The sequence below is a fragment of the Equus przewalskii genome, chromosome 10 (genome assembly GCF_037783145.1).
Source record: "Equus przewalskii isolate Varuska chromosome 10, EquPr2, whole genome shotgun sequence".
NCBI lineage: Eukaryota > Metazoa > Chordata > Mammalia > Perissodactyla > Equidae > Equus > Equus przewalskii.
In genome coordinates, this window is record NC_091840.1 from 19,802,404 (window position 1) to 19,915,745 (window position 113,342).

At 47.7% G+C, this 113,342-nt stretch overlaps 2 protein-coding genes and 1 long non-coding RNA gene across 18 annotated transcripts; 1 reads left to right on the plus strand and 2 right to left on the minus strand.

Annotated features, from left to right (window-relative positions):
- The first annotated feature begins 15,746 nt into the window (after window positions 1-15,746).
- Window positions 15,747-30,906, plus strand: ETV4 (ETS variant transcription factor 4). Of its 15 annotated transcripts, none has more exons than XM_070560400.1 (13): window positions 15,747-15,865; window positions 16,527-16,637; window positions 16,828-16,921; window positions 17,146-17,193; window positions 24,130-24,183; window positions 25,640-25,766; window positions 26,257-26,418; window positions 26,645-26,913; window positions 28,668-28,742; window positions 28,867-28,935; window positions 29,118-29,290; window positions 29,555-29,656; window positions 30,035-30,906. In XM_070560400.1, exons 1-13 carry the CDS (start codon window positions 15,749-15,751, stop codon window positions 30,257-30,259), a joined length of 1,626 nt encoding a protein of 541 aa, XP_070416501.1. In that variant the 5' UTR covers window positions 15,747-15,748; the 3' UTR covers window positions 30,260-30,906. The 15 variants fall into 15 exon arrangements, with proteins under 15 accessions (XP_070416501.1, XP_070416506.1, XP_070416502.1 ...); XM_070560405.1 differs by having other exon boundaries at window positions 15,748-15,984; window positions 26,275-26,418; XM_070560401.1 differs by having other exon boundaries at window positions 15,759-15,984.
- Window positions 30,907-31,872: 966 nt separating this feature from the next.
- On the minus strand, window positions 31,873-63,818 carry DHX8 (DEAH-box helicase 8). 2 transcript variants are annotated; one of them, XM_070560398.1, is made up of 23 exons: window positions 63,373-63,818; window positions 58,734-58,819; window positions 58,119-58,191; window positions 57,623-57,708; window positions 56,579-56,688; window positions 55,804-56,187; window positions 54,968-55,112; window positions 54,672-54,875; window positions 53,918-54,005; window positions 52,401-52,498; window positions 51,269-51,416; window positions 50,036-50,217; window positions 48,012-48,206; window positions 47,273-47,458; window positions 46,943-47,153; window positions 46,404-46,585; window positions 44,146-44,286; window positions 40,345-40,500; window positions 37,383-37,520; window positions 36,758-36,886; window positions 36,381-36,577; window positions 35,741-35,920; window positions 31,873-35,008 (listed from the first exon to the last, which is right to left on the minus strand). In XM_070560398.1, the coding sequence occupies exons 1-23, from the start codon at window positions 63,518-63,520 to the stop codon at window positions 34,789-34,791; spliced, it is 3,687 nt and encodes a 1,228-aa protein (XP_070416499.1). In that variant the 5' UTR covers window positions 63,521-63,818; the 3' UTR covers window positions 31,873-34,788. The 2 variants fall into 2 exon arrangements, with proteins under 2 accessions (XP_070416499.1, XP_070416500.1); XM_070560399.1 differs by lacking the exon at window positions 63,373-63,818 and adding an exon at window positions 59,829-59,884.
- Window positions 63,819-73,070: 9,252 nt separating this feature from the next.
- LOC139073882 (uncharacterized) lies at window positions 73,071-94,773 on the minus strand. The gene is made up of 3 exons (XR_011522989.1): window positions 94,610-94,773; window positions 79,965-80,097; window positions 73,071-75,132 (listed from the first exon to the last, which is right to left on the minus strand). It is a non-coding gene; the product is annotated as an uncharacterized lncRNA (long non-coding RNA).
- Between the last annotated feature and the right edge of the window lie 18,569 nt (window positions 94,774-113,342).

Sequence of the window (113,342 nt, forward strand, 5' to 3'; positions counted from 1 at the left end):
TTAAGATCTAGCCACGTGGCTCTGTGAACATCCAGTCTGTTTCTTCTTGACACTCCGTGGTGCATCCTCCCCATTTCACCTTTCATCTCTCCCAGGGAGGGACACACAGAGTGCCTTGGTGATCACCCTCATCCATGTCCCCTTGTGTGAACGTTTTGCTGTGATGAATACCTAGGAGCAGAATTGCTGGGGCACAGGGTCTGGGCAGGCTGAAACTGACAAGATCTACCCACGCAGAAGCAGCCAGGAGAAGGCACAGCTGCCCCGGTCATGCTCCCCTGACCCCAACCTCCTCCCACCCCCACCTCCAGGAAAGCCTTTCAGCTCCTCCTACTGTCCTCTTGCAGGACCCAGCTAAGTGCCTGGCTTCCTGCGTGTCACTGCCTCCATGGCAGCCCGAGCCATCCTGCTGCATTATAACAAGATGATAATCAATGAACTGCTAACTCTATTGCAATAAAGGAGCGAGCCCAACCTTATATAATTCTTTTTAATTGTTTTCTCACATTACAAGGGTTTTTTTTTTTTTTTTTGCTAAACTTATTCCGCCATAAGTTATGTCGTTTAATTTCTCAAAGTGCTAATAATTTAATTGCTTCCTTCCTGTGCACAAAGTGCCCGTACTCTCCTCCCTCCCCGGCGCGGAGATTGTAGAACGGAGTTGGCAGGAATACCTAAGAGGGAGTCTTTTGGCGGCAGGATTTGATGGGAAGCAGCTTTCTCAGAAGTCAGTGTGTGGGACTGGGAACCTGGCTGTGGACTTCAAAGGGGCACGAGGCCCAGCCAAGCCTACCCTGCCCGCCAGCTAGCTAGCTGGAGGGGGTCGGTGATAACCACAGGGGAGGAGAGAAGGGGAAGGAGCAGAGATGAGAGGGGCAGGAGGAGCGGGGGAACAGTGAGGACAGAGGGCGTCCCTCTCCTGAAAGGCGGTCCGGAAAGCTGGGGTCCATCTGCGGCAGGAGGGGTTTAGGTCAGGCTCCGGGATGTTCCAGACAGTTAGGACTCTGAGGTGCCGAGTAGACCCAGGGTAGGGTGGGGAGGTGACATCTGATAACAAGAAATAACATTTATTGAGCCCTTCCTGAGAGCCTGCCACTGTGCTCCCTATATCATCTCACTTTATCTTCACTCCAGCTCTCTGAGGTGGGCCCTATTATTACTGCGATTTTACTGATGAGGAAACTGAGGCAAAGAGAGGTAAACCTGCTCAAGTCCCCATAGCTCGTTGGTGGCAGAGTAAGAAGAGTCAGCCTCCCGACTCTGTACTTTCATCTGCTACGAGGTAATGCGTCTGCCAGCTGTCTGGGTAGAACGATGGCATCATGTCTTATGTGCTAAGAGACAGGAGGTATAGATCTCAGGACAGGATCAGGGATGAGCCATTTTTGAGGGTTCCAAGGTAGTGCCCTCCCTCCCTACCTCTGTCCAAGATCTGATGGGTCAGAACTGTTTTAGGGGGCCGGACCCGTGACCAAGTGGTTAAGTTCTTGAGCTCCACTTCGGCGGCCCAGGGTTTCACCGGTTCGGATCCTGGGTGTGGACATGGCACTGCTCCTCAGGCCATGCTGAGGTGGCACCCCACACGCCAGAACTAGAAGGACCCACAACTGAAAATATGCAACTATGTACCAGAGGGTTTTGGTGAGAAAAAGGCAAAACAAAAATCTTTAAAAAAAAGAAAGAACTGCTTTAACACCCCCCAACTCCTCATTGTCTGTAAAATACTATCCAAGCTCCTCCACATGGTCTCCAAAATGTTCACTCCCCAGCCTCACCCTTGACGTCACCACCTGGGACACATACTTCCTCTTGGGCTTCTGCACCTTTGCAAATGCTGCTTCTTCAACCTGGAACCCATCTGCGTCCCCTGCAGATGAAATCTCGCAAGGCCCGGCTCAAACGCTTCCTCCACACTTCCCCAAGCAGAGCCCCTCTCGCAAATCTCCCGGGACACGCAGAGCACACCTCTCTGGGAGGGAGAGCTGGTCTGCTGTATCGTATAGGTTTTTTTTGTTTGTTTTAAGATTGGCACCTGAGCTAACAACTGTTGCCAATCTTTTTTTTTTTTTCTGCGTTTTCTCCCCAAAGCCCTCCAGTTGTGAATCCTTCCAGTTGTAACACACATAAAACATTTAGCCTGGCACGTGGTGAGTGCTGAAAGAAAGACTGACTGTTATTTTTAGCTGTCACTATGTATTCTCATGTCTTAGCACAGTACCTGGCATGTAGCAGTTGCTTAGTAAATGAATAAAATGCATAAGATAACTAATTAATTAATTCCCTTCCACCATTTCCCCCACCCCAGCCCCAGAAATGCTGCTGTTTCTTCAAGTTTGGGGATCCAGATGTAGCATCTATTTGCTCTTTCTGTTAGCCTGGTATTTCCACTGGAAGGCAGGTCCCCAAGGGTTCCACATAAATTAGCACCTTGTCCCCACCCCCACTCCAACCCAGAGCTGGGGCGGCAGAGGGCATCCTGAACCGGCAACCACCAGGCCTGGACCCTTGTCTGGAATGCCTCCAGATGTGGAGAATCCAGAGCTCCGCCATCCACAGTTCCTTTCCTTTCCACTTTCCATTCTCTGGCTTTAGTCACAATCTCTCTATCATCTGGAACCAGGAGGCCTCAGTTGGGACTCTCTGCCTCCTTGCCCTGCTCCTTGGGATGGGGGTGTCTGGGACAAACTTCATATCACCTGTTCTTAGTCTCCTGAGTCCACCAATACAGTGGAAAGAGCACTAGACAGAGAATCAGAGGGGTTCAGGTTCCAACTGCCATTCTTGGCTGTGTGACCTTGTGCAAGTCACTGAACCTCTCTGAATGCCCAGGGTGTGGTATAATGTAGAGATGGGTGAGACTCAACAACGTGAAGCCATACAAAGATTATTCTGATGGTCCCCCTTCCCTGCTACAGGTGCCTGCACTGGGAGACTGAGTGGTGGGGAGGCACCGGGGATCAACAGCAAGTGCCTTGGGATCTCCAGAGTGTGAGGTCCTGGGGGGACTAGGACAGAGGGGTGGAATACAGAGCCACCACCACTACCCTGGCCATAGAAAGGTGGGTGACTTGGAGGACAAGGGCAGACACCCTCCTACCAGGGGGACCCATGGAACAAGGCACCATGAGTGTGACTGGGGGCTGCCATCCTCCCCCTTCACGTGCAGTTGCTGAAACTGGTTTTGAGCAAAAAGCACAACTCGCTCCCCAGCACTGTCTGAGCAGAGAAAGTAAGCTTTGCGACTCCTGGAGGAGATCAGGCATGGGAGGGGGTAGGGGCGAAGTCAGCGAGGCCCCCTCCCTCCTCCCCAAGGAGGAGGTACACATATCAGTGTGGTTCTGGAGTCTCCATCCTCGGCAGAGAGCAGCAGAGCCCAAAGGAGGGCCTGACACCCCAACTGTGAGTGGGAGGGGCCCAGCACAGAAGGATCTCCAGGAAAAGCTTCTGCTGAGCAGAGCAGGAGCTCAGGGCCTCGTCAGACCAGAATTGGGGAAGCCTCCTCCGGAAGAGGCTCCCCCACCGTCACGTTGACACATACCTCCCTCAGATGGCCTTTGGTGCCTCAAACTTGAGTTATGAAAAGTGTTATTATTATAAATCACACTGCGACTCCCCCACTCACCTCCCCGACTAGACAGGAAACCTCTGGCAGGTAGAGGCCTGTTTTACACCTCCGTGGACAACCCCTCCCTGAGCACCCAATCACTCCTTCCGTCATTCACAAGGATTTATTGAGTACTGATGTAGGCGCCAGGGACCGAGGTTGGACGCCTAAGGTTCATTCTTTTGGGGTGTCAGCTGCTAAATCGCCAAAGTTTGCTCTCGCAGGTTCCCAAAGGTAAAATTTCCCCACTTCATCCCAGAGGGGGCAGTGGGTCCAGGCCGGTAAGGAGAAGCCGCATGCTCAGAGGAAACCAATTCCCTCTGTCCTCCTTCCTGCAGCACCGGGGTGTGATGGCCCATGGAAAAGTCACAGGCAGGATCTGGAATCTCAGCGGGGGAGCAAGCCCAGGCTCCACTCAGGGGAATCCCTGCCACCCACACCAGGCCTGAGCCCTGGGAAAGGCGTCCGACGCCACTGGGGTGCGCAGGCCAGGGCAAGGTCAGGGCCAACTGGAGCCTCTCTTTCACTCACATCAGCCTGGAATTTCTCACTCAGCTTTGTGGACAGCCAGCGCAGACATCAGGCCTGGGGCCACAGATTCCAAAGAGAAAATTCCAAGACAAATATCTCAGGATTTTTCAGTCTCCCTACTTCCCGCAACTCCCTTCCACACCAACCCTGGAATCTTCCCCTAATCCAGCCTGTGCTTCCGAGACTCCTGCCTTTGGTCCTGACATCCTCTAAGTCTAGAATACCCTCCCCACCAGCCCCACACCCAAATCCTACCCACCTCAATGCCAGCTCCAGTGCCACCTCCTCCAAGAAGTCTTCCCTGATCCTCCCAGTGAGGAGAGTCTCTCTCCTTTGAACACCCAAGTTCAGGCTATGGTTAGGACCTTGGCTTCTGAGGTCAGACAGGCCTGTATTCATGGGCCGGCTCTGCCCCTTCCCAGCTGGGTGACCTCAGACAAGTTCCCTCTTCTCGTTGAGCCCGTGTGTTCCCATGTATAATAAGGGGATAATGACAATCCCCTCCTGCATAGCGCTTTTGAGAGGATTAAATGATTTCATACAGGCTTAGAATAGTGCCTGGCACCTAGTAAGCCCTCAATCAATGTTAGCCATTTCTATTTTACTTACCACACTCTCCCCATGGCAGAGAATGTCAATCTTCTCTACCAGAGAGGAGCTCAACCCACAGAAGGAACCCCAAGACTGTGTGTTGAATGAATGAACAAATGAGGAGGGACAGGGCCAGCACTGCAGGTGTGAGCTTTCAAAAGAGTTGCTGTCAGTGCTGCTCAAGATGGTGTCCTGGGGTTGATCCCAAAGGTGACCTTTCCCGCTTTGGTCCCAAGGAAAGGCCTCCCAGGCTCAGGGTCCTCTGCTCATCTCTCTGACTCCTGACTGTTCTTCAAGGCAGGTTCCCAAGTGTCTCTGGCTGCCCGGCCTCCACCACACAGGTGCAGGAGGGAAGTGGGGAGCACCAAGCACGCTACTTGAATCCCTTTTTCACAGGTGGCGGAGGGCGAGCTGGGGCTGACCCCAGTGGTGCAGTGGCTGAGCCTTGTCACCCTGTGGACTCGGGTCTGGAGTCCATGGTGACGGGCAGGGCTCTTCCCTGAGGATTCTCAATCTGCTTCTCCATCTCGTTCTGAAAAAGTCAGGCTTCAGGAAAGAAAGAACCCGGTGTATTTGGAGCCCCTTCTTTCCCTTGTGCGGGTCCCCCATTCCTACACCCCAGAGGGCTCTGGGAAGAAGCAGGGAACCGGAGCCAGACGGACATACCACATGGAAGCAAACCCGAAAGCCCCTGCCTCTTTGTCACCTAACTCTCCACCCTCCACCCCTGGCTCTCCTGACCCGGGAGGACGCACCTCCTACCGTCCTTCTCAACCCAGACTCCCCACCGGCAGGGTCGTGCTGGGAAGATGCATCTCAGGCTACCTTTGCCCCTAACTCACCCAGAGACACTCAGCCCCTCCCCTGAGCGGCCCCCCTTCAGCATGGACTCCCACTATCTATGCATCAGGTCCTCCATCTGCACTTTAGAGCAAGGCTCCGGGAACTTCCCCCCCCCCCCCCCCCCCCCCCGTAAAGGGCCAGAGAGTGAATATTGTAGGCTTTGCGGGCCGTACCATCTCTCCCGCAACTACTCAACCTGCCGCGGTAGCACAGAAGCAACCACAGGCAATACGTAAACAGATAAGCATCCTTACGTTAGGCCTCTATTTACTGTGTCCAAGAAAACTAGTAATGGATGCTAAAATGTGAATTTCTTATATTTTTCATATGTCATAAAATATTATTTTTCTTTTTATATTTTCCAATCATGGAAAAAGGTAAGAACCCTTTGTAGCTTACAGGCCCTACAAAAATAAGCACTGAGCCTGACTTGGCTCACAGGCCATAGTTTTCCAAGCCTTGCTTTCGAGGTTCTAGTCCTTCCAAGCCTCTCCAGAGACCATCCCCTGGCCGAAAACTCAGTTCTGGGGGCTGCAGAAAGCAGCATCTTCAATTCAGCCTTAGCAGGCAGTTTGCAAAACCCTGACTATTCCAGGGGCTGGGCTGGGCACCACAGCGGAGTACAGAAAAGGAGAGAGGGGGCCGTCCCCATGGCATAGTAGTTAAGTTTGGCATGCTCTTCAGCAGACTACGTTCAGATCCCCAGCACAGTCCTATACCACTCGTTAGCCATGCTGTGGCAGCAACCCACATATAAAGTGGAGGAGGATTAGCACAGATGTTAGCTCAGAGCTAATCTTCCTCAAGCAAACAAAGAGGAGGATTGGCAAGAGATGTTAGCTCAGGGCTAATCTTCCTCAGCAAAAAAAAAAAAAAAAAAAAAGGAGTGAGGCACCCAGCCTGCCCTCAGGAAACTTCTAATCCAATGAGGGATGCAAGACAAGACAGAGGAGGATTCTAATACAAGGTCAAGGAAGATTGTATCACGAGAGAGACCTTACCTTGTCCACTGAATAGGTAAGTTCTCCGCAACTTGGATTGGGAAGGTCAAAGAGAGTAAGTGGCTCCCTGGGAGATTAAACGTACCAGGAAAGATTCTATGGAGGAAATGGCTTTAGAGGCAGACTTGAAGGAATAGAGCTCCAGGACTGACACTATCACCCCTAGTCTCTTCCTCCAGGGAAAGGGGGCCCTCTGGCTTTTGCCCAAAAACACTGACATACAGTATTGTTAGAGCATAGTTACTCCCCACCCCCACCTCCCATAATGCCATCACCAGAGGATGGGCTCCTTGGGGCAGGGGTAGGGGCCTGACTCAGTTCTGAGCCTCTGGACCCCAAGAACATGTTTTTTTTTTTTAAAGATTTTTTATTTTTCCTTTTTCTCCCCAAAGCCCCTCGGTACACAGTTGTGCATTCTTAGCTGTGGGTCCCTCCAGCTGTGGCATGTGGGATGCTGCCTCAGCGTGGCCTGATGAGTGGTGTCATGTCCGCGCCCAGGATTCGAACCGGCAAAACCCTGGGCCGCCAAAGCAGAGTGTGCGAACTTAACCACTCGGCCATGGGGCCGGCCCCCCAAGAACATGTTTTTGCACAAAGTATATTTTGGTAAAAGCTGGCTGAGACTGAACTGAGGTTGGGGTTAGGGGCGAGGAGAACAAAGAAGATTTCTGATGGAAATTGGACCAAATAGATTGGGTTGTTCCCTCTATTTTATGCAGCTCCCCAGGCCTCAGGAAGACCTTTCCCACAGAAGGTGCCAGCTGTCTTGGGGGTAACCTTAGTGTCTCTTAGAGGGGACTCCTCATGCTGAAGAAATTACTGCAGCCTTCTGACTTCTTGGAAATGAGAGCAAAGGGGCTGGCCCTGTGGCCTAGTGGTTAAGTTTGGCCCACTTTGCTTTGACGGCCCGGGTTCGCTTCCTGGGCACAGACCTACACCACTCATCGGTGGCCATGCTGTGGCGGTGACCCACATACAAAGTAGAGGAAGACTGGCACAGATGTTAGCTCAGGGCGAATCTTCCTCAAGCGAAAAATAAAAGAAAAAGAAATGGGAGTGAATCAGTCACTGTTATAACCTTTGTACGTGCACACACACGCACACACAGATCCACAATCCTCCCTCCCCCAACAGCCATATCCTGTGGCTTAACTGGACCCCCCACTTCTCTGGCAAAGAAAGTGGAGCCCCTTGTGCCTAGAAGCGTAGACAGCCCAAGAGCCCCTGCAGACTGGGCCCTCGGGGCCCCGAAGCCACCTCACCTATCCAGATGAGCCTAGCCAGCAAACCCAGTAAATGAGAGGCCACTGCCTCTAAGCTGGCACACCAGATCCATGGCCAAGCAGTTGTTGATGCCTCCCCAAGACGGCAGCATGCAGGAGAAGTGGGGGCAGGGGAATAGCGAGGACAGGCTGAAAAGAGCCCCCTCAGGCAGCACCCTACCTGCTTTCTCCTTCTCACCCTGGTGCCGTGCCTGACTGATCTCCCTGAGAGGAGTTCTCAGGATAGAGGACTCAGCCCCTCCCCAATGGATGCCTTTGACCCATAGCTACCCCAGCACTGCCCCCAAGATCTGCCATCCCATCCAAACGTCAGCCCGTACACTGGGAGCAGAAGAGGCCTAAAGCGGAGGAGGCAGTGAAGAGAGGGTGTGCAAGGGGAAGGGGGCAGCCACAGAGACCTTGCACATTTCTGTGGGTGCACGCATATACTGAGCGATTAAAGGAGGCTCATTCCTGTTAACTTGGCATTTACAACACGTTTATCTCTAGTCTCCTCACTCCTGCAAAGTAATTGAAATCAAGAGCCAAGGTAGAGCATGTTATCCCCACTGGACAGATGAAGAAACTGAGGCTCAGAGAGATCGACTCACCCAGATCACAAAGCCAGTCAGAGGCACAACCAGGATTTGCCCGTTTCAAAACCCATGCCGGGTAACCAGACTAAGATTGTGTTTAGGGCTCCAGCAAAGCGGAGGCACCAAAATTCTCTTTTTCACGGAAGTATTTTGGTATTGGTAGTTAGGATAAAAACAAACCTTGTCTGGACTTCCTCTAACTTATTCTGTGGTTTATTTTGTTATTTTTATTGTGTGGGAGGTGGGGAGTGAGCATGATGGCCCTAACAGTACATGGAACAACCTCTAGAAACTCTGTCCAGCCTGGATTGCCCTTGCGCTCTGCTCACGCCAGGCTCTGTCGGGATGGACTTTCTTTGGCTCTGGATCCGTTCGTACCAAAGTGCTCACAGTTCTACACTATTTTTGTGAACAAGGAGAGGGGATTAATGAATGTGTGTGAGGCCTGTATTTGTTGTATACATACGCATGGTCTGTGTCACCAAGAATGCACCAGAAATTGAACATCTTGCCTGCCTCTAGGAAGGCAAAATGGTTTACCAGGGGAGAGATGACAAAATTTCACCGGAGAGCATTACATGGCTTTTGAATTTTGTACTTTGTGAACGTCCTACCTACTCAAATAAATAAATAATGTGTTTTACAACATTTACAACTTTGTTTTAAACAAAAGTGGCATAAAATAGCTTCTGTTTTCAACTCTGCAGATACAGCTGGGACAAGAAAAACAAAAGTCTGGTTACTACCTCGTCGTAAGGTAGAGAGGAAAATACAGAGAACCAAATACAATTTAAAATCTCACCAAATGAGATTCACGCAGAATGAAGATCCCGCCTGGGAAGCCAGGAAAGCCAGCAGGAGGGAACGGGTTAGAGAAGCATGGGTACCAACTAGGGAGGTAGGGGGAAGGGGCTCCAGGAGCCAATCCCCTCCCGGCTGAGTGCACACTGGGGACTAGGGGGAAGGGAGACATTTAAAGGGAGAGGAGCAGAGGCAGGGGATGCCTGCCCTTGTGGTACCAGTAAGTTGAAGTAGGGATGGAAGGTGGAGCCGGGAGGAACCAGCCCCTCGCACATCACTGGAACTTCAGGGGTCCCTTCCCTAATCTGAGACTCAGTTTCTTTGTCTATAAAATGAAGGGTTTGGCCCAGAAAGATCTCCAGGTGCCTCGCAGCTCTAATATTCTCTGATTTGATGGCTGCAGCCTTCTGCAAACGTGCATAAACTAGATTAGTTTTAGCAGTAGTAAAAACAAAACTGAAAATCAGATTTATCATTTTAATTAAATATACTTTACATGCTCAATTTCTAGGGAGCAAAATGCTCCCCCCGCCATCAGTTTTCCCTTTGTGGGAGCCGTTCATGTCTGATGTGCAATTTAAGAAAATGCCGAACCACCCCCTAAAAAGACACACAATTAACAAGACCCTAACAGGTATTTCTTAACAGGAAAGTGGGACTTGTAGGGGGGAAAAAAGAACATAAAAAGGAAATGTCAGGGAGGGTCAGGTCAGGTGGGGTCAGGATATCAGAGGACTGGGGATCAGGCTGGTGAGAACAACCTGCTTTTGTCACCACTGGGCTCTCAGAAGCAAGTGCGCGGAGTGCGGACAGGGACTCAGGAGCTGGGAGTTTGGTCCCTTTGCCACCCCCCTTCACACACCCCCACCCCACCCCAGGGGTGACATAAGGCAAATTGCTCTCTGAACTTTAGAGTGCTCAACTATAAAATGGAACTAACAATACCTACTTGGAGGAACGCTGGGAAAATGTAATAAGATAACATATCTGCACAGGCTTAGGAAAACAATGAAGTACAAAGCAGACGTCAAACACCGTATTTTGGAAACTTAAATTGGGATCCAGAGCGCCTGGTCCCCATGTGGTTAGGCATTGTGTCCTCCCAGCATGCATCCACCTAACATCCTTCCTTTGTGCCATGCTCTTGCCCACCCAGGCGCTGGGTCCCCACAGAAGCCAGAAGAAAGCAGCGCCTTCACCCAGGAGGAGCGTCATTTCCTGGGCTCTGGGCGCCATGGCCCCAACTCGTAAATTAACAAGTGAGGCTGTAAATTACGAGATAAATCTGGGCTGGGGTCGCCAGCAGAATAGATGAGAATCAACAGGAGAAATAAATCTACAGCAGCAGCTCCTTGAGTCCCAAGGAAGCCCTAGAAGCCTCAGGGACAGAGGGGTGGAGGGGTGGGGTCGGGTGGGTGGCAACAGAAGGGGGAAAGACTTTCCGTTAGAGGAAAGAACACTCAGAAATGAAACCAGGAATCCCCAGCCTCACCACCATTTCCCCCAGAAAGAGTCCAGGATGAATCAAGTCCTCAGGCTTCTGCCAGCTGTGGGGTTTCCTGACACTGCCTTAGTGAGCTGGGGCCTCCACTCGGCTGCCCATTATTCATGATGACAAGAGCAAATATAGGCACTCTCAGAGAACTCAGGAGAGACTAAGTGGAATAAACGGCAGCGTTTAATCTTTAAAAAGAGCAACTGCCTTCCCTGGGCAGAGCCCCGCCCAGTGGGAGCTGTGGCTCCTCATAATTCAAGTCCACACTTAATTAAAAAGGGGAGCATCCTGGACTCTGCCCAACTGGCACTGATTCCATTCTAATCCTTCAGGCTGCTGACATTTGTCCGTTTGTCTCTCTTTGACAGAAAGGGAAAAAATTCAAAAGGAAAAATAAGATGTTATATGCCGCAGCTTTCAGCGAGGGCCTGTCCTTGAGCTGGGGTGCTTCGTCTCAAAACAGAGGGTTGAAGTCTAAATGAACAGGCGAAGAGACAGAACAGGACAAGGAAGGCTCTGCATTTGGGGGGAGCCCTGAGCGGCTGCAGGCAGCAAATAGGACAAGCTGAAGTTACCAGCACCTTCTAAAAAGAATTACTTTCCTTGGGCTGCCCATGGTCTCTCTTTGGCCTCCCAGACAGATTCTTTTCCCAGCCTTAGGCTCAACCCCTCCTCCTGGACAATGTTCCAGATGAAAGGAGGGCGCATTTATTCAGGCCTGTTTAGAATATTAAAATGCTCTTCACTGGGTTCTGACAAGTTCCTATTACAGTTCCCCAAAAGGTGACTCCCCAGGAGGAATTCCAAAATCATCCCCTCCCGGGATTGGCTTGGTCCCACAGAGGTCACTGTGTCCAGCCCGCTGCTCCTGAGAATTTCCTAGCTGTCACTCCCAGATGAGGGTCTCTGGGGAACCAGAAGCTCCCACCTCAGCTCCTCCTGACTGCCGGCTCTACCCACAGTAGGAGAGCCCGAGGGGGTGGGGCTGGGGTGACCCTCTCCTCCTTGTTCTCCCAAGGTTCTTGAGGACATCCCAACCCTACCACACTCAGGGGAAAGAGAGGCTCGGTCCCCACCCAAGCCCTCATTTTTAGGACTTTTCTAATGAGACAGCTCTCCTCCACCGGAGCACCTCTGGAGTTGAGCAAGACACCAGCTTTACCTGTACCTTCCGTCTGCAGCCCCAGCTGCTCCCAGCCAGCTTGCTGGAGCTCCTGGAGGGCTTCCTTTTCTGTGGGATCTCAAGAGAGGTCTTGGGCTAAGTGGAAGGCAGAGAGGAACAAGGGAAGCAGTTGCTCTGCCCTCTTCCAACCACATTCTCCGAAAGTGGTGCCTTTCCAACCATTTTTGTTAAAGATTTTATTTTTCCTTTTTTCTCCCCAAAGCCCCCTGGTACATAGTTGTGTATTTTTAGTTGTGGGTCCTTCTAGTTGTGGCATGTGGGACACCGCCCCAGTATGGCCCGACAAGCAGTGCTGTGTCTGCGCCCAAGATCTGAACCAGCGAAACCCTGGGCCGCCGAAGTGGAGAACACGAGCCCAACAGCTCGGCCACGGGGCCGGCCCCTTCCCAACCATTTTTAAGGTAAGATCTATTGACAAGATTTATGATCTTGTAAAGCCATCTATGAAAAAAGACATTAGCACAGTGGTTCTTAACCCAGGGAGGGGGCTTCACACATCTGCTCTGTGATGACCTTGATAAAAGCTATGGACCCTCTCCTCAGCAAAATGCACACACACACACGCACACACCAGTGCAGGCAGTTGGTCTCAGGGGCTTGCACACCCATGGACCCCAGGTTCAGAACCCCTGCTGTTTAGAGGAAGCAGTGTGAAAGTGGGGCTGTGAGACACGGACAAAAGGAAATCCAAGCGTGGCACTTCTGTTTTGGTGGTCCTGACCCACCAGCCCATGGGGAAGACCCATGTTCCCCGACCCCTAGTGCCTGACCCTGCTCTCTGGTTCATTCCCCCTGGTGACAGCTCCAGTCTGGGAGACACTAAAGGGACATAAGATACCACTTAACCCTGTTATTTCATCTCTCTGTCCTTCCGAGCTGTCTCCCTAGGGTGCCCTCTGAGTTCCCCCCTTTAAGCCTCTGAGACTCTCAGCTCTTCCAGAGTCAAGGATGAGTCAAAGGAAGCCGGGCCCTTGAAGACATTTCTGTCTTCCCCTCACAGTCCGGCTGCACAGGTCACCCAGCCCCCCACCACTACACTCTCTGGAGGCCACTGGAAAGAGCCAGCATCTCTGATGGCTCCTGGGCCTCTTGGTCTGCTCCAGGTGCGTCAAATAGCTTCCTCTCCCTTCTCATCCCAGTGCTCCAACCTTCCAGCTCCCTGAGCAAGCCCCAGGCTTCCTTTGAATGAATATTTGCATACCTAAAATCCATATTTACATTTTATAACTTAGACTCCTGGGAAACAGGTCAGAGTCCAGCCCCAATAGACTAGAGGAAAGGAAGTATTTACCTGTGCGACCCCTACCAAAGATGTGTTGAGGGGTGAAGGAGTATGTCGTGTGTGCTCTCCATGAAGCTGTGTGTCCAGGAGGGGACTGTGAGCGTCCTTAATCCGGTGTACCTATGTGTACTCTCGGGCTCAGGCTTGTCCCCCATCTGCCCTGTTGTATGTTCCCTCAAAGGGTAGTGTTTGTGCCTATGAGTCCATTTGGGGTGTCCTCAGTCTTTTGAGTGGACCCTTGGGGTAGATGTGTGTCTTCGAGGTCTCGGTTTCCTCATTTGTAAAGTGAGGACGCCGCCTCACAGGACTGCTGCGAAGGCTGCATGAGTTAACGCAGGTCAGGCACTGGCAGCAGCGTGTGGCAAGTGCACGCGCTCACTAAGTGATGGTTATTGTCATGTGATTTCCACAGAAACCTCCAGCCCCTCCTCTCCTCTCCCCAACTACCTGGGGCCCTGGAAGAGGCTCGAATGTTCCCCCCAGAGATGTTACTGCGCTGAGCCTGCAGGTTGATTAGAGGCCAGGTAACAGCAGTGTCGGCAGCTGAAGTATCTTCTCTCACTCAGCCTGCATGCTGAGCCATAGCTGGAGGAGGAGGGCTCCCCAGCCACGACCCTGGAAGGGGAATGGGGAGGAGTGCTTACTCTCTAGGGAGCCAAGGGCCCTTCCAGAGAAATGAAAGAACTCAGAACCAGTAGGGCACCCCGAGAGAGCCACAACTGGAGTGCTCACTCGGGACCCACCGGACTCTTCCTCATTGTCAGGGAGACCACATCAGAGCTGCCTTCCCTGGAAGAACCCTCTGTCCTCCTCCCTGACTTCTCTTGGCCCTGAGACACAAGCTCCTCCCTAAATTGCTTCCATCCAGCCCTAAGCTGGGATTTGCTTGGGCTTGTCTCGCCTTCCATGGGCAGGGTTCCTGCTAAGCTCGATTAGTTTGGTCTTTATTGTACCTATTCACTGAACAAGTATTTTGCAGGATACTCACAAGATTGAAGCAGGCTGGAAGAGGACTTACAGAAGCAAATGAGACCTCCTCCGGGCCCTGGAGAGCTCTCTGTACATAGGGATGATTATACCATGAGGCAGAATTGAAGACATATGCACCAGAGATATAGGCAAGAATGTTGTGGGGCCGTTAAGGAACTGATTCAGGCTGTCTGGAAGGCTTCCAGGAGGAGATGGGCATTAAATACGAGACTTAAAGACTATTTCAGCAGAGAGGAAAGGGAAATTTATTTTCATTTACCCAAGATGATAGCATGGAATGAGCCCTAAACAGGTGTTCTAGTCCCAGTTCTGATTGACCAGCTGAAAGAACTTACGGGTATCATCTTCTCTGAACCCCTGCTGCCTCATCTGTAGAGTGATTTTGAAAGCAGCCCCTACTGGCCTGGGATTTGTCCAGTCTCTTGTATTTATCACAAACAGGAAGCAAAATCAGGCTGTCCTCAAAGATCGCATAGACTGTAGACCCAGAGAATTGTCTCAGAAAAAAGGCCTGGGGGATTTTATGTCCTGTGTGTCCCCATGGCTGCAGCCGAAGCAGACCAGCTCCCGTCAAGTGCTTGTCTTAGTCACAGCTGCCTGCCTGGCACCCAGCATTGTATCTGGCACAATAAATGTTTACTGAATAAAGTGAACGAATGAGGTGACAGAGACTATGACAGCTTTTTGGCTAGAACTGAAACCAGTCCTGCCCCCAGATCATCAGATCCCTTGAAGGTTTTGCTCCCTAATACACTATATGTGCTCTCAGGATAAGAGGAAAGATGGCTGAGAGGGAGCTATGCTTTCAGAGGTCTACGCTGGGGCCTCTGGTTTCTGCTGCAATCAACAGAAAGTGGGTCACAGAACAGCTCTACAGAGCACAGACCCTTGAGGAAAAGCCTTGATTCCGTGCCAACTTACATCTATTGTGTACCTACTGTGTATCAATTGTCACACAGCTTTAATTCATTTAATTGTGGCCTCAAAAGGCTGTACAGGAGAATGCGGAGGGTTGGGGGCTGTAAGCCTCACCGTGCTGACTGTGACCTCAGCAGAGTCACCGCCCCTCTCTGAGTTTTCATTTTCGATCTCTGTAAAATGGAAACAATAGAACCACTTCGCCAGGTTATGGGAATGAAATGAGCACGTGGAAGCAGAGCGCTTCATAAATGCTAGTTATAATTGTTCCTCTGGGCACCCAAGTCCGCTCGCCTTCCCCCAGGGCGCACACACAGACATGTTCACACTCCCACGTACGAGCAGAAGCAGAGACGTGTGCAGACGCCAGCTGGAGGAGCTCGCCGAGCCTCAGACCCCGGGCCACCTCCAAGCCCCGCAGAGAAGCCGTCGGGTCCCCGGCTTCGCTCCTTTTCTCTCAGCTCTTATGAATGAACTCCGGCCGCGAGTTTATTTTTTTATGAATGGGAGCGCAGACAGTGAATGAAGCCGGGAGCCAGCCCCTGTGTTCTGATTGGCCCTCGTGGCTGGGAAACTCCGCCCCCCGGCTCAGCCGGGCGAGTCTCCGGATTGGCGGGCGTGCCGGCCCTGGGGTTTCATTCACAAAAGTCAATGAAACAAAGGGAAAGGGGTGGGAGGGAGAGAGAGCCGAGGCCGAGGCTAAGGAAATGCACCAATCAGCGGGTCCCCCGGGCTCACAACTGTCGGCGACGCCGGGAAAACAAGCCGGTGAGCGGGGAACCCGGGGCCGGGGCCGCCTCTCTCCACCCTAGCCCCGCGGTCCTCGGTGCGGCCCCGGAGTATGCTCGGGAGCCCCCGCGACTCCAGCACAGACGCCCCAGCCTCAGGTGAGGCTGCGGGAGGGGGAGGGAGGGAGAGTGTCCGTGATTCCCCTCACGCCCCCAACAAACACCACATTCTCACCACCGCCTCCGCAGATTCCAGGGTGGGGGTGGGAGGCGCTGGGATTCAGGGTTGGAGGGGGCGCAGGAGTTGTGGGCGTGCGAATGGTGCGCGCCTCGCCTGCTCCTCCGCGCGCGAGCACGCGAGCGCGCTCGCGCATGCACACACACACACACACACACACACACACACACACACACACACACACGTCTTATGTAACCGAGCCTGGTCATAGCAGGGCTGCAGAAAGCAGCCGAAACGGCAAGTCCGGTTCCCAGAAGCAGGTGGGACCTCCTTTGGCGGGAGGGGAGTGGCGGCGGCGCTCAGCTCCGCAGGCGGAAATCTCCCCATCGCCGAGTGAGTCGGAGAAGTTTTGCCGTCGGACCCATTGCCTCGGGACTGCCCTCTCCCTGCCGCCCTTACCCGCCCCCACCCCGCTGCCTTCCCAAGACAGTCTGCGAACGCAGCCCCACCCCCCCACCCCCAGGTCTCTGCCCCCGCGCGGGGCCCGGGCCGTGCGGCCGGAGGGAGCGGCCGGATGGAGCGGAGGATGAAAGGCGGATACTTGGACCAGCAAGTGCCCTACACCTTCTGCAGCGTGAGCGGCGCGCCGGCCTCCACGCCCGCCCCCGCCCTCATCCCGCTCCTCCCCGCCCCACAGCCCCGTACCCGCGGCCCCAGAGGGGTCCAGAGCTGGCCGGCCCCTTAGTCACCCCGGGACCCCAGCCCCGCCCCCCGGACCTGGCGGCCTCAGGGTGACTCGGGGGCATTCTTCCCCTGCCCGGCAGAAATCGTCCGGAAATGGGAGCTTGCGCGAAGCGCTGATGGTCCCGCAGGGGAAGCTCATGGACCCAGGCTCCCTGCCACCCCCCGACTCTGAAGGTAAAGAGCCGGAGAGACAAACTGCGACCCTCCTCCCCACCACGCACAACCCGAGAGCCGACCCTGGAGCCCTCACCCTTTCTCAAAATGGCTTGCCCTCCAAGGGACTCCGATCATTCTCCGCGCCTAACCCCCAAGGCGGGGGTCACCGGGCTCACTAGGGCTCCCTCTCTCTCACCATCACCTTCACCTCACCTTCTCCAATTCCATTATTCACCCCTCAGATCTCTTCCAGGATCTAAGTCACTTCCAGGAGACGTGGCTCACTGAAGGTGAGTAGTTTTGTGACCGTTTCTCCTATCGGGGTGGGGGTGCTCTCTGACCCGGTGTTACAACTTAGCCCACTTCCTCTCTCCCTGGCCTCTAGGAGCTCTCCAAGGCCCCCTCCCTAAGTCCTCTGCCTCGCGGCTCTCCCCAGCACCCAGAGTGGACACTTATATTGATATTTATTTTCTCTGCCCTGAGCTAGGCTGGTGTGACTAGGCCTGGGGATGAATCAGACCATTGTGTGGGGTATTTGCTTATTTGAATGGAACTTGGCCCCAGGCCCGTTTTCCTGGTTGAAATTTTCACTTGCAAGGTTTGTTTGGCAGCGGTGCCGAGGTGTGTGTTGGGGTCTGGGGGGGGGAGTTGAGGGACAGGAGGATGAGGAGAAGGAGCAGTTAATTTGTTACCTATCTTACAGAGTTGCCAAAACATTGGTTTTTACTCCCTTGGTTTCTCTTCTTTCCAACTCCCAGCACCAAACAATTTACTGTCTGAGCCAAAAGAACAATAAAAGTTTAAATAATTTCCTTTTGCAAAACTTTGGCAAAGAGGGCCCAGGGCTTTCCCCCCAAGTAGCCTTGATTGTAGTTCTGACGGCAACTGGTCCTCCCTCCTTCTTTCCTCCTGAATTCCTCGGCCCCGGGCAAATTCCTCCTCCTGGGTGCTGGGAGGTTAGCTGCAAGCTGGCTGGGGTGGGGTGGGGTTAGTAGCTGGACCTTGGCTGGCTGGGGAGTGTGTTCTGGGCATCTCCTGGTGGGATTCATTGCGTGTTTTGGTGGGGCCTGAGGGTGTCGCTGGCGGGGCTGCAGGTAGGAGGCCAATGGTGTTTAGACAGTCTCTGAGAGGGAAGGGTTAACACCCCCATCTTACAGACCCTTTATTTATTTTAACACTCTGAAAACCAAGAAACCACAATATTAGGAACACCTTTTTGAGGGCTTTTTCTCTTCCTTAGGATCTCCCCATCCCTCCACCTGGGTATCTTTGGTGATTTTTTTAAGCTCAAACCCAGCTCCTCTGGAACCCTCTATAAAAGCTTGGGGTAGAAGGGAAACACCCCTGACTAGGTCCTTGGAGTGGAACTAGGTCCATCTGGACCACTGTGGTATCTCAAAAATATGTATGTTAACAGGACGACTATTTAGCATAGAGCAGGCACTTGAGACATTTTGTGGAATTCATGGCTGGACAGCTGCATGGGCGCTGGAGAGGTCTCGGGGTTCTGGGTATTTTGCACATCTTCCCCAACTCTGCAAGCCCTGCGTGCCCAGCTCTGAGTTACAAGCAGAGCTATGCCCAGTCTGCCCATCCTCCTCCTGAGGTTCCGGAGCTGGGCTGGAGCTGAAGAACGCAGAGGTGTCAGTTTCCAGGGTCTCTCAAAGACTTCCTTTCCCAACGCCTGATTTCCTTCTGGCTCGCCAAGCTCCTTGTCTGTCAGCTGAGGGTCCCTGCGCTCCCGACATCAGGCAGTTCGTGGGGCTGTGATCTAGGGGTAGGCTCAGAGGCTGGCGTTTTGGCAGCAGCTGGTCCATTTGTGCCTGGGTTTGGAATGGGAAGGGGAGGAAAACGTTCTCCTCTCTCAACCTTGGAAGCCCCACCCCTTGGCAGTGGGGGTCTAGAGATTGTATGTGTGTCTATCTGCATGTGTCGGTGTGACAGTGAGAGAGTGTGTGTGTGTGTGTATGTGTTTCGTGCTGCTGCCCTGGGAGCCCCTGTACATTTAAATCCAGTGGGTGGGGAGGTGGGGGTGGGGATCGCAAGGCAGAGGGGGGTGCCTGGGATCTTCTTGGTTCCCTCTCCTTCCTTCTGAGGGAGCAGCTCAGGTTCCCGGCTGGCGATGGATGGCCAGGCCTGAGGGGGGGATGCTGAGGCCACTCGCTCCTCCTCACTCTCTCTGCGGAGACAGATGCAGCTGCCGGGGCCCTGTCCCCCTGCACCATCCCAGCACCACCCCAGCCTCCTCTCCTGCCTCTTCCCACCAGGTCAGTGACCCCTGCAGCCTAGGGGGAGCTTTGGGGTGGCAGGGAGGGACTAGCTCCTTTGGAAACTTGCCAGTGGTGGGGTGCGTCAGTCGGAATGGGGGTCGGAGCCCGACCTCCTCCCTCAGCTTGATTTCTTCCTAAAGCCCCAATTTGGAGAGAAGCAGCGGATCCTTGTAGTGTGGGTGGGGCTGTGAAGAATTCGGGGGATGCCCAAGTTGGATCTGGGCAGATGTGGTTGCGGTTGTGGGTTCAGAGTCCGGTGTCCTGGGCATCACTGGGGTGAGTGTGAGTGGTGCTGTGTAAAGGCAACTTAGACATCTTTGGGGTTGGGGTTTTTCTAGACAGAGTTGGGGGGATGAAGTGAGGCCGAGAGAGCATGTCTGATTAAGGGGTGCCCGGGATCCGTTGAGTTACTGAACAGAGGATCAGGCTACGGGAGGGAAACCCAGGTTCAGGCAGACAGAACCCATGCTGTGCCTGCTTTTGGTAAAAGATGTGCTGCTTCTGGGCGCGGGTTCTTTTCCCGGCTTGCTGGAAGTCCCCAGGAACGTTCGGGGACAATGACTTTGGTCTATTTGGTAGAAAGGAACATTGACTCTGCACCATGTATGTCCTTTGTGTGAGGCTGGAGTCCATAACCTGGGGTCTGTGGATTGCTAGCAGCTCTAGATAGGTTGCAGGGGTCCCTGAGTCCTCTGATATCGTGTATAAAATTGTTGGGGGTGCACCATCCACAAAGGAATACAGATTTTTCTAGGAGGAGAATGATCCATAGCTTTTATGAGATTCTCAAAGGGGTGTGTCTGTGCTCCCCTTTTCATAAGAATCACTGCTTCCAAATCCCCATCCAAGGTTTCCAGTCCCCTTGCCCTTTGATTTTCCCCCATGATATTTATAAGTCCGAAAAGGGACCCCGTGTGTGAAGGGTGTGCATGGAGGCTGTGTTTCACTCGTGTGCTGCCGTGAAATTAAAAGCAATTAACGTGTGTGTGAATTCATGTGTATGCACACTGGTGCCTCAGCACATCTGTGGGAAGGGATGAGGTTAATTCCCTCCCCCAGTCTTTCTTAGCTACAATGCCTCCTTCTACATCTTTCTGTCTCCTCCCCTTCCAGAAGGCTCTTGGGGACGAATGTCCCCTCCATAGATAGAGAACTGGTTCCTTCCAGTACAGAGGCTGCAGGGTGGGGGCTGGGTAAGGGTGAGCGCTGAGCCCAGTGGTGACACAATGGAGCAGAAGCTCCGGAGGATGCCTTCCCTCTCTCCCTATCTCCACTAGGACTTTTTAAGAGGCCCCTTACCCTGTGATTGGATCCTAGGAAGGGGACAAGGCGATGGGGCATATATGGTGTAGGTGGGCGGCTAACCTGAGGTGGGCCTAGCTGCTTGGCTGTTTGAACCTCCCAGTTCTCCTGGAGCCCAGCTTGGAGGGCCCCCAAGTCCCTCCTCTTCTGCTGACTCCCCTGTTGGAGGGATGTTCCTTAAAATTCTCTCTCTCTAGGGATTATGCTGGTTTGGCACTTTTCCCATCCCCTCCTTAATCATCAGCCATGTCCCCAGGGAGATAAACTTCACCTTACTGCCAGGATAGATTTGGGGGCAGACCCTGGCACACTGGCTTGGCAGCCAAAACTCAGCCAAGTCAACAAACAAATAGAGTGGCGTACACTCAAGACCAAACATGGTAATTAGAAATTCTCCTGCTCTCCAGGAACACAAGGCTCAGTGTCACTGTTCCTACTTCTATCCTTTTTGACAGTCTCTGAGCGACTGAGGCGTTGTCCTGCCCTTTTGGGAGAAGCCAGTGTTCTGGGGAGGGGCCAAGCAGGACTCAGATTCACACCATAGCCCATTTTTGCTTTTGCTGATCTCTCTTGGCCCTAGGAACAGGATGGCACCACCTCTTTTGGGGTGTGATCTGTGTGCTGGGGGTGGCCATCCCTGGGACTGCGGGGGAGGAAGGGTTCTGGTCAAACCTTCAGGCCTGAGGCGGGAGGAAAGGCAAGAGGACCCCTAGGGCTCTCCAGCATCATGTGAACTGGCCTGTGACGCCAGCAGGAGATGCCCCCAGCCCATTACCTCAGTGGAAACTGGTGATTGATGAAGCCCCAGAGGGGGCCCAGCCTGCGTCAGCCTCCCCCGTGTTCTGCACCCCTCTACCCTCGGGACCTTCCGTGCCTAGGCAGCAGGGAGGGAAATGTTGTTCATCCTGTTCCCGCCACCCTCATCCTGCCACCTTTGGGGGTGTCACCTGTGGTGTGGCCAGAAACCACACCAGCATGAGCCTGGGGCTTGGCCCCTGGGCAGCTGAGCAGGTTTTGCTTCCTTCTCTTTATCCAGTGTTTCCCAAACCCGCCTATTCCTAAGCGCCACTAGAGGCACTGGTTAAAAATACAGACTCCTGGGCCCCACCCAAGGCCTATGGAATGGGACTCTCGGGGGAGGGGGCTGGGTACTTTTCACAATGCCCCAGAGGAATGGCTGCCTTTGTCCCTTGTGCTCCTGAAAAGATGTGTGCTGCCTGTGTGTGTGTTTGTTTTTGCCAAGGGATTTCAGGTCCTACTGATTTATTTGATCACTTTAGGATTGTTTTATGCTGACTTTTCATAAGTTCTTTAGCTGCTGGGGCTCCTGATTCTTAAAACCCTTCAGCCCAATCCTCTGTCAAGAATCACCTATCTGTAAACATCTATTTAAAAGCACTTGGCACCTCTGATATTTAAAGCAAGTTGAAAGCAATTGATCACAGTCAAAAGTGTCCCTTGTGAGGCGTGCCTTCTCCAGAGGCCCTGCCTCTGATGGTACCTGGCTCCAGGAGGGGGGCCCTGGTGGGGGAGGTGGGGGAGCTGGTTGGTGAGGATCTCTTCAGTTCTTGCTCCCAGACCCACAATGCTGGCTCCCACCAGCCTGAGGACAGGGGTCTTTGTATGTTTATTCACATAGTCAACAAATAATGCATCAAGTGTCTGAGCCAGACCCTCTTCCGGGTACTGGGAGATCAGATGAACAAAACAGATAAAACCTCTGCCCTCAAGGAGCTCAACTTCCTGGTCCAGAGATGGACAAAAACATGTAGACATAAATTCATAAGATAAGTTCAGGTAGCCACATGTGCTAGGGAAAAAATAAAACAGATGCCGTAGAGAGCCGGGAGGGACTGCTTTGTTTTGGGTGCTCAGAGGAGGCCTCCGAGGAGGTGACAAAGGGAGCTAAGACTTCAATGGCTGGAAAAAACAGGCAGGCAAGGATTGGGGGAAGAGGGATCAAGTCGATCGTGTTTGAGGACTCGAAAGGAGACCAGAGCTCTGGAAAGTAAGGGGCAAGAAGAGGCAGGTCAGAGAGGTGAGCGTTTCCAGACCATGTGGGGCCTTGGAGGCCGAGGGGAAGAGTTTGGGGTTCATGCTGGAAGCAAGGGAGAGAAGCGATTCGATTTCTGTTGTACAAAGATCTCTGCCAGCTGTGTGGAGAACGACCGAGGGCAGGTGACCATGGAAGGAGGCAGTTCTGACAAGAGTCTGTGGCTGAAATCCAAGGCAGAAACTCTGGAGCCTCAGCCTGGGAGGGAAGCAGTAGAGATGGGTGTGCACCTGTATCGGCTAAGAGGAGCGGAGGTGTTCTCCAGCCGTCTCCTCGTATCCTTCCCGCTTACCAGCCCTCCTCCACTCTCTGGTCATTTCATCCATCAGTTTCCCCACTGTCCAATCTGACAGCAGTCTCCAGGGAAAAGAGACCCATCTCCTGGGGTTCCTTCGCCTCACCTTAGAGCCATTCTCTTCCTGGACGATCAGGAAGTTCCTCTTGGTGTCTACCCTTGCCCTTCCTGCTGTGATCTCTTTATTCCCAAGAGAGGGGCAAGAGTGGGCAAAGGCTCTGGGGTCAGGGGAAGTACTCAGTCGCGTACTCACCTGAAGTTGGTATGGCCAGGATAAGAACTAGGAATCGAAGCCCGGATATCCAGGTTGAAGGTCACAGATGAGCTGATGTTCTATTTTAGTTTTGCTGCGTAATCCCCAAACCCCACTCCGCCCACACTGGCACCCTGGGAGTGCTCCTCAGACCTCCAAGCTTGGGAAGCCCTCCTCTCTCCTAGCTGCACATCAAAGGAATGAGGCATCTTGGCCTGCCAGTGTCCCCAGCCTCCTCCTCTCCCATTGCCATGCTCTTTTGCCATCCTCTTTTAGCCTCTTTTTTTTTTTAAAGATTGGCACCTGAGATAACATCTGTTGCCAATCTTTTTTTTTCCTTCTTTCCCTTCTTCTTCTCCCCAAATCCCCCCAGTACATAGTTGTATATTCTAGTTGTAGGTCCTTCTGGTTGTGGCATGTGGGATGCCGCCTCAGCATGGCTTGATGAGCGGTGCCACGTCTGCTCCCAGGAGCCAAACCAGCGAAACCCTGGGCCGCTGAGGCAGAGCACGCAAACTTAACCACTCGGCCACAGGGCCGGCCCCTAGCCTCTCTTGAACTACCCTCTTAACTCCATTCCGTCTCCTTTCCCAGGCTCTAGATTTCTAGATTTCACCTGGGAGTTGTATAAAATGCAGATTCCTGGGCCCAGGCCAGATGCAGAATCTCCCCCTGTGATTCTGAGTCCACAGGATCTCACTCCTCGTAATGCCTGCCCATCCTGGATGACTGCTGTGGCTTTGAGGGTGTTTTGTAAACTCTGAGGGGCAGGGCTGTCTTCCCTTCAGGAAAATGGAGAGAAAAGACAAAGCATCTAGGAAAAGACTGGAATCTGCTCTGACAGGTTCTGGGAACTTGAGCCTTCCCTCCAGGGTCTTAATGGAGCCCAGAGATGGAGGGCACTAGGACCTGGGGTGGAGTTGCCTTCAGTCCTAGGAAGGCTGGTTTCCCCTCGGGCTGGTGCTAATCTGCAGGGCTGCAATACTGGTGTCTCCCAGGGGCTGCCACTGGGCTCCCACCCCAGACTTACCTCTGACCTCTCTCTCTCTGCAGCTCAGGTACCAGACAGTGATGAGCAGTTTGTTCCTGATTTCCATTCAGAAAACTGTGAGTAGAGGGCCCTGGGTAGAGGGAATGGGAAGTGGGGGAGGGTAGGAAATGAGTCCTGGGGATGGAGAACCACCAAAGATCAACTTGTTCTCTCCTAAAGAAAAGAGTGAAGGGCAGGGCTCCCCGTTATCGGGTTTGGACTCAAAGACCAAGGCAGTAACTGGAAGATGAAGACCTTGGTTCAAATTGGGGCTTGCTCTGTCCTACCTGTGTGACCTTGGAGCAGACACTTCATCTCTCTGTTCCTCCATTTCCTTATTTCTGAAACGAGAGGCTTGAAGCAGTTAGCAGAGTCCAGTTCTCCCATTCTAAGTTACTTTCCTGCAACTGGGGGCAGTTTTGCCTCCCAAGAGACATGTGGCAATGTCTGTAGACATTTTTGGTTGTCACAACTGAGGGTGGGGTGCTACTCGCTTCTAGTGAGTAGAGGCCAGGGATGCTGCTAAACATCCTACAATGCTCAGGACAGCCCCGACAACAAAGAGTTATCTGGCCCAAATGTCAGTAGTGCTACTGTTGCGGAACTCTGCTTCAGTGTCAGAGACTTTGCTCTCAACAGTCTTCAGCAATGAAATGAAACAGGACACAAACAATCGAAAACAGCCTATAACAGAACAGTTGATTGCAGGCATTTGACTCAACTACAGTCTGACAGAATCTCACACTCGCCCAGCTTAGAACCAACTCTTTGCTGCTCAGCCTGGTGGCTGGAGTTTTGTGGACCCAGCAGGGGCCACAGGAAAGGCCAACGTTCTTTACAGATAATTAGGAGCATATGTATAATGTTAGTCAGCTGAAATGCAATTGGGCTAATATACAGCCTTAACCAGAAAAAGAAAGATTCTTTATAGCCCCAAATAAGAAAATATTGCTCTCCCTTGGAATTTCCTAGGGCACTCAGGAAAACCACAGGCCCTAGCTTGGAGGTTCTCTCTCCTACAAAGGTCTTTTTTGGGTTTGGGGTTGCATTAAATGTTGAACTTTAGACAGTTTCTTTGGTTAAAATTGGGCATTCATGGGACTGGCCCGGTGGCACAACAGTTAAGTGCGCATGTTCTCCTTCCGCAGCCCAGGGTTCACTGGTTCAGATCCCGGGTGCGAACATGGCGCTGCTTAGCAAGCCAGGCTGTGGTAGGCATCCCATATATAAAGTAGAGGAAATGGGCATGGATATTAGCTCAGGGCCAGTCTTCCTCAGCAAAAAGAGGAGGATTGGCAGCAGTAACTCAGGGCTAATCTTCCAAAAAAAAATTGGACATTCACCTGACATAATGTAAATAGCCAAACTGCTCTTAAAAAGTGTCTGACTAAATTCTCTGAAAGCTGAGACCCAGAGAGGGGATGAGGCTGCACGGGTTACAGCTGGCCCTCCAAGAACGGAAGGTGTCGGGACCTCTTCCTGCCACTTCTGTGACGCTCTCTGGCCTTGCTCTGCCTCCCCCTACCCCCGCAGTAGCTTTCCACAGCCCCACCACCAGGATCAAGAAGGAGCCCCAGAGTCCCCGCACAGACCCGGCCCTGTCCTGTAGCAGGAAGCCGCCACTTCCCTACCACCATGGCGAGCAGTGCCTTTATTCCAGGTGAGCCCCAGCCCGGTCCTGGCGAAGGGTAGGACGTCAGGAGGGTGTCAGGAGGAGGGAGGCACCATGAGCAGAGGTGGCAGTTGAGGTGCAAGTTAGACGACAGAGAGGATTTCCGAGCTGTAAGTGAGGGAAGGAGCTATACAGCTCAGGATTTCCTGTGAGTAGTCAGAATCAAAAACGCAGCAGAGGGCTCAAAGGACATGTGTAAGGCTGGGGCAGTCTGTTTCCACTGGAGAAGCCACTGTCTAACCTAGCCCAGTTGCTCTGGACTGGGGAGAGGTGTTCTCAAGATTACATCCAGCTTCAGGATTAATGAAAGGAGAAAAAGAGTTTGCTTGGGGCTGAGTCCAGCTTATGCATTCCTTTCCCGGCCCTCGACTCTTCCTTCTCCCCTAATCCCTGTGACCTCACTTCCCTGGGGATGAAGGGTTCAGAGATGCTCGCTCAGCTTCTCTGCCTCCTCACCCCTGTCTCCCCTCAACTCCAGTGCCTATGACCCCCCTAGACAAATCGCCATCAAGTCCCCCGCCCCCGGTGCCCCTGGACAGTCGCCCCTGCAGCCCTTTTCCCGGGCAGAACAACGGAGTTTCCTGAGATCCTCTGGCACCTCCCAGCCCCACCCTGGCCATGGGTACCTCGGGGAGCAGAGGTAAGGAGACCCACAGAACCTGTAGGCCCAGCGCCCACCGGTTTTTCCTCAATCCTGGAGTGTTCTCCATCTGCCCTTAAGAGAACTGGCGTGGGGGGAGGTAGGGAGGAAGGGATATTGACAGAGACCTCCATGCTAGAGCCCACTCTGCCAGCTCAGGGGGTGGCAGGCACAAAGCAGGGCTTAATTTAATAATTTCTTCTCTTCTCCATCCAACCACATGCAGCTCCGTCTTCCAGCAGCCCTTGGATATTTGCCACTCGTTCACATCTTCTCAGGGAGGGGGCCGGGAATCCCTCCCAGCCCCCTACCAACACCAGCTATCGGAGCCCTGTCCACCCTATCCCCCGCAGAGCTTCAAGCAGGAATACCTTGACCCCCTGTATGAACAGGCGGGCCAGCCGGCAGTGGGCCAGGGTGGGGTCAATGGTCACAGGTACCCAGGGGCGGGGGTGGTGATCAAACAGGAGCAGACGGACTTCGCCTACGATTCAGGTAAGAAATGCTCCCGGGAGTGGGTGGAGGAGTTTGGGTGGGATTGCCGGGTGGCATGGCATGTGACCAAACCCAGAATGTCTTCCCACAAGTTTTTTACCTTCCCATCCGTTTACCAGTTCATATGTCCAAACCACTCGTTCACCTTTTTTTTCACAGATTCAAAACAAATGTCATTTTTCAATCGGTAAACTTATATTCAGAAAAAAAAGATAAGTTGGTTGTAGGTCCTTGCCCTCAGGTAGCTTGTGACTTAGTAGGAAAGTTAAGGCATTTCTATTTCTATTTAGCAAGTGTATGGGGTTTTAATTAACTACTGAGACCAAAGGACGGTGCCAGGAACATGAGGATGTGTCATTCATTCCTGTCTCCACAGAAAATCAAAAATACAGCAGGATTTGAATGAAGAGAAACATGAACTTGAAACTAGCCGGGCTCATAGTTCCCAATTGGAACACGGGGTTAATATGTGTTTCCACATCCTGTCAAGCCTCCAGGTTGAGGGATGGCGCACCATCCCAGCCAGACCTGGGTACCAGAAGTAGGGGCTTCTTTCAATTCTAGTTTCACCTGACTGTTGACAGCAATGAGATGCACTGAGCATATTTGTAAAGAGCTTTGGGTCAAAGCCTCAAGGTTTGAGGGAGGGCCATTCTCATTTAGGAAGTGCCCAGAAAACCTTGGCTTCTGTTACGTTGTTACCATCCCCAAACTTGAGTTTAACTGCAAACTTGCATGAGAAAAATAAATTCAGAGATTCGAGCTAGCTAGAGCTTTCGAATTTCCCTGTTCCTGGGACCCAGTCTTTCAGGGGCAGGGGGAGTGAATCACAAACCCCCAGACTGCCCGAGAGAGAACCAGAAGGGTGCGTCTCTCCTCAAACCCCAGGCAAAAGCCTCAGCCTGCCTGGCAGTGAGATGGAGGAAGGAGGAGGGAGACGCTCTTGCCGCTGACCTTCAAAGGATGTAGACCGGAGGGGATCCTGTTACATGCCCTTGAACTCCTGCCCCTCCCCCTTCAGCTTCCTCTGAATGGAGTCAGGAATTCCATTCACAAAATGGAGGCATGAATGAGCCCACCCTCCCCGCCTCCTCCCGGAGGTGTCGGGTTTCACCGTCTCCTCATTCATCGGTGGGAGGGGCGGGGGTAGGGCGAGAAGGGGCTGGAACTTGAATGGGTGGCTTCACACGACCGCCTCCAGGTGGAGTGGGGAGGTTTCAATCCTATGGAATGGAATGTGCTTTACTGACAGACCTGAAAAAACCCGGCCCAGTGCTCACTGCCTCTTCCCCAGATAGAGACACACGCAGTCCCTCTCTCGGTCCCCTCACCAACCCCTCTCCTCCCTCTCCCCTCTCCCTCACGCACTGGGCTGGGAACCTGACCTGCTGACCGGACGTGCACCATTCCAAGGGAGTCTTAGGCATGGACACTGTACCCTTTCCCCGGAGGTTCATCCCCACCCCCCCTCCTCCCCCTAAACTCACAGGAAACAGCTGCTCCCTGGAATCTTGTGCTTTGTGGAAAGCGTTGCCCAGTCCCAGCTGCTGCCATCCGTGCCCTGGAGCTGAGGAGTTCAGGCCTGGCACTCCCTCAGGGCAAACTTCCCCTGGGATTTGGTGGTGGGCAGGCAGCTGAGAAGAGAACCAGCAGGCAGGCTGGCAGGAAGACGATCTTGAAGGTGTGTGGGACTGCTGCCTCCACCCAAACCCAGCCACCTGTAACATCACGCTTTCTTCTTTCTCCCCTGGCAGACGTCCCTGGGTGTGCGTCAATGTACCTTCACACAGAGGGTTTCTCTGGGCCCTCTCCAGGTGATGGGACCATGGGTAAGGCAGCCCCCTTCTCCCTGCGAAGCCCTCCAAGTTGGAGGAGCGAGTCCTGGCCAGGAGTCTCTCTGGGGTCTCATCAGTGAACCCCCAGATCTGAGTGACCCCCAACTTCTTCCTCAAGGTTATGGCTATGAGAAACCTCTGCGACCATTCCCAGATGATGTCTGCATCGTCCCTGAGAAGTTTGAAGGTTGGAGAAGTGACTGTTCATGAGAGGGTTGGGGTCTTACCCATGTCCTCTGATTATGCCCACTCAGGAATCACATTGTTTCATGAGACAGGGCCTGGAGAGACCCCTGGGGGAAAAGGAGGGGGTTGCTGGGGGGACTAAAAGGCACAAGACCTACACCTCCTATTCCCTGTGTTCCCCAGGAGACATCAAGCAGGAAGGGGTTGGAGCATTCCGGGAGGGACCGCCCTACCAGCGCCGGGGTGCCTTGCAGCTGTGGCAGTTTCTGGTGGCCCTGCTGGATGACCCAACAAATGCCCACTTCATTGCCTGGACCGGCCGGGGGATGGAGTTCAAACTAATTGAGCCTGAGGAGGTGGGCCTCTCAGATGTCCCTACCTCTCCCCCTAACAGCTTTGGGGCCCAGAGACGAGAACTGGGGAACTGGTGGCACGTACCTTGACCATCATCATTACCTAACCTGAATTCTTGCCAAACCTGGGTCTGTGGGCTGGTGCTTAGTTGCAGGGCCAGCTTAGCATTTTCCACCAAGAATCTCAAGTGCTCTTTCTGACCTGCCCCCCATTTTCCCTCTGCTGAGCTAGCACTGCCATCCCAAAATTCTGTCTCCTGTTCCCAGGTTGCCAGGCTCTGGGGCATCCAGAAGAACCGGCCAGCCATGAACTACGACAAACTGAGCCGCTCACTCCGATACTATTATGAGAAAGGCATCATGCAGAAGGTCAGGGGCTAAGGGTCCAGGGCAAGAGGCAGGGAAGCGGCTGTGGGACGGTGATGGGGGCAGGGGTCAGGAAAGCATTTCTCATCACGTTTGTAGGAGCAGATAATGAATCTGAGTCAGAGGAGACTAGAAGCTATGGACAATCCCAAGATTTCCCTCTCCCAAAAAAGTGCTAAACAGTAACTGAGAAGCCCAAAGCATAAAGAGCTTGAGAGTAGAGGTGAACAAGAACTGTGAAGGGAATCGGCTTCTTAGAGCAACCAGCAGGGGAGAGAAATGTGCCCATGCACCTGCCTGGACTTGGAGAAGTCTGCATTCCCCATCGCTACACTGACCTGGAGGCAGAGCCAGGCTGACCTGGCCCCTCTCTTCCCACAGGTGGCTGGCGAGCGTTACGTGTACAAGTTCGTGTGCGAGCCTGAGGCCCTCTTCTCTCTGGCCTTCCCGGACAATCAGCGTCCAGCTCTCAAGGCTGAGTTTGACCGGCCAGTCAGTGAGGAGGACACAGTCCCTTTGTCCCACTTGGACGAGAGCCCCGCCTACCTCCCAGAGCTGGCTGGCCCTGCCCAGCCCTTTGGCCCCAAGGGTGGCTACTCTTACTAGCCCCCAGCAGCTGCTCCCCTGCCACCGGTGGGTGCTGTCCTGTGTACATATAGATGAATTTGGTGTTGGGGAAACTCTCACTCTGAAACCCATAGGTGTCTCTGGGGCAGCTCCCCACTGGCCCCTCAGTTGTCCTGGCGCAGACTCTGAGCTGCTCACCAGAGCGCATGGGAAGAAAAGGTGGAGTCCCGGAGACTCGTGGGGGTTTCGCCTCCGGTCTCCTCTTAGGTCCTACTTACAAGCCCAAGCTCCACTCCCTCTCCCCCATCACAGAGAACAAGTTTGTTCTGTTCTGGGGGACAGAGAAGGAGCTTCCCCACTTTATCCTGGCGGGGAGGGGTGCATTGAGCTCCCCAGATCTCCCACTACAGGGAGACAGAAGCCTGGATCCTGCACTCCGCTCCAAGCTGTGGCCCTGGAGGGTCCTGCTTGTCAGTTCTTGGTGCTCTGTGTTCCCAGAGGCAGGGGAAGGCTGGAGGAGGGAACCTGGGCTGGGGTGGGGGTTGCTGGGTGGAGGCGGGGAGGGCTGGGCTCCTGCTCCAAGGGCCCCTCGTCTCTCCTCTGCAGTTTCCTAAGCCCAGGCCTGGCATTTCACCTCCGCCTCCACGTCTGCCAGACCCTAATAAAGGCCCCTGCTTCTCCTGTTAGTGCTCCCGTGTCCTCTTTGCCGCCATGAGAGAAGGACCTGGGGTTGGAAAGAGCTTGGCCTTGGGGCAGATGACTGGAGTTTTGGGGCCTGACTCTGACACTTAACTTCCCCTATGGGTTTGGGAAAAGACAGTTCACCTCTGACTTTTCCCCTGAAAAATGGGCTCAACAATGCCTGCTCTCTCCCAGTCCCGGGATTATTTTGTGACGATCACTAAATAATGGATGAAAGGTACTTTGTAATGTGGCCTGGTGCCCCTTGGCCAACTGCAGCATGGCTCCTGCAGACATCTCCCTGCTTGGGGGCGCAGGTAAGGCTCTGAGCTTCGAGGGCCTCCTGGGGCTTCCTCAGGCAGGGTTTGGCCTGTGGTTTCTATGATCATAGTTGCTCCCAAGACCATGCTACACATGTACCCCAACTGGTGTCCCCGCTCCTGCCATGGTTCCACGCTGCTGTTTTGCGGAAGTTTGGGATGGGTTTGTATGGAGAGGGTCTGGAGAATGGGAAAAGATGAAAGGCCCCCAGGAAGAGGGTGCAGGAAGAGGCTGGAGCAAGCCATGGCCAGTGAAGGAAGGACCCTAGATCTTCAGGGGTGAGGGGAGTGGGAAACAGCATAGATTCGCCTTGCCCAAATTTGGGGGAGGCCAGAACCCTGGGGCCGAGTTTCCTGAGGGGGTGGGGCGGAGGCATGGCTGATAAAGTGGCGACACCTGGAGAGGGAGTGTGTGACTGAGTAGATGTGACAGAGGGGTAGCTGAGGAGGTGGGAGGGGCGGAATGAGCCCTTGAAGAACAGCCACTGTGTAAACAGCTTCCTGGAGCCAGGCTCCGGTAAAATGGTGCTCTCTAGTTAAATCGGAACCGCGGCGGGGTTGAGGTGGGGCCGGCGCGACCCTCATCAATGCCTGGTACTAACACCAAGACCGTGCAGCGCTCACAGGAACAGATGCCTCGCAACCCACAAATCAAAAAGCAATATTCATTTTTTTCCTAGAAACAAAACATCAATGTACTGACTTCTACAAGCAAGGAACAGAAGATTTTAAAATACAAGTTTAAAAAAACATGATTTAGGGGCCGGCCCCGTGGCCGAGTGGTTAAGTTCATGCGCTTGGCTTCGGCGGCCCAGGGTTTCTCCGGTTCAAGTCCTGGGCGCAGAGATGGCACCACTCGTCAGGCCATGTTGAGGCGGCATCCTACATGCCACAACTAGAAGGACGCACAACTAAAATATAGAACTATGTACCGGGAGATTTGGGGAGATAAAGCAGAAAAAAAAAGATTGGCAACAGTTGTTAGCTCAGGTGCCAATCTTTAAAAAAAAAAATTTAATTCCACATGAAAGCCAGGCTATTACCGTGGGAAGAAGGTGTAAAAGTTGAGTGGAAACCCCGAGGGCCTGAGTACAAGCACAGGAGAAAGCAGCCTTCTGGAAGAGGTCTCCACAGGCTGAGACGTGACCTTTGCCCTCTGAAAGCCACTCCTCACAGCTCTTTGTTCAAATCCTTAAACTTGGAGGGGCACTGCTCCCAGGAGAGAGCTACAGCAACCGCCAGAGCAAATTCTTTGGGCTGAAGGAGAAACAGCCCAAACCAAATACACTCCAAACTGCATTAAGGTGGACCCTGGACCCAGGAGCCTGACCCAGCAGTAGAGCCTCCGCACGCCCCGTGGGGATAGTTCCCCACACAAACAAGCACAGACCCAGCACATGGGCAGGGGCAGGAAACTCCCGAGCCAGGCTCCCAAAGAGGTAGGGTGAACAGTATACTTTAAGGGCCGAGAAGATTCCAGCTCCCTGCACGGGAGCCACATCCTCTCCTGAGCTGTCACTCAATCTCGGGAAATATTGGTTCAAGGAAGAGAAACAAGGGCCCCATTGTGTGGGAGCAGCAGGCCGGCCTCCTTCCGAATCTGGCTGGGAGCCCCGTTCTCCCTCTGAGCAGGCTCAACGATGCTGCCCACATGCCATTTCCTGATGGACAGTCAGAAGGTTAGACTCCAGCCACGCTGTCAGAGCAGAGGTGACCCCAGCTCTCGAGGGAGATGTTCAAGGAACACACAAAGCTGGGGTCTTTTTTGCTCACCTAACCCAGAAGTTGACCAGCCCTGGTGTCAATCACCTTGGCCTGTTAAACATCCTCTTCTCAACCTCAGCTTAAATCCCAAACCTCCCTCCCTGGAGGTGATGATCTCAGAGGTGCCCATGCCGTCAGTGCTGGTCACTCAGCTGGGACAGGCAGGCTGCCAAGCCCAGCGTTTGTTCCTGAACTGGAGAGACCTGGGCTGGAATTAGGATTGGGGAGCTGGGCGCCAAGCCCGCTTTCCTTCGGGTTCCTCTGTCGGCCCCTGCACTGTCTCTCCCCAGGAGACCTTAGAGGTTAGCACACAAAGACCCCCCGCCATTAGTTACTGGCCTGGGCTTCCAGCGGTGCCCACTCAGCTCCACGATGGGGCAGGGACCTCAGTGAGCAGACTCCTGGCCTGCACTCCTCTCCACTGGCTTCTCTCTGAATTGCCTTCAGGGTGGTTTGTCTGCTGTCTAATGACAGCCTACCTTCCTTCACATCTGAGAATGTCACACGGTCTCTTAGTATCTGGAAAGTAATTCTATGGTAGTTCTAATATTTGTATCATTTTACTAGAATGGGGATGGGGAGGCAGTGCGGGCCAGAACATACGATGTGCCCCATCCTCCAGGGGCGTCCCCACATCCGGGCCAGAGGTTCCACAGCCTGGTCTGGCAGCATCTGCCTGATGTTCTGCCACATCAAGAGCCTCCTCAGAAACCGTGAGAGGGCTCTAGGAGGTGACCAGTCCCCAACCGAAGGCTAGGGGAAAACCTAAGCATGAGGCCCGGAGCACAGATGCTGGGCAGCACAAACCATCTCCGAGAGGTGTTAGGTTGGTTTTCGGTTTGGGGTGGGGGAGGAGAGGCTTTGACCATAAAAATCCTTTGTTAAAAGCCCATCAAGAACCTTAGGGGAAAAAAATAAAAACAAAGTAAAAGCTGTGTCGTTGTTTGCATGTTTCAAAAGGAAATAGGATATGTTGCTCATTGTGAGTGTGGTAGGCGGGAGAGGGAGCCAGGGAGAGCCTTCTGTATTCAGTATGTGGCATCTGTAACCACTCAGGCACCCAGACTGGAGCGCCTGTGCCGTGGATGTGGTTACTCACGGGGTGATCCGCCACAGAGCCGGGCTAGCATGGGTGCTGAGAGATAAGGCTGGAGGTCTGGGCTGTGCGTCACTTCCCAGCCCCGAGAGGCCCCGGGCTCTGGTTTCAGGGGACTCTCCACCATGTGCACCGAAGCCACAGATACTAAACCTCCTCACCCTGAGTCCAGGCCAATATCCTAACCTTTCAGCTAAAAGAAGCAGCCACGGAAAACCATTTTTGTTTCCTTAAGAAAATAAATATTTCCTGGAGGTTAAGTGAAAGTACAGGGGCTGGACAGGGGCAGGAAGTGGGGTCAACACTGTCAATGAGCTTCGAGGCTCCCTCCTCCAGAGACAACCAGCTAGAGCATCAAGGCCCTCACCAGGTAGGCGTCAGACGCTCGCAACTCCCCTTTCCCATCCTAGGGCGGCATGAGTTGGCTCTTTCTTGGAGATGACGCAGTGTGCACTGTGCTGGCTGGGAGCCCGAGCCGGCCCGGTGACTTGGAGTGGTGTGGACTGGAGGTTCTGGGTCAAACCAGGCCTAAATCCCTGTTTCTATTTTACCACCAGGGAAGAAATGAGAGTCAAGTTTAGAAAATGCCCAGTTAAGATATTCAGTCACTGGACAGCTGTATCCACAGGACCAGCTCTTCATCAGTAAGAGTGAGTCCAAGCCCTGAGCCACCACCGCAGGAGAGGTGAACAGGCGAGTCTTGCTTTTCAGCGCCGCCGGAAGGCCCGGGATATTCTCCAGGCATTGGGCTCCTCATAACGGTTGTACAAGGGTTCAAGGCGCTGCTGCTTTTTCTGCTTGCTTAGCTTGGTCGGGTCGGAGACCTTGAAAAAGGCGGGAGCAAACTCCACGAGCCAGCGGGGGTCGATGGTGGTGACCTCGCGCATGTACTCCTTCGTGGTCAGCACCAGCTCGTGGTACACCACCCTGAGGGGGACAGAGACAGGGCTCAAGCCTCGGGTACAGGCTCCACTCCAGTCACCCTGGGCCCTGGCAGGCCTCAGGTCAGCTTGCATTTCACCCTCTTCTCTCTCCTGCCTGACCCTCAGGCAATGACAGTCTGTTTACGACAGCCAAACCCCAGGACTGAGGAGCCTGCACACCTCTAACCACAAGAAAGCTGTCAGGATAATGTATTCCAGTCCTGGCTCTGGCTCTAACTAGTTAAGTGACATGGAGCCAATCACATCCCTTCTCTGGGCCTCAGTTTCCTGCTCTGTGAAATGGGAGGGTGGTTTTTCAGGCTGTCTCCACAGAACTCTAGGGCCCTGAAAAGGAGCCTCAAGGGTTGGCACGAGGGGATGGAGGCAGCCAAGGCTCTACATCTCCAACCCTTCTTCTACCATGGTGCCACAGCGCTTTTAAATCGGTTTTATATTAGGGTGAGTAAGATCTCAGTTTTTTAAAAACACTACTTGAAAAAAATTTTTTTAAACCACCCCATAGATGATCTCTAAGATCTTTCTTAGCTCTCACCCCTATAATTTTATTTCTCTCAAAAGGACCTGATATTATGCCAAATTCAGGCTTCTGCTGCTCTAGAAACGTAAGCAACATTAGAATAAGAAGTGCTATGCGGGGGGTGAAGACACAAAGTGCCAGTAGATTTACAGGTTCTCTCTGCCCAGAAGCCCCCAGACCCAGGGCCTGCCCACCTACCATTCCGGCTGCCTGTTGAAGAGCGCGCTGGAAGGATGGATGTAGACCACCTGCTGGTCTATCAGTGTCCGGTAGCCCTCCTGCGGGTCTTTCTTGGCAGCATTTCGGAAGAATCCACTGCAGATGGCCTTCTGCACTCGGACTGTGGACTTCCCACAGGAGACCACATCCAGCTTGTGTCTATCAGGAGAAGAGATCAAGAGAGGACAGAGATGTGAGACTACTCTGCTTTCAGAGGTTCGACCTTCCAGAATGATAGCACCCAAAACCCCCATTTTGAGTCCCCAGAGGGGCCCCAGGACCCTCCTTCGAGCCCTAAGTGTTCTACAGGGGCAGCTCTACAGAGTGGGCAAGACGGACGCAGTGAGAGCCAGGGACTTAATTCAACTCAACTAATAATGTTCCAGACAATTGTAAACAAAGCATTTTTCAACAACAAATAAATCATCCTCCTCTTAGGAACTTTCTGGAATGATTCCCAGCAGCACACTTGCCTGGGGAAGAGTATAACAAAGATGGAAAAGCTGGAGGAAAAGGGTTATGTGAGGAGCCTTTAGCTTCCCAGGTACATACAGAGACGAAGAGACGTGACAGTCAAGGAGGTTCAACTCAAACATGGGGAAAAGTCACCAGCTGTTACCTGTCCATTATGCCTAACATCTGCTTGCGAATGTCCTGGGCCCGGCGCAGGGAACGAGCCTGGATAAAGTTCTCATAGCACCATGGGTTGGAGAACTTGTTGTTCTTCCAGGAATTGTACACGGCCAGCAGGGTGAGGTGGTCCCCTTCGGTCTGGTGGAATTTGGCCTTCTTCTGATCTGCAAGGGCTTGTTTATCCTGCCAAGCGGTGGGACAGAGGATCATTTTCCGCCCAACAGCTACTAAGTGAACATCCAGCAGTTCCAGGGAGCCCTACATGGCCCTGTCAAGCGTCCACATTAAGCACTGCAGGGCCAATAGGCTGATTTCACCCAACTTCACTGCACCCCTATCTGAACGTGGGTCTGAACTCCTTACCTTGGGCCTGTAGAAGACATTCTGCACAGACAGCATGGACACGATGGTCAGCATTTCCTCACTGCAGCCCAGATGCACAGACATGATCAGCATCTTGCACAGCATTGGCTCCAGGGGGAATTCTGCCATCTAGAGGGAGAGGAAGAAACTACAATTGCTTCCCTGGGGAAGACCCATCTGGACTTGCCAGTGTGAGACACTGGTGAGAGCAGGCAACAGACCACAGGAGGTTTACCCAAGCATGACGACGTGGGATGCCTGGCTCTATCAGAAGAATGCTGTTGTTTTTTATTTCCCAAATAAATCTCAACACAATGTATGCAACCAAGAACATAACTACTGTTGGGATAGGTGGGAATTCTGCAGATATCTTTTAAAATTAAGGCTAGACTGAATAATAAATGCTGAGGTAAAATGACAGTGGACAGAACTCTTTTTTCTATAAAAAGAAACTGTTTTAAGTGATAGTGGAAAATCCAGGTTAAAAACAGGCATCTAGAATTCAACTCAAAGCCTCTCGAGAGCCTCAGAGCTTGATTTTGCAATCAAGAGAACACAGAACAGAGTATGGAAGACTAGCCAGGGCAGCATCTCAAAAGCATTGGAAGTTAAGCCCATCCCCTACCCTGCGGCCCAGGCGAGTAAGCAGGCCCTCGTCGTCCAGGGCCCCCAGCGTGTACAGCTGCTCCATGGCTGTGATCAAGGTTTCCATTGGTGGGGCATCCATGAAGTCAAAGGACAGCAGGTCATTGATGCCCATGGCCTACAACAGAAAGGAAGACAGTGTGTGATGGAAGGGCCAGCCTCACCAGTGTTAACATAGAGACTCCTTGTCAGTTTCTGGTGTTTTTTTTTTGCTGGGAACGATTCACCCTGAGCTAACATCTGTTGCCAATCTTCCTCTTTTTTTCCACCCCAAACGCCCAGTACATAGTTGTATATTCTAGTTTAAGTCCTTCTGGCTCTTCCATGTGAGCTGCCACCACAGCATGGCCACTGACAGATGAGTGGTGTGGTTTCACACCCAGGAACCGAACCTGGGCCGCTGAAGTGGAGCATGCCATCAGGACTGGTTCTATTTGTGACTTTGTCTCTTGTTTCCTCAACTGCAATTAGGAAGCGACAAGAAAGATTACCAGTAACCTCCAGGGCTGGACCACACAAAACTCAGACTAGTAGAAAGCATATACTTTCTCAGGAAACTTTCAAAGACACTCCCTCAAAATGATAGTACAGGGGCCAGCCCCATGGCTGAGTAGTTAAGTTCATGCACTCCACTTTGGCAGCCCAGGGTTTCACCAGTTCGGATCCTAGGCATGTACCTAGCACACTCATCAAGCCATGCTGAGGTGGCGTCCCACATGCCACAACTAGGAAGACCCACAACTAAAATATACAAATATGTACTGGGGGACTTTGGGGAGAAGAAGGGAAAAAAAAAACAACAGTGCATACAACGCAACAAAAAGACAATTAAAAAATGGGCAAAGAACTTGAGTAGACATTTCTCCAAAAAAAAATATAAAAATGTTCAAGAAGCACATGAAAAGATACTTAACACAGCTATCCTAATAACTAGTAATTAGGGAAATGCAAATCAAAACCACCGTGAGATACCACTTCATACCGACTATGATAACTATAATAAAAAAAAAGGAACTAAGTGTTGGCAAGGATATGGAGAAATAGGAATCCTCATACACTGCCGGTGGGAATGTAAAATGGTGCAGCCACGGTGGAGAACAATTTGGTGACTCCTCAGTAAGTTAAACAGAGAGTCACCACATGATCTAACAGTTCCACTTCTAGATATATACCCCCAAAAAGGGCAAGCAGGGACTGACTACTTGTGTACTAACGTTCACAGCAGCATTATTCACAAGAGCCAACAGGGAGAAACCACCCAAACGTCCATCGACAGCTGAGTGGATAAACGAAACATGGTATATACATCTAAGAGAATATTATTCAGCCTTAAAAAGGAATGAAATTCTAGCACATGCTACAACATGATGAACCTTGAAACATTATGCTAAGTAAAATAAGCCAGATACAAAAGGACAAATACTGTATGATTCCACTTACATGAAGTACCTAGAATAGGCAAATTCACAGAGAAAAGAAAGGAGAATAATGGTCACCAAGGGCCAGAGGGAGGGGGGAAGGGCCAGTTAGTTTAATGGGTGCAGAGTTTCTGTTTGGGATGATGAAAAAGTTCTGGAAATGGATAGCGGTGATGGCTACACAACATTGTGAACGTACTTAACGCCATTGAATTGTACATTTTAAAAAGGTTACAGGTAATGTGTTGTGTATTTTACCATAATTTACAAAAAGGATAATACACCAGCTTGTCCTATCTCTTACATGCATAATTTCCACTGTGCGTCCAGGAGGTGCCTCATACTGTGTTAGGTGGTAGGGACATGAAGGTGACTAAGATACGGGCCCTGCTCTCAAGAAGTCCACAAAGGTGAGACACATGGACACAAAACCACAAAACTCACTGCAATCTGGATCCCTGGCACAGAGTAGGCGTTCAACACATTTGTTAGCTAATTTGACGAAGAAACGAATGTTGTACTATCCAAGTGTGTATAAAAGACAATGTGGCAGAACGTAAGCTTTCTGTCTCTTTCCCATAAAGTGACCGTGACCATAAACACAGCAGGTGTTCAACAAATGCTTATGGTATGAATAATAACTACCAGGAATTATGTTAGCAATCAATAAGCAGTGTGCCAAGTGCCTTTACCTGCATTCTCTCATTTATCTTCAAAGAGATATGATTAACACCCCCGCTTTTGAGAGAAGAATACAGAGTAAAGGGCTGAGCAGATAAATTTGCCAAGGACACACAGCTTGGAGCAGAAGTGTGAGCCACAGATGCCTCTCAGTCTTCACTCCGGAGACTGGAGCAGGGTTTTTGTGAAGCTCTGTTTTAGCTTCTCTTACAGTGAATGAATAATAAATTACCACAGAGCACTCTGTACTAGTAAAGTGCCAGGGCTCCAGGGTAGCATCAGTGTCAGGGGGCGGGGATGTCATCATCTGGGAAATTACTCATGCAGCTCCCCTGCCAAAAGAGGATGAAGGTCCTCACTGGGGACTGAGAGAGGAAGAGCAATGATTCAGAATGAAAACCAAGCCCCCAGGGGGCCAGTCGGAAACCTGTACTGACGGCTCCCTTGCAAAGTTTTTGGATTGGGAGTTTTGCTTCCGTTCTAAAAGAACAGAATGGGATCTGAAAGCTAAAGGGTTGACGGAAGTGTATTTGTCCACAGTGTGGCAGTGATTAGATTTTTCTAATATCCTTTCAGAAAATGCTCCTAACTAAAATTCTTCATAACCAAATATCCTGCTGGTTATTATAGTAAGAAAAAAATGTGTGTTCACAGCAGACATGCCAACTTAGCCCCAGACCCGCGGTGGAGAAGCTGTTATCACAGCCATTTGCATTTCATTCAAAGGGACTGGCTCCAGGTTACTAAAGTATTTAACAAGGTTCATAAAACTGAGATGCATTTACTAAGGCCATATGATTGGACCGTTCCACCAACCCATTCTAACATGACAGTGATTGCTACCTTGAGCGAGAGCACAGTGCTGGCTAAGTTGGTTCTCTGGATTTCCGGCACGTTGGTGGTCAGCATTTCATCTCGGTAGGCACGTTCTGTGTACAGCCGGTAACACTTCCCCGGGCCTGTTCTCCCAGCTCTGCCAGCTCGTTGCTTTGCCTGAGCCTAGAGGATGGGCACATAAAAGTAACATTATCTGTCAAATATTGCTTAACAGCTTTACCCAGGAAATCTGTTAAAAGGGGGCACTCAGCAACTGGCAAATCTTAAATGGGGTCTATTTCACTTCCTTAAGGATCATTTCCAAGACTACCAATGCTCTTACCATCCTCCAACACTCAGCATTCAGGAAAGTTTGCACAAATGAGGCAAATACAAGCAAGGTGAATAGAAGAAATATTGTAAAGGTCAGAGAACTATACCTTCAAAATAGTGTGGCACAACATAAAAGAGAAAACATAAAACAAGATGACAAAACACTCCACAGTTATGGCCAAAAATGTAAGTGAACTAAATAAATGTCTGATTAACATTATACCAGTGACGACTCTGCAGCCATTTTAAAAATAGGTTTGGGGCCGGCTCCGTGGCTGAGTGGTTAAGTTCACGCGCTCCGCTTCAGCGGCCCAGGATTTCGCCGGTTTGGATCCTGGGCACGGACATGGCACCGCTCAATGGGCCACGCTGAGGCGGCATCTCACATGCCACAACTAGAAGGACCTGCAACTAATATATACAACTATGTACTGGGGGGATTTGGGGAAAAAAAGCAATTTTAAAAAAAAGGTTTGAGACACTCAATGACAGAAGGAAATGTTCACTCACAGAGGTGAAAAAGCAAGTTATAAAACAATAGAATACTAATTTAGTAAAAAAAAAATCTTTATGCATATACACAAACTACCAGAAAGAAAAAAGCCAGGGAAAAATACTCTAAAAATGTTAACTGTGGCTAACTCTGATGGTAGGTTTGCAGAGAAATTTTATTTCTTTACTTTATCAAATACCCAATATTGAACATTGTATTACCTTAATAATCAGGAAAATTAAATACTTAAAAAGTATACAAAACTGCATACTTTCTAGCTACTAGAATTGCAACCAGGAAGGAAACAAACATGAAAAAAGACAGGCAAGATGTCATCAAAGTGATGACAGTGGTGGTGGTAGGATTATGGGTAATTTAATTTTTTTCCTCCTATTTCCCAAAAACAACGTAATATTTCTTCTGTACTTAGGACAGAGGGGCACTGATTTTTGAAATTAAAAAAATATGCAGTTTAGACATAGGCTTCTGGGAAACAGTGATTAGCAATCCAAAGAGAGCTATTTTCTGACAAAACCATCTATCTTACAAATAGTATCAGGATTTATAAATTCCTGTGCCAGCTCCAAACCAAAGGACGGAGTACAAAAGGTCACTAACCACACAGAAGCAGACAGCAACCACACACTGTGGCAGATTCCACAGCATTCTACAGAGGTCTCTCTTCAAATCGGAGACAGGAAGCCTAACTCATTTCTTGGTTACTGAGTTGCATGTACTACCCCGAGAGGAGGTACGGAGCACATACACTGGTTCAAATCCTGGCTCCACTAGTTGTGAGACCTTAGGCAAGTCACTTAACCCCTCTGTGCCTCAGTCTCATCTGTGAAATGAGGATAACAATACTACCTACTATAAAGGATCAATGCGAGAACGTAACGAGTTTGTGTATTTGCAGGTACCCAGGACAGCGCCTGGCACTTAGTAAGTACCCTGCAAGTGTTAGCTATTATTACTTAAGTTTCAAATGAAAATGATTTTCATAGAAACAATTTTCTATATGGCTTCTTATGGTTTTCATAGAAAATGAAATAATACGTCTCTTGTAAAATTCTAAGACAATATATAAAAGTATAAAGAAAAAATGTCCTTGGCCCATCAGCACAGTAACCAGCAGTATCATAGAGAGATAATCTTGGCTGACATTTTGACCACAGGCTTTCAGCTTCAGGCACACTCACACACATCATGCACATGCACACACCATGTGTTTTTAAACAAAAATTAGATTATATCATTCACGCTATGTTGAAGTTTTTTTCAAATAATATACCAGTTATACACTTACATCATTAAATATAGATAAGCACCACCATGTTACTGGCACGTAAAATTCTATGCATGGATATACCGTATTTTATTAAACTACTTGCCTTTTGGAGTGTATTTAGAATTTTTCCAGGTTTCCTCTAATACAAACAATGCTTCAGTGAACATTCTCTTCTACTACCTTTGGATATGTGTTCAATCAATTCTAACTTTCAGATATAGTTCTAGAAGTGGGATTGTTAGGTTAAAGAAATGAACTTTTATTTTTTTAGCTTTTTTTGTTTTCAAGTGTACATCCTTATATGTCAATTTCTGCATAGTTTACACCATGTTCACCACCCAGAGACTAATTACAATCCATCATCACACACATGTGCCTAATCACCCCTTTCACCCTCCTCCCTCCCTGCTTCCCCTCTGGTAACCACCAATCCAATCTCTGTCTCTATGTGATTATTTGTTGTTGTTTTTACCTTCTATTTATGAGCAAGATCATATGGTATTTGACTTTCTCCCTCTGACTTATTTCGCTTGGCATAATACCCACAAGGCCCATCCATGTTGTCACAAATGGCCAGATTTCATCATTTTTTATGGCTGAGTAGTATTTCATTGTGTATATATACCACATCTTCTTTATCCATGTGTCCCTTGATGGACACCTAGGTTGCTTCCAAGTCTTGGCTATTGTAAATAATGCTGTGATGAACTCAGGGGTGCATGTATCTTTACACATTCGTGTTTTTATGTTCTTTGGATAAAACCCAACGGTGGAATAGCTGGACCATAAGGTAGGTCTACTCTTAACTTTTTGAGTAATCTCCATAGTTTTTCATAGTGGCTGCATCAGTTTGCACTCCCACCAGCAGAGTACAAGAGTTCCCTTTTCTCCACATCCTCTCCAATACTTATTTCCTGTCTTGTTAATTACAGCCATTCTGACCGGAGTGAGGAGCTATCTCCCTGTAGTTTTGATTTGCATTTCCCTGAGAGTTAGTGATTTGAACATTTTTTCATGTGCCTGTTGGCCATCTGTAAATCTCCTTTGGAGAAATGTCTGCTCAGGTCTTGTGCCCATTTTTTAAATGGGTTGTTGGTTTTTTTGTTGTTGAGATGTATGAGTTCTTTACACATTTTGGATATAAACCCTTTATCAGATATGTGGTTTGCAAATATATTCTCCTAGTTGTTAGGTTATCTTTTGGTTTTAACGATGGTTTCCATTGTGTGCAGAAGCTTTTTAGTTTGATATAGTCCCATTTGTTTATTTTTTCTACTGTTTCCCTTGCCCGGTCAGACTGAAATTTTAAATTTTGCACACACTGTGGCCAAACTGCCTTCAAAAAGGATGATCAGGTTATTCATTTTTTAATATAATTTAAGCAGAAAATTACTCCATAATTATCTTATAAATTATTACTAGATATTTGTGGCTAAGTACAGTCCTTTAAAAATATGTTCTTATGACTTGAATTAGATCATCTAGGGTGCTAAAATTCAAACTTTTTTTTTAAGTTTTATGAGGCTATTTAATGTTAAACACTACTCTCAAAATTAAGGACAAACAACACAAAAATCTCCCTTATCTCATGAAAGCACCAAGTATCTTAAAAATCCATCTTTGAAAACAATAAAGTTCAAAATACAAAACCATAAAAATTTCAGAAACCCCTAACCAGGATTTTCAGGAAAGCTGTTGGTAGAAGCCACCATACCTGAGAAATAGGGGTCACCACGAGCTGGTCAATCCCTGTCTTGGAATTATACACTTTCTGCTTCACGAATCCAGGGTCCACCACATAGTAAATGCCGTCAATAGTCAGCGATGTCTCAGCAATGTTGGTGGCAATCACGACCTGCAGGTGAGAAAGACACAGCTGGACTGAGCTGCCCAGGCTCAGCTCCCAGCTGTGAAACGGGACTTCTGAACTCAGGTATCTTCCAAACGAGTGTGCAGGTATCTCCCTCCCTAGACAGTTAGAGAGCACTTAATCTCATTCTGGCCTCAAATGTGTGGAAGGGGAGGTGCCTTCATCTTAAAGGTTAGGTTTGGGAGGGGGTGGTACCTAAACGGAGAAGTGGAATAGGAAAAAGCGAAGGCCAATCAAAGCCAATGTCATTTGGTGCAAATAGCCACATATCTCATTCTCTAGATCCAATGTTGATTACTACAATTTTAATTTTCCACCATGCTGGGAAAGCAGAGATTTCCTGGCATCACATATGCCGGTGCAAAATGAGATTCTTCTTCCCCCACAGGGACATCTGGACTACAAAATGGGCTGTTTGCGTAGGTGGAATAAGACGGAGATTTTTTTTTTTTTTCTGATCATAAAATGAACCACAAGGCAGCAGAGGAATTTTCGTGTGTATGCAGTGGTATATGTGGTCTAGAAGATTATTGGTCTCAGTTTGGCACTGCCACTGTTCTCCCACCCAGAGGCTCAGCTAATAAAATACAATTGCTTGGAAAAATCATTGCTAGGAGACACCAGAACATCTCGCATCATGCCAGCATCTTACTGGCCCTGGAAGGCTTCTATCTGCCACAGAGCTGCAGAAGCCCTGCTTAGAAAGCAGTCCAATTATCAGGAGCAGAACAGAGGAGGAATCACCATCTTTCCCCCAATGCCTGCTTCTCCTCCATGTTTCCCTCCTCAGCGCCATCTCCCATCCAGCTGCCCAAGCCAGAAACCTGGGAGTCATTCCTGACTTCTCCCCTCCACCTCTGGGCACCCACTATGTCTTGTCCGTTCTAACTCTTTAATGTTATTCAAATTCATCTGTCTTCCACTCCTAAGTATATACTCTAAAGAAATAAAAACATGTCCACATTAAAACTTGTAAACAAATATCCATAGCAGCATTATTCATAAGAGTTAAAATGCAGAAACAACCCAAATGTCCATCAACGGATGAATGGATAAACAAAATGTGGTACATCCACGTTTTGGATATAGAATGATATTCTACAATAGAATATTATTCAGCAATAAAAAGAAATAAAGTATTTATACATGCTACAACATGGATGAACCTTGAAAACATGCTAAGTGAAAGAAGCTCGTCACCTAGGACCACATATGATATGATTCTATTTATATGAAATGTCCAGATTAGGCAAAGTCATAGAGATAGAAAGTCGATTAGTGGTTTCCAGGGGCCGAGCAGAGGGGTGAATGGGAGGGTGACTGCTAAACGGTACAGTTTTTTTGGAGGGTAATGAAATCGTTCTAAAATTAATTGTGGTGTTTAATGGATTAATCACCATTAATCATGATAATTAATGGTTGCACAATTCTGTGAATATACTAAACAACCAATGAACTATACACTTTAAAAGGGTGGATTATATGGTATCTACATTATATCTTAATAAAGGTGTTATTTTAAAAAATTCACCTGTCTCCCTTCCCATTGTCTCATACACATACTCAGAAACTCAGTTCCAGCTACTATAACTGCGCAGCTCGCTGAACCGGCCACACTCTCCCGCCTGTAGGCTACCACAGGCTGTCCCGCCTACTCAGAACACGTGCCCTCCTGCCCTACTCGCCTAGATGAACTTCCACGTGTTCCTGAGGACTACCTCAGATCCTTGCTTTCTTTAGGCGTCCTGGGTTGGGTGTCCTTCTCCCGGGGATCCAGAGCACCAGCAGCACTCTCACACTACATGTTAACGGCCTGTCTGCCAGTGGATGCCCCGCAGCAGGTGGAGGCCTGTCCTCAGACCGCAGCCCTGGCATCAACCCCAAAGCCTAGGATATGCTCAAAATATATTTGTCGAACGGCGGAAAGGAGAGGAAAAGGAGCAGGGTCACATACAGGACCCTCATTCGTTAAACTGGTTGGACTAGTCTCTAAAACATAATCAACAAGACGTGCATGCACCTTAAGCAAACCCCATTAGGGCCCGCTGCATCCACAACATGGTTTCAGAACACAAGGGAGCTTCATTTCTGCCCAGTGTTACCTTTCTGCTGCCAGGTGGGGCTGGGTCAAAGATTCGGGTCTGCATCTCACTGGGAAGAGCAGAGTACACTGGGAGGATAATCAGCTCAGGAACATCAGGTCCCAGGGATTTCATTCTTTCATACAAGATCTCACAAGCAGTATCGATCTCTTCCTGCCCAGTCAGGAAGACCAGGATATCACCTGAGAAGAGAAGAGGAGCATTAATTTACTTTCTGTGTGTGTTCTATACAAAGGCCACGGTGACATTAACCAAACTCCAAATGACAGAAAACACACTCAAATTCTGACCTCCAATAAATCAAGAGGTTTTCATCTGTCCATGTTTATTGTTTTAAAAAATGTTTGTTTTATTTATTTGTAATTCGTGCCTATGTTTAAAAGAGGCATTTAAACACACACATCAGTTTATATTTTTACCACCATTTCAATCATGCAAACTTGAGACTTATAAAAAGATCAACATTTAAATGGCATTTTTAAGAAGAGGAACAAAAAAGAAACCAACGTTAGGACTTCCGGCCTAAGAGGGAAAAATACCTGGCGGTTCTGTTAAATGGATCTGCATGACCGTGATCAAGCTGGCGTCCAGATAGTCTGTCTCAGGCTCCTTTGTGTACAAGATTTCCACCGGATATGTTCGACCTGGGATGGTGAAGATGGGAGCCTCGTAGAAGTACTGAGAAAACTTCACTGCATCCAAGGTGGCTGAGGTGACAATCAGCTTCATGTCCTGCCGTTTCTGAACGGTCTAAAGGGAAATGTGACGTGGCTTACTAAAGGACTACCCAAGCGGCACAAGGACTCAAAGCCAAATCTCCGCATTCAGTTCCCAACAGGCGTAAGGGTCACCAAAGAACACCTAGGTACCTTTTTCAACAACCCAAAGAGCACGTCAGTGTGAATTGTTCTCTCATGCGCCTCATCCAACATGATGATCGCGTACTGAGTGAGATCGGGGTCAATCAGGCACTCTCGGAGCAACATCCCATCTGTCATGTACTTGATGACTGTTTCCGGGCTGGTGCAGTCCTCAAATCGAATGGTGTAGCCCACCTAAAGCAGAAAAGAAGCTGAAAACCTCAGACACAAACCTCTCCTTTTTGCCATTAACCAGGCAAGATTTCTGCCCAGATTGGTATCCGTAATCTTAATAGCTAAGAATTTTGAGCAGGGGCCTGGCCCTGTGGCCTAGCGGTTAAGTTCAGCGTGCTCCACTTCAGTCGGTGGCTGGGGTTCAGTTCCCGAGCGTGCATCTACACCACTCATCAGCGGCCATGCTGTGGTGGAGACCCACATACAAAAGAGGAAGATTGGCACAGAGCAAATCTCCCGCAAGCAAAAATAGGAAGATTGGCAACAGATGTTAGCTTAGGATGAATCTTCCTCAGCAAAAAAAAAAAAAGAATATGACCAAAAGGTACAGTAATTTCCTCACAGTAAAATCTGCCTTAGACTTGATCCTGAACAGATCAATGATGACAACAAGAACCCTCTCTTCCTCAAGAGAAACCTGAAAAAAGGTATTATCATACCCATTTTATAGATAGAGATCTGGGCCTTTACACTTTCTTCAGACATTTCCAGAACAGCTTCACTACCCACTTACCTCCTGGCCTAAGCAACAACCAAATTCCTCTGACACTCTCTTGGCCACTGACATGGCTGCCACTCTTCTCGGCTGGGTACATCCGATCTTGCCCCTGGAAGTGTAGCCCGCCTCCGCCAGGTACTGAGTGATCTGCGTTGTCTTCCCAGATCCTGTCTCTCCGATAACAATCAGGATTTGATTGTCATGGACAGCCTGAAAGCAACAGAACATAAATACGCTCATTACAGTTTACCAAATAGTACTCTGGAGTGAAATAATTAATGTTTACGTTCTACAACTAAAGAAGAAAAAGGGGACAAAACAGTATATATGTTAAGATTACAACCAGGGTTTAAATTACTTTTAATCATGCATAGAAAAAAAAATAATGCTGATTTTCCATGGGTGATGCTCTTTCTTTTTTCTTTTAAAGATTTCATTTTTCCTTTTTCTCCCCAAAGCCCCCTGGTACATAGTTGTGTATTTTTAACTGTGGGTCCCCCTAGCTGTGGCGTGTGGGATGCCACCTCAGCAAGGCCTGATGAGCGGTGCCATGTCCACACCCAGGATTTGAACCGGTGAAACCCCGGGCCACCGATGCAGAGCACTCAAACCTAACCACTCGGCCACGGGGCCAGCCCGATGCTCTTTCTTATTTTAAATGCATGTACAACTTAAATTACAAACTTCAAATTTTATGGGTATTCTTTTTTTAATTGACTCATTTATTTTTTTATTTATATTTTTTTGAGGAAGATTAGCCCTGAGCTAACTGCTGCCAATCCTCCTCTTTTGCTGAGGAAGCCTGGCCCTGAGCTAACATCCGTGCCCATCTTCCTCTACTTTATACATGGGATGCCTACCACAGCATGGCTTCCCACGCGGTGCCATGTCCACCCAGGATCTGAACCGGCAAACCCCAGGCCGCCAAAGCGGAACGTGCACACTTCACTGCTGTGCCACCGGGTGGCCCCAATCACTTATTTTTTTAATTTATTAGTTTTGTTAAATTCCTAAAAACATAAAGATGCTGCTAAAAGCACAACCTATCACCCAGATATCCCTGATTTTTCAATATATATATATTTTAAGTATTACATGCACGTGATTAAAGAATTCAACAGTAAATAAAAAAGGTATAGGGGCCGGCCTGATGGCGCAGCTGTTAAGTGAGCACATTCCGCTTCTCAGCTGCCTGGGGTTCACCGGTTCGGATCCCAGGTGTGGACATGGCACCACTTGGCAAACGCCATGCTGTGGTAGGCATCCCACGTATAAAGTAGAGGAAGATGGGTACGGATGTTAGCTCAGGGCCAGTCTTCCTCAGCAAAAAGAGAAGGATTGGCAGTAGTTAGCTCAGGGCTAATCTTCCACAAAAACACAAAAATAAAAAGGTATATAAAGTGTTCCTTTCTACTGCCACTCCCAAATCTCCAGTATCTTATCCCCAAAAGTCATCTTATTTCTATACTGTTTATAACAGCAAAGGATTGCCATCAACCTCTATGTCCATTATTACAGGAGTAATTAAATACGCTAGAGCACATCCACATAACACAGCACTAAAAAAAATAGGGAACAATCTCTGAGCTATATCATTAAGGGGAAAAAGCAAGATGCAGAACAGTGTATATAATATGTTGCCATCTAGAAACACAAACAGTAGCCATAAACATATAATGTCTGTGTGTATACATATACATTTGTACTTCCTTGTATAATGGGATCACTGGCCAAGCAGCCCCATTTTTCTTATTGACGGGAGCCGTTGGTCTGTGCAACACCACACTCTCCCCACTGAAACTGCTCTAGGGTCCCCCAATTCAAACAGATTTACTTCCACATGGGAAAAAATAAACGTGTAGACTGATATATGTATTTTTAAAAAGAACCTGGAAATGTTCTGCTTTTTTCCTATCCCCTTGGAAAAGCCACTTCAAATGTGCACATAGATGTCCAGCTAATTTCCATTAAAACATGTCATCCTTCTTCCAGAAAACATCCCCACTCCCTCACCAGTACATCATAAAGGGGCTTCTGACCTGGACCAGCTGCTCCTTCAGTTTGTAGATGGGCAGGCTCTCTCTCTGCTCAATGATTGACATCTGTGTCTTTTTTCCATAAGAAGCTTTATTGCCCCCAAATGCATGTTTCTTCCACTCGGGAATGTCATTGGGCATCATCCCAATACCCCTCATGTTGGCAGCAATCTGCCTGCCTTCCGCTGTAAAGGAAAACAGGCAGCTTAGTATTATCCTCAGGCTACCTCACTGCCCCCTCCCCAATGTTCAACACATCACATTTCTCCAGTCCATCCCTCCTCTCCGCTACCTCCGTGTTCCAGCCACCATCCTCTCTCCTCTGAACTATCATGTAAGCCTCCTAATTCATCTCATGCGTCTACTCTTGCCGCATCCAACCCAGTCTGCAGGATACCCTCAACAATCCTCTGATCATGCCACTCCCCTGCTTGGAACCTTGCAACATTTCCCAGAGAACTTTAGAACTGAGTCCCAATTCCTAATGCCATCTACAAAGTCCTGGCCTGTCGCACCTCATCCCCTACCATTCGTCCACCACTCTCTGTATTCCAGCCATACAGGCCGTCTTTCCCAGCTCATAGGCCCAGTACAGGCCATTGCTCAGCCTGGAACACACTACCCAAGCCCCATCCCCTTTCATAGACTGTGTCTTATGTATCCTTCGGGTCTCAATTTTCCCAGGGAAATGACCCACCATAGCCCACGACACCACTTCATAGGGCACTGGTCATGATTTAATTAATTAGTTATTTAGTAAATATTTGATTAATGTCATCTTCCCCACTACATGGTAAGCCTCACAAGAGCAGGGATTATGTCTATTTACCTCACAGCTGTATTCCCAGTTGCCTAATACAAATTAACAAGTACTTGTCTTGACTGTGTCCAGTAGTTAGTTAATATTTACTACATAAAGAATTATATGAAAAGGGAAGTTTCAAAGCTGTACTATCTTCAGAATAAAAATTTTTAAGTCATTCAGAAGAAAAATTCAGCCAGTTTAATGATTTGACCAGGGTTACTAAAACATCTTTGGTTATAAACATTTGTTTCAAAAACAAAACAAACAAAAACATGCTTTAACCGAAGGGAAAAACCAAATCACCAAAGCCATGGCTAACGGCTGTGGGTTTCAGCCAAGGCTAAATGTATGTGCTGGCAATGCCCCCTCCCTGTGTACTCAAAGGCTCAGAATTTTTTTGAAAAGTCCACACCCGCCTCCCAAGGTCCTACCATCAGGCAGAGGATCAACCCAGTGTTTGTTGAGTCCCATGGGAATAGAATCCATCTCGGCTTCCCGCTGGGCCTGCTTGAGTTCCCGCCTTTCTTTGGCCAAAGCGCTCTGCATCATCGCTGCTTGGGAGAGGGAGCCATCAGGGTTCTAGGGCAACAGAGGACAAAGCAATCTCAGAAGGGGATCTCAGCACGCATTAAACATCCGGGAAATAAAATGTCGATGTTAAGCCACGAATCGAAAAAATGAGACCCACCTGGAGAAAAGTTCTTATCAATGTACAGATTACATGAAAAAAACAGACAAATTGTAACATATTCAGAGAAAGTAAATGAGGACAATGACAAATGATCGAAAGAAGTGGGGATGTTTGGTTTGAAGATGAGAACTCCAAGAGAGATAGGACATATAAGAAAGGGATAAGAATTCCTCTGTATGGTCCCAAGAACTAAAATGAAAACCAATGCAGACATTTCGGTAAGACAGATTTCAGTTCTGCCTAAAGAAGAACTAAAGACCAGATCCATCTGAAGATGGAATGGGTCTCCTTAAGGGCTGGTGAATCCCATCACCAACAATGTCAAGCAGACGTCAGAAGGCTAAGAACACTGCAGAGGGATACGGGGGTGGATTACAAGCAATGTAGGTGTCTGGACTGGGAGACCTTTAAGATCCCCTTTTCTAAACCTAAAATTTTATCATAACTCTTCCATGAATTCTTCCCCTCACAGCTCTGCCCTCCACAACACCCAAGTGCTATAGTTTCCTGCTAGGGGCCAGCCCAAGGTTAAGAGAATCTTTCAAAACTGCCTTTGAATCTGGAAGGTAATGAATGATTCAAGCCCTAAGGCCTGGGGAAAGCTAGTGATGACAGATCCAGCACTCATATTTATGTCTGCTTCCTCCCAAAACAGACTACACTGAGAGCGAAAGCATTAAAAATGCAAAGGCAACAAAGCCAAGTCCATGTCCCTTTAAAACAAAAATAATCTAGACCTGGACCAACAGTCAACACCACCTCCTGCCGCCTGAGTTCTGCTTACACAGACCTAATAACCTGCTCTGAAAACTGAACTGTAACTTGAAGAAATTCACTTGACACGTGCAGGTTGGAGTCCCAGCTTTTCTCACCTTAACGATCTTAATAGGGCTCATGTCCATGCTTTGCTTGGTGTGTCCTCTCAGGAATGGAGGCTCTTCTTCAACCAGTTCGATCTCAAGGTCCTCATCTAAAAGTTCCCCCCAAAAGAAGAATTAGCCAAAAACAAAAGAGAGAAATGACCGATAATTTCAGCAAAACAATTAATTTCCACAGGTCCCAGCAATCTATCAAAGACAGCTCCGAAGCTCAAAAGGAGAGCAATGCAAGTGAAACTCTAATGCAGGTGACTGTTGCCCCACCCCAGCCATTTCTAGGGCATTTGTGCTCCAGCCCAAGAATGGATCAGAGCTCCTTTCAAAAGAAGTAAAACCTGTGGAAAAATGCTATCTGACATTCTAACTGGTACTAAGGCATTCACCATCCAATTTCATTATGGAATAACTCTCAACCCATAATAGATTGGCAAAAAAAAATTAAGTTGGACGACAGGACAATACCAAATGTTGGCAAGAATGTGGAGCAACAGGAACTCACTTATGGGAGAAGTGTAAATTGGTACAAAAACTCTAGAAAACAATTTGGACTGCCTGGTAAAGTTGAACATGCACACTTCCTACTACCCATAATTCTCCTACATATTTAGGAAAAAGAGAGGGTCTTGCATACGTGCATTAAGAGACAAATACAGGAATTGCACAGCAGTATTTTTCATAAAGGTTAACAAAAAACCAGAAATAGCCCATATACCCACAAAAAGTAAAATGGATAATTTATGGTAAACTTATATACAGAAACACTCTAAGCAGTGAAAATGAATGAAATACAACTATAAAAATCAACATAGATAAATATCAAAAGAATAATGATGAATCCAAAAAAAAGAATTAAATTCAAAAACAGACTAACAAAAAGATATAATGTTTAGGGATAGATATATAGATGGTAAATTGCTACAGAAAAGCAAGGAAATGATTAACACAAAATTTAGAATGGTGGTTATCCAGGGAAGGAAGAAGATCTATTCAGAGGGGCATGTAAGGGCTTCAACGCTGGCAAAGTTCCGCGGAAGCCAGGATGTAGGTACGTGTTCATTTACTATTGTTATATAAATTACATATGCTCCCAATATAGGAGTTATTTCTTAATTTTTAAAAATTGTTAATGGGTGGAGCTAAAAGTTGTTTCCAGGGCAACTCAGAGGTAATCTAGGTGGATCCAGGGTTTCCAAAACACTTAAGTAAGAATATGAGATCAAATTTACTCCCCAAAATATAACTCGAACTTTTTATATCCCAAAAACATATTATAAGCAACAACTGTAACAATATGTAAACGTTTGTCTGAAAAATGAGTTTTTTTGCTTCCATCATGGAGGGGCCCTCGTTCTTCGAGAGATGAGCGGTGAGACCCAGGAACAAATGAGTTCAACCACTGGGGTTAAACTACAAACAAACCACCTCATCCAGTGGCTCTCAACTTGCCAGCTGTGCTCCCGATCCACGACCCTGCTCGGTCCAGGACCCTGCTCGGTCCAGTGGCCAATTACCTTCTTCATCATCCACCTTGGGGAGAATGCCGGTCTCCTCGTCAAAGTCTGGAAACTCCTCTTTGGAAAGGACATTGGCAGCGATCATCTGGCCAAAGGACAGAGGCAGCACTTGTAACACACTAGGATCAAAACTTTTCTTTTGTAGGAGAGTTAATACAGAGGTTTCACACAGGAAAGCAAGGTTTTTTCCTCCTCTGACTCAGGACTGCAGGGCCTCACACATCACATATCCCATCCCTAGGAGGCACAACTACATGGTGCCCAACAGCATGGCCCAAGGGTCTCACCCCGAGGAAGATTTATCTGCTCCTTCCCTTGTTTCCACAGCACTCTGCACATTCCTTAACATGTAATTACTTGTTTCTATCTGTCTCCCCAACTGGACTTTGAGTTCCTCAAGGGTAGGAACTCTGTAGCCCTGGCATCTACACGGTGCCTGACACACCGTGGTTCTGATGTTCACCGATGAATGATGGAAAGTAAGAACAAACACTACATAGCACTCACCAGATGTGGGCGCCAACCTAAGAGCTTCACTTCTATTAGCTCACTGAAGCCCACAGTGCTACCATCGGCCCTATCTTACAGAGGAGGGCACGGAGGCACAAAGAGATAGAGTAACTTGGCTCAGGCTCACACAGCTGGTAAGTGGCCAGAAGTCAGCCGGGGCCTTCGTGCTCAGGGGCCCACACTCCTAACCACTTGCTACATGCTGAATGCCCATGTGGCCATAAAAGCAAATGGCCCCAACCTGTTTGATCTCCCACTTCTCTGGGTCAGAGATGCGGGTGAGGCGCTTGCGCTCCAGCGAGTCATCCTCTACTTCAGGGGCGCTGACGAGGGAGAGGTGAGTGGGTCTGTCCGGATTCCTCATTGACGTCTCCTCATTGGTCTCCCCGACAAGATTTCGTCGCCGATTTGGGTTTAGATCTTCTCCAGTCTCTTGATCTACATCCTAAGGCACAAAAACAAGGGAGTCAGCTCACCTGCTGTCGTCAATGTTTCCCTGGCCATCAGATGTGGAAACACGCTGGCTACCTTACCTACCTTCATGCTCAGGCTGGTCTTGGTCCCAGTGAAGGACAGCACTTTGACCTTGACCCTCTGGCCTTTGCTCACCACATCAGCCACATTGGCCACACGGCCTTCCCGCCGGAGCTCAGAGATGTGCACCAGGCCTTCCCACCGCTTCCTGGAGGAGAGGCAGACATATCTGGGGCACGCCTAGAATACCTCTTCCCCAACCAACTTCCACCCTTGTTAGAAGTGAACAAAAGGAAATGGTCTTAAACTCAAGAACAAAGTACCAAACAGGTGGTCAAACAATAAAATAGTATCACCACCCTCCCAAAGAAAACATACTGTGGGCGGGGGGAGGCTGACACAAATTCTCATCTGTCTAAACCAGCAAAAGGGCAGGGGCCGGCCCGGTGGCGCAGCGGTTAAGTGCACACGTTCCCCTTCTCGGTGGCCCGGGGTTCGCTGGTTTGGATCCCGGGTGCGGACATGGCACTACTTGGCAAGCCATGCTGTGGCAGGCGTCCCACATATAAAGTAGAGGAGGATGGGCATGGATGTTAGCTCAGGGCCAGTCTTCCTCAGCAAAAAGAGGAGGATTGGCAGTAGTTAGCTCAGGGCTGATCTTCCTCAAAAAAAAAAACAAAAAAACAGCAAAAGGGCAGATTTCCTGAAGGCAAACGAAGGATATTTCCAAGAAAAAGTCAAATTCTATGACATTTCCAATAAAAAGTCAATTTCTAACAATCTCCTATGGCTGATTTGATTAAAGTGTCATTAACCACAGTAACTTTTTAGAATGTGAAAATCCCCAGTGATGAAAGAAATTCTGCCCATCACTGGTGTGAAAGAGCACCAGCCATTACCTTAGTCCCTCCAGCTGCACAAAGCATCCAAACTGCATGATGCTGGTAACTTTGCCATTGTAAATGTCCCCGATGGCAGGCTCTTCCGGGGGAGGGCGGTCCACATGCTTATCCCGCCATCTGTCCAGATTCCTCTCCCCATACTTGTCTCGGTCCTTCCGGTCTTTGGGGGGACTCTGACTTCTGCTCCTGGACCGATATCTAGACTTCCCTTTATTCCTCTCCCGGGTCCTGGAATGTGACCGAGAGCGGGACCGGTGTCTCCGCTTGTGGTCCCTATCGCGGTCTCGGTCTCGGTCTCGGTCTCGCTCTCTGTCTCGATCTCGATCGCGGTCGCGGTCTCGCTCTCGGCTCCGGCTCCGCTTCTTTTTCTTTGTCTTGTCCCTAACAAATCAAAAAACACCTGTTTGAAAAAAAAACCCAGCCCAATTTCACCTCTGCATCCCCAAGCACCCAGCACAGTGCCATGCACATGGTAGGTGCCTACCAAGTGTCGAACTAAATAAGTGTAAACAACTACGACATCCCTGCAGGCCAATAAAGAATGAGGTCACAAACATATTCAGCCTTTTTCAACCCAGGTTTCCATCCTCTGAACATCTTAGCATCTGCTGCATAAAAACTTTCGACAGTGAGCAATGAAAATGGATCCAACAATATGGTACATGGCCAGTCTGGATTGTGTAAACTTGCCCAAAACTTGGCTTGGCTGGCCCACAAAATTCACCTATCACAGTATCCTAAACTTCCAAGGGAAAGGACACTAAGGACAAACCGGTGCTCAACGTCTCTTTGCTTCTCCTGGGCTGCCGCGCTGGGCATTAAGGCCTCCAGTTCCTTCAGGACATCCACAGCGACTTTCACATCATCCTCGTCCAGCATGGTCTACAGGGGCAGAGGCCAGCAAAGTTAGGAGGAGAGGGGAAAAAAAATCACTCAAGAATCTGGACTTCAGGTCCATCTACAGATCTGACAGCCCCTTATCACTGACCACCTAGGTGAAGGAAGCAGAAAGGGGTGGAGATGTCCAATACAATTTGAGATAGAGGCAGAAGGAATGGGTGAAGGCTCTCAGAAGTTATTTCTACATTTGGCAAATCCCCTTTGTCCTTAATAAAGCCTACAGAAGATATCACCCCTCCTGTGAAAGCATGCAAGTAATGATTACAAATAGAAAACAGATGTTAAAATTTTTAAAAAGCAACTCCCCCTCTGCACTCCCTTCCCCTGCTTTATTTTTTTCCATAGTTCTTATCACTATCGGCTACATTATACACTTATTTACTTGTTTATTGCTGTCTCCTCCCCACTAGAGTTTACATGTTTATTTCCTGCCCCCACCCCAATACTAGGACATCATCTCCAAGAGGGCAGACGCTCCAGTCTGTTTTGCTCACTGCTGTATCCCTGATACTTACAACAGTGCTGGGTACACAGTAGGTACTCTATAAATACTTGCTAAAATGAAATTAAAAAATCAAAACTCTTCCAAAATTAGCCCTTCTAACATGTAACGGAGCAAACAATCTAATGTCATACATTAGGCATCTGTTCCAGAACCTTAAGTTATTTCATACCTATTTCATATCCCTGATCTCTGCTTCCCACTATTGCCAACCTCATTTCCCTCGAACATTGTTCTCTGAACTCTTTAACACTACTCTATTCTTAGTATACGCTCAGGAAGGGATCAAACACCTTCACTTTGAAAAATATGTTACAACGAAGGCAAACTTAAAATTAATAACTAATGAGACAAGCGGGCGGGAGAAGGGGAAACAGGCAGTTATAGCAGACGTTCTCACAATGGTATCAGTACCCGAACGGAAGGGTTGTCTGGTTGGCAAAGCACTGGGAAGAGTTCCTTCAGCTTTTCTTTTTCAGTTTTGGGTTTAACAATTGGATCTTGTTTCAGTGAAGAGCGTGAGTGGGTAAAAAAAAAAAAAAAAGATCCATTTAATATTCTTAATGGTTAACAAAAGAACTTCAACATTAGATTAGCAACAAACTAACAACAGGGCATTTTTTAAAATATTACTCATATACATTACTACAAACGTGATTTTATTTAAAAAACACTGATTACAAAACCCTCAACAAACTATCTGGGTATGTGGCAGGGGGGTGGACCAGTATTAACTTGATTGATTATATCTTATAATTTTAATTTTGTCTTAAGTCAAAATTTTACTTGAAAATTTTTACTAGAACATTTACTTGCTCAGTAGCTGCATTAAGGGAAACCAACGCAATTTACAGGATGTTCACAATCTAAACCATTCCGGAGGCTGAGCTCATCTACAAGCTCCGCTCACCTTTGCTAGTAGAAGGCTTCGCTGGAGGTCGCATGGTTTGTATGAGACGCAGCAAGTTACTAATAAGAGAATCCTTTGAAAAGAAACAGAACAAAAATTGTCAGTGCCTAGATCAGTGCTTAAAAACACTAAGAAAAGGGATGTCCTTTAGAGAAGGGTGGTCACACACCTGAATTTAGCTAACTGGAACAAATGAAGCAGAGTGTCAACTTGATATGGCATAAACCTAGTAAAATGGCTTCAGAGAAAGCTGATATTTAGGACTCTTTGCAGGGAAAAGTAATTTAGTTCCCTGCAACTGTTTTACTTTCCATAGTTTAGAACTATCTCCAAATCCTAGACTCTTGTTTTTAACTTCCTGATTCATAGAACAAGAATGTAAACACCCATAAAGACTGAATGGAAATCCTGTCCCATTTTCATAGAGAGGTGTCACAGGAAATCCGGCTCCCTCACCACTGCTTAGTGGCATGAAAACGTTACTCACTTAATGGTTTATTTGATTGATATGTACACATTATCTCCTTTCTTTAGCAAAATCCCATACTAAATCCTATCAAAATTTAAATTTGATAGTGACAGTAAAGCAAAAGAGGGGTCTCCAGATACACGTACCGTGAATTCTGCACCATTTTTGACCAGAGAAGCCTTAAAAGTATCAAAGGTGGTATTTTTCTCAGCAAGACTGATCACAAATTCAGCTACAAATGAGAAAAGAGATTAAAACAAGAAGAGTGAAGACTTGAGCAAGAAATAAGTTTCAAGTACATTAAAACCAAACCAATCAGGCTATCCAACCAAACACCACCATCCAGGAAGGGTAAAGAAAGAGAATTCAGACTACCGAGATTATCCATGCGTGTTCTAGTTAATTTTTATAAAGGAAAAGAAGATATTACTACAAAATAGCTCACTCTAAAGTTTCCAGAAGGACAGATCCAATCTACATATGAGGCCCAGGCAGCTGCCAGATGGCACAATCTCCAAGTTAATGAAAGACTCACTTGCCCCCCAAATTTTTCTCTACAAACCTGCCTAATTCTTGAAATTTCTAATATTAGAGCTATTTACTAATTAAGAGACTCAAGAGAGAAGTGCATTTTGTGACAGGCTGAGATAATAAGCCTCATACTGCAAGTCCCACACGAAAACTTTAACAATTTCATTTGGATTTTAATCCTAAAAAATAACAACAACATGGAAAGGTGGCTAACTGAATATGAACTAGTAGTCCATACCGCTTCCATGGTGGAATTTGCCTTTACCTTTTTGATGACATTAAGTGAAAGCCAAATGCCATCAGATGACATGGAAAGAGCTTCGGCATAACGAGTTAACAACAACAACACTAATGGTTAAGACTTGCTGTTTGTTTTTGTGAGGAAGATTGGCCCTGAGCTAACATCCGTGCCAATCTTCCTCTATTTTGTATACGGGATGCCGTCACAGCATAGTTGGGTAAGCCCTGTGTAGGCCCACGCATGGGATCCGAACCCACAAACCCCTGGCTGCTGAAGTGGAGCGCATGAAGTTAACTATTACGCCACCGGGCCGGCCCCGATTAAGACTTGTTGACCATCTACTACCTACCGGGCACTATGCTCCGTGCTTCACACGGGTTATCCCCATGACCCTCACAACAACCCGGGTAGGTAGGTACCATTATTGTCCCTGTTTTACAGACGAGGGGGCTGAGAGTTTGAGACCTACCCAGTAATAATTGGTGCAGCCAGCACTGGAACCCAGGCAATCTGACTTCAGAGCCCACATTCTTGAGAGAAACGTGGAGAGAGAACTAAGTCACACGGTGACAGGCAGGCAATGCTCAAAAGAGACTATCCCAAAGCAGCCAGCAGCATATTCATACTGCAGCCACCATGAATCAGGGATGGTTTTTAATTTTCAGAATTCTACCAGGGGCATCATTAAATTAACTGAACTATGAAAAATGGACTGGTAGTTAAAAACAAGTCCATTACTGAAAACAGGAAAAATAATGACACTGACGTAAATAACACATCAAGGTCAAAAGCAAAAGAATCAAGTCAACAAATAAAACATAAAAGAAGTAAATATATACCTTTTGTTATCAAACCCAACTCTGGCAATTTAGTTTCAACAAAACAATATTATCACATTTTTCCAATGTTAGTATTTTTAATGTTATTGGTTATGTAATTCTGTGTTTAACAGTATGATATTGTGATTTATAAGAAACATATATTGGTCTTCATCCCAGTTCCTGGCACAGAGCTCCTAAAACTCTTGGAATTTCCTAAGAGTAGAGAGTGAGAAAAGTGTCTTTTGTTATGTTAATAAGGTGACTTTAGGAAAGCCCCTAGGTAACACCAGGTTGGGGGCTGGTTGTCAGGGGAGCCAACCAGGTGCTTAGAGGTTGGAAGTTTCAGCCCCACCCCTGACCTCTGGGGGAGGGGAGAGGGGCTAGAGATTGAGTTCAGCCACCAACGGCCAGTGATTTAATCAATTATGTCTACGTAACGAAGCCTCCATAAACACCAAAAAGGACGGGCTTGGAGAGCTTCTGGGCTGGTGAACACGTGGCGATTCAGGGACAGTAGGGAACTCAGAGAGCATGGACGCTCCTCTCTCCTTCACATATATATTGCCCTATATCTCCCATCTGGCTGTTCCTGTGTTATATATTTTTATAATAAACCAGTAATCTAGTAAGTAAAATGTTTCTCTGAGTTCTGTGAGCCGCTCTAGCAAATTAATTGAACCCAAGGAGGAGGGCTGTTGGAACCTCTGATCTAGAGCTGCCCGGTCAGAAGCACAGGCGACAACTTGGACTTGCGACTGGCATCTGAAGTTGGGAGCAGGGCAGTCTTGTGGGCCTGAGCCCTTAACCTGTGGGAGATGATGCTATTTCCAAGTAGATAGTGTCAGAATTGAGTTCAATTGTAGGACACCCAGCTGGTGTCTAGAATTGCTTGGTAGTATTGGAAAAAACACACATCATAATTCGTGTCAGAATTGGAAACAGAAAAAGCATATTTGTGGTTTACTTGTAAATTAAATAGGGTCTTTTAGGGTCTTTAATTATATATAAGCTAGAAAATTATGAAGTTTATACCTCATTTTTTGTATGTAATGAGGTTAACATGAAAACAACTTAACACTGGAAGGTCTCAATATCTTTTGGTTTTCTCTAAAAGTGGTCAAAGGGCCAGCCTGGTGCCATAGTGGTTAAGTTTGCACACTCTGCTTCGGCGGCCCGGGGTTTGCAGGTTCGGATCCTGGCAGCAGACCTACACACTGCTCTTCAAGCCATGCTGTGGTGGCATCCAACATACAAAACAGAGGAAGTGGGGCCGGCCCCGTGGCCGAGTGGTTAAGTTTGAACGCTCTGCTTTGGTGGCCCAGGGTTTCACCAGTTCAGATCATGGGCATGGACCTAGCACGGCTCATCAAGCCATGCTGAGGTGGCATCCCACATGCCACAACTAGAAGGACTCACAACTAAAAACATACAAATATGTATGGGGGGGGGGCTTTGGGGAGAAGGAAAAATAAAATCTTAAAAAAAAAAAAAAGATGTGGGGCCAGCCTGGTGGCGCAGTGGTTAAGTGCGCACGTTCCGCTTTGGTGGCCCAGGGTTCATCAGTTTGGATCCCGGGTGTGGACATGGCACTGCTTGGCAAGCCATGCTGGGGTAGGTGTCCCACATATAAAATAGAGGAAGATGGGCACGGATGTTAGCTCAGGGCCAGTCTTCCTCAGCAAAAAGAGGAGGATTGGCGGCAGCAGTTAGTTCAGGGCTAATCTTCCTCAAAAAAAAAATAAAAGAGGAAGATTGGCACGGATGTTAGCTCCATGAGAATCTTCCTCAAGCAAAAAGAGGAAGATTGGCAACAGATGTTAGCTCAGGACCAATCTCCCTCACCAAAATAACTAACTAAAATGAAATAAAAGGGGTCAAGGCACTAGCAGTTCAAAAAGAGAAAGAAATGTAAGCTCCATGTCAGCAGGAATCTATCTTGTTCCTTACTGTATTCCTAATCCCCTAGTTCAATAAATATTTGCTGAATGAAGGAACATATTACCCAGATAAATAGCAAATGGACAAGAGTGTCACCTCATTATCATCTAAAAGAGGAGACTGAGGAAAGATAATACAGGACAGGCACATCCTGACTGGGAGGCAAGAGAAAAGTGAACTAAAATATACAAGGTGCAGGGCATCTTCCTAGGTGTTACATGGAAAGCCTGTGAAGGGTCATTATCATCCCCAATCCACAGATGAGAAAAACAGCTGCAGAGAAACTAAGTACCTTACCCAAGGTCACACATCTAAGGTCCCTGACCTCTCTTGTCATATGCCCCTTCCCTTCCATCTCTCCAGTTGATAACTTCACTTCATCTTAATTTGGAAAATAGAACAGTCAAATGGACCTCTCTCCCTCATCTTCCTTCCACCAACCCCTAAACCTATTTGCATCTGCAACCACATTCTCTGTCCTCCTTTCTGTTAAAATGGACGAAGCATCCCTGTACCTATCAAAGGTCAGCCCCTCCACTCACGCCCTTGATCCCATCCACCCCTTGGCCTGCATAAGGATTCCACCTGCCTGTGGCCTGAGCTCTAGGACTCTAGCCTTTTCCAGTTCCTCAGTTTGGGTTCTCCATGTGTACAGTTTGCCCCAAAACGTCTAATAACTGGTGTTTGAGAGACAGTATAGGATGAATGGTTAAGAGCACAACTAAAGGCACAGACTTCAAAGACTTGCATTCTGGACCAGGCTCGTATTTGATATGGGATCTTGAAGGGTGTTACTTAATTATTCAGAGCCTTGTTTTCTTAATCTAGAAACAGATAATACTATCTCACAAGGTGGTGTGAAAAGTAAATAAGACAATCAAAGTAACACTGAGCATAATATCTGGCATGTAGTGAGAAGCCAATAAATGTCTGCCATTATTATCATCATCACCATGTGACTGCTGCTTTCGTTGTTGTTAATGTTGTTTAAGTATCTGGGGCTGAGAGGAAAAAAAAAAAAGCAAGCAGCGATGGCCGCTCCGGGTTCCACTGACAGCTCTGGGAAATGGTTTCTAACAGCTCGGCCTGGAGGGCTCTCAAGCGGAGGCCACGGCCACAGGTTCCCTGGGCCCAAGTCTCCGGGACACAGAGAGAGATTCACACAGGGACACACACTCAGCCCATCAACCCCATTTCTCCTTCCGCTTCCCTCAGCCCCAAACCTAGAGGCCGCAGGGACCTCCCGGGGCTCACCCAGATCCTTGTCGTTGATCCCCAAGTGATTGTCCAGCTCGGTGCAAACCTTCGACACTAAAGACAAGTACTCGAGTTTGGCGAGTTCTTCCGCGGGGCCCAGGTCCGTCCCGTTCACGGCTGCGGCCATGGCCACAGCCACCGCCATGGCTACGGCTTCCCCCCGCCTCCCCACTGCCGGCCTTCGGAGCAACTCCGGCCTAGCTCCAGTCTCCACTTCCGGGTCGGCGCACGTCCCTTTTGTTTACGGTAAATTGAAATCTCCAGGAGCGTCTCCTGGCGTAACCGGATGAATCAGAGAGATCAGACAGGAAGTGCTTAAGGAAGGGACGGCCGAGTAGGTTACTCGGCCCACCGGCAGGCGCCCTCTACAGGCCAGCGAGCTTCCTGGCCGGCTCTCAGGCCCGGAAGCGTTCACTCTCGGCGTGCTCCCACCCTACGTCGGCAGAGGGCGCGCGTGGCCTGCGCTAGGGGCGCGGGGAAGAGTCAGGACCCGCCAGCGCCCGCGCAGGCGCTTTAGGAGCCTAGAGAAGGGAATCCGAATTCAAGTCTGGAGGAGGCAAAACTCGCTTTACACCAGATCCGTATGTTTCCGGGGCTCTGCCTCTTCGTGGTTCGTGACTATCTCAAGCGACTCTGTAACAAACGAGCAGGCGAGCAGAGTCCAGTTCTGTTATGAGCTCATTTTACAAATGAGGAAACTGACCCTTCCACTATCTAGCTGAGTGACCTTGAGCAAATTAATCTCTGGGGCCTTAATTTTCTCATCTGTAAACTGGGATAATGTGGCTCTAACTGGGTTTAGGTGATGACTTAAATGAGATAACTGTTCAAGAAGCCTGACACCTAGTAAACACACTACAAATGGCAGTTAACTATAATCCCAAGGCCCAGCAAACAGTCACGGTAAAGTCTGTGGAGCACAGATCCCTTCAATCTGAGAGCCGCCAGGTTCCTCTCTTGTGAAAACTATTTCTCAACCCCCGATTTTCTCTATGACAATACCCTAAGTCCTCTCAGAATTTCTTCCCCCAAATATCAGCTGTGCTGTGAACCCAAGGTCATAAGCTCAAGTCTCCCAACTTGTACTCCAGGTCCCCGTCTCCCCGTCTCCTCCCCTATGGTGAGGTGAGGATTTTCCCACACCACACTGCTCTGTGTGATGAAGAAGGAAACCCAAGCCCCCCACAGTGAGTGGCCCTCCAACTGATCGCAAGGGAGGAACTCAGACCCTTTTGCTTTTAGCTTCAGGCAATATTACACTGCTGCACCTTTGGACTCTGTTCCTCCAACATCTCGCTATGGACCAAAGAATGGCAGACGGACAAAACCCCAGGGCAGTAGTTCTCGCTGCCTCCAAGAGCTACGTGTTTCCAGGTTCCTGAGGAATTGGTACTGTACCCTCTGAGTTCTTCCCACTTTTCCCCATGAATGGAATGAAAAATCCTTTACTTGATTAGACGTGCTCAACTTGACAGCTTGGAGTTAGGAAATAAAGGACTAATTCCGTTTGACTTCCTTTCTTTGTGCTTACGTTCTGCTATCCTCCAATATTTAACTGGAAGAGGGGAAAAAACATGGAGTTTGTTTTGTTTTAAAAGCTCTATTGGGGGGCCGGCCCGGTGGCGCAGCGGTTAAGTTCGCACGTTCCGCTTCTCAGCGGCCTGGGGTTTGCTGGTTCAGATCCCGGGTACAGACATGGCACTGCTTGGCATGCCATGCTGTGGTAGGCGTCCCACATATAAAGTAGAGGAAGATGGGCACGGATGTTAGCTCAGGGCCGGGCTTCCTTGGCAAAAAGAGGAGGACTGGCAGTAGTTAGCTCAGGGCTAGTCTTCCTCAAAAAAAATAAATAAATAAAAGCTCTACTGGGGGGCAGGCCTATGGCGCAGTGGTTAAGTGTGCATGTTCTGCTTCAGTGGCCCAGGGTTCACAGGTTCAGATCCCCAGTGTAGACATGGCACCACCTGGCATGCCATGCTGTGGTGGTGTCCCATATGTAAAGTAGAGGAAGATGGGCACAGATGTTAGCTCAGGGCCAGTCTTCCTTAGCAAAAAGAGGAGGATTGGCAGCAGTTAGCTCAGGGCTAATCTTCCTCAAAAAAAAAATAGCCTATGCTTAGTCACTACTCATAGTACCACTCATGATGGATAAAAAATTATTTCCCACCACCCTCCGTGTAGCAACAAGGCTTTGCTTTTATGCCTATTCCTAGACTGATATATGTGTCCATCTCCAAATACAATTCCCACATCATTTCTACTCTGTCCCAACAGTGGCATCTGGTTAAGAACGTAGGGGTTGGAGGAAGGTAGAAAGCAGAGAAGAGGGGCCAGCCCGTGGCCAAGTGGTTAAATTCTCGAGCTCTGCTTCAGTGGCCCAGGGTTTTGCTGGTTTGGATCCTGGCCGCAGACATGGCAGACATGGCACCGCTCATCAAGCCACTCTGAGGCGGCATCCTACATGCCACAACTAGAAGGACCCACAACTAAAAATACATGACTATGTACCAGGGGGCTTTGGGAGAAAAAGGAGAAATAAAATCTTTAAAAAAAAAAAAAGAAAGCAGAGAAGAAAGTATTGGAACTCTTAGCAACCCTAGCTTGGATGGGGGAGGGCAGCAATCATCTGTGTGTGTAACTGAAAGGTGACATTCTCAGGGAAGTTGGTGAGAAAAATCACAGTCACCAAAACAAAATGATGTCACTGAAACCAAGAAAGCCTGGCTTTTTCTGCTGGGGTATAATGGGGCTTTTAGGGGAAACACCTCTGCTCTGGAAGGCAAAATCAGGACGATTTGCTTCTAAGCACATAACCGCCACTCAACTGTTACTGTTATTCACTCAGGGAGACTTCAGAAAAAATGGCACCTTCTTCACTGCTCTACTGGGGCCCTGACGCAACCCGAGAGCCTGTGAACCAACCTAAAGACATTGATGAGAAGGGCCTGAGCCCTTTCATCTGAGGACTTCGAGGACAGGGACGGGACCCCAGGGAAAGTGAAGTCATTCTTCACTCTTAACTTTTCCCCCAAATTTATCTCCAAATATGAGTCAATTCATCAAACATGTATTGAACATCTACTTTGTGCCAGGCCCTGTGGTAGGTTCTGGAAAGGATCATCAAGGGTCTGAAAGTGGAAAACCATCAAGGAAGAACTGGAATACTCTAAATGCCGCCCCCGTGGGTGGTGGCAGGGCTTTGTTTATAACTTGGCTCTCTCTGCTGCCTAAACATGAGGGCAGGTGATTGGAAGACAAAGAACAAAGCAGGGATGCTCCCTGTCGTCTGAGGGCAGCTGGCTGCGGGGAGGTGAGGGGGCAGACGGGGCCAGGGCCATCCCACAGGGCCGCTCCTCTGCTTGCGATCCATTGTTTGTCTGCCTTATCTTCTAACCCCCAAGCACAGCCTCAATTTTGCCCAAAATGTCCCTGACCTAAAATTCCCTCTCTTCTTATGCCATCCACCCGCCCTCAGCAATAATGAATCTTTGGGCTCTAAATTCTCCAAAGCTTTCTAGTATTAGGCAAAAAAAAGATCCTCCTCAAAAGGCTGCTTCTTTTTTGTCACAGTCAAGCTTCCTCCTTTCTCTCTCACTTTAAGGGCTGTCTTAAAAATGTCAGGAAAAAGGGAAAAACCAGACACGCTTATGAAATGAACTTAAGAAAATGTATTCTCCCATCTCCACCTCCTCACCTTTTGTAGGGATGGTAGGGAATTTTCACATATTTATTAACGAGTTAATCATCCATTAAGGGGCCTTGCTTCAGGATCTAGTATTTCTTTTTTTTTTTTTTTAAAGATTTTATTTTTTCCTTTTTCTCCCCAAAGCCCCCCGGTACATAGTTGTGTATTCTTCGTTGTCGGTTCTTCTAGTTGTGGCATGTGGGACGCTGCCTCAGCGTGGTCTGATGAGCAGTGCCATGTCCGCGCCCAGGATTCGAACCAACGAAACACTGGGCCGCCTGCAGCAGAGCGCGCGAACTTAACCACTCAGCCACGGGGCCAGCCCCAGGACCTAGTATTTCTCAGACTTAGCTTAGGTTGGTTTTCTTTAAAAAGAAGTATTTTCAAATCAATATTATAAGTGTAGGTGACAAAGTGACAAGTTACATTGGGCTTCTTTTTTCTCTAGTGATATTTAGCCCCCACCTCTAGGGGTGGGGTATTTTTGTAGCTTCTGGTTTCTGTTTGAGGTAATTCTTTAGGAATTTTTAATTTTTGCATTAGGACAGATGCAAAAAACAAGCTGAATCAAGAAGTGAAGATATCAGAGAAGAGAGGGGCTGACGTTCTTTTCGCAAGTATGTAAACAGCTGTCCAGTTCCCCCGGGCCAAAGGTCTCCTTAATCTGCACACTCTTGCCACTAACTCCAAAGAAACTGCTCCTCGGGAAACTCCATTTCTTCCCCAAGTGAAGGAGGATGAGATTCCAGCATGCCCTCCATCCCAAATCTGGAGCGCCTGGCAGAGCAAGCCTCGTGGGGCCCCTCCCCCAGCTCCCCCGGCCCCGAACCTCAGGTGGGAGAGTTTTGGTGGCAGCAACAGCTGCTGCTCTGGTGCCAGAAGAGTTGCCTCTCCGTTTCGGGATTACAGTGATTATGGTGATTTATGCCTCCAGAGTGAAAATCAGCAATCTGGTGAGGTAACTAAAAATGAACGCATCTCTTCCTAGAGTTCACTCCACCCAGCTGAGCCACCAAATAAAACCAGCATAGGGGGCAATTAGGGAGCCAAGCTCCCAATTTCAGAGCCCAGCAGAAAGAGACAGTTCAGAGGCCCGGGGTCCGCCGCCTGGTTCAGTAACGATCACAAGTCATAACGAGCATCCCCTTTGCCTCTCAACAGTGCTCCCTCCCACAAACACCAGCAAGTGGTTTCACCTTTCAAACGAGGTCGTTTGTTCCAGGGCAGCATTTTACCCTCTTTTGTTGCAAATTGGCTGAGGGAGGGAAGGGGGAAGTGGGGATGGGCCTCCATCACATGGGGATGTGTGAGGCAAAGATATTTTTCTTCTTAGTCATATATTTGCTGTTACATGACCCAGAAAGACTCTGATCTTCCCTAACTCCCACAGCCCACTCTCAAACATTGGTGTGAGTAGAATTTATACAAAAATTTTTGAAAAAGAGATGAAACATTGCTTGTTCGTCCTCGCCACTGAGCACAGGTGGAAATCCCCATTCTGTTTATTCCCATGGACTTAGACCTAACGGGACTTCACGTGTAACAAGCATTGATTGGGGTCACGCTCTCAGCTGCTCGGAAATCTGGATTTAAATGCAGTATTCAATCACTCCCATTTCTCATAAAGTTTTAGAGTTAGAAGGGATTTAAGAGGTAACATAATCAAATTCACTCCAAGATATTATGAGTCAATTGGTCGGGGTGTGACCTGGGCATCAGTTTTTAAAAGCTTCACTGGTGATTCTCACGTGTAGCAGAGCTTGGGAAGCATTGCCCTGATCCCCTAAGACAGGCTTTCTCAAACTCAGCACCGCTGACACTTGCGCCACCATCATTCTTTCTTGTTGGGGGTTTTCCTGTGCATTGTGGGGTGTTTAGCAGCATCCCTGACCTCTACCTACTGGATGCCAATAGCATCCCCTCCCTCCAGTTGTCACACATGTGAAAAATATCTCCAGAGATGGCCAAAAATTCCTGGGGGAACAAAATTGGCCTGGCAGAGGGCCACTCCCTCAGTCTTCAGCTCTCATCCTCCTTGACCTGTAGGTAGCATTGTGAAACCCCTCCTTCAGAAGACTCTCCTTAATTCAGCTTTCACAGCGCGGGCACTCTCTGACTCAGTAGGCAAAGATGTATTGATATTCAAAACATGTTTATAGAGCGGACCTAGAAGTTGCTCAATGCCTTCTGCTCGCCTCCTATTGCCTGCTTATCTGCAAGGGAGAATGAGAAATGTAACCTTTATTATGGGCAGCCATGTGTGTAGGTAAGACTGGGGTTCTGGTCCTATGGTACTTTCAGGTCATGTCTTTTTCCCATTTTCCCCCCTTCCCAGTGGCTGGAAGTGCAGACGGGGTAGTGTTGTCATCTTGGACCCTATGAACAAGGTCCAAGTGTTTGTGAAGCAAAAAGATAGGCGTCAAAGTCTGATCTCTCAGGGCCACCATACCAGCCCTAGACTGCTTACTCTTGAATTATTGTGTGAGAAAGAAAGAAATACAAATCTGTGTGGTTTAAACTACCATTATTTGGGTGTCATTATTATATCAGCTGAACCTACATCCTAATTGATACAGATCCAATCAAATTCAACTATCACTTCTGGCTGCTCTCAGACCTCTATCTCCAGCCCCTACAATTCTCCCAAGCTCTAATCTTACATTTCAGTTGTGTATTAGAAGCTCCCGCCGCGTATCCAACTAGGATCGTAAACTTAGTATATTTAAAACCAAAACCATCATTCTTTTCCCCACACTAAGTAATTATCTTTCTTTTTCCCACGCTACTCTCCCCGCTATTTTCCCTAATACTGCTTATGAGACATCCCCTTCTCCAAGTCACCCAGGCTCCAGATCTGAGACGCTGGCTGCCCTGATGACCCCTATATCCAGTGACTAGCTCCCCAACAACCTGAGCTCCCCCTTCTCCTCTACAGGTCCCACGCACTTCAACCAAACTAAGCCACTTGCTAGTCCCTAGTCCTAAATATGCCCTATGCTTCCGGAACTATTGCAGATTCTCTACTTACCTCTACCCAGCATGCCCTTCTCCTTAAAGACATGTCTGAGCCATCCCACAGAAGTCCATCCCAAAGCCTCGCACGTGGTAGGCATGAAAATGTTTTTCAAATTGAAGAGATCAAATTGCTTGCCCAAAGCCACATGACTAGTTAGAAATGTTCTGCTATGTGATGGAGATTGCACATTCAGATGATAACCTACGTTTCCTGCTTTTCTTATTGGGCTGACAAGGTCACGAGGACGTGGGCTTCTTAGGAAAAGGTAGTGATTTGAGAAAATCTAAACTGCAATTTAAATAAGTGTCCTGCTATTCTGAGCCTTTGGCACATCATGCACTGTAATTATTTTCATGCGTCTGTGTAATACAAGATAAAACGTAAGCAATTTCTGTATTTTTGGGGACTAGATGTGAATCTTCCAAACCTGTGCCAGCATGCCTGGTTCCTTATTGGCCAGGAAGCATTTAGAATACGGAGAGATTTTTCAAATTGAAAATCACTGTGGGATCCTCTGGGACTGTTTTAAACAAATCAGAGGGTACCAAGGTCAGTATCTGAGCCATGTGGCCCGCTCTTGTTCTGTAAGAACAATTAAATGTCTTCAGCCAACCTATTTATATGGCCATGTTTTTTTAAAGATTTTTGAGCCACAGGAAAAAGAAAGAGAGTCAGTGTTTATTGGGCACCTACTTAGGCACGGGGCTGGATACTTGAGTCATTATCATCGCAACCCTAGGAGGCGGGGAGGAACTGCAAGATACGAGGAAGGAGGGAGACAGGCAGAAAGGCCATTTGGCCAGGCCTCAAATGATGGGGCCTCCAGTTTTGATTGCTTTTCAGAAGCCAATCTGAGCAGGGTTGGTTTAAGCCTCCGACTCTTTCTGAGTGCCACGTAGCACCCAACTGTCTTGACCGGGTTAGTCACTCACAGCTGCCTGTGAATTCCAGCTGGGTCTGTGATCAAGAAACTGTCCCTTTGGCCAAGTAGGAGAAGGTGCTCAGGTTATTATCACTCCTGCTCACGAGGAAAGCTTTCTTCCTCCGGAGCACAAGGGAACATGCTCTTTGGGTGTCATTCAGTTATTTCAGTAAATATAAAAGAAAGACTGATGTATTGCACATGCTCTTGGATGTTATAAATTGCGCACAAAATGACATATTAACGTATTTTTATTACAGTTTTAAATTTCTGATTTATAAAAAAATCTATTCCTTATAATTTTCTAAATTTTACCTTTCTCTCTGCTGGTTTTAAAGCTGGCTTACATAAAACAGAAAGGTTTCACATTCAATTAAGTTCTTTTATGCCTACACTAGTGTTTTTTGTCTTTTTGTCAGTTCTGTAATAATAGCCTTCAGATCAGTTTGCTTTTTTTAATATTCACACAGCTTCATTTAACATTTTTAAAGGTATTATTTAATTAGACACTGAATTCCAGAATTTAAGTCTTGCCTAGGAAATAATTTAGGTTTAAAAGTAATTGCTTTACACACGTTTGGTATGTGGAAGTAGGTATTGCAGGTCACCAAATTTCTTTGTACTAATACATTAAAGTTTTTCTGGTTTGTCCCATTCTTTTTTAGCCCCCAGTACTAGCTAAATCTAAAGGCTAGATGAAGGTGTCAAATGTGACACCTTCGTTGTGGCATTGGACGGTATTATTAGTCCCATTTTACACAGGGGAAAACTGAGGCTCAGAGACGTGAAGTAACTGCGTGGGTGGGTTAGCTGCCTGACTCAGTGAATTTCCCAATCTCTGGGAATGGTTTTGTCTCCACCGCTTGACAACCCCCCCAACCCCGCCCCTTATCACCGTTGATTGGTCTATGACCAGACACTTGAGGGAAGCCAGACCAATCAGACTTCTGCTCCAGGATTTCTGAAATTGGAATTGAGAGAAGAGACCAGGCCTTCTCTAAAGATAAAGTTATGATCCGTGAGACACAAGAGCTACCAGAAGCTATGATCCCCTCTCTGAGGAGAAAGCTGGACAGAAAGAATAAAGCCAACACGCAGGGAGAAAAAAAAAATCCCAGAGAGGGAAGAATGTCCTGGGGGCATTAAAATCCCTGACTTCAGGGGCCCGCCCGTGGCCGAGTGGTTAAGTTCGGGCGCTCAACTGCAAGCAGCCCAGTGTTTCGTCGGTTTGCGAATCCTGGGCGCAGACATGGCACTGCTCATGGAGCCACGCTGAGGCAGCATCCCACATGCCACAACTAGAAGGACCCACAACTAAGAAGATACAACTATCTATCAGGGGGCTTTGGAGAGAAAAAGGAAAAAAATAAAATAAAATAAAATAAAATAAAATTCCTGACCAGTTATCCCTGATTCTCAGTTCCCTAGGATCCTTCTCCTGGATCCCTGTTTTTGCCTAAACTGGGTCTAGCTGTCTTTGTGCAACTAGTAACTGGCAGAGCAGAGAGACCTGGATCGGAGGGTCTGACTCCCTAGCACATGCTCTTTCTGCTGCAGGAGATCAAGTTCACCTGATCACTCAGATCTTGTCTCTGACAACGTGGGAGTGAACAGCGCTAAGGCACAGAACCCAGCCCTTCAACTTCACGTGATTCACACACATATTCAGCCTCGATCTCCCACAGCATGTGGGAAGCTGGTGTTCCCACTGGTGTTGTACATTTCAAATGACACGTGCACCGAAGGGCATGGGTTCGGGAGGAAATGCAACACTCCCAGCTATGTGTCTACACTGGACTTGGGTGGCATGGTGAATAATCAGCCCCACAAAGCCACACCCAGGCAAACTCGTACAGACTTGGAAGCATGGGAAGGGAAAACAGAGGAAGTGGAAAATCTGAATTAAAGGCAACGGCAACAGGTCTCCATACGGTTATATGCTTTGCTGCTTCCAGAGTATTTTCCCACACATCTTGTTTTGGGTCCCATGGCAACCCTGGAGGGACAGAGAGCAGGTACAGTATTCACTACACTTTATAGAGAAGAAAACTGAAAAGACACCTATGAGCGTGTCAGGAGCATAGCATAGCTCACTAAATTCATTCATTCATCCCCTCCATGTGCTACCAATGCCCAGTGCCCATTTGATGAATGAACAAATGTAGCTCAGAGGCATGAAGTGACTTGTCCAAGGCTTAGGCACAGCTAGAAGAGGCAGAGAAAGCACTTAAACTTGGGTTGTCTCGCTCTGCACTTCACTCCAACAATGCCACATCCAAAACGGTGTGCGTTTCTATCCCCTTCGTGAATTCATGTATTACAAGTTCAGAGACCTGAATTCCCCACTTGATGAGAGAGGAACTTCTCATGCCTGCCAGCCCTGCAGAAACTTCTTCAAATAAATGCTTCCTGCCCCTAGAAATTATTACATCTTCTGGCACTGAAAGGTCTTGCTTCTCCAGCAAGCTGTTTCAGAAACCTACACTCCAGCACAAAAATACTCAGGAAAAGAAGAATGATTCCTGGGGATGATTTATGGATCAGACACGCCGTCTCAATCCTCTTTTCGCTACTCTCAATGGCATAGGCAGCTAGTTCGAGGAGGCAGGAGGACATTCCATTGCCAAAATCCCGTGGAAGTGAAGACCTGCCCTTTTATGGTAGGCAATCCCAGCGGCAGAAAATGTGATTTCTTCTGCTGAGCACACGAAGATGATTGAGGCCTGTCATTGCTTTATTCCCTTGTCACCAGAAAAATATCAGTTCAGAAGTCATATGCAGAAATTAGATCAAAACTTAAATGGGGGCGAAGGCGTTGCTGTCACTTGGGGAATCTCCCCCAGCTGAGGTTGCAGAAGCTCTTCCTGCATTGCCTGGGAGGCATCTGTCCCCGACTCCCCCGGTACTTGACAGATGCTTCTCTTCCCCTGGCAGGCAGAATCAGCAGAGTGTGACTCCCTAACTCAGATCCATCTTGGACCTCAGAGTTCCTGGCTAGATTCCAACCAGACCCAATCTTGAGGAAATCATCTTGGGAAGATGATTTGCTCCTTAGGGCAGACTCTTCGGGGCCAGCCACGAGCAACCTGGGATCCCCCTGGGCTTTGGAGAAAATGAGAACTCAGACTTGTCCCAGGTCTCGGGGTGGCTCTGGGCAATAGGTAACTCATGCCAGCAATCCAGCAGAGCAGCTGAGCTAAATGCTTTAGCAGTGTGGCTCCCCCATGGTTGATCGCCTCAAACCTCAAGCCAACAAACTGGATTGTAAACTGCATCGGTCCCCCCAGGTTGGTGAGTGGTCTCTGGAGAATTTACTGATACTCGCCAAAGTCATCAAGAGACTGACTTAGAAATCAGGAGGCCAAGTTGACCATTTATAATGAGGATGAAGCTTCCCAGTGGTGGTACCCCGGCCTGGAATCATGCAGGCGCCAGGACCACATGGCACTTTCATCAGCTGAACAGTCCTAGCTGACTTACTGGATGGGGGTCTCTTCAGTGTGTAGAGTCATAAGGCCCTGAGCAAGCTTCTCAAAGGGCAGCAGTTGTCTTAAAATTTTATCTTTCCCTATTTCGCAACATTATCCAATTTTTAAATCTCAAACACTCCATCCCCAGGGAAATGGTTAAATGAATCATGGTACATCCATACAGTGAACACAGGCAGCCAGAAAGTGGCAGAGTGGTATAAACAGTAAGATTCCATTGTTGTTTCTTTTTTAAAGAATAGATTATACAGATATAAACATACTTGGAAACATATGCTTTTAGACATGTTTAAGCTGGAAAGAAGTACAAGAAACAGGAGAGAGAACTAAGGAGGAACAATTAATTTTCTCTTGATATCCTTTTATTCAGTTTAACATCTTTATAACGGAGCATCTATTATCTTTACATTTTTTTAAACAAATCCTATCCTTCAATCTTTTTTCCGAATGCTGTCAGCCCAGCACCTGTCCCACCTGACGGTTGTCTGGATCACTAGTTGCCCGGTGAGCTTGCCCTTGAGCTTGGCGGGCCCCAGTGACCTGTGACTCCGAGGCACCTTCCCGGCCGCAGATGCAGAGGGGGAGCATTCAATCAGTCGACCCCGTTATAGGCCGGTGATTCACATGGCCGTGTAATCACTTCTTCCTAGAAACAGTGATGAGCAGAGACCTGGGTCAGTTAAGCAGGACAAAGCCACATTATTAATGCTCCTTTTGATCATCTTAGGACATGCTGTCAAAACAAAGGATGTGGAGTTATTGTTTAATGGTTACAGAGTTTCAGTTTTGCAAGATGAAAAAGAGTTCCCTGGAAAGATGGTGGTGATGGTTGCACAACAAGGAATGTACTCAATACCACTGAATGTGCACCTAAAAACGGTTAGGAGGGGGCCGCCCCGCGGCCGAGTGGGTAAGTTCGCGCGCTCTGCTTCCGCCGCCCGGGGGCTCACCAGGGTCGGATCCTGGGCGCGGACATGGCACTGCTCATCAGGCCACGCTGAGGCGGCGTCCCACATCCCACAACTAGAGGGACCCACAACAAGAATATACAACTATGTACTGGGGGGCTTTGGGGAGAAGAAGAAGAAAATAAAAATAAATAAATAAAGATTGGCAACAGATGGTAGCTCAGTTGTCAATCTTTAAAAAAAAATGGTTAGGAGGGTAAGTTTTACGTGATGTGCATTTTACCACAATTTAAAAAAATGCATGCAGATAGCCACTCTTCCATTCAACTTCACTTACTAAATCACACTCCACACATCCATTAAATCACAGTTTATTTTTTTAAAAGGTAACAAGAAAATAAAACAAAAACAAATCCTCTACCCCTTTTTTGTGTGTGAGGAAGATTGGCCCAGAGCCACCATCCATTGCCAACCCTCCTCTTTTTGCTTGAGGAAGATTGGCCCTGAGCTAACATCCGTGTCCATCTTCCTCTATCTTATATGTGGGAGGCATGCTGCAGCATGGCTTGATAAGAGGTGCATAGGCCCATGCACAGGATCCAGGCCAGTGAACCCCAGGCCGCCAAAGTGGAGCACCTGAACTTAACCACTATGCCACATGGCCAGCTCAACCTCTACCCTTTTTTTTTTTTTTTTGAGGAAGATTAGCCCTTAGCTAAGGAAAACTGGCCCCAAGCTAACATCCATGACCATCTTCCTCTACTTTATATGTGGGATGCCTGCCACATTATGGCTTGTCAAGTGGTGCATAGGTGCACACCCGGGATCCGAACTGGTGAACCCCCGGCCGCCAAAGTGGAACACGCGAACTTAAACTCTGTGCCACCGGCTGGCCCCAACCCCTACCCTTTTTTTAATGCATTCTATCTGAAAGCAGAACCAAGGACAGCCACTGGGATTTTGGCAAACTAGGCCCACTCCCTCCTCAAAACAAAAGTCTTTCATTATATGACCCAACTCTAAAGATAGCTTTTTCTCCCTATTACAGGATGTTATTTTTAAAAGGAAAGATTTTTGTAGGACACTAAGAAGGGAGCCATTTGTAACCTTCTTGTAAAAGACCAGGACAAAAGAAAATTAATTGTAAGCCCTTGAGGGTGACAGACAAATAATGCGCCAAGATGCATAAAACGAAACAGTGGCCCTTCCTGAGGGGCCCGAACAGACATCCCAGGAGCTTCTCCTGCAGGTCATTGCATCCGTGTTTTCTCGTCAGTCACTCATTAACATCCAGTCGTCCGGCCATGTCACAGAGGAGATGTGCCAACTCAGAAAAACCGGGAACGTGTGGCAAGTTCTGCACGTAAAAGAAGTTTACTGTTGCAGGATAGTAATCTATCTGGTGAGTGGAAAGGACAGGCTGGCCCTTGGTCCTTTTCCTGATTTCCAGTTTAAATCTGAGCAGACCACAGGTCTGGAAAAAATGCTTCTCTTCTCAGAGATTCTGGAAAAATTATAAGTAGGAAATATTTTGAAAAATCTTTTGAGCCAAGAAATGGCACAGGTCCACATCCACTTTGCCACCCAGAGGCCGACTGCTTCATTTGCTGCTGCAAGAATTCTCTCAACTTCCCTTCTTCAGCCTCAATTTTGTCATCTGTAAAGTGGGGTGATAGCAGTGCCTACTTCACGTGGTAGTGGTCAGGATTAAACGAGCTAACACTGGCACAGCGATCAGCACAGAACCCGAAACATGGCACTCAAGCAGTGTTAGAGATAACGCCACAGTCACCATCACCACCTGTGTTATTTCAGGTGTTCCCAACTGTGTCTTTGCCTCAGTCGCAGCCAGCTCTTTGCCAATCCCACTCTCTCTTAGTCATTATTTATTGTTGATTTGGAAATATTTTCCTTGGCCCTGTTTTTTGTCCTCTCTACAGATTTCCCCATGTGTTACCCAGTTTACTTTACCAGCAAGAGCCTGACAAGGTCATTTTCACAATCCCCCTATCTCATTAGTGATCAGCGAACTGGATGCCACAGGGGCTAGAGGTAATTATGGCTTTACCTACAAAATAGCTGACCTTGAAAAGCTGTAGTTGAGAGGCAGAAGTAAGTTGCCCAACCATCCTGGGTTGTCTGGGACTGAGAGGGCTCCCAGAATGTCGGACTTTGGGTGCCAAATCTGGAAAGTTCTAGGCAAATGAGGACAAATTGATCACCATGGGCAGAAGAGCAGAATGTAGGCTCTGGAGGCTAGATTCAATTCTGATCCTGCCACTTCCTAGCTGTGTAACTTTGGACAAGTGACTTAACCTCTCTGACCCTTAGTTTTCTCTTCTGTGGAATGGAGATAGTAAAAGTATCTACATGGGACTGCCGTGAGGATTAAATGAGTTAATAATGTAAACAGCTCAGGATAGGGCCTGGCACATAGTAATTGCGTGATACTTGTCACCTACTATTAGTGAGTCAAAGTTGTGTAACATCAACGCATAATCCAAATGGACAATAAAATGTCTGCTGACCAGACACAATCTAATCTGGATCTTTAACGAATTTTGTTTGTTTCAGCACTTCTCTTTTGACTGGAAGATACGAAAGCAGAACAATACTTTGCTCCCCCCAAATGTAAAGTCCAGGCCCCATCTTTGGTGTCATGTCAGTTTTAGCCTAAATCCCCTACATACATCTGCTGTACGTATCTGCCGTTGCTGGCCAGGAGCCATCACTGCTAATGGTGATCATAACTACTCCCAAGCAAGGCCCTTGTTCCTGGATCAAGAAACATCCAATCACCTTTACACACTCTTCTAGAATCACAGACCAGGACAATGTAGCCCTCCTTTAACCAGAAAACTCCATTATTCAGAACCTCCTCTCCTCCCAAACATGCTAGTTTATCAAGACATTCCTGTACTAAACAAGCCAGTCCTAGAGATGTATTTACATCACAAAGGTAACAGATAGTTGCTATGGGTTGAAGTGTGTCCCTCCAAAAGATACTGTGGTGAGGATTCTGCAGCCTGTTACAGCGTGTGGGTTTTTCGCCACACCACCAAACAGTTCTCCAATACCCGCTGGGTGTCCTACAGCTTAACTCAATTCTAGCACTGTCTACCTGCAGATAGCATTGGATCCCACAGATAAAGGCTCAGTCCTATAAGACAGTCACCTCTCCCAACACTTCAGACACCAATGGCAAGTCCAGGCTGTTCCCTGCGCTTCTGACCAATTAGCTATAGACTGACCAGCTAGAGATCAGAGGTTCCAATGACCCCTCCTTGGGTTCGATTAATTTGCTAGAGTGGCTCCCAGAACTCAGAGAAACGTTTTACTTGCTAGATTACTGGTTCATTTTAAAAGGCTATAACTCAAGAACAGCCAGATGGAAGAGATACACAGGGCAAGGTATGTGGGAAGGAGAGAGGAGTTTCCTTGCTCTGAGCACACCACTCTCCCTGAATCTCCGTGTGCTCACCAGCCCAGAAGCTCTCTGAACCCCAATCCTTAGGGGTTTAATCGAGGTTTCATTACATAGGCACGACTGACTAAATCATTGAGTATTAGCAATTGAACTCAATCTCTAGCCCCTCTCCCCTCCCTGGAGGTGGCGGGGGAGGGGGTGCGGGGGGGGGCGCGGGGGGGGGGGGTTGAAAGTTACAATCCTCTAATCACATGGTTGGCTCCCCTTAGCAACCAGCCCTGATCCTTAGGTGTGATCCAAAATTCACCTTATTACCTTCACAAAAGACATCCTTGTCGCTCTCATCACTTAGGAAATGCCCAAGGGTTTTAGGGGCTCTGTGCCAGAAATGGGAATGAAGGCCAAATACTGTATATATTTCTTTCTATTTTTTTTTTTTTGAGGAAGATTAGCCCTGAGCTAACATCTGCCTCCAATCCTCCTCTTTTTGCTGAGGAAGACTGGCCCTGAGCTAACATCCGTGCCCATCTTCCTCTACTTTATACGTGGGATGCCTACCACAGCATGGCTTGCCAAGCGGTGCCATATCCGCACCAGGGATCTGAAGCAGTGAACCCCAGGCTGCCGAAGCAGAACGTGCAAACTTAACCACTGTGCCACAGGGCCGGCCCCTATATTTCTTAATAAAAATCACAATATCGCAGTAGTCTTAACCCCCAGTACTGTGCATGTGACCTTATTTGGAAATAGGGTCTTTGCAAACAATCAAGTTAAGGCCATTAGAATGAGCCTTAGTCCAATATGACTGGTGTCCTTATAAAAAGGGAAATTTGGACACAAAAGCAGGCACACACAGGGAGAACTCCAAGTCAAGATGAAGGCAGGGATCAAGATGGTGCATCTACAAGCCAAGAAACACCAAAGAGTATTAGCAAACCACCAAAAGCTGGGGAGACGCATGGAAGATTCTCCTTCATTGCCCTCAGAAGAAATCAACCCTGCTGACACTTTGCTCTTGGACTTCCAGCCTCAAGAACTGTGAGACAATACATTTCTGTTGTTCAAGCCACTCGGTCTGTGGTACTTTGTTGCGGCAATGCTAGCAAACTAATACAAAAGTGAATAAAATCTTTCAGTACCTACCACATGCCAAGCACTTTATCTTCATATCATCTCCTATTATGTGCAGAACTCCATGCTGGGCACCATGAGGAAAGGAAAGATAAGGCTTAGATACCCAGGTGGTATTAGGGAAGGCTTCCTGGAGGAGATGGACCTTGAATGATAAGTAAGAAGACATGGATCAGTGGAGAGGAGAATAGGAATAATCCATGGGCAGGAACAGAACAGGCAGGCACATGAGACAGGATGGAAACAACAGGCACTGTGGGCAGTTGGAATTTGCTGGGGCCCAGCCTTCCTGAACGGAACTGGTGGGACAGACAATTGGAAAGTAGATTGGGAGTCAATCCTCCAGGGCAGCGAATGCCAAGCAAACAGTAAAGAGCCAATAAACCAGAACCCAACTACCTGGAGCCCTCAAAACAGATGCTTAGGGGCTGGCCCCATGGCCTAGTGGTTAAGTTTTTGCCCTCCGCTTCAGCAGCCCAGGGTTTCGCCAGTTCGAATCCTGGGCATGGACACAGCACCGCTCATCAAGTCACGCTGAGGCGGCGTCCCACATGCCACAACTAGAAGGACCCACAACTAAAAATACACAACTGTGTACCAGGGGGCTTTGGGGAGAAAAGGGAAAAATAAAATTAAAAAAAAAAAAGGATGTTTATTTTGTTTCTATGCTTTTTTAAAAAAAAGAAAGATGCAAAGTTTTAAGTGATATTAATGTATCGGATAGAATTTCTCTATTGAGGCACAACATATGTGAAAGCTCACAGTGCTTGGCACACACAGTAGGTGATCGGTAGATATATAAGCTAATGTTTTTAAGTGTTAGTGAAAGAAACCCTCCAACCCATGCTTCAGGACAGGAAATGATTCTGGAGGAATGGAAGTAGTCCTGCTGATGAGCATCGAGGCTGCCCCAGGGAGAGAGGCCCAAGGCTTCCTGGCCTACATACCGATCTACATCATCCTCCAGGAAGCATAGGACGTCCTCACCTGATTCGTATCCAAAGTTATAGGACCACCCAATAACCAGACCCCACCTGCGCTGATACTTCTCACGATTTTTTTCATGATCTTTCCTTTGTCTTGTAAAGAAATAGCTCGCATACCCATGCCTTATAAATTTAGCCCTACCCTCGACCCATTGCAGCTCTTCATTGCCCATGAGTCCTATCCCTATGCTACTCCCTGCTATTCTCTGAATAAAAGAGCACTGCTGCCAGACCTTGAGAGTCCAAGAATCTTTCTTTCAACTCCTCGGCTCACTGAGCCCACATCACTACCACGACCTCAAGCTATCTGAGCATCAGACTTTTCCTCCTTTTTTGCTAAAGAGGGTGCTCTCTTTAAGCTGGATATGTCTGTCTGTGAGAAACATGATGCCCTGTTCATTCATTAAACAAATGCTTATCGAGAATCTTTTAAGTATCAGGCACTGTTGCAGGCACTGATGATGGACACTGGAAACAAGACAGAAATGTCTCTGCTCTTGTGGAGGTTCCAATGTAGCCAGAGAGCCAGACAACAAACAAGGAAACAGATCAACGAGTAAGCAGGAGGATGGCTGATAGCAATAAGGGCTATGGAAAATAGAAAGCAGGGTGATGAATTCATTCACTGTTTATGCAACAAGATGTAGTAGCATCTGCAATGGGCCAGGCACTGTGCTAGGTGCTAGAGATACGTCAACGAGCAAAAGCTGACAGAGATCCCTGCCCACTGGACCTTATGTTCCAGCTCCTAGAGGTGATAGAGAGTGTAGGGGTAGAGGGAGAGATTCTATTTCAGAAGCAGTGGTCAGAGGAAGCCTCTTTGAGGAAGAGACTTTTGAGCTGAAGAGGAAGTCTCTCCAAGAACCTGGGAGGCAAATCTCAGATGCAAAGGCCCTGGGGCGGGAAGGTGGCTTCCAGAAATGGAAGGGAGGCCAGGGGAGCCAAAGCAAAGCAGGAGGGAACTGACACTTTCTGGAAATATCCAAAGGTTCTCAAACTTCCAAACTGCAGTGAGGCAGAGGAGCCCTGGGACACTGGACATAGGAGTGGGAATGGAGAGGGGATGGTTTTCACTTCCATTCTCCACTCACCCATTTTTCCTGTGCCTGGAACAGAAGCCTGAAAGGGACTCATCCAGCTTTCCAGGCAAGTGAGGAAGCACTGGGGGGCCACCACCGACCAGGCCAGGAGCCAGTCTCCCCTCTCCAAACTCTGGAGGCTTCCTCTGCCAGATGCATTCTCTCCCCTTTGCTGAAGAGAGTCGAGGCACCCAGGGCAACATGCTATAACAGTTACACCAGATCTTTCCTGCCCCCAAGCTCCAACCACCTCTCACTTCTCAGCTTCCTTAGAGCTCAGAATTTCCGTCTACCCCTAGGTGCAGAATCATGTGAGAGGAACTGTGTTTTGATCTGCTTTTTAGGTCTGTTTGTTTTCTCCACCTAGGGAACTCCCTCCAGCCCCAAGCAGCCTAGACAAACCCACTTTCATTCTTGTGTATTTCCCACCTCTGGGTGTGAGGCTGTCAGGGCAGCAACTGGCAGAGAAAGGCCTCTCCAAGGGCGGCCTGGCTGCCAAGGTGTAACAGGATGCTTTTCAGGGTAATTGACACTGGAAGTAGATGTCGGAAGTTATCCTTAATTTGCAGCTGACTGGCATTTCACACAGTGACAAAACTCACTGGTCCTCATGGTAAGGGGCCAGGTCAGTATTGCTTTTGCATCTCTGTCTCTCTGTGTCTCTCTCACACACACACTATGATTTGCCACCTTTCCTTTTAAAAACTTCAGAGGACAAAAGGGAGTTTGGAGCCACAAACCCAGAGCTGGCAGGCAGGGACAGGGCGGGTCAGGACCTTCACTTCAACAGTCCTGACACTCATTGCGTGTAAGAATGAGCCATCCTCCCTCGCCCCAGGGCTCGGCACTTCCTCTGCTCCGAAGCCACTTCTGGGAAGGCTCTCCTACCCTCAGAGTGCTGAGAAATTGGCTCCTTTCTTGAACTGCAAGAGCAGGGCTGGGGATAGAGAGGTGCCAGGTGAGAACTTGGAGGAAACCCAATCTTAAACGAGGTTGGACAGTTGCCTTTTTGGAAATAGCAAGTTTCCAGAAGCTGGTGGAATCAATATTGTCCTGATGAACAACCCTGACAGGGTCTTCTATAGAGAAACAGGGAATCCAGTGGAGCAGAGGCCCCAGTTCGTGGTCCTGGGAGGAGACAGTGAGGTCACCAACGGGTGGCTTAGAGAAGCTTCACCTGTCCCTCTAACCAGCCTCGCGAGCTGTGATGGGGACGATTGACTTATATTGACTGTTTCCCAATCTTTTCTAAAGGGCACGATCGCACTTCCACCCTCCATGTGGTCATCCTTTAAGCCCTCTTGGATAGAAATTTTGAAGCCACGCTGGTAAAAAGAAAATAATAATAATAACTCAGAACCTGTTATTGAAACCAAAGGGGGCTCCTTCTGGAGAGTTAAATCAGACTTCCCATCAGAAGTAGTTCTCTCACAGAGTAAGGTACATTCGCAGCAAATAGGAGACCATGCGGAATCATTTCTAGAGTCACGGCATCGCCGAACAAAGGGAAGCAGGAACGTTTATTTCAGATGGGGGATGAATGTTCAAAATGGAGAGGTGGGTATTTGCTTGCGCAGGCTCAGTTGGAAAACATGCTTCCACGCACCATGCAGATTACAGTAACAAGGCCTGAGCTCCTCCTGGAGAGATCTTAGCATTACAAGCAAGGCAAAGGTCGTAGGCAGAGCTCTAGCTCTCTAGCGAGCCTTGGTGTGGTTCAGGGTGGTTGGTGATTGCATCTCCTTAACATAACAAAAGGAAAAAACGGTTTGGAAAAACAGTTAAATGCTTCCAAACCCACCCTTGAGTTCCTCGGGGCAACTAGTCAGTGACAAAACCGCTCAAAACCTTCTGCTGTCCACACTCATAACTTCAAAATGTTTTACATTTATAGAACACTTCACAGTTTACACACCTCTTTCCCCATAAATTATTGATTTCAATTTCATGACAAACTTTTGAGGTAATAGGTAGGGGTGATTAGCCCCTTTTTACTTCAGAGGAAACTGATGCTCAGAGAGATTAGGTAACTTGGCTAAGGTCACCCAGCTAATACAGGAAGCGGTGAAATACAGACCCAGATCTGAGCATTAGGATTCTTAATTCAAAAGGCTTAACACCTCTTACCCCCTGCTCCAAGTCACCTCAGATCCACCTGGATCTCAGTGGTTGGCAAACGGAGACCACACGTGCTTGGGTCGGCCAGGGAAGACGGGGAACTAGCTTTCCCACCGGAGGTGGCAGTGCTGTGCTGTCAGTGACAGCCTTGTTACAATGATTAAATCGTCCTGTGTCCATGACAGATTGGAAGATTGGGAGGCAGGTGGACTATGAACCGGAGAGCGCCTGTGGGACAGCCCAACCACCGGGAGCCATCCATCACGGGGAGCTGGCAGCACCCGGATGGGCTCCTCCAGCACCTCTGGGGACTAGACAGCCAGGGGCCCTGATGAGCCAGACATTATCTCCTGCCATTTGCATCTAAAATTCCTCATTTTTTGACATGAATTGATGGAGGAGGCACAAAGAGGGGGTGTAATGGGGTTGGCACTTTCACTTCCTTTCTGACCCCATTTAGGGCAGCCTCCGGGGAGGGGTTGCCCAAAGGGTAAATGACTTTAGGTGCTGAGCAGGAATACAATTAGGCAACTCGGCCAGGAAGCGTCAGAGGCCTGTGGAGGGCAATTTGGCAGACTCTTTCAGACTTTCAATGAATGAATTTGTCCTGCAAATATATTCTCTCATGGGTCAAATGAAGCATTCACAGAGGCATCCATTGCAGCATTTGTCCATGGGTTGAACAAATGTCTGTTAAACACTGCAGATAGCAGGAAATACGCCGACGTAGCTGCCCTCATGAGCTTTCATTCTAGAAAGGAAACATCTATTCATTAAATCTTTACTGAGCCCCCACTATGTGCCAGGCAGTGTTCTAGGATACGGTTGCCAAAAACATACAGGCTGCCCAGTTAAATGTGAATTTCAGATAAACACCATATTTTTTTAGTATAACTATGAATCAAATGACCTGCCCTCTTGGGCTATAAGTATGGGACATATTTACACCAAAAAATTACTCATTGTTTATCTGAAATTCACATTTAACTGGAAAGATTATTTTAGTTTGCTAACACTGGCAACCCTATTCTAAGAACGTTGCTCGTAGGAGCAAAAGTTCAGAAACAACCTAAGTGTCCATCATTAGGGGACTTGTTAAGTAAATTATAGTAAATCCAAACAATGGGAAATTGTTACCAAAAAAATAATAAGGTAGATGTATATAATGATTTGGAATTATTTCTAGGATGCATAGTTAAGCGAAAAGAGGAAGGTCCAAAATAGTATAGAAGTTATGCCACCATCTGGGAAAGAAAAAGAAATATGGAGATATGTACGTAAACGTTCATCACAGCATAGACTCTCTTGGAAGGTGCCCAGAGATGGATAACAGCGCTTGCTTCTGCAGAAGGGGAACAAGAAAACTAGGGTGCCACAGGTTTCCTTGAATCAGGACACCCCAGGAACATAATCCCTCACAGAGTCATTCTCCACGCTCACCACTGCTCTGGTCGTGAGCTCAGAAGAGAAACCACAGCAATAAAATAAACATAAATCAAAGCCAACCACGTTAATGAAATGGATCCGAAGGGTCAGTGTGGCAGGCAGGACATTAGAATTCAGACAGCTTTAGTATCTTCCTGGACAAATTACTCGAATTGCTGTCAGAGGTATCCCAAAGTTCACATAAAATATGCCTCCTGGCTCATTGAGCTCCCGTTTCCCCAGCAGTAAATTATTAACTGAACAAGCTCGAGCTGGTACAGCTGTTCCCAACACAGGCCTGACATCCACACAGAAACTGCTCAATAATTTGTCCTTGAAGTGACCCAGTGTTCAATCTCGCTCTCCCTGAGCAGTACCCGGCTGCGGGCCAAGAAGCCTCCGTACAGCGTGCTGCTCCTTTTGGGAGCGGGGAGCAGAGTACCCATGGAGGGGCCAACGGTGGCCCTGCAGCCTCAGAGCAGCAGTCCGTAACCCAGGAGTCAGCAACCTGGTAAGGCCGAGGACACCAGGGGAGCCCACAGTGGCCTCTGGTGGGAAAGAGGCTCCGTGTGAGAAGAGAGCACAGGCTGAAGGGAGAGGGGTGGGACGAAGAAGAGAGAAGAAATATCAGCTTTGGGACAAAGTATATGATCTCGAAGAGCAGCTTCCACCTCTTTACCACCCCCAGCTCAGCCCCTGGAAGTCCTTCCAGTCCTTGAGGCTCAGCTCAAAGGACATTTCCTCCAGGGGGCTTTCACAGATTGCAGCAGAACAACAGTGCTACACAAAGAAATCATAATAGCTAACATTGGCAGAGAGTTTTACATGTGCCACCTACACGACCCTATTTAGTCCCCTCAATTCTTTCAGGTGGACATTACTTCCGCCCCAATTTTTCAGATGAAGAAAGTGAGGTACAGAGAGGTTTAGTAATCTGCCCAAGGTCACACAGGTGGCAAGTCGTGCAGCTGGGGCCAGACAGTCTGACTGAAGAGCCCTTACTTTTAGCCTCTCAGTGCTGCCATTTCCTCCTTCTGCCTCACTGTGTGCCCTCAAGAGGGTCAGACTTTTCTTCTTATGGTGTGGACAGTGGTGTTCAAGCTTCACTTCTCCACCCCCACCCCTGGGAAAGCTCCATTCAGCACAGGGACTATGTCTTACTCATCTCCCTGTTCCTCCAGCAATGCAATACAGTGTCTAGCCCATAGCAGCTACTTAACAAATAGTAATTCCCAAGGGGCCAGCCCAGTAGCACAGCAGTTAAGTTCACACACTTCACTTCAGTGGCCCGGGGTTCACCAGTTCAGATCCTGGGTATGGACCTACACACCACTTGTCAGGCCATGCTGTGGCAGGCATCCCACATATAAAGTGGAGGAAGATGGGCACGGATGTTAGCTCAGGGCCAGTCTTCCTCAGCAAAAAGAGGAGGATTGGCAGATGTTAGCTCAGGGCCAATCTTCCTCGGGAAAAAAAAAAAAAGCCACAATGAAATATCACTACACTCCTATTAGAATGACTAAAATAAAAACTACTGACAATACCAAATTCTGGCAATGAGAAAGACAATTGGAACTCATCCATTGCTGGTGAGAACACAAAATGGAATAGCCACTCTGGAAGATAGTTTGGCAGTTTCTTTTCAAGTTAAACATGCATATATTTACCCTATGACCCAGTAGTCCTACTCCTGGGCATTTACCTTGAAGAAATGAATATTTATGTCCACACAAAAACCTGCTCATGTATATTTATAGCATCTCTAGTCACAATTGATGAAAACTGGAAATAGCTCAAGCGTCTTTTAGTGGGTGAATGGATAAACTGCAGTACATCCAGGCAATGGAATACTACTCAGCAATAAAAGGAAGAAACTTTTGGGACACACAACTGGGATGAATCTCAAAGGCATTTACGCTGCTTGAAAAAGGCCAGTCTCAAAAGGTTACGTGCCGTATGATGTCATTTACATGCCATGCTCAAATGATAAAACTACAGGGATGGAGAACACATGAGTGGTTGTCAAGGGTTAGGGCTGGGGAAGAGGGGTAATAGCGGGAAAGCACCAGGGAGTCTTCTGGGGTGACGGAAAATCCTGTATCCTGACGGTGTGGTTATATAAATCTATATATGTGTCAAAATTCATAGAACAGATAATAACAAGTGTTGACGAAGCTGTGGAGAAATTGGAACTCATACACTGCTGGTGGGAATGACATGGTGCAGCCACTACGGAAAACAGTCTGGCAGTCCCTCAAAAATTAAACTTAGAGTTACCATACAGTCCAGTAATTCCACTCCTGGATATATGGCCAGGAGAATCAAAACATACACCCACACAGAAACTTGTACACAAATCTTCATGGCGGCCTTATTCATAGCAGCCAAAAAGCGGAAACAACACAAATGTCCATCTGACTGAGCAATGGGTAAACAAAATGTGGTACACCCATACAACGAACACTATTTGACAACAAAAAGGAATGAAGTACCGACACACGCTACAACACAAACGAATCCTGAAAACAGTGTGCTAAGTGAGAGAGACCCCACACAAAAGGCCACATATTGTGCAATTCCATTTATCTGCAATGTCAACAACAGGCAAATGCATAGAGACAGAGAGCAGAGTCACGTCTGCCAGGAGTTTGCGGGAGGGGTGCACGGCGAGTAACACTAACGGGTATAGGATTTCTTTTGGGAGTGATGAAAATGTTGTGGAATTAGTGGTGGTGGTCGTACAGCTTTGTGAATATACTAAAAGCCACTGGATTGTGCACTTTAAAAGGGTGAATTTTATGGCATGTGAATTATATCAACAAAAAATTCATAGAACTGTACATGAGCAGAAAAAATAGATTAAAAAAATTAAATTTAACACGATTAAGTATTGTGTCTAGAGGGCAGGAGCCAGCTCCTCGCCAGCCTTGTGTTGCCTCAGCTGCCTCCCGCACTAAATGCTCAGGGCAGTGTTTCGAAACTTGGCTACATATTGGAACCACCTCAGGGTCTTTAAAAACTTCTGATGGGGCCAGCCCAGTGGCACAGGGGTTAAGTTCACACGTTCCGATTCGGCGTTCCGGGTTTCACCAGTTCGAATCCCGGGTGCGGACACGGCACCACTTGGCAAAAGCCATGCTGTGGTGGGCATCCCACATATAGAGGAAGGTGGGCATGGATGTGAGCTCAGGGCCAGTCTTCACAGCAAAAAAGAGGAGGATTGGCAGCACATGTTAGCTAAGGGCTAATCTTCCTCAAAAAAAAAAAACTTCTGATGTCTGACAACCACCCTCAGACATTGTGACTTAATTGGTCTGGGGTGCAACCTGGGTATTGAGATTTTTTAAGCTTCTAAGGTGATTCTAAGGTGCAGCAAAATTTGAGAACCACTGGCTTAGCACATGGTTGATGAGCCACCATTCCAGGGAGCCAAAAGCTAGGCCCCCTTCTGCTCCTTCACCTCAGAGCAATTTGATCAGACTTGTCCTTGGCAAAGAAAACAACTACAATCATTCCCGCTGTTCACCATGCCAGACAGAAACCAAATCAAAACGTTCTTTCCGCTTCCTTAAGGGCCACTGGGCTCTCTGTAAACTGGTGGTTGATGAGACCATCCGCAATTCGGAAGGAGGATCTGTTCTGCAAGGCTCTGCCGCCTCCATCCTCCTCAGGTTCTCTCTGGCTGCCCCCATTGGAGCCGGGATGGGGAGGGGAGGTGGAGGGGGGAAGCCACTTAGCAAGCACCCCCTCGGTCAGCTGTAGCAGGCTTTCCGTGTTACCATCCCAAAGACACTCATGTTTTCAAAGAAGATCCCCTGCTAAACAAAGGCCTGAATGGCTCCTGATGGAATTTCCGATGCTAGGACGGGTGCTTTTGAGGGAGAGGGTCTCTTCCCTTGACTTCTCAGGCACGTGTCTAGACTGGCCCTGATTGTCTGGCTGGCTGTTTTCTTAGAACAGAGAATGAGATCCTAGGAACAGCATTCCATTCACTTACTGACATGTGGTTTGAATGGAAATTTCATTAGGCTGTGATTAGGTACTGCATTGTCCGTGGTGTTTATGGTCTTTGCAGGTCAGGCAATCTCACACTTATCTGAAAGCCCTTTTGTGTGGTTTCATGCAGGTGAGTCTTTCTCCTTGGCTTAGTTATTAAGACTTTTGGTTGCAGATTACAGAAACCACCTCAAGCAAGCTTAAAAAACAAGGTGTTTGCAATAAGATTATAGGTGGGACTAGGAAAAGTTAAGCCTCAGGGAGAGCAGGAATCTGGGCGGAGCAGGTCAAGATCAGGCAGTAGAAACTAGGGCCCGACCCCAGTGGTTGGGGAAATTAGATCTCAGAGAATAATAAGCATCTAACATTAATTGAACATTTACTATGTGCCGGGCATTTTTCTAAATTCTACATATATTAACTCATTTAATCCTAAGAATAACCCCATGAAGTTATTCTTACATTATTACTATCATGAAGTATGTTACTATTACTCTTCCTATTTTACAAATGAGGAAACTGAGGTACACAGAAGATGAGCAACATGTCCAAGGTCTTGCAAATGGCATTTGAATTCAAGAAGTCTGGTTTCAGAATCTACATATTTAACCACCAGGTGAATTGTGCACTCAAGAGCTGTGCAGCGGGCAACCTGTACACCCATACATGGCGGCCCTAACGATAGCATATGAACTAGGTCAGTGTTTCTCAACAGGGGCACTATGGGCATTGCGGACCAGATAATTTGTAAGGCAGGACTATCTCAACTCCATTTACTTAATGCCAGTAATAGTAAACCCCCAGTCATGACAATCAAAATGCTCTCTAGGGGAGAATACCGGCTTCAGCTGAGAACCACTGGGATAAATGGACACCCCCAAAAGGTGTCTACCTCTCTATGCTGGGAGCCCCTTGAGACATAATACCTATGTGCCTTCTTTTCCTCCTCCCCCACAGTTGGCCCAGGAAACTGTGCATGTACTCACTTCACCAGCGTAGGACGCGCACTGTCCCTACAACCTGAAGGTGCCCAGCGTCCTCGCGCACGCAGTGCCCCCTCCCCAGGATTTGGCTGGGCATCGAGTGAAGTGGGCATCTGTTTTTATCTCCCTGAGATGATAGGGATGACAATATGAGTCATACCCCGTAGATTCACCTCCAACAAGCTTTCTCGAGGGTACGACAGTTTTCACGGCTTAGGAATTTGTAGTTTTTGTTATGAAAAAAAGATACAACAGTAATTTTTTTTTAATTTTGGAAAAGAGAGAAGGACCTATTATAATCCTACCCCCCGCATAACTACTCTCAGTTTTGCACTTTTACCTCCGTCCCTCGTCTACACTCACTCGCACAGTGTACGCAGTTACAGTCAGAATGTGCTCTCGGGGCCGGCCAGGTGGCACAGTGGTTAAGTTCGCACGTTCTGCTTCTGCAGCCCGGGTTTCACTGGTGCGGATCCCAGGTGTGGACCTATGTACCTCTCATCAAGCCATGCTGTGGCAGGTGTCCCACATATAAAAGTAGAGGAAGATGGGCGTGGATGTTACCTCAGGGCCAGTCTTCCTCAGCAAAAAAGAGGAGGATTGGCAGCAGATGTTAGCTCAGGGCTAGTCTTTCTCAAAAAAAAAAAGTGCACTCTCTGGGGTTCTGCTAGCTTCACTTGACACTTATAAATGTTTTCCATGTTGCTTCGTGGTCTTCATAATGAGTGATTTTTTTAACGCCTGCATGGTGTTCCATTGCACAGATCTACTTTAATTTTAACCTATCTCCCAAGTGTTAAATGTTTAGCTAATTTCCAGGTTTATTGTTTTTTGGTTTTTTGCTTTATCAGTAACACTGCAATACATATTTTTAATTTTTAAAAAATTTTAAAATTTTTAAAATGTTTAAATTTTATTGAGGTCATATCGGTTTATAACGTTGTGTAATTTCAGGTGTACATTATTTTTATTTGTTTATTCATTTATTTTTATTTATTTATGTTTTTGAAGAAGATTAGCCCTAACATCTGCTGCCAATCCTCCTCTTTTTGCTGAGGAAGACTGGCCCTGAGCTAACATCCATGCCCATCTTCCTCCACTTTATATATGGGACGCCTACCATAGCATGGCTTGCCAAGCGGTACCATGTCCACACTGGGGATCTGAACCGGGGAACCCCGGGTCACTGAAGTGGGAACGTGCGCACTTAACCGCTGCACCACTGGGCCAGCCCCAGGTGTACATTATTATATATCAGTCTCTGTACAGACTGCGTTGTGCTCACCACCAATAGTCTAGTTTTTGTCCGTCACCATACACATTACCCCTTTCGTCCTCCCTCCCACCCCCGTCCCCTCTGGTAACCAGTAAGCTGTTCTCTTTATTGATGTGTTTGTTAATCTTCCACATGTGAGTGAAATCATATAGCGTTTGTTGTTCTCTGTCTGGCTTATTTTGCTTAACATAATACCCTCAAGGTCCATCCATGTTGTTGCAAATGGGACGATTTTGTCATTTTTTTTTGGCTGAGTAGTGTTCTATTTATTTATATACCACATCTTCTTTATCCAATCATCAGTTGATGGGCACTTGGGTTACTTCCACATCTTGGCTATTGTGAATAATGCTGCAATGAACATAGGATGAATAGATCTCTCCGTATTGTCGATTTCATGTTCTTTGGATAAATATCCAGTAGTGGGATAGCTACTACTATCTATTACTAATTACTATAGTAGTGGGATTGTATTTCTATTTTCAATTTTTTGAGAAATCTCTATACCATTTTCCATAGTGGCTGCACCAGTTTGCATTCCCACCAGCAGTGTATGAGGGTCCCCTTTTCTCCACATCCTCTCCAATACTTGTTATTTCTCATCTTGTTAATTATAGCCATTCTGATGGGTGTAAGGTGATATCTCCTTGTAATTTTGATTTGCACTTCCCTAATAATTAGTGACATTGAACATCTTTTCATGAGCCTGTTGGCCATCTGTATATCTTCTTTGGAAAAATGCCTGTTCATATCCTCTGCCCATTTTTTGACTGGGTTTTGTCTTTCTGTTGTTGAGTTGTATGAGTTCTTTATATATTTTGGAAATTAACCCCTTGTCAGATATATGATTTGCAAATATTGTCTCCCAGTTGGTGGGTTGCCTTGCAGAAGCTTTTTAGTCTGATGCAGTCCCAATTTTTTATTTTTTCTTTCGTTTCCCTTGCCTGAGTAGACATGGTATTCAAAAAGATGCTGCTAAGACCGATGTCAAAGAGTGTACTGCCTATATTTTCTGCTAGGAGTTTTATGGTTTCAGGTTTTACATTCAAGTCTTAACCCATTTTGAGTTAGTTTTTGTGTATGGTGTAAGATAATGGTCTACTTTCATTCTTCTGCATGTGGCTGTCCAGTTTTCCCAACACCATTTACTGAAGACACTTTCCTTTCTCCATTGTATGTTCGTGGTTCCTTTGTTGAAGATTAGCTGTCCATAGATGTGTAGTTTTATTTCTGGGCTTTCAATCACAAGACACGTTTATGTGTGTGTGTGTGTGTGTGTGTGTAAGATTGGCCCTGAGCTAACATCTATTGCCAATCTTCTTCTTTTTGCTTGAGGAAGCTTGTCACTGAGCTAACACCTGTTCCAGTCATCCTCTGTTTTATGTGGGATCCTGCCACAGTGTGGCTTGACAAGCTGTGCTTGGGTCCACGCCTGGATCCGAAACTGTGAACCCCAGGCTGCCAAAGTGGAGCATGCGAACTTAACCATTACGCCACCAAGCCGGCCGCTGGAATACACATTTTTATGCATGTAAATATGCTTCTGTTTTAATCATTCAGATAATTCCAAGAAATGAGATTATTGAGTCAATGGGTGTGGACATCTTTATGGGCCTCGGTGGCGCACAGTTCCATATCACTTTCCAAGGGGTGTGTACCAATTTACGTACGATGTTTCCAGTAGCCTCTGAGGGTGCCAATTTCACTACAACTTCACCAGCATTAGGGCTCTCATTTTAAAAATTAATCCATGGGGCCAGTCCTGTGACTGAATGGTTAAGTTCGCACACTCCGCTTCAGCGGCCCAGGGTTTCACTGGTTCGGATCCTGGGTGTGAGTATGGCACCACTTGTCAGGCCATACTGAGGCAACGTCCCATGTGCCACAACTAGAAGGATCTACAACTAAAATATACAATGTACTGGGGGGAATTGGGGGAGAAAAAGCAGAAAAAAAAAAGAAGATTGGCAACAGTTGTTAGCTCAGGTGCCAATCTTTAACAAAAAAACAACTAATCCATCCACATATGTGAAATGGTGGTATTTCAAGTTGACTTAAATTTGCACTTCTGTGATTTCATGCATTTTCCTGGTGCTGTTTAGTATTTGTATTCCTCCTTACATTAATAAATTGTACATAGTGTCTGGAATGGGAATTATTATCCTTATTTTACACATCAAAACCGCACTCAGAGAGATTAGGTAAAATTGCCCAAGTTCACCGAGTTGGTCAAACTTGTAAAAGTTTTGAACGCTTAGTCCGGTGCTGTTTCCACCCCACGCCGTAGCTTCCCCCAGCTCAGACACTCTCAGTGCTGAAATCAGCTTGTGGGATACAGTTCCTGCCCAGGAGCAAATGAGGAGCTGGGTCAAAGGGCCTCTGAGCTCTGTGGTTAATACCCGTCTGCCTCCAGGTAATCCGCCTGAGTCAAAAGAGGCACCAGAAGGCAGCCCCCTGGGAGGGATCCCCACACCTGGGCCTCTTTCCTTGCCGCTTCCTCTCGAGGTCTTATAGAAGGAATAGGGGATCTCCCAGTACTTCACCTCTGATAAATTCCTTAGGTAGTGATTCCCAGACCTGGCTGCTTCCCAAAATCCCTTGGGAGAACCCTTCCCACTTCCCAGGCACAGATTCCTGGCCTACGGAATCAGAATCTCCCAGGGCTGAGGCCTGAGCATCTAGTTTTTGCCCCCTCCAGATCATTACTAGGCCCATTTCTAGGTTTAGAACCCACTGCCTGAGAGTTCATAAGATCACGCAGGGTGCTTGCTAAAAACACAGATTCCCAGCCTACCTTGGGTCTGGTGTAGGGCCACAGAATTTCCATTCCAACGGGCACAACATCCACAGAGCATTCAGAAAGGGGACCTTTGGGGATTGTGAAAGGGCCCCTGCAGCCACTGCTTTTCCAGTTTAATCAAAACATAGACAAGCCTCAATTGGAAATGTCTTCCTTCTTCCCAGATAACCAGCTAGACTTCCTGTAAATCCAGTTTTCTCGTCTAGCTCAAAGCATTAGCATAAAAGCATTGGAGAGGGAAGGGAAAGGAGACCAGCTTTCTGCCCAGGAGAGAACTCTCCCTCCCAGCAGAAGGGGGCTGCGCGGACAGGACAGCGTGGCAGGTGGTGTTTATCTGCAATCACGGGCTATTCACCAAACTCCCAAACCGCCTCTTAGATGCAAATTGTTCATCAGCATCATCACTTAGCCATTCATCCTGGGAATTGATGGCAGCAGCTTAAGTTGCTTTTTTTTTTTTTCCTTTCCCAAATCAAACTCCGAAAGAGCCAGCAGAGCCTGGGAGCCACACAAAGGCACCGCTTCCTCTGTGACGGGGACAGGACACCACCCTGAGGGTGGTCCACCAGCCCCCGGACTTAAAACAAGGAGTCAGCTTGATCTGCTTCGGCAAAATCACAAAGACGTTTTTACATAAGTTCCAAAATATTTCTCCCTTTATTGGAGGTGAGGAGGAAGGATAGTTAACTTCACACTTTCAGCAATCTCCCTGTGTCACTCTCCATCAATCCAAGAGCAAGAATCTGAGGTCTCAGCCCAGACCAAGTCACCTGTGTATCTAACTCTCCTTGTTGCAGATTCGCAGCATGTCGGAAGCCGACAGCCCTGGAGACAAAGGGCTAGTGAAACCACAGTGCATCCCTACGTCACTACACGCAAACATTGCTTTTGAGGTGGCAAAAGCCATGAAATGTAGACAGCGAGGGATTACAATCACGGTAAAAAAATATATATATCAAATTGACAAAGATTAAAAGAAATTCTAATAGCCAGTGTTGGCGAGGATGCAAGAAGTGGGGAGCCCTCTCTTTTGTACTTCCTGGAGGTCAACTGGGCAATTTGTGTCACAAGCCCTAAAAATTAGACAAACCTCATGCCCCAGCAATCACAATTCTAGGAATTTATCCCAAGAAAAAAAAGCAAAAGCGCACAGATATTACTTGCAGTGATATTTGTAATATTTAAAAATGGAAGTGACTTAATGTTCCAGAGTAAGGGAATGGAAATTGTAGAATTGACACACAGTGGGATCTCAGGAAGCTTGTAAAAAATAATACTATATAATAGGAGTTGGCAAACCACCCCCACAAGCCAAATGGACCTGGCTTTTGCTTTTATAAATAAAGTTTTATTGGAATACAGCCATGCCCATTTGTTTATGTATTATCTGTGGCTGCCTTCATGCTACATGAAAATAGTAATTATAACAGACCTTAAGGCCTGCAAAGCCTAAAATATATACTATCCGGACCACTAAAGAAAAAGTTTGCCAACCTCTGCTATAGAGGAATATCTAAAAATGTTTATGATATATTGCTAAGTGAAAATAAAAAATCAGGTCACCGCATGATACCATTTTTGTTATGTATAGAAATAAGACTGAAACTCAAATAACAATGGTTCTCTCTGAGTGCTGGGCTTATGGGTAATCAGATGCATCTGGATGTTTCTGACAGGCTTTTCTGTTTTTCACGTTGTCCATACTGGTCACGTATCGCTTCTATAATTGGCAAGAGGGAGGAGGAAAAACTAAGAGTAACTGCGCATTGCATCACACATGGGGCTGGTTTCAGTGCCACGTTCCGCTGTCCTCTCCCGACCCCATCCCAACTCCCACTCCCATCACTATCCCTCCCCCAAGTCCCTCCTTCCCCCACCCCCACCCCAATCTTGCCTTGCTCGGCAAAGTCCTCACTCAAAAGAAAAAGGAGAGGATTATTCTAGGCAAGGGCCACACGAGCATTTGCAAGTGGGGACACGGGCTTGGGGAGAGGGACAAGGGGAAAGAAGCAGGGGGAAGAGGGGGATGTGGTTTTTTTTACTGACTTTGCCTCTGAATTAAAAAGACAAGCCTTAATAACGTAGGTATTCAAGGCCCTAGGCCATTCTCCAAACCAAGAATTCCTGAGCGTTGCCACAGTCTAGCACACTGGTAAGCCCCTGTGCCAAGGTTGCAAATCCAAGTACAGTGCAGCATTACAATACTGTGAGGGGCCTCCTTCACGTACCCATTCCTGAGAGCCTTCACTGGTCCCAAACATAGTCCTACCTCAAGAACAAGCTTGGAACTTGAAAATAGTAATAATAACCTCTTAATAATAAACTCTTATACTTGCACAGCACATTACAGTTGCTAAATCTCTTTTATATGCTTATGTCATTCTATTTCTCCTTAGTCAATGTATAAACAATTAGACATCATAAGCACCTCCTCTGCACATCGTCCCATGGGAAGTGTAAAAAACATAAGCATAGCACAGTGGCCCGCAATCACATTGCACATCAGAATCTCCCGGGGAGCTTGAAAAAATACAGATGTCAGAAGCTCCGGGGATGAGGCCCAGTGATCTTTAAAGCTCCCCGAGCGAGCCCTCCCATATGCAAGGCAATAAGTCCAAGTGATTTCAATAGGTTGTTCTGGAACTTGGCTGCACTTTAGAATCACCTGGAGGGTCTAAAAATCGCAGAGCCCAGTCTGGCACCCAAACCGATTAAATCAGATGCCTGTCGGGGGACCCAGGCATTAGTATTTTCTAAAGCTCCCGGCTGACACGCAGTGTGCAGCCAAGGTTGAGACCACTGAACTGAAGGAATTCAGAGGTGATAAGAGTGCAGCCTAGAGTGGCCAAGGAATGTTTCTGCTGGAGATGGGATGTGTGCCATGGCTTCAAGAATGAGCAGAAAAGAAGAAAGGAACTTGAGGGTGGAGAGCAGCATAAGCAAATATTTGGCTTAGGCAAAAGATTCATAATGAGAAATAAAGCTGGGAGCATGGGTGGGGCCAGATCCTGAGGGGTCCGGAATGCCAAGTAAGGGGTTTAACTTATACCTAAGAGGGAGTCATAGAGGATTTTGAGCAAGGAAGTGACTGATTTAAGATTTGGGAGAAGATAAATCTGGGAAGAGATAGCAAGTATGAGATAGGCTGGAGCCAGGGGGACCAAAGAAGAGATTATTAAAGATTTTCTAATGAGATAACACCAAATCATGGCAAGGGTACAGAGAGAAACACATTCTCACATACTGCTGGTGGGTATATAAATTGGCACAGCCTTTCTGGAAGGTACTGCAGCTCCAGCCCTTAGAGTGCCTTTGTGATAACTGGAACAAGATGCCACCACCGCCAAGTAGACACAGCCCCATGCCACAGTGCATGGCTTGGCAAGCAGAGTTGAAGCTGGATTTTCAGCCCCATCTTGCTCCCCTTGACACTGGCCCCCATGTGCAACAAACAACCATCACAATCGTCTGCAGCAGCCCTGCTAGACGGCAAGTTCACAAAGTCGTAGGGCTACCCATCATCAGCCTCAGCTATGGAGCATTAAACATGAAGCATTTAGGGGTTTTTCCTGCACCGAGCCAGGTTCACCCAGGGCTACATGTTTCTTGGAAGTGCCCAAGAAAGCAGTGAGGGTTCTGGAAGAACTTGGACCAGGGCAGAGCATAAGGGACAAGCATCCTTGATGACCTATCCAGTAGATACTCCCTCGTCTGCCTTAATTCAGAACCCTGCTTTTGTCACACAGCAACGTGCCCAGCACCAAGCATGACTCAGGATTGGTCTAAGCCACTCCTGGTAATTGCTGTTCTGTCTGCCAGCGATTGGTGCAAGGGAGCACACCACAGTTCTAACTACCAATGATAAGAGGATTTGCCTCCCCCAAAAAAGAAAAGTATGTGAGGCGGAAGCCCTTTTCGTGCCACCACAACCCTCCATCCTTGGTTCCTATTTGGAAGGCTGTTTTGTGAGGATGTGATGTTCGAGCTGTGGCAGCTACTTTACAACCATGAAGAATCTCAGAGATTCTCAGAGATCCTGAGCCAAGAGAATTTCAAAGATTCTGACTCAGCGTCTTGGCCTTGCTGAACTGCTTAACTAATCCTGGAACCACCTACCTCCAGACTTCATGTTTTGTAAGATAAATTAAACACCTTTACACTTTAAGTTACTGTTCTTTAAGGTATCGTATTACTTGCGACTGAACACATCTGAATATCCACAAATTAATTTGCCCAAACAAGAACCTAATGAGCTCCTACTTGATACTAGAGATTTAAAGATGGATAAGTTTCCAGCCCTCTGTAAGTTTCAATTCCAGAAAGGAAAACAGTTAAAGCAAACAAACCCATAGGACCAGTGCTATAGCAGAGGCATGAATAAAGCACTGCAGGATGACAGAGAACAAATTGGCTTTGTCTGAGAGTAAGAGGATATACAGATGGGGTTTTGTTTTGGACATTAGGTTTGAGGGATAGCCAGGTGAGGATGTCTGATGCTGTGGGCAAGAGGTCTGAACTATATAAACTTGGGAGGCATCGGTGGAGAGTTGGTAGCTGAAGCCATGGGAGACGTGTGTATCTCCCACTCTATTGATGAGGGATGCTTCCAGCAGCTTAAACGTGAGACCGCAGGGCCAGGCCAGGACGGGTGCATTCATTGGCTTAACAACATCAAAGCTGCAGGGCAGCCTCGCTGTGATTGATCGCAGGCCTGCTCCCCAGGCTCACAAGGTGTATGCCACAGCGGCAGCTTCGGGCACCATATCCTCGCATCTTGTTAAAGGCACGAAGGGCTGCCTCTCCTCACGCATTTGTTCCCTCAAATCCCTCCCACTCAAACTTCTACTCCTATGCATCGGCCAGGACTATATCCACCCTTAAACAAATCACAGGCAAACATAAACTGCTCACCGGGATTTCTTGGACCAATCATGATTCATCCCCAGGCACAAAGGGGTCATGTTCCCTGAACAAGAAGAAAAGAGGGGGCCAGCCTGGTAGCGTAGAGGTTAAGTTGGCGCACTCCACCTCAGCGGCCGGGAGTTCAGATCCAGGTGTGGACCTACACACTGCTTATTAAGCCATGCTGTGGTGGCATCCCACATACAAAATAGAGGAAGATTGGCACAGATGTTAGCTCAGTGACAATCTTCCTCACCAAAAAAAAGAAGAAAAAGAGAATGATGCTGAATGGGTAACCAACAGTATCTGCCTCTCCCTGAGGGAGCCAAGACAATAGAAAAAGGCCTAAAACAGAGATCAACATTCTCAGGATGAGAGGAGGAAGACAGAGATGGAGAAGAAATAATCAGAAAAGCAGGAGGAGGGAGTCCCAGAAGACAAGGAAAGAGAGTTTCCAGAAGGAAGTGGCCAACAGCTTCAAACGTTATAGGGAGGTCAAACAGATGAGAACAGGCCTGGTGGCCATTAGTCTTGGTGAGTAGGAGATCACCCTTGCCCTTGGTGGGAGTGTTGCCAAGAACATAAAAACATACTGAAAAGGGTGAGTGGGAGCTGAGGAAGTACAGTGTGTAGGAAAGGGGGGGAAACAAAATATACAACCAGATGGAGAGGACTTGGAGGGAAAGGCCGCCAGAGTCCGAAGGTGTAGCTGGACCTGATTGGAGCCAAGCAGGAAGACTGACCAGCTTCCTCTCCCCCATATTCATCAGGGACCTGCTTGCCAACTTGAAGGAGAGGATGAGACAGAAGAGCCCCTCCCACCCTAGCTCCATGATTAATTCCCATCTCTCTTGGGGCTTGGCATAAAAGAAGGATTAATCGTGCTCTCTCACCATCTGGGCAATTACGGTCTCCCATCAGTTGGTACAAAATGAGAGGTTTGTAACACTTAGAGGCAACTCTGTCCCCATCACATCTGGGCCTTAATCTCTTGAATTCACCAGATCAAGGGACGTTTGCAGATCTATTGTGATTGAGGTGATGGAATAAATAACCCCTTGGCCGGGCTGCACTCCAAGTCTCCCCGCCTTCGTGATGCTTAATTGGAGGAAGCCAAAACGGCGCAACCGGCCCTGCAGACATCTTCCGGGGAGACACAGCGTCTGGGCAGTAGGATGACAGCAGGAATGTGCCCAGCCTGGGATCCTCCCCGGGAGCCTTCCCAGAGCTGCCCCATCTGCTGTCCACCCTGGGCCCATGAGCTAGAGCAAAGGGATATCTCCAGCTGGGTGGGGGAGTCTGTGCTGGGCAGAGCTCCCCCGTACTTGGGAAGGACCAATACAAGGATTCTGTGATCCTAGAGCCCCTGCGTGTCCCTCTATCCTGGCACCAATCACACAGCATTGGAATCCTCCAGGACTCTCTCTGTCCTGTAGACTGTTCGCTGCTTGTGGACAAGGACCAGATCTGCCTTGTTCACAACACCCTGTGCCCAGGGCCCAGAATAGGGACTGCCACAGAGCAGTACTCAAGGAGTGTTGGCCACGTGAACAAACAAACAAATGAAGGAAAGAAAGTTCAGTGCAGAGAACATATTCTGACCACAAAAGACTCTGCGCTTTGAAGAAACAGGAACAACCATGCGTTTCTGGGGCAACGCTTGTCACCGGGATCATGCCTTCCGACAGGAAGGTAACTGGTTGGGCTCCTCTCCTGTCCCCTTTGGATCATGGAGCGCCTTCACATCTGGTAACTTGTGCAATATTCCCAACCACCTTGATAGGCTGGGAAAGAAGAGGAAATGAGGCAAGTGAAATCCTAAAAACAGACTCAGTAGGGCCCCTCTTGCCTCTGTCAGGGATGCTATTAGGTAGAATTCCTTTCCCACTTGGGATTAATTAACCCCACATCAGGGATTATATTTCCCATTTTACAGATCAAAAAAACAACAACCCAGCTCAAAGAAACAAAGTACCTACTGGTGTTCTCACAGCAAGTCAATAGAAAAGCCAGCACTGGAACCCAAGCCAAGCCCAACCCTCTTGACGCTCTGCTGCCTTGCCCCTCTGCCTGCCCCTCACCGCCCTCACACAGCGGGTTAAACAGTTAGCAAGGGCATCTTCCCCTCTGAAAGGGCAGCGCAGCCCAAGGAGGAGCAGAGCTGCTGGAAAGGGAGTTTGAATTCATCCCCAGGCCAACCAATTGCTCTGCCTAGGTTCCTTTATTCCCAGCTCCCACCTGCCAGGCATTCGGAATAGAGCCCGTATCTGGCCTCAGGCTTCCAGATGTCACATTGGCCCATCCTCCCAGGAGACACTCCATCTGGGGGCAGTGGAGTCAGTTCAGGCACCACTGAAGAGCAAGGGAAATGAGCTCCTAGGGCCCAAGCCTCCTTGGGCAGACACAGCTGCACGTCCCCTGGAGAGGCCTTGGCACTTGCCACTGTGTTCCATTTTTCTTTCTAGCTTTATCTACCTACTTTAAATTTTTTTCTTATAAAAATAAACCTTAACCATTGGGGGACATTTGGAAAAATATAAGAAGGCATTAAAAAAAAAAAAAGCAGGGCCAGCCCGGTGATGCAGTGCTTAAGTGCCCACGTTCTGCTTCAGTGGCCGGGGGTTCCCCGGTGTGGATCCTGGGTGTGGACATGGCACCGCTTGGCAAGCCATGCTGTGGTAGGCGTCCCACATATAAAAGTAGAGGAAGATGGGCACAGATGTTAGCTCAGGGCCAGTCTTCCTCAGCAAAAAAAAAAAAAAAAAAAAAGAGGAGGATTGGCAGCAGATGTTAGCTCAGGGCTAATCTTCCTCAAAAAAAAAAAAAAAGCAGCAATCACCTATAACCTACCACCCAGAGAAAACCACTATTAACATTTTAGCATATTTCCTTCCAGTCTTTTTTCTGTGCATTTGTTACATGGTTGACAGTGTGTTATATGTACAGTTTTGCTGAAACAGAACCACTTTGTTGATTTTTATTATCAAAAAAGCAGTTCAGGGCCGGCCCCGTGGCCAAGTGGTTAAGTTTGCGGGCTCCACTTCAGCGGCCCAGGGTTTCATCGGTTCGGATCCTGGGCGCAGACATGGTATCACTCATCAGGCCATAGTGAGGTGGCGTCCCACATGCCACAACTAGAAGGACCCACAACTAAAAGTATACATCTATCTACTGGGGGGGATTTATGGAGGGAAGAAAAAAAGAGAGATTGGCAAGTTGTTAGCTCAGGTGCCTATCTTTAAAAAAAAGCACTTCCTCTTAGGACTACACATAGCTAATAAAACCTAGGAAGGTCAGACAGTGCAGAAACTAGCAGATATGTATGTGTGCCTACTATATTTTAGATGCTTGGGGTGCAAAGTTGAGCCAAGCGTTTCCTTCCAGTCAGGGGAGAAAGACAAGTAGATACACCAATAAATGAACAAGAAAATTTCAGATTGTGGTAAGAGCTTTCAAGAAACAGGATAGTATATCAGAGAATAATGGGGGTAGGGGACAAGTAGATAGGGGGATCAAGGAAGGCCTCTTGAAGGAGGTGACATTTGAACTGAAACAGACTCAGATGTTACTCCAACAGCCAAAGAAGACCTGCTGGGTGCTGTTTCCACAGAGAGCCTGGTACTGCCCCACAGTGTCCCAGAGCTCAGGCTCAAGACGAGGGCTTGTCCGACATTTAGCAAGTATTTATTGAACTTCTGCTAAGTGCTGAGCATTGGAGTGACAGTGAAGCACAAAACAGAAGTGGTTCCTTTCCTCACAGCACTTATTGCCCAGTGGAGAGACAGATATTAAACAAACAAACCCACGGCTATATAAATATACATTTGTTAAGGGCCGTAAGGGATGAGCTAGGGAGAGGAGGAGGGACCTACATGAAACTGGGTAATCAGAAAAGGCCTGTCTAAGGGAGTGACATGTAACAAAGAGTTGAAGGATGAAAGGAGACAGCAAGGAGAAGAGTAGCAGTGGGGAGCATTCAGATAGAGAGAGCATATGCAAAATCTCAGAGCAGGAAGGCCCTGGAAGTATTCAGGGAACAGAAATGAGTCCCTTTTGGCTAGCTGCCTACGATTCAGAGGGAGGGTAGTCCTGAATGAGGTTGATAAGGCAGGCGGGAGCCAGGAGAGCCCAACAGGCTAGAGTGAGGAGGTGGAAGTTCATGTTCAAAGTGATGGAAAGCCAAGGGAGAGTTTTCGGCAGGGGAATAACGGGATCTGGTTTATATATACTTAATCACTCTGGCTGCTGTGTGAAAAGAGGATTACAGAGTGGTAAGAGTGAAAGCTGCAAGAAATACCCTCGGCTGGGGTCAGGGAGGGGGTGGATGCAGCAGAAAGAAAGTCAAGATACGGAATTGATAGGATTTGGTGTCAAATTAGAGGCTTTTGGTTTGGGCACCTAAGTAGATGAAAGTGACACATATACAGAACCTGAGCTCCCTCATTTCGTGGGATTGGGGATGGGAGGAGGGGTGTACTAAGAAGACTGAACCTCTCCAGGACGCTCAATATCACAGTGTCACCTTGATAGCTAATAATAGCTACTAGAGACGCCTCAAAGTTCAGCTTTGATCTCCGCATATGACAAAAATTTGCTCTTCCGTTTTGGCTTCCTCTGTGGCCTTTGGACTGAATTGTGAAATGTGTCCCTCAATGGCAATTCTGAACTTCTACATGACCGGTGATCACGTGGCAACATATTTTACCATCAGATCTTGCCAGCATGACAACATCTGTAATACAAACAGGGCGTGTCATTTCAATGTATTGGTTCATGTGACTATTCCATTTCTATTTTGTAAGCATTCCCCATGTAACTTGGAATGAAAGTTTCCTTGTGTGCTCTATATGTCGAAATTATTGTCTCAAGGTTAAAATGCCCTAATAATTAATGACGAACGTGAAAGCTGGCAGTTCTATGTAAAACACTGTAGAACTTTCAAATATTGATATAAAGAAGCAGATGGACAACTAGGTAAATATCAGGAGATTGTTGGCTACATCAGTGCTTCTCAAACTCGGGGACTATTGGAATCTTCTGGAGAGTTGATTAAAATACAGATTCTAAGGGGTTTGTTTTCCAGACATTCTGATTTAATAGGTCTCTGGACTGGCCCGAGAATTTGCCTTTCTAACAAGCTCCAAGGGAATAAAGATGCTGCTGGTCTGAGGACCCACAACGAGTTACACGGAGCTAGAAAACTTCAGGGAAAACATTACAGCCTTTTTGGGCCATGAAACATTTATGAAAATTTAAATGATAATATAAGTTAAAATGATCGTTATTATATCATAAATCTAGTCTTGCAGAATTACTTGGTGAACTAGCATTTGTAACCTTAAATAAAATAAATTCAGAGAACTGTAATCCTCATTTAATGCCTTTTAGTCCAGGAGTCTCTCAAGAAAAGACTCAGAATTTTCTTATTTTGTGAGGATGCATTAAAAGCAGAATGTCAACTTTGCTGCCTCAAAATTTCAGGAAGAGGAGATATACAACATCCATGATATGTCACATTCAATCCGGTCGAAGAGAAAGAAAGAAGAGAAAGAAAAAAAGAAAATATTAGAGAAAAATGAGGTATCCAAAAAATGCGTTGCCCCTCCGCCAACCCCAGATGAAAGTGAGCTGCTATTTCGTATCCCACATGTGCCATGTAGTGGCCGCAGGAGCAACGTGGCTGTTGAACATGCTGAGAAAGTATTATTTCTGCATTATGACAAACTTTAGAAATTTGCCTACTAAATTTTTAAAATAACAAAATTGCAACAGTAACTAAATCTTTAAAAAATTTAAGGTTTACTCTTGGTCCTGAAAATTCTATGGTAATACTTGTCACCAGTCTCAGCCAAATACTGATTTGACATTTGTCCAAAAATGTCCATTTGGTGTGCCTGCAATCTCCGAATTATTGGGCACAGATTGCATGCCAGCCCACTTTATTTCTTCCTAAACTGGGGTTGTATGTGACCATGCTGGAAACAAAAAGACAGTTGTTATCCCCAGGGGAAAGCACTCAAGGGCTTTAGACCCAAACAGATCTGGGTTTGAATCCTGGCTGTGCTGCTTACTTGCTCTAAGAACTGGGGTCTCAAAGTCTCAGTTTACCTAACTGTAAAATGGTCATAACACTCACATGCAATGGCATGCTGTTAAACGTTTAACAACTGGCTCTCTGGAAGAAAAGAAAAGCCCTGTCTTGTAGAGTTTGCTAATTTCCATGGTGTAAATATGCCCACCACAGGAATTATAGATTTCAAGTTATCAACATGTCAACCAGCTCACAAAATTCCTGAAAATTGGCTCTCACCAGCCAAGATGGTATGAGCTGGCTCTAGCACACCACTGCATTTGCTTAGGGTCGACGCAAGATTTAAATGTGAGCAAGCATAAGTGTCTGGCATGGGGAGCTGTGGAAGGTGATTGAAGAATGTTGGATTTGAGCAGCTCTGTTCCGTGGATGTCCTGTACCTCCAAATGACTTTGGGCATAGACTCAGGCCGCTGTGAATGCGGGGCTCCTAGGACACCCCATCACCTCTCCTAAATTACTATTATCCTCAAGCCCCGAAACTATAATTTCCAAGGGCCACAAGCTGTGAATAAAGACCTTGCTTCATCTCCTTTCACATCAACTGGACCTGAGGCCAAGCTTGTTCATCATCTTAAACCACCTTTAAACCACAAACTCTGATCCCTTTGTGGGAAAAGTCCCCCGCCACCATGTAGGAGAAAGCTTGGTACTTAAATCCGTGAGCCAGGCTTTGTGCTGGGTGCCATCCAAATGGTATTACCTCACTTAATTTCCTCTAACTTAATTTTCTAATGTCACACAGTATCTAAGTAGCAGATCTGGAATTGACCCCAAGGCCCCGCTTTCTCCTCTATACCCACACCTAAAGGGCTACTGGGAAAAAACAGGAGGAAAAAACGATTTGACAATAGGTATTATCCCAAGTTTTCAATCCTTCACTCCCAGTCTCTTTTGGGAGTGCTGAGTGCTTCTGGATAGGTTGGAATAGTTCACAGCAAGTCAACACTTCCTCTGGGAACTAGACAAGCCAGGTAAACTGCAGAACGAATATTTACAAAAGCATCAGACAGCTACAGAAGTTCTCAAGAGAGAGTAACATGCTGAGGGGTGAGGAGGCTGTTCAGAGACAATTGGAGGTCTACAGCCCCCTTTCCCCTGGGAGCATTTTCTAATTCTGGGTGGGACTAGAGACTGATAATCTGGGTGTGCCCTAAACAGAGGATGTTGCTACAGGGCAGAGAATCCAGTAGAACTTCTGACAGTCACACGGGGACTGGAAAACCAAAATGGGAGACTTGAGGGACCTCAAATACACAGCCAGTCTCCCCTCCAAACATCTGCCGAATCCGAAACTACACAGGGAGGAAAGCTAAAGAGAGATTGACAAACTTCTGAAACGCAGAGCAGAAACCCGAGCATTTCTCCTGTTATTGAGGACACAATCTGCCAGGCCCTCAGCTAGAAGCTGAGGAGGGTCACATCCCAAGATCAGCTGCAAACTCCCACTGCGCTGAGTCTCATAAACCCAAAACACAGCCTCGAGCCAGATGAGATCCTGATTGGAGTAAGGGGTTCTGCCACACTTCCTGTCTTGCAGAGGACAGCATGAACAGTCTCTGGTTGAAAATAACCATCTTGTGGAGCCTCTCCCTGGCTTTTATACATAATTTCTAACATTCAATCAAAAATTACTAAGTATGTGAAGAGACAGGAAATAAGCAAATGAAAAAAATACACAATAGAAGTAGATCCACAGGTGGCAAAGACATTGGAGTTAGAGGACATGGATTGTTAGGGGTTTTTTTTTTTTAAGATTCAGTGCATGGTTGTGTATCCTGGTTGTTAATTTAATTCTTTATGTGAGCCTCCTGGTTCCACGACCAGGAAATGAACTCAGGCCACAGCACCAAATCTTAACCACTAGACTGCCAGGGCTGGCTCAGAAGACAAGAATTTTTTTTTTCCCTGCTTTTTCTCCCCAAATCCCCCCAGTACATAGTTGTATATTTTAGTGGTGGGCCCTTCTAGTTGTGGCATGTGGGACGCCACCTCAACATGGCCTGATGAGCGGTGCCATGTCCGCGCCCAGGATCTGAACAGATGAAACCCTGGGCTGCTAAAGCAGAGCGAGCAAACTTAACCACTTGGCCATGGGGCTGGCCCCAAGAATTTTTAAATAATTATTATTAATATGCTCAGAAAATAGAGGAAAAGATGTCCAAAATAGATGAAAAATGGAGAATTTCAACAGAGACTAGGAATTTATTTATTTATTTATTTAATTTTTCCTTTTTCTCCCAAAGCCCCCTGGTACATAGTTGTGTATTTTTTTTAGTTGTGGGTCCTTCTAGTTGTGGCATGTGGGACACCGCCTCAGCGTGGCCTGACCAGTGGTACTATGTCCTCACCCAGGATTCAAACCTGCAAAACCCTGGGCTGCGCTGAAGCAGAGCGTGTGAACTTAACAACTCGGCCACAGGGCCGGCCCCAAGACTAGGAATTTAAAACATCAAATAGTTATCTGGTAACAACAAAAAAAAAATCAGATGGACACTGAAAATGAGAAATCAATGGATGGGTTTAAGAGACCGGCAGTGGCAGCGACAGGACAAATGCACTGAAATACAAGTCAATATTTCTTCTGAGAGTGATGAGAATTTTAGGCTGGTTAATTTTAAAACTGCAGATGAGAAGCAGGCTCCGAGCAGTGGAATTTGCTTGCCCTTTGTTGGGAGGCATTTGCATTTGTGGGGAGAAGCTCCATCTGTGGAGATGCCTCCGTCTCTGTGCCAGGGGGAAGGGGGATGGCCTTGTCTCTGGAAACTCTTAATGGGGAAGGCAAGAACTTAAGTTGGTTACTTTCCGGCAACCTCATGTAACTGATTTAGGGTGGTGGCTTCCGGCCTTTACTTAATCTGATTTGATTCTTATCTAAAAGTTGTGGGACCACCCAATGGCCAGACCGCACCTGCACTGATACCATTTTAACTTTTTTCCATGTTCTTTCCTTTGTCTTGTAAAGAGATGGCTCACATACCTATGCCTTAAATTTAGCCTTACTCTCCAGCCATGTTTGCAGTAGAAGCGGCGGCAGCAACACCTCCTCCTGCCCGTGGGCCCTGTTCCCACGCAGCAGCCTGACTGCCCATGGGTCCTGTCCCCATGCTATTCCACACTATTCTCTAAATAAAAGAGCACTACCGCCAGATCTTGAGAGTCCAAGAAATCTTTCTTTCAACTCCTCGGCTCACCGACCCCGCATCAAGAGGAACAAGGTAATTGGAGAAGAATACTCCTAAACATCTCCCCACCTCTCCTCCCAACCCCCACGCACCCTCATCCCCTCCCTGCCTTATAATTTAGGTAATTATTTTTCAGGAGTAGTTGCAACAGCCATTCTTGTTGTTATTTTTATTTTGAAACAATTTTAGACTTAGAAAAGAGCTGTAAAAGATAGCAGAAAGAGTTCCTGTAAAACTTCACCCAGTTTCCTCCAGGTGATATTTTTTTAAACAAGTATTGTATCCTTGGGGAAGTCAAATGATTCTGGGTTCATTTGCTCATTTATAAAATAAAAAGAGTGAACTATATTTGCTAAGATCCCTTCTAACTCTAACATTCTATGAGTCTAAATCTATTTTACATCTTGCCTAGTGGCCCCCAAGAGATAATGAAGATGATGATTAAGCGTTTCTGTGTATGAGCTGTTACTCTGTGTCTATCGTTTTCCGTACATTACCTGTCATTTAATCTTCGCCAAGCTGAACCTACGAAGGTTCTACTATGATGTCCATTTAAAAGATGAAGGAACTATTTGCACAGCAGTTGAGTGATTTGCTCAAAGTGCTCCAGCTCTCTCTGCTGCGGAAAAGGAACTGGATTAAGTCTATCAACCCAACTTTAATGAGGATTTACCTGGAGAGGTGGAGGAGAGAGATCAAAGAGAGGAACCGGGAGGAGGAATTGGGATAGTCATGGTGGGGAAAAGGGGCCTTGATTTAGAGTAAGCAGCCCAATTTTATTTGTTTGGCTGGGATTTTTTGGTTTTGTTTTTTGTTTGTTTGTTTGTTTGTTTAGGAAGATTCGCCCTGAACTAGCATCTGTTGCCAATCTTCCTCTTTTTGGATGTGGGTCACTACCACGGCATGAATGGTGACAGATGAGTGGTGTACGTCAGAGCCCAGGAACCGAACCCAGGCCGCTGAAGTGGAGTGTGCCAAACTTAGCCACTAGGCCACCAGGGCTGGCCCAGGCAGCCCCATTTTAAGCTCCATGTCTGCACATGTCTTGGCTTTGTGACTTCAGGCAATTCACTAAATGCTCTAAACTTCAGTTTCTACATTTTCCCCCAAATAGGGAGAATCCTGTAATAATAGCTGCTATGGACTGAATGTTTGTGTCTCCCCTAAAATTCATATGTCGAAATCTTAATGCCCAGTGTGATGGTATTTGGAGGTGGGGCCTTTGGGAAGTAATTAGGGTTAGTTTAGGTCATGAGGGTGGAGCCCCCATGATAGGATTAACGTCCTTATGCAAAGGAAGACACACAGGATCTCTCTTTCAACAAGAAAGGATACAATCAGAAGGTATCCTTCCACAAAACAGGAAGAGGGATCTCACCAGAAATCAAATCAGCCAGCACCTTGATCTTGGACTTGCCAGGCTCCTGAACTGCGAAGAATAGAATTCTGTGTCTAAGCCACCCAGTCTATGGTATTTTTGTAATAGCAACCTGAACTGACCACAATAGCTAATACATATAGTAATGCACCTGGCTTGTTCTAGTCGTCTTCATTCATTGCACAAATATTTTTTGCAAACCTCCCTGTGTGGGGCACTGTCCTAAACACTCCGGACACCCAGCAAACAAAACAAAGATCTCCCCTTTCTACGGTTTACAGTCTAATTCGGAGAGACAGACGATCAGTAAACTATCAGTCCTTACAAAAACTGTAAGGAGAAGGTACTATTATTATCCTCATTTCTTAAATTAGGAAACTGAGGCACAGAGAGATTAAAGGAGTTGTGCAGTCTCACAGCTGATAAGCAACAGGACAGACTCAAAGGCAGGCCGTTTGGCTCCATAGGTCGCACACTCCACCTCCTTGCTATTCCCCCTCTCCAGTAATGGCTTCACAAGGTTCTTGTGAGGATCAGATGAGAGAAAGTGCATGAAAGCATGTTACAAACTGTAAAGCTCTGTACACACATTGAAGCTGATGATGTGGCTGGCCAGGATCTGCTGAGACAACAACTGTGGTGGAAAAATGACCTTTGGTCTCCCACTCACCACTAGCCAGGACCTCTTTCTCTGCCACCCTTCAGCTTTGGGGCTCTCCAGGACCCTTCTGATGTGAGTGGTCGGGGGCTGGGGAACGTGCAAAATGATGCATTTGGCTCCCTTCCTGGTTTTAGATGCCCCTCAGAGACCCAGCCTAGAACACTACCTCGCTCTTCAGCCATGTTTTTAGTTTGGGTCATCACCCTGCAGAAGAAGTCCTGTAGGCAGAGTGACTAAGGCTGGTGAGTCATGCACCCTGCCGGCCTCCTCTGTGCACCAGCATCCATCAGCTGAGGGAGAGACAGGAGAACGTGTCCCTGCCCATCTGCGCCCGGGAGCGAGGGCTGGGGGCTGGGGAAGCTAGGACTTCCCTTCAGACAGAGCAGATGGTTGCTGCTTGATGAAGCACACTACAGTCACTCGCAGACCCTCACACACACACACACACACCCCCATGTGCACAAAACAGGCTCCTGCCTCAAAGAGGGGCTTCCCAGACCTTAGAAGTGGGCACTCGATAGTTACTGGCTGACTGAATTAACGCATAAGTGAAAGAATAAATAACAGATCACATTTGCAAAGCACTTTACAGCTTACAAAGCGTTGTCATGTACATCGGTTCATGTAATCTTTCTGAAAGAATGATGAGGTGAGTGTCACCATTATCCCAATTATATAAATGAGAAAGCTGAAGCTCAGAGAATTAAGGTCAATTTTCAAGGTCTCATAGCTGATCAAGAGCATTGACTGAATGAATGAATGAGTTGGTGAGCCAGGATCTGAAACCATGTGATCTCTGAACTCAGTACTCCTTCTACCATGTATGATACTGCTCTCCTTGTGAAGAGTTCAACAGAGTCTCCTCTGAGGAACTGAAGTTGGAGGCAGTTGTGAGAACAACATTGTGTAGAAATGTCTCCCGGAGGGCCAACGTCACCTTCTTAGCTGAAACCTTTCCAAGAACAGAGTGACCTGCCCTCCGAGCCCACCGAGCCCTTGCTCTCGCTGCCATCTCAGAGCACGCTGGGTGCTGGGTTGTAACATGTCTACCCACGGGTCTCAGCCCTGCTTAGACTGTGAGCTCCAGGAGCACTGAGCCTTATTCACCTCTGTGTCCCCAGCCTCTGGCGTCACCCAGGTCATGAATGAATGAGGTATGTGGCAGATTCTCTTTTCCTACATTCTCCACAAAGAGAAAATAGCAGTTGCCTGACCCCCAAGATTCTGTCCAGTGGTTTGGTAGCAAGGGTAGTACAGGGCCAGTTCTGAAAGTCCGTAATCTCGGGGCTAGCCAGGTGGTGTAGCTGTTAAGTTCACATGCTCCACTTTGGCGGCCCGGGGTTCACAGGTTCGGATCCCGGGCATGGACATACGCACCGCTTATCCAGCCATGCTGTGGCAGGCATCCCACATATAAAAAATATAGGGAGATGAGCACAGATGTTAGCTCAGGGCTAATCTTCCTCAAAAAAAAGAAAGAAAATCCAAAGTCTCTGTCTCCCTCCCTCAGAAAGTCCACCAATATTTAGGAGGCTAAATATCAGCTCCCAGAGAGTGAAAGCGGCCAAGAGCATCCCAGCTGCTCCACCCCAGGCAACCCCAAAAAGCTAAATGTTCTTTCTCCCTCAAAAGGGCCCACATAGCAATGCTTCCACCCACTTCTTGGCTCTCCCACACCCCCCTTTTCTGCCTCCCTGCAGACAGCCCAATGCTGCCACCCTCCCACCCAGCCCTCTGCTATCGGAGCTGTGAACACCCAAAAAGGAAAACGATTTGTGCTGAGCGAAGACGGAGCCAGGGAGGAAGGGAAGGGCTGTTCGCTGCCAGCTGACGTTCTGCAGACTGAGCCGCGTGTGTCTGTGCCAAGGGCGTGGCCACTGGCAAAATCTGAGAGAGACAGGCAAGGGGGAGGGAGAAAAATGTACTGATTTCTACAGCACATCCTGAGTCCTGTCATAATCTGTCCTGAACTGGCCTCCCCAAAAGGAAGGATGAGAACAAAGGCCCATACAAGATAGAGAACTACAAGAGGTCATACATTCATTTGACAAACATTTATTGGGCACCACGTGCCAAGCAACACGAGGAATACAGATGGGAAAGACATCATACCTGTCCTGGGAAATCTCACACTGGAGGGAGAGACAGATAAGTAAACAGGCAGCCGCACTACAGTGCAATCAGAGGGAAGGAAGAGACAGGCGCTGGACACAATAAGAGGTCAGAGGAAGGACACCTCCTCCAGATTCAGGAATGAAGAGGCAGTCAGAGAGTCTGCCTGGCAGAGGTGACACCCAACATGCTGAGTCGTGGAGAACGAGGAAGAATTAGGCCAGTGCAAATGGGAGGAGAGGCATCTGAGGCAGCAGGAAGATCCTGTGCAGAGACCTGGGGCTGACAGAGAGAGCTCGGCCAGCAAGGGCCCTGATTAGGCGAAGCCGAGTGAGGAGTGAAGCGGAGGAGTGGTCAGAGTATGAAAGCCTTAGTCACAGATGGTAAGGAATTTGGACA

Excerpts from the sequence above, each read along its gene's own strand:
- ETV4 (XM_070560400.1), top strand. The coding sequence starts at position 15,749 with ATGAAACAAAGGGAAAGGGGTGGGAGGGAGAGAGAGCCGAGGCCGAGG. Across the intron at positions 26,419-26,644 it reads GGGTACCTCGGGGAGCAGAG|CTCCGTCTTCCAGCAGCCCT; the intron begins GTAAGGAGACCC and ends AACCACATGCAG. Across the intron at positions 26,914-28,667 it reads GGACTTCGCCTACGATTCAG|ACGTCCCTGGGTGTGCGTCA; the intron begins GTAAGAAATGCT and ends CTCCCCTGGCAG.
- DHX8 (XM_070560398.1), bottom strand. The coding sequence starts at position 63,520 with ATGGCGGTGGCTGTGGCCATGGCCGCAGCCGTGAACGGGACGGACCTG. Across the intron at positions 58,192-58,733 it reads AAAATGGTGCAGAATTCACG|GATTCTCTTATTAGTAACTT; the intron begins GTACGTGTATCT and ends TTCTTTTCAAAG. Across the intron at positions 52,499-53,917 it reads CAAGGTGGATGATGAAGAAG|ATGAGGACCTTGAGATCGAA; the intron begins GTAATTGGCCAC and ends GGGAACTTTTAG.